Source organism: Cebidichthys violaceus, unplaced genomic scaffold, assembly GCF_023349555.1.
Source record: "Cebidichthys violaceus isolate CVI_PGR_0920_01 unplaced genomic scaffold, fCebVio1.0.p SCAF_6, whole genome shotgun sequence".
NCBI classification, from domain to species: Eukaryota; Metazoa; Chordata; class Actinopteri; order Perciformes; family Stichaeidae; genus Cebidichthys; species Cebidichthys violaceus.
The window spans coordinates 989,818-1,133,996 of record NW_027176816.1 but is presented as its reverse complement, the minus strand read 5'-3'; the positions used below and the strand labels follow the sequence as shown (position 1 = coordinate 1,133,996).

Genomic DNA, 144,179 nt, shown 5'->3' with positions numbered 1-144,179 from the left:
ACTGCAGTGAAAATCCATAGTATTGATCGGCCTGTATCTTCTCTATAATTCTCCAGCAGGAAATCCCTGATGACAAATTATATCTGCACCAGTTTTTGATTGGTGCTTTGATGTAAGTGATCTCCAAGGGCAGACTGGGGGAACTGGTTGAGGCTTTATTAACGGATACTAACCCGGCTCTTCCTCGTCTCGCACCTGCCCAAACGCCGGGCCCCGCTGTCAGACAGTCAGACTGCAGGCGGCCGGTCAAAACTGCTCCAGCGACTCTCAATTTACAGCATGCAATTTCAGGCCCACCCAACATCATCGAAGAGAGAAATGCAGGCGGGCTGTTGGGGAGGGATGGCTGGCTGTGAAGGTGACTGTCTGCCTCCTGTGTCTAGACTTAAAGAACACACACACACACACACACACACACACACACACACACACACACACACACACACACACACACACACACACACACAGAGACGCAAGCGTGCCAATAAATCTCGAATCAGATATCGCACAACTTTTTCCTGTTCGTTTCTAGATCAGGGCAAAGTCACTCCTGTATTTCATTACAATTTACAACATGTATACTGCTTTTTTTTTCCCTTTTTTTTTTTTATCCTGGGCTAGTCACTGCCTTTTATTATGTCTTTGTAAATTGCGCCGCAGTGTTAAGTTTCAATTTACAGTCAATGTAAGCGGTCATTTCATTCAAGCCGGTCCCCTACGCCGCCCCCCCCCGCATCTGCCCATAATGGCGCCGCTACAGCCGAGCTCGCCATTTCCTCCAATCTGCCGTTTGTGAATCTAAAAGCGAAAAAGAGGTGGAAAAGGCAGGCCAAGTCAAATCAAACGACGATAGCGTTCTCTATTGATTCTAAACAAACGCGCACGCTCGTTCTCACTCTCCGCTTTCGGCACTTGATGTGTATAACGAGCCTCATCATTATGTACTGTGTACTACTGCTTCTTTCCCCCCCCCCCCCCCCTCAGATGATAACCCTGACCACAATGCACTGCTCAACACACTGGAGTGCACACATCAAGAGGCCTCTTCTAATCCTGCCGGGGTACTTAGCAGGCATCAAAATTGGCGCAGAACTTTTCCGAAATCCACTGTCATAAATCCGATGATTTTTGAAAGGGGAAGGGGAGAGAGAAAGCCCTTTATTGGAGAGTCGGGTGTCTGTGTGTGTGTGTGTGTGTGTGTGTGTGTGTGTGTGTGTGTGTGAAGGGGGTGGATAATGTTGGACATAATCCAGCCTCTGACAGAAGAGGAGGGGGAGCCAGCATCGTTTACAGAGAGGCATATGCTCCCTCCCTTCACACAGAAAACGAACTACAGCAAAGCAACCTTTTACCAGCCAGTCGGAGGAGGATAATCTTTCCCCTCGCAGCACAATGCGGGAGATTACATGGAGAACATGTCAGTCTGCACTGGATTTGCTAGACACTAGATCTCTTGTCCCTATCGATTTGCAGGCTTCTCATTCATGTTTTCACACGGGTCTCACAGGCATAGAGGCCAAAAAGCATATGGTTGGGGAAGCAGCCATTCTTTTCTCTCGGCTCCCTAACCCTCTTTGTGTGATTGGGCGCTTCAGATTGTGTGTGTGTGTGTGTGTGTGTGTGTGTGTGTGTGTGTGTGTGTGTGTGTGTGTGTGTGTGTGTGTGTGTGTGTGTGTGTGTGTGTGTGTGTACACGCCAGCATTTGCACATACATGATCGCAACAGTGTCAATGTAACACCTGCTCCCGGGAAATGCGTTTTTTTTTTTTTTTTTTTTTTGTAATCACAGGACAAGTTAACCTCGACACCACAGACTGCAGATGTTGTAATCCCTGGTGCGATTCTGTCGCTGTTGATTTGCTTCGGCACGAGCACAATCATCGCCCTCATTTTAGGGGTTATAGTTTCCCCTAAAGCTTTGCATTATTAATCAATTATTACGTTGCACGCCCAAACACAAATAACAGAAGCTGCTATGGTTTACACACGGCTGGACCCAGGTGGGTAGGACTTTCTCTCTCGTAAACGGGGGGGGGGGGGGGGGCATCGTAATGCATCAAAGCAATCTAACCGATCGGAAACAGAGCTCCGTATTTGTTAAGCGCAGGTTTTTTTTTTGAAGACGTGTGCCTTAACACCTTGACAAGTTAGCAAACCGTCCCGCTAAACTGGTTTCATAATGAATATATTCTTGCTTTCAGAAGTCTAACATATTACCGTAAAGACTGGAATACTAAACTTTGTAGAAAAGTTTGTTTTGAAACAAAAGTGGCAAAGAAAGTCTTTGGTGAGTCCTGAATAACAAAAGCCCTCCATATTTTATGCAACTTTGAAAAGGGGGGGGGGGGGGCAGATTAAGGCCCGCAGCGGTAGACTTTGACAGAAGAGTCCAGCGGACTCACAATGCCCATTTTAAGGAGCGGAAAACAAGAAGTCCTCGCTCATGCGTTTCTCGGTGATCAATATGCTAACTCGGGGAATGCTAAACTCGAGGTGGATGTTTGACAAAGATGGATAGATTTGCACCGTCCGTGAAATGTCACTGATTCAGTGGAGGATGTCACCTCCGGATCGCTCGGCTGTGTGATAAGCCTGACACATCAGCTTGGGGTGGCGTGGCGCCACTCTCCCCGCTCTCCCTTCCTGTCAGAGCAGACGGATGACAACGACCACCACCGCAGCGGGTCCGGTGGGAACCCAGGTAAAAATGAACACAATTAAAAAAAAAAAAAAAAAAAAATGGATGAGTTGCAATCCGTGCGAGAAAAGTCAATGTGTGAGGTTTCGGGTGGTTGGCGACTGAGTGGTCGCAGAGAAATAAAATCGCTAATTTCAAGTGAGGGTTGTCAATCTAGATTTGATAGGAACTGCAAAAAAAAAAAAAAAAAAAAAGAAAGAAAAAAAAAACTTTTCCCATCATTCTTTGCACTTGTGTTTATTTGCAGAACGTGCTCACATTTCAGCGTGTTGGATTGCTGGATGGAGCCACCTTGACACGATGGGTTCACACCCACCGAGATATATTCACATTGGCATACATCACTTTCATTTTCGGGCACATCAAGACACTCCTTGCAAGAGATTTCACTGATAATGGGAACAAAGCACTGTCATTTTCCAGAGATAATGTAATTGCCATAGGGAATGAAGCCATAAAGATGGCAATAAAAGGTTTTAATTTTACTGCCGTCTTCCAGAATTTGACCCTTTGTGATGCCGATATTTCCTTATGCCCCGAGGCAGGCGCTCTGAGACTCTTCTCTCTATTTGTTCAAGATCAAAGGTCTGTCCAACAACACGCGGCGCTGACAGGCTGCTTTGGCATATGTTGGGCCCGTCTATTGGACCACGGGGAAGGTGAGAGAGTGAGAGCTTTCTAGCTTACCATTTTCCTCATCACTCTGTCAGAGAGGCTCGTCTCTGGAGACTTTGGACCTGTTTGTGTGGTCAAAACAAGAGAGTCACACAAGGGGGGGGGGGGGAACAGCAATCACTAGAGTGGTACTTTACACTGACCCAGAGCTTGACCTGCTGTCAAATTCCCCACCTTGTTCCATTCTCTGACGCCCCCCTTTTGGCTGATTTTGACTGATTGGTTTAGTTTTGCCTTTTGCTGTTCTTCCGTCTTCCTCCTTTTCACTTCCAGGCGGCGGGGATCATATCTCACATCGCATCCCGACGACTTTGATTCTAATCCTGTTGCTTTCTGAAGGAAAAACACCGGAAGCTGACAGAAGACAAAGCACCATCCACCCACAGGATCCCGGGTAACTAATAGCCCAGGTCAAAAATCTGTCCTTTTATTTATAATCCTCAACAGCATGAAATATGAAGGGGTAGATTGAGATGCATAACTTCACCCCACACCCACCCCCCCTCCTTTTTTTTTTTTTGGAAGCAGGAAGCCCTCAGACACCAAAAATGATGAAATGCTTTGGCTGAGAGGTAAACTATTAATAGACTCCTCCACCTGAAACTGTCACTGTGATCCCTGCTCTACAGCCCCGCATCCACGCCAGGAGCACCTTTCAGGGACCTGTGAAGGACTGCTGAGAAGGACTAACGCATACGCTGAGGCGCACACGCCGCGCCGCGCCGCGCCGCGCCCGCCGTACAGAAGGCACGGCTATCCGGAGACCAATAGGTTCCAGAATTGATAGCAGCACGCATGTGTCAGTAACTCCATGATAAGGCAGCATGCGGGTATTTCATATTAGTGCTGATTCTTGTGTGTAGAACTGCAAGTCTGTGACAAAAAAAAAAAAAAGCCTAAAAAGTATTGTTGAGTCAAATAGAGGATGATAGTAAAAACAGGCACGCCTGCATTTTTCATGGCCAACTAATTAGCCATTCCCCCCCCCCCCCCCCCTCCAAGAAGCACAATAAGAGCTCTTGCGTGTGTCACCGCCGTCTGCTGTGCGTCATGAATAAAAACGCTCATTTTCAATATTTTGGGGGACAACTATCGGGGATGTAAATCATCCAGCAGTAAAGTTATGTCAGAGGAAAAGTCACTGCCGGTAGCAACCACATTCTGCAAATGATCATTTATTACCCAACACTATTTTTAAGGGGGGGAAATGGCAGCTTCCCTTTGTCAAATCTAACAAGGGAATAGCTTTCAGGTGCTTATACCACTATAACTCATCCCGGTGACCTTTTGAGCAGGAATTAGGGCACTTTCCTCCTTGCTCAGGTGCTTGCTGGAGTCCATTAGCATTTTTAAAAAGTGCGATGGAGTGTAAAGAAAAACAGGGAATCTTTCATTAATAGACCTAGTGAACTTTAGCATGTTGGGTAAATTATTAAAAAAAATGACGCGATAAGGTACGATTATGGCATTGCGGCAGACTTTACTTTAAAGCACCATCTACCGACTTACAGGTGGAATCGTGAGCTTGTATTTTTACAGTCTCTCGTACAGCATTTCACATGGAGGCTAAAATCCATGACCACCTCAAGCACACTGCTGCAATCATAGGTTCCTTTTTCATTGTTTCAAATGTTCAGTTTCTCCTTTATCATTATTCTCCAATTCAACATGCCCCTCCTTCAGGGAAATTACATAGCCAAACCACCTAATCCCAGTCGTGGCGAGTGCCATTCCACGCTAGCACACCAAATTAAACATCCGACTGAGGTTGCTGGGAGAAACAGGACGTACGGTCCTGGAAACCATTCTCCGTTTTTTTGTTTTTTTGAAGCTTCTAAATAATTCATAGATAAAACAAAACACAACAAATACCTTGAGACGTGTGCTACCCGGTAAGTTAATCCCACAAAATGAAATAGAACTTTATCTCGCAGCTCAAATTGAAGCAATACCGTGATATTAAAGTGTGAAAGAGAACACAAACACTGCAACAAATTACAAAATGCCAGGGGGACCAACAACAGTATTACAGAGGACGACCAAATAGCATTTCATTTTTTCAGTGCGGGACATGCAGTTTAATGCTATCGCTACTGTCAATAAATTGCAACATGCAAGCTAGTTGGACTCATCGCTGCCCGTGTGATCAACCTGGGTGATTAATTATTGTCAAAAGCCAGATAAATTACTGATTATAATAATCATTTTTAAAAAAAAAAATCACCAGCTCTCAAATTTAGCTTGAATCCACCATGTAAGACACTCCAGAATGTGCAAGACTGCGTTGAGAGGTCATACCTTCTACTGTCTGCCGCTCGTTTTGTATTACCGGCTATCCTGTGATCAAAAACACTAACCTAAAAGAGGATATCTGAGTGCAAATATCATCTCTACACGGCCATTACTTATTAATCTTTATGTTCATTCCGAGGGGCCCACGAAGTCACGTCACCTAGACGTCCTCTGAAAGCAAACGGCCCGACGCTGTGTATTGGGTTACATGTTCCCCTATTTACTGGAAAAGCAGGTCTTGGAGATAACAAGAAAGGTGATATTTACAGTGGCCTGCAGCGGCGCGACGTGTCCTGCCAGATCACAGCTCAGGTGGGCCGAGGAGCTCCTCCGCGTTGGGAAGAAGGACGACCCCGAGGAGACGCATTGACAAGCCTCTTGCATACGAGCTGAAAAGATTGTGCCTAAAAATCAGCGACTTTAGCGGTGATGGTTTAAGTGCCCTTTACAGAGATCGGTGTGGCCCATAACGCCTTCTTACCCCCCCCCCTTTGGTTAATCACATCTCTATCCAGACACTTCGTTGTTTAGCCACGGTGACAAACACTGCTTTATTCTTTTAATTCTCTCACACTGTGGCTTGCTGGTGAGAGCTTCCTTTTTTCTTTTTTTTTTTACCCAGGGAGGAACTTGCTGAAACAGCAAATGCAGTAAACAAAGCAGTCGAAAAAACATTGGGTGATACCGCCACAAACTGACATGCAGATAAGGTCCTGTGAATGCAAATGATGGGAAGAATAAACAAGGTTACCTGGCAACAGCTTGACCGTTTCTTTTTTTCCCCCAATTTAGAGAATAGTCACATTTAGAGGCAAGTAACCCAATTTTAGAGCTGAAATTATACCATGTGTTTTAAAATGATTAATCAGTATAATGTAGTATCAAGCTGTGTTAGAGTTCAGTGTTTTTACCTAGAATTGTAATTGCAAAAAGTGTTTCCCTGTTATCACTCTGCAGCGGCGCACCGTCACGAGTCCATGAACACGGCAAGAGTCTGTGGTTAGTTCCTGTGTCTGTAATGACAGACGGTGTCTGTTATCTGAACTGCTTAAATCTGTTGAAGCGAAGCGAAGACAACGCCGTCGGTAGACTAACGGTTACAAACCGGCGCGGTAGTGAACGACGCGCCGACGCGTTTTGGTGGTTTTTTTGGGGTATTTTTAGCTGAGCTCCACCAGAGAACATTGGGTTTAAAAAGAGATCGGTGATGCCGCTTAGACCTTCTCCGTGACGTCTGCTGGAAGCGATGGAATGTAGTCCCGGTGCGTTTTATTGGGAGGGAGCACTGCGCCAGAATCCATATAAAAATAAAAATAAAGAAAATAGGCTTTTAAATGCTACGTTGCTTGTGAGCAACATGGTCATGTGGCAACTTAGGAGGCAATTTGGCCTTGTGTGCTCTGGTTAATTTGGCACGCAGTTAACACACCAGTCAGGATTTTGTTCATGTCATGAAAACTTAACTCCTGGCTTTTGCTCCCAGTGTCCTTCAACACTGTTTTGGTAGACGGAAATAACGGGAGGAATTTCGAAAAGTGACAATTGCTTGGAAAATGATATTTAAAGAAGAAGACGCAGTAAATTAAACCGCTACTTTGATTATAGACTTTTTTTAAGCAAAAATGATCTGGTTTTAGTGACTCAACTTGCTGCTTTTCTTTAAGTTATCGGATAGTAAATTGAATATTTGGGGGGTTTTGGACTGTTGGTTGGACAGAACAAGCTCTCTGAAGACGACACTTTGGGCTTTCAAATCATTCTGGTGCCATTTTTCCATCATTTCTGAAGGCCAGGCTTTTAATCCATTAATCAAAATTAAAATCAAAATACTGTGCAGATTACAAAAATGATGAAAATAATTGTTAGTTGCAGCCTCACACCAGAGGTTTGGGAGCTGTAGCTCAGCGGTGAAAGCGTGAGGAAATATTTCAGCTTTGGTTTTAAGGTTAAAGAAGATTTTAAGCATGAAGCACATACTTTACATTTCAAGACAGCTTGTTCAATAAAAAAAAAAATAAATAAATAAACCATCAATGTTTTCATGAGCTGGATTCACTGTAGTTTAAAATCGATTCTCCCTAGTTTTATACATGATTTTATTTTTTTTGACGCAATAACCTCCGTTCCATCAATTAATCACTTCATGGTAATATGCGACTGTGAAACGTTACAGAGGCAGAGACAGCGCAGCATACGAACGAGAGCACTTTATGGTTAATAAAGTGTTTTGATCGTCATATATATATATATATATATATATATATATATATATATATATATATATATATATATATATATATATATATATATATATATGACTCGGGGAAACAGCTGCAGATGAAACAACTGGAACACATGGTGGAAGCCAGAAGCTCGGCACACCTGTTCCCTTCCTGCTAAACAGCCTCGCAGCGGATCGTCTCTGGAGCACAAAACAACTTCCTTCTCACGCGCCGCCGCAGCAGCAGCAGCAGCACATTCCTCCAATTCTAATAGCGTAAGAGATGGAGAACAGACATTTGTCCCTTTTAGGGCACCAATAGCGATGGTGATAAATGAAAGCAGGACTCCTTCTCTATGCTGCTGGAAGATCTTAATGCATTTTTCCTCTGGTCTGTGTAGACAGAGCACTCCGCGGGGAGAGTGGAGGGGGTGGGGTGGGGGGGGAGAGGATAAGTAACTATAGGAGGTGGTAATGGTGTTGGTATCGGCTGGTGTTGTTTGCCCTAGCTGTATTGAAGCGATGGTCCCCGAGGAGCCTGGCACAGGGAGCTGGGTTTGTCAACCTTGTCTGAGGGACTTAATATGAAAACAACACTAATGAGAACCATTTCCATTGCTCTGTTTATTTTCAGAGATGCATTGAGCGGGGCATACGCACGGCTCAGTGATCGCACGTTGCATTGCATTCATTATGGGGCCCTGGATGGGCTACTGATACATTACACACAAACACACTTATAATTGCATTTTTTTTTTTTTTTTTTTTTATTGTTCAGTGCTACTTTTAATGCTGCACTGAAGCAAAATGGGCTCCATCTGACCAAACGCAATCATAAAAGGTTACGCATCTAGTCGGCATCTTTTACCCCTTTTTTGTTTTTTGGAGATTCGGACTAAAAGCTAGAAATTAGACGCGTCTATTAATAAGGATCCCCGTGACAAAAAAAAAAAAAAAAACATCTACACCCATACTGTAGATTTCTATATCTGAAGAGGTATTCTCTTCATCAATAAATGACAAGCTTCAGCAGACAAGTATCATTTCCTCAAGCAAAATGAATCCTCCCGCGTCCATCTATTCACTCACAGACATGCCATTTTGAAAATCTCTCTCTAAAGTGACATTACTCTAGAGATTGAAACCACTATTTCATTGAGCAGAAAATTGCTATTGAATTTGGAGCTGAATAATTGGAAGCCATGTTCCAATTCAACCCGCAGAAAAAAGGTAGAGTTATGGTTTACTGTCACACTCAAACCAATGACATTCTGAAGCTGAGCGGCACAAATAGTATGGGTATTGTTGGACGGGACATTGCTCCCCTTTTGTATATGTGCCGTATCAAGCAAGGAGTTGGAAGGCAATTTGGGAAGGATGCTATTCCCTTTGATTTGATAGAAGGCCATGAATGGAATAAAAAAAACCTAAATATCAGCATTTTAAAGATACCATACATGCATTGAGCTGTGTAGTTACATTTGCTGTGTTTGTCAAAGCGCTGACTACATATTAGATTCCAAAAAAAATGTGGCTATACTGGAATTGGAAAAACTTCTTTCAACTATTACTGTACAGGTTTTTTCTCTCTCTCTCTCTCTCTCTCTCTCTCTCTCTGACGTTTTCTCTGTGCAATCTGTAAAAATCATAGATGATATCTTTCCTAAAATATCATGTTTACGTGCGTCTAAAATCGAGAGTGAGACTTTTACTCTTCCTGATGTGGCAATAACGTTACAGGCGTCGCTGCAGAATTCTCATTTACAAAACAAAAAAAACTGCCACCATTTAAGAAAAGAACAACTGCTTTAGTAGCTCTTCATCTGTTTGCTGTATTTCTTGTGTTGAGGTTGGTGGCAGTCTCTCTCTCTCTCTCTCTCTCTCTCTCTCTCTCTCTCTCTCTCTCTCTCTCTCTCTCTCTCTCTCTCTCTCTCTCTCTCCCTTCATCCAGTGATCGTTTTGTGAACCCGTTAGCCTGTCATTGGTTTAGAGACTCCAAATGACCCTGTGTTTCTGCAGAAGACTCATTCATCCCCTCCCTCTCCCTCCCCAGGCCACTGGCAATACTGATGACCACCAGAAAGACACACGGACACACACACACACACACACAGACATTAGCACGTGCACTCTCACACTCTCACGCACACACACACTGTGGGTTGCTGGTGTAATGTGCTTTGTTGTGTGAAGGTATCAATCAGAGGGGAGCAGATTATTAGAGTGTCTGAAAGAGATCAAACAATGTTGCCGTCTGCACCCACACATGGCTGATTTACAGGCAGGCTGATAAAGTACTGCAGCTCTCTGTCAGGGGCTACATGACGGCTCGCCGCGCTCTTAGGATAAATTATTGCAGAGGCCCGCGGTAATGTCTCTCCACCTAGCAACCAGCCGCCCCAGCCGCTGCCAGGGGAGCCCTGCCTCGTCTGCCATAATGGCACTGTGTCCGGGGTCAGCAGTTACTGTATCGTAGCAGGGTGGGAGGGATGTATACACACGCACACACACACACACACGTGCACGCTTGAATGCGTGCGTGTGCGTGCGCACGCTTGCTCACCGCCTCTCGTTTGTCTCTACACCTGCCATTGGAAGCAATGCCAAAAGACACTCAGGGATGACTGCAGGAGGACTGAGTGGACACAGGGGAGGTGCTGATGTCCCGCTACAATTTTGCAGGAGAGCAACATTTTTGAAAAAACTGACGCCAAGGTTCCAAACAAGACAGTGCTGAGAAGGGGGGGGGCATTATCAAAATATAAGGTTTGGCAAAAACATTAGAGAAAGCCATTTGTAACACTAAGTCTGATCTCACTTATGTGATTGGCTGAGAGGAAATTCTACAGACACATTATGTCTCCGTCCTTTTGCCAGCATGCAGGCCTGCACCAGAAGGACAATAAAAACATTGCTTCCTGATTGATAAGAGCCTAATAGGAACATTTATATATACCAGCATCAGTTCTGACAGAACACAGTACTTGATCCTCTTTTCTTTTTTTTTTTTGAGCTGTGCCTTAGCAGGCCGCGACAAAGACGGATATACAGATAGATGGGCAGAAGTCAAAAATGAATAAGTCACCACCCAGAAGTGGATTTCACTTATAGATGTGACGCATAACTATTTCATATCCGCCGGGGTTCCTGGCCTTTTATTTACTCAAGATGGCTGTTTTTTCTTCTTCTTCTTCTTCTTCTCTACACTGAGCAAGGTTAGAGAAAGTGGAAAATTGACCCAAGAAATTGGCAGGGAAGAAACGGAGCTGCAAAATAAAAAAAAAAAAAGAGTCAAAAAACTACACAGAAACGCTAAAAGATAGATGCTGTCGATTGAGCGTAATGAATATTTTACTTAGGCTTTCTCCATTAGAGCTTTTTCAACCGTATCTATCTATACAGAAATAAAAACATAACATTATATACTAAAATACATCGTGCCGAGGTTGTTCCTGCAGTCAGGAGTTCAGAAGCTGGCTTTGGCGAGTCGTCTGCCATTTTAGCAGTGGCTGGGTGATCGCCCCCCCCCTCCTGCCCCCTCCCCTGCGTTATCTCGCTCAAAGCAGTGCCATCCCTCCATTGTAATAATGCCGCTTTCCCAGCAGCCCTTGGAATGACCTTTCTTTAATTAACTGCATCTTGATGAGCAGATCTACATAGAATGTGAAGGTTAATTAATGAAGTATCACTGCTTAGTCTTAAAACCATCACCTAGCGGATGACAGCCAGCCCACCACTCTCTATTTTACCCCCCGATCTCATTAGCGGTGGTAGGCCGACGGACAGCTCTGCTCTGGCCGGTGGATCTCAAGTAAATTGTATCAAAGACAGGCCCTTTGATACGCTTCTTATGGATAAGACCATATTCTGACTCTACACTTTGAATAATATATGAGAAATGCTCACAAATACACACACACACACACACACACACACACATTCTTGCATCACATAATGTGTTCATGTTTTTTCCTCTGAGGTATGAATCCAGTCAGCAACCCCATAAATAATTCAAATGAAGGTAAAATAATATTTCAATTAAGATCCATGTAATCGGTTTCCTGCAAACAAATACATGATGGATGGTGATGGATAATTCTTGTATTATTGCACAGTTTCATCTTGATAAGCTTTCGGTTTCCGCGTGATTTCATTTCAGGGAGCGTTTCAGCGTCGCTTATCGTCCCGCAATTTGGAAAGAAGATCCACATTAGCGAACGCCGCCCCAACAACTCCTGAGAAAAAAAAAAAAAAGTGTCTTCCTGTGGCAGCTCGGGCTGGGAAAAGACGGGAGCGCGGTGATCCAGGGGTCTACGGTTACACGAGCGTCGCCCCAAAATCTGTCTGCGCTCAACACAGCTTTTAGTTTATCTGTAATCTATCACGGTATAGAGGGCGAGCCGTCTCCTCAGCACGCTCAGCACTTAGAGCGCAGACACTAGTTGGACACGTCCTTCACTGTGGATGCTACTTTTTGTTGCTGTCGATTTTGCGAGGCGTCCCTCCTGGGTGTCACAGGGCCACCTGGGCTCCGTTTTACCTTCCACACCTGGCCTGGAGGTTGGAAAATTTAAAAAAAAAAACGGAAAGTATCCAAGATGGCGACACTGAAGGTTCTTCTGGCTGCTCTGGTGTCGACTCGAGTCAAACGGGGTTGATTTTTAGAATTCACATTTTTTTTTGCAGTTGTGTCATTATCCTGCAATGAATCTGCCAGCTGTATGCGTTGCATGCAGTTTCACCGACACCTCACAACTTCCTCTGAGTGACGGTGTGCTGCTGCAGCATTATACAGATGTGCGTGGAGATCTCCCATCAGGAAATCACTATTGTGTCCGTATCCGTATTTATCAGCGCAGAGAAGTGTGATTGAGGTCCTCGGCGTAACCTTGCTTTAGCCCTGAAGTCAAAGCATTAACGCATTGGCTTGACATTCGGGGGGGGGGGGGGAGCAGCGGAGGGCACAAAAACAACTTCCGTGAGACAGCAGAGGTTTGACAAGCCGCGTGTTTATCCTTTTTATCCAATATCTGCGGGAATAAAAAAAGGAAGAAAATATGACAGCTATATACCGCGGCCATCTGGGTGCAGCTAACCCACGAGCAAAGCCACCAGTCTCTATCTGTGTCTGTTAGCACTACAAAGTTATTGATTCTCACCATTTACCACTACAACCTTTTGACAGCAGACACAACCAAGTATGTAAAAGCTGACATGGCTGACTTTGTGACAAGCTAACAAAGACTGATACCCCCCCCCCCCCCCCCCCCCCACTGCTGCTGCTGCATCTCACTGCTGTCTTTGTATTTATAGAATAGAGTAGAAGCTTTCTCTTCTAGCGCTATATCTATACCTTATTTGTATGACAATGATCTCCAAGACGATGATCAAGCCATGTTGAAATTCCATTTTGTTTCCTCATAAATTGTTAAGGTTCTGCCGGGGGTAAACTCGATCCCTAATTGGTGTAGCTTTTCTTTTTTTTTTTGCTACACGCCGATACGGTGTCACGACTTCACTGATGACTGTCAGGTAAACTTTCTATATAGAAGTGTTTCTCTCCGTTGAAGCGTCTATCTGATTTCCCTTTCAGCACATCGAATGACAGCCCGCTAAAAGCTGGCACAATACGCTTGCCGCACACAACGCTGTCACCAAAGACAACTCGGGAGAAAGCGAGTGTTTTTTGAGAGTTTTGAAACAAAATAGCTGGTGCAGCATTTCCCCGTTTCCGTCTGAAATCCTTGACACCAGAGGATTTACAGTGAAGTGAAGTGAGGTGGGTGCTGTATGGAACGAGCTGTGGGGGCTGAGCTAGACGGGTCGTGTGCGCGTGTGCGTGTGCGTGTGTGTGTGTGTGTGTGTGTGTGCGTGTGTGTGTGTTGGGCGGGCGGGCGGACGGGTGGGTGGGGAGGGTCCACGTTACACTCATGCTGACAGGGATCCTCCCTGTAACGCATGCTTTTTTTTTTTTTCCATTAGTTCCTTACTCACTCTCTTGCCCTCCAGACCCGCAGAGTGAGGAAGATTTAAGTGGCCAGTCAAGTGAAATCCCCAAGGTTTGGCAGGTGTGAGGTCTGGCTTCATTATCTACAGACACCTCCGTCCAATTATGAGCCTTTCTCCCTCTGTGACGATGATGATGCCGAGTGTGTACCCACCGGTGTGTCTGTAGGTGTCTTCGAGCATGAATAGGCTGCCCTCATTGTTACCCGTCCAACTATCAAGATTCCCTCCGCCATCGTGACATCATTGACGACACACATCTGCGCAATCGCGAGCGCACGTGTGGCATCTTTTGTTTAGAGTTAGCTCTGTAGATCCACCTACACCCCAAAAAAAAAAAAAAAAAAAAATATCTGGACCACGGCTTGGTTTCCCTGCTCCGTCCTACTTTGGGAGTAGGAGGCAACACCTGAAACCTACTTGTGCAACGGCCGTAATCAGGGCTCACGATAAAAGGCCGAGCGAAGCAAAAAAAGCAATAAATTACACGCAAACCATCCCGTAATCAAAAGTCTCACTGATGGTTTTGATGCATCTCCACGGCTTCTCCATTTTGCTGACCCACTGGTTCCAAAATGTCAGCTGCTACAAACTGGAGCACCGCCTCGTGTGCCGCTTCAAAACAGAGCACAGGGTCCCTCTCTCTAGCCTGATTTTGGACACCCCCTGCTGACACAACAGCAAAATACAAGACACCCACGGCACCTCCCTTCCACAGCGAACTTCACTGAAAACACCTCCGTTTTTATTAGAAACACGCTTTTATTTAGGAGAGAACATTTGGAATGCCTCTCGGTAACATTCACATTGTTACATACCCGACACCGTGGCCACATTAATATTCGGCCGAGCTTTTCGTATCGGCAAAAACTACATTTTTTGACGACATCAAAAATGTTACGCTATATATTAAAAAAACAATTGTGTCTACGTTCATACCCCAGCATGTTTCTAAGGGTTGAATATTCTCCTCCGGAGGCTATGCGGCCTGCTATTGTCTATGAAGCCACATGCACCCGCTAGTCTCTGGTTAGCCTGCACTCATCTGCAGCCCTATCATCTGCATCAGTTGGCAGATACAAAGAGCATAGCGCTGGTTTTTCGCGTGTGAGCATGTGCGCCTTTTGTGTGTAGCCCTGCTGCACTTGCTCTGGTGTGTGTGTGTGTGTGTGTGTGTGTGTGCACGCGCACGCACACACACACGTGCACGCTTGTGTGTACACTGTCTTTTCTTATATGATGAAGTGGGAGTGTTGGAGGCATGTGATGCTTCCCAGACTTTGGCTCCGTTTTATCTGATGCTGAGATGGCAGCTGTGGACCAAAGGAATTCATACATGTGTGTATAATTTGTCTTATGGCTCAAAACAAAACATGGGACTCGGGACATCTTTTACCCATTCAAATTTGACATGACACAAACAGAAGGTCACTGTTTGGTTTCTGAGCGGCTTGATTATAATTTCAGTGCCGTCTATGAATAGAATAAACCACATATCTGAGCACATTACACAGTGTTTTCTCAGAACCGTACATATAACAAACTATCAACACACACACACACACACACACACACACACACACACACACACACACACAACTTGAACCGATGTGGGCTGAGAGCATGTTGCGACATAGCTTTGAACTCACCATTTTATTTGCTTCCTCTTAATGATAATCATCTTAGAGCTGGCAGCGGCGAATGAGCCTTTCCTGAATTGAAAAAAAGAAAAAGAAAAAAATGACATGAATTAATAATGAGCAAAATTACTCAAACGCTGCACACCACGACCTGCCGCGGCACGGTGAGCAGCGGGCCCTAAGGTGACAAAGCTAGATAAATATTTTATGTCTAAATATGAATTTGGGGTCCTGGGCCTGCTATCTGACAATCCCGCCCAGGTTATTGCAGCACATGGATAAACCATTAAGCTAAAAAAAAAAAAAGAAAAGAAAACAGGAGACTTGGAATGGGTCTGCGGCTCTTGTCTGGACACAAAGCAAGACTCAGAGATCAGGTTTATGTGTCGCAGTCAGCCTCCGAGGCTCCCGTCTTGCCAGTGAAGTGAGTCGACGGTGTTCTTTGGGTGCCCTCAGGTGGAAGCCCGGTATAATTGCTGTTGACAACCTACAAGTCATTGTGCAATTAAAGCATCTGCCGCTCCTGTGTGGCAGCGGGCTGTGATGCCTTGTGACAGCTCGTAGCCATTAAGCAACTGTAAGCAGCTGGCGTGCCTCGGTGGGGGGAAATAATGTGACAGAGGCACTCCCCCCTATTGTTGCCCTTGTCTCATTGGGGAAAAGAGGGACATTACATCACTCACTGGGGTTTTTCGAGCACCTCAATGAATGGGAAAGCAGCAAGTCTACAAATTAGACTTGGCACAGCAGGATGTCCAAATTATACTTTGTTTTCTGAGTACAACAAATGAAGAAGAGCTCATTGTTCAGAGTTCCCCTTTAAAGGGACAGTTCAAAAACACATTTCTTGTGTTGTCCTCTTACCTGCAGTGCTACTTATCAATGTAGATTGTTTTGGCGCGAGTTGCCATAGTTTCGGACATTACAGCCATAGAGACGTCTGCCTTCATATAATGGGACTGCAGCCAAACAATACACTTGGAAGTCAACAGCAACGTGTCTGGGCAGGTAATCCACAGACCTTTGTGAGACTGTGAGCGCCGCAAGAGAAGAAAAGGAGGACTGTCCCTTTAACTCTCGTGACAAAACAGTCACTAACATGCATGTACTTAACCAGGTGAGGTTGGTATTGCTGTGGATTAATGCTTAGTTCATCACTTGATCGATAAGTTAATCGACAGTAAAATAATGATCACAAATTCTGATAATCCATTAATCAATTAAGTCATTTTTCAAGCAAAAAAAAGGCGAGAATGTAGCGGTTCTAGATACTCAAATGTGTTATTTTTCTTCTTTTAATCTAAAAATGTGCATTTTAATCAATAATGAAAATAGCTAGTCACAGTCCTACTGGGAGTATGAAACACTTTACAGTTGGTGGGTGTTTCCTCATAAATAAAACCTAATAATTAAATGACAAAACTGATTATTTTTGATTGTATAAATGAAGTCTAGATCAAAGTAGATAGCATACTGTTCTCTACTGGCTGGGGGGGGGGGGGGTGACATAAGTCCTTCTTTAATTAACCCATCTCTGAGTCATTTGTCTGTCACATGTGAATACGGCCTTTGATGTGCATATAACTGTATTTAACTTGGGGGAGGGTAATGTGCAAATGATTTGCACACTCATTGGTCAGATCAAATTATGTATTTAATTATCTCCTTTTCATGTATTTTTCATTAGTCATCAATTTCCCAAATGCCCCAAAATAAATAAAAACACACAGTCGCTTCCTACTTATATGACAAAGTATTTAACATTCATGTTTTTGAATCTATGGGGACAATCCTGACAGAATAGAATTCAAAAGACAGCGGTAATCAAATAGTCAGATTGGTTTGGGCAGGCCATGAAAGGCCCTGCATTGTGTGTGTGTGTGTGTGTGTGTGTGTGTGTGTGTGTGTGTGTGTGTGTGTGTGTGTGTGTGTGTGTGTGTGTGTGTGTGTGTGTGTGAGTCTGTCTGTCTCAAGGATTTGCTGTTTCAGCAGGGAAGGAATCAGTCCTGTGCCTTTGCCATGCAGGAAAGTCAGCGTAAGGAAATTCCTGAGCTTCACAGTGGCAATCAGGCAGTTAAGGACCTGCCACTGAAAATGGAGCTGCATGTCAGTCACTTTCATGGCTTATTCACACTAGCACGACTGCTGTGGCATTAAAGAAAAAGAAAGGCATTCTCATTCACTCACCCCAACAATTCAGTAAATTGTCCTTACTTGATAGATTTGTTGAGCATGCCGTGTATATCTAAGTGCCCTGCAGCGATTGCTACACGTGAAAGCTTACCTTCTCACAGCAGACATGCTCTTTTCAGTCGTTGCAGGTACCATAGCCGCGGCTAAGGCTATGTTCTGAAATGTGCAGCCACTCTGTACGCAAATTATGACAACGTCGGACTGTAGTCAGATAAAATGTGTATCGTCCAAAAAACGAATAGTTTTAAGTATGCATGGTTGGTAAGCCACTGTGGGCCTTTTCATTGGACTTCCAATACGACAGGTGGCAGTAACGTTCACTTAACGGCTCGGCTCGGCTTTTTGGAAACGAATAAAACACGGCAAAAGCCAAAGATTCAAAGGTTTAACATTACATGTTAAAGTTTTATATGAGAAAGCCTTCTGTACTTTTTAAAAAATAGATTAAATAACATCTCAGGACAAAAGTGGTCCCGTGGCTGAATCCCAATTACTCGCTACAATGGTAATGCTGCATTCAGGTACTCGTTTACCCGATGTAAATGACTGCAGTTCTTTTTTAAGATCTTTTTTTTGGGGCCATGTTGGCTGTTTTTATATACATCTATATTATTTTTTTCACAATTAAGACAGCTTATGACCTGATGCACAGGCAGAATACAGAGGGGGGAAACATCAGGTTTACAATTGCTGTGGTAATTTTTGGACTTTCCATATGACGAATGTATACTTAACAATTCATAGGGAAACCAAACAGCACGAAATTCAAATTCTATCAACAATAGTTGTTGTAACAAAAATAGTCATGTAACAAAACAAATGCACCACTTCCTGTTGTCGTACGTGCCGAGTTGAGGTAATTTAGATTTTTCCCATAGTTGTAAAAGCATCATGTGACGTCACCCGGACAGAACGCTTGCCGAACTGTCGTAAACCCCCCGTAACATGTCGTGAAACCGATTTGTATCTGTTGTTGTCAGAGAAGTAAACGGTTGTTGCCATTGGTATCCAAACTGCGGTAGATTTCGCGTTTTGAAACTATGATAATATTTAGATAATAGTGCTGGCGGCGTCTCCACTCGAGCCGGTACAGTTAAACAACATGGCGGACATTGTGTAGGCTTTAAAAGGAGCCAGAAGATGAGTTGATCCCCATCAAAACAAAGCTCGAAAATGGCAACATACAGCGCCGAAGGTAAAGGGAAGAAGATCCCTAACTACACCACATCTCTACCATCCCACTTATGATGTTGCCTCTTTATGTTGCACTCATCTTTTTGCCAGTTTCACACACGTATATCCCGCAAGTTTCTATTAATATCGTGGGTTCCTTTCGTGTGTTTTCTGCCTTCTTATGTCGGTGCAGGACATTCTGTTGTGGTGGAGCTGAGTCCAGACATCCATATCTGTGGCTTCTGCAAGCAGCAGTATAATAATTTTGAGGTCTTTCTCGCCCATAAGCAAAATGGATGCTCCTTACCAACCTCTGACACACCAGCCACCACCGCAACAGCCACTCTCACAGGTAAAATACGAAACTTCTGCATTTGGTTGTGAATAATTTATCGTGTGGATTTGAGTCACAGTCTGCTGTTCACATCCTTGTTCTGCTCAGATTCCAGCGCCGAGTTTGTTTTCGAGGAGACCTTCCAGACTTGTGTGATGAGAGGTGTTAAAAAGATCCTGACCAAAGCACAGAAAACACCTTCCAAAAAATTAAAACCTCCCCTGACTTCAAAGAGACACAGCTGCTGTTTCTCAGGTTAGTGCCTCTTGCCTGTTTACGACTGTAACACGTTCCCTCGGTTTTTTTTTTTCGGCTGCCAAGCAGGGAAACGGTACTTCCTGCCAAGTCCCATGTCATTAGCTGTTATTTATTTAGGACACTATTAGATTGACTTTCTACAAGCACAGAGGCTACACACACACACACACACACACACACACACACACACACACACACACACACACACACCTTGTAAACACACTATTTCTGTCGATCCTACAGGTTGCACTTTTAAGACACAGTATGGCCAAAAAGACATGGAGCGGCATCTCAAAACCCACACCGTATGTCAATTGCTTTTGCACGTGTGATTCTTTCTCACTTAAGAATCAGATATTAACACAAGTTTTTTTATGTCGTCCCCCCCCAATCCGCCATACAGGTGAGAAGCCATTTGAATGTGAGCTGTGCCACAAACGCTTCAGCTCGGCGGGACATAGCTCAACATGCACAGCCGCTCGCACACGGGCGAGAAGCCGCACAAGTGCAAACACTGTCCCTACGCAGCGGCAGACAGCAGCAGTCTGAAGAACGCACCTGCGCATCCACTACGACGAGCGGCCTTTCAAGTGCCAGATCTGTCCTTACGCCAGCCGCAACTCCAGCCAGCTCACCGTCCACCTCCGCTCACACACTGGTAGGGCGTTGGAAAAATCCAGAGTTGCCCTCAAGTGCAGGATGATGTTGCATTTCTTTTAGACTGCATTGAGAATCATTTTGTGTTTATTTGCTTCATTCCAAGGGGATGCACCTTTCCAGTGCCAACAGTGTGACGCAAAGTTCAAAATCAACTCGGACCTGAAGAGGCACATCCGGATTCACTCCGGCGAAAAACCGTACAAGTGTAACTTTTGCGACTACCGCTGCGCCATGAAAGGCAACCTGAAATCTCACATTCAGATCAAGCACGGCAGCGAGAACTCCTTCCGCTGTGGGCACTGCGACTTCCAGTGTGCCAGCAAGACTGCTCTGCGGCAGCACTCGCGAGAACACCGGCCCACTCAGCCCATCCAGTGTTCAAGTGCACTTACTCCCTGCGCCAGCAAGGGGGCGCTCAAAGTCCACGAGAGGATCCACTCGGAGGATCGGCCCTTTAAATGTGACTTCTGCAACTTTGCCTCCAAGCAGCGCAGCAACCTGGTCATCCACAAAAGGAAGTGCCACTCGGATAAGCCGGAAAAGGGCAGCGGTGGAAGGGTGGCAGGGGCGCAGGAGGAAAAAGCGGAGGAGGGGACTCCCCGAAGCCTGTCGGCTCCAGGTACCGGGCCAAACTCGAAGCGGCTCGGGCGTTCTGCTGCGACTCGTGCGACGCTTCCTTCGTGAGGGAGGACTCCCTGCGGAGCCACAAGAAGCAGCATCGAGACACTCAGAACGTGATGCAGCTCCAGCTCTCCACCCCGGTGGACGTCAACTTGGTTCCCGTCACAACGTCGCAGAGCTGCGCCCAGCTCGAGGTTCCAATCCCGTCCGACCCGATGGGTCCTTACAGCAGCGCCCAGCTCAAAATCATCGTCTCTCACCCTCTGGGCCAGGAGATGCCCCTAATCCCAGCCTGTGTGGACGGTCCGCATAAGACCGGCATGGTCCTGCTCAGCCCAGAAAGCCAGGACATGGTTGTCAACTCCATGATCCAGCAGGTGAACCTGCTCGCGCCCATGCAACCCCTCGGGGCGTCCCAGACCGCAGAGGCCTCCTTAGGAACTCAGACGGTCCTGCTGACGCAGCTCGGCCCCGGCGACACCAGCAACCCGCTCCACCAGGCCCTGCTGCGGACCGCCATAACCGCTCAGGACCCCGGCAGCGGCACGCAGACTTTCATCACAACCTGCACGGAGCTGGAGGGCCTCAACGCCTTGATCCAGGAGGGCGGCACTGAGGTTACAGTGGTGACGGTCTAAGCCAGCAGAGGGGGGGGGGGGGGCGGAGGAGGAACTTACCCTGTGAGGAAAAGTGCGCTGCTGGTGCAAAAAAAATGTGGTCATGCACGGTGTTCCACTCATAGTGTCCACTCAGCCACAGCAGACTATAGAGCAGCTCCCTCCTCACACACACACACACTACACACACACACTGGAAGACATCCCACGATGAGCTGAGGGCTCTGTGTGTTTCTCTGAACATGTAAAGACTTTACCTGCATCATAAGCTATTTCTTTGCCCCTATATGAACTGTTCACAATAACTGCTTTTTGTTTCTAGCAGTTGAATCGCTGACCACTGAACTAACAACACTGTTGACGTTGGATTGAGAATAATGAATTGCTGTCGTAGCACAATAGTACAGAATGACTTCCAGATGTGAAAGTTAATTGTTTGGACATCATTTTGCTTACTCTATAGGCAAGGGTTATTTTTGGAGGCATCAAAATAAAATAAAAAAAGAATAAAAAAAATAAATACTTTAAATGAAATGTTTATTTTCAGGCAACAGATTTAGAAGAAAATGAATGAAGAAGAATAAAGCCTGAAATGGACACGACTTGAAATTGAACGTCTTTGTTTAATAGAGTTCTCCAAATTGTCCATTAGGTGGCAGCAGAGTGATGCGAGTGGCGGCTGAAGTATTATTATTATTATTATTATTAATAATACACATTCTGTATGTGGAGCTTCTTTCTCTGTTAGAAGTGAAGCATTTTCAAGTCCTCATTTTGAGGATGTAGATGTTTTGTTTTTTTTGTTTTTTCTTTTAGACCGCAATATGAAGGTCTTAGTTTCTAAAAGCCAAGTTGCTCTCCCAATAGATTTTTCAATAAAGTGCCCGTCTTTGCTTGTGGCTATCTATTATTGTGGCCGTTTTTTTTTTTGTTTTTTTACACTCAGACTTCAGCACTTAGTATTTGCAGAGATTGAAGGCTGCACCTGAATAGGAGGCTCTCCCACGACCAGATGACCATTGATTTCTCTCTCGGCACTAATGGCTCTGCTGATGCGGACTCTTTGGCTCAGCGTGGCCGCCGACTCCGATGAAGTTCTCTTGATGGAGGACTCTTTGCAGCCACTGAAAGTTCACCTCGCAGTCCTGTTGCAAATGGTATCCAAGCAAAGGAATATAGAGACCAGAGTTTTAGCCATTTTAGTCGGCGTGACATGTTGGATTGCATTCTATATATTTTAACTGTTGATGCCTTTTATTCTAATTCCGTTTGAGTGCTGGTACCTTTTCAGTTCTTAGGTTTTCTGGATGGGAAGCTATTAGTGGTAACAAAGTACCTTAAGTGCTACAGTTACTGAGCTGATTCAAGGAATAGTGTGACACTTTTTGTAAAATACACTTATTTGCTTACTCTTTAGGATTCAACCTATAAAACATATAATCAAATAGAACTGTTGCAGATTAAACCACTCAAATGCTTGAAAGTATTTCATATCAGCCCCATACTGCTCCCATGAGTCAGTCTAATAGTAATCCAGTGATGGGATGTTCTACTGCTGCACAATTTGACTTTTCCTACTTCAAGAAGTCGTCCTTTTACCTTTTTTTCTTTTTTTTTTTTTTTGTTAATGCAGGACTTGTGCCTGTAATGGACTCCTCTGTAGATATTTGATTTGCTCTGCTGCCCACAGTTAGTCACCAACTCATCCGTCACATCTTCAGGAGCGTGAAGCATGTGAAAAGTGAAAGAACTTTACTTTTTGTGATTCGTCGTTCTGCTCCTGCATTGTCAGTTCCTGCACTCGAGCTCACATTCATATTTTAATCGGTGGTTTAAAAAAAAAAAAGAAGCTTTTCAACATTGTGTGTCATTCAAGGACCAAAGTCTTGTCACTTGATCTTCAGGTGGGGAAAAAAAAAAGCTCCTGAAATTCCATCATGTATGAAGATGAGCGGCGATACGTGGGAAAAGTAAGAAGTGCTCTCTTGTGTATCTCTTTGATCTATTATCTAGCAGACTTCCAGGCCCTAATCCTGAGCACCCTTGAGGAGGAGAGCACCCACCCCACCCCCCACCCCCACCCCCGTCCTGTTCCAAATGTGACGACATGGGTGAGTTTAGTGCTTCTTCTAATGAGCTAAAACATCCTTAGAGCTGAAATGTTACAATCATGCTCACCTTAAAATGTATATTTTTTGTTGTTTTTTTGGTTGTATTATGAATGAATGTGTCACCTTATTTAAAGGTTTTATATATATATATATATATATATATATATATATATATATATATATATATAAAATCACATCCATTCCATCATGAAATCTTAAACTTATTCTTTGCTTGAAAATTCTTTTATTTTTTTTTTATTTTTTTTAGAGGACTTCTAAACGGACCTCTTGATACTGTATTGCACTTCTTCTCAGTTCCTTCCTTCCTGTGTTTGAGATGTCGGCCTTTGAATGGGGGGGGGGGGGGTCATAAATGTCTCCCCAAAAAGCCATTTCCACTCACAGCTGCTTAAAGAAATCGTAAGTTGTGATGCATTCCTTCTGGACATAAACAGTTCCAGGGAGGACCAGGTGGTCGGAGGACAACAAGCAGAGCCGGATCATCGCGCAGAAGAGGACAGGTTACTTCAAATAGCGTGAAAACGTCAAAAAGGGGCCGTAAAATGGACTGTAATGAATTTAGTATTACGGCTCATTTCTTTCATCAGAGGTGGTTATAAGTCGTTCGGACAGGCCACTGAGTGCAAACTGTTTCTCACACAATCTGTCACTTCAAACCATACATTTGTGACCTTTGCTTTGTTTGCGCACAATTCGCTACCCCATCAGTAAATGGCACTGGATGCCTTAATGAAATTAACTGATTGGCAAAGTATTGATATGGATTTGTTTTCCCGATTGCAGGCCCCCTCTTTCACCGCCACACTATTGACATCTTAAGTGAGTTTTGATTCCTCAGCTTTTATCTCGTCTCTCGTTTAGTTCTTCTTGTCTGCGTGACAGAAATGCAACACGATGGAGCGGATTGATCAGCCGGTTGTAACAAAGAACGACGCTTCGATTTGCCTTTCTGAAATGCGACGTGATTATTTGCTCAGACGTAATTAGGCTATTGTTGTGCGTCCCACGGGTGGAATCGGTGGCAGAACTTTAGGGCAAATTCAGGTTGTAAGAGCCTCAGTGGGTGGTCGTGTGTTTCATATTCTATTTTTTCCCCTCGACAATATCATGCAGTGATTGCTCAAACCTACACATTCATTCCTATTGTTTTTTTTGTTTTGTTTTTCCACATTTCTTGAAAGCTTTGTCACCTTTTTTTTTCCTGGTTGTCATTTGAGTGTTTAGGGCGTTGTTTTTGTCTTTTTTTTTTTTTTTTGTCTATCTTGGGTTGTCAGGAAGCATTAACCTGACAGGCTCTTTTTGTTGTTTCTTTAAGATTGAAAGCAGCAGTTTAAAAGCAGTCCTCGAGGGGGGGGGGGGGGTCACAGAAAAATAAGTTTAATTTTGAGCCAATAGGCATGGGATGGGGTGAGAGAGCCAAAGGCCCATAAAGGTCCTTTGATGGACAAAGGGCACACTACAGTATCTCCTGGCCTCCAACACAGAGCCAGCGCCTTTTTATAACAAAAGTCCTTCATAACGACGTGGGTTTCCCAATTTAGCAATGAGCGCCGAGTGTGATCTTGTGAATGGAAATAAGCAGCTATCAGCTTTATGGTTCGGCAACAAAGACATTTAGCCATTGTTTTCCCAGGCCCTGTTTCTGTGCCACTAACCCTAAACAAATGAATGTTTGCATGGTTTTAACCCGCGCACATGGTGCCGTGTATTGAAGCTGGAACAATTGCTCAATTGTTTGCTTTCATTCCATTTTTTTTTTTTTTTTTTGTGGGACGCAAGTTGTGTTGGGGACACTGGCTAAGTGTTTGCCTTGTGCCATCAGTTTTTGTTAGCTCTGCAGGGATACAGGATTTTTTTTTTTTTTTTTTTTTATGCTCAGTTCGGTGACAGCCTCTGGTTGTTCTCGCATGTCAGCACGTTGCTTTGTGTTTTCTCTGTCCGGGTTCTCATCGCTCGCAGTGCAGGACGGTCCGCTTTTTTTTTTTTTTTTTTTTTGTTGTGTGGTTCGACATTTGTTTTCATTGCCAGCCTGCCATCGTAGAGCCATTAGATTGTTCTTCAGCAATAATTCAATTAACTTCCGCTTGTGAGTGAACCGGAATAGCGAAGCTGATAGAACAATACGGACAAATGGGGTTCAGTGCACATTCAGGATGAGGCCATACTAGTTTAGGCAACAACAAAACAAACCTAGAAGCAGCTGGTGACGTGTAACTTTGAAATGAATACGTATATCTTACCTCAGTCAGGAGCCACTCTTAAGATAGTGTCCCAATCAAACAAACCTATTTACAATTTTAGAAATTCCTCTGTTTCAACAGATGGCTGTGAGCAGGCAAAAATATTTTCTTTGTTAAACACATGCCTTATCCTAAGAAAACAAACATGACGGAAATCTGATCTTTACAGACACAAGCCATTGTTGTGTGTGTGTGTGTGTGTGTGTGTGTGTGTTGTGTGTGTGTGTGTGTGTGTGTGTGTGTGTGTGTGTGTGTGTGTGTGTGTATGTGCTTAAGTCTGTTTACCTTCCCTGCTTTCAAAGCACTTAATGCGCACAAATACTGCTGCTGCCAAATTCATTCTTATGCAATCTGAAAACATTACAAAAGAATTGTGTGAGTAATATGAATTATTGTTGATACTGAAAGGATTAGGCCTAACACGGCAAGGTTTTCACAGCATCTTAACCGAACAAAAATGTATATAATATATCCTAATATAATATATATAAGTCTTTTTTTTTATCATATTTGTTTTTTGATCATTGCTTCCCTGTTCTCAAACACAGTGAGAATCTTTCATTTCTCATGCAAACGGAGGAGAAACATTTTGAACGTCGTGAGTGCTGTTTGGTCCGTCAAGGTTGCAATGTGCATCCTTTTCATCACTGGTGATGATTCAGCACACCCCGACTCAGGAAGTTGTTTTCATTTTGATATGGCGTGGTGTTTTTAGAGAATGGAGAGGTGGAGATAGGGGATGGTGACAGAAGGAGAAAAAAAAAAAGATAAGATTAAAGCTGTGCTTTTTCAGGGATTACTGCTAGCATAACTTATGTGGTTCCAAAAAAAAAAAAAAAAGATTCACTTCTATTTTGTTGGTACCAGTAAAAAAAAAAAAAAAATCCCTATTGATGCCCATTCTTTCTTTCCCTTAAATGAAGTTCTCTTTCTGCCACCATAATGTCCACCCAACCCCATGATCTAAGTCATAGCCTGTCCATATTTGCTGTTTGTTTGACCCCATAAGGGCACGAACCCTGGCTGATCCTTCATCTGAGGACAAAGCTTATGTTTGCTGTGACATCATAAATGCCTGTGCAAAGAAAACAATGGCTGATGAATTCAGTGGGAGTCGGGCACAGTGGACGGCAGAGAGACACGCGGGGGACGTGGCCCCGAAACTTCCAGTGTCATGGAAAGTTTTTAGACGAGGACCCCACACCTTTGCCAAACACGCAGAATGCTCCCAAAATGAGGGGGACGCTGCAAAGGCTGAAGGGATCGGATTGCGGGCGGTTGTTTTAGAGACAGTGGCAGGGAGGGACTGGGTATTGCTGGGGGTGGGGGGGGGGGATCATTGGGTTATAACACTAAATGTTTATATGAAGCTTTGTGGCTGTTGGAGACAGTCAGAGATGGGGCTCTGCTCCTTGGGGAAGAGAGACGCTTTGTTTTTATAGGCAGGCTGGAATGTGTTGAGGACTGCGGACATCTGCTTTATTAGCATATATGCGATTCCACCCCCAGCTATGAACCTGCTGGTGGTCTGATAATGCACCATACTGTTCCTGATATCTGTAAATACGGAACGTGTGAATGATTTACACCAGTTGATGAATGGGGGGGGGGGTTTGGGGGGTTCAGAGTCATATTGAAAAATTAGCTTTTTAACATGTGACTGAGACAGGAAGTGGGCTTTCTTTGAATAAAGTGTTTTGTTTTCAATTGCACCACACAGAGATTAGCACTATATGAATGTGTGGTGGTGGAAATTTGGAGTCTAGCTCTCCTGGAGCTTATGGGTGTGAAAATTCCTCAGAAGCATTCTCAGGTCATTACAGATGCATCCCACCCCTGCACTCATACTGGCTCATGGATTACCATTTCCTTTGTTAGGCTAATTGCATTATTGTGGCTTTTATTTTTTAAATCAAGTAGGGGTCATTTGGGCCCATGCATGAATGTACAACTACTTATGGAGGAGATACGTTGTCTTCAAATGGAAATGACATGAAAGAAAATTTAAAATATCAAATATATTTTTGTTAGCAATTATAAAATGTATCGTCTCAACTCTTCCCCCGAGTATTAGCCTGGTTCACACAACTTTGGGGTGTTTCCTGTTATCACAGCTTCACACCAGATAATTAATTCGCTTATGAATGATGCACCATTTCTCCAAAAAAAAAAGTCCAGTGATAAAGATCACACGGCAAAGTCCCTTCAGACAGATATCATCTATTAAATAGAGCAGGCCCGTGTAACCTAACACCTTTTAGGGAATGCACTCAATCAAGCCTATTGTTTCTGCTCACATACAGTTCCCTCTGTGAGATAAGTGTGGCCCGGCCACAGAGATAACAACAATGCCTTAAAAGCATGGATGAGACGTTCACTGTCGACACCTCAGCCTGTAAGAATCCTGGCCAGACCACTGCGCTAGTTCAGCTAAATCAGCCGGTCGTCTGAGCGGAAGGAAATTATTGTAACTAACAATGTATGTGGAAAGTTCTAGTGACTCCGCAGTAAGCCATTGTTCGCAGCGTCACATTATCCCTGACTAATATTCAGAAACATCAGTCCAGATGACATGAGGTGAGCCTGTGGTGTGATTCACATTGCAATTTGATGAGGGCAGCTCTCCTGAATAGGCAGCATAAATATTATGGCACGGAGGATGTGAGTCAGGACGGAGAGAATCCAGTTCATTGGGCCGTTATTTGAGTTGAAAGAAAGGAGAGGAAGTTGGTTTGAAGATTTGTCACCGGCAGATCTCTGTCTTTTAGGAAGGGGGTGGGCACGGCTCTGCACAGCTCAGGAATGTGAAGAAAAAAGAAAAAAAAAACCTGGGTGCTTGGGATGTTTTTCATAAATAAGAATAGTTACCAGATTGTGTGTGATTTCATATTTATTTCACTTCATCACAATTGAATGAAAATCCACATAACGCCCCAAATAAAGCCTGTTGTTCCAGAAATACATTATGCTTCATGAATGTCTTGAACAACAGGTTTAGTCCGCTTTCAGAGATCTCAGAGCAACAGGTAAATCAGACGCTGTCTGCGTTCTCTTTTGGTTTTGATCTGCTCTGGCCGGCTCATTATTTCATTTCAAGTATTTCGACTATTTCGACTGCCTTCGCATTCCTGCCAAAAGCTCATTTGACGCAGTTGTCTTGCTCAGACACTCATCGCAGGCGGTGGGAGGCTGATATATCCATCTGCGCCTGCGAAGGGCCGCTAATCCTTGACAACTGTGCCCCTCTGGCACCATATCCGTTGCACTGCTGGTTGTGTGATACAATAGACTCCCCTCTTTTGTCCTTGAAATTGTTTTAATTAGCCCCACGGCGGGGGGTGGGGTTGCAAACATAGGACGGACTCAATAGGATTGACAAAATCACAGGAGCATGATACTACGGGCTTGGAGATGACAGACGCGTGTTAGAAATAGACCATCTGTAATAAAATGGATAAAAGTGACGGTGCAGGGCCCTTAAATAACAATGAATGAGTCAACTCAACGGCGGGCCTCAGATAGAATGCTAGATAAACACAGGTTATCAAAAAGAATATCAATCACCTTAGACATCCCTGAATTTAGATCCGTAAAGGTGTTTTAAAACATGGTTCAGTATTACCTTATGTCATCACAATCTAACTCTCCTGAACTTCAATGAAGCCGTTAATCTAACACAAGACGTGAATGCTTTATTATGAATACACTTAAGGAGAGATTTAAGTGGGAAAGGATTAATATTTAGACCTGCCGCTAAACACACAATGAGACAATAAAACCCAAAAGAAATTTCAGCATAGCATGGTCACTTGCAGCACTTATTGCAAAACTCTAAAACCTGTTATGCTTGCTGGCCCATGGTTCAGTAAACAAAGGCAATGCAGGTGTGTGTGTGTGTGTGTGTGCGTGTGTGTGTGCGTGTGTGTGTGAACGTGCACATGTAGGGTCCGATAAGCCACAGCCACACCAGCAGCATGGACCACTTGGACCTCCCAGCAGCCAGCTGGCCCCGGCAACAAGAGGTGACAAGAAGCCAAGTCTTTACCTGATCCAAGAGGATCATGTGACCTCTAAAACGCCACTATAATCCAATATCCATGTCTGCTTGTGCAAGTCACCTTACTATTGGAAAGTTAATTCAAGGAATCTCTGTGGAATGCCAGCGGCAGCATTAGCAGCGGTTCTTGAAACGGGGGAAGAACAGCTGTAATTAAAGAGCAAAGCTGGTCTGACAACAAAAACAGTAACTCTCTGTGGGTGAAACTTGGGAGGACCACAAAAAAAAACAAAAAAAAACTTAGTTTGGCCTTTTATGTAAATGCTAATTCCCCCTTCCAAATTCAGCCCTCCTAAGTCAAACACACCCATCCCCCTCGAGTTCTCCTCGCCTCATGGGAGGAGGGGTGGTAGAGAGAGAGAGAGAGAGAGAGAGAGAGAGAGAGAGAGAGAGAGAGAGATCCCAAACCATCTGAATCCCTTTTAACTAAGTGGCCAGAGAGCAGTAAGGGCAATTATTCCAGCATGATGCATTCCTTTTCAAAAGAGGATACCATCACTGTTCAACACATGGAATGCAAGCTGTGTTATGGGCACTGAAGGCATGTCACATCCTCCTACTGCTCGCGAAAAACCAGAGCCGTGCATCAGAAACAGCAAAACAGGTGCTCACAAAGTGCTGCATGCGCAGTGGGGTACAACGTATATGTGTGTGTGTGTGTGTGTGTGTGTGTGTGTGTGTGTGTGTACGGGGGAGGTGCTTACAAGTAAATGCTTTTACAGTATGCTTAGTGTGGTTATTTACTCTATGCTCAAGGCTCATCTATCAAACAGCCATGTGGATGTGTGTTAGAGTCATAGTCTGCAAATAGGCATGAGTAGGAATTCAGAACTCGTCACCAAACTCTGATTTTGCCGTTTGACTGAACGCATACACTAATTAACGTCATAGATTTGTTCATAACCGGGGTTTCCCTGCATAATCAGAGGGTGTTGACGTGGAGTTTATTGCAGATTATACACACGACTCTTTTAATGTACTATTTCACCTTAGTAAAACTAAATTGTGTTCGTGAGATATAAATATGAATTGCTTATGTTGCGGGTCAGTTTCCCGCCACTATATACAGGCTTAATGATGACAAATACAGCTGCGGGACGTTTGAGTGGAGAAGTCTACGAATTAGCAAAGATTAATAACGGCGCTCTTGTGGCGAGGCCCCTCCTCATACCGGGTCCCTCAGGCAACAGTTCTGCGAGAAAAAGTGTTTGTTTATTTTCACCCTTCATAGTCATGCTGATTATAAGAAACTGGAGACGTTGCATTCTTGTCTGCGTGGAATTTGAAGCGTCGTCTCCCCCCCCCCCCCCCCCCCCCCCCCCCCCCCCCCCCGTCGTCGTCACCGTCGTCGTCACCTTTCATCATCAGTTCATTGAAAATGGAACAAAAGAGGGCATGTTGGTTTTTATCAGGCAAAATGATAAGGGACATTGTATGCAATTTTTAAGGTGAGACGTCCACATCCACAGGCAAAGATCAATTTGAGATGTTGGACTCTTTGGCCTCTGTAACATGTCTTTAGACATTTAGGTGTTTATTTTACTACCATGTCTAACCAAAAGTTATTCAAATGTAACATTTCTCAAAACTTTGTAATACAAAAAAATAATTGTAATCAACTGGGAAGTTTCATGGTATTCTGAAGGTTTTTACAGAGGAGTTTGTATCCTTCATAGTCTGATTCAGACAAAATTGAAAAATGTATTTCTTTTTTTTTTTTCAATGGCTGAGTGATAGAAACACATATTCATAATCCCCTCTGTAAAAACCTTTTACTTTGATATTTCCACAAAACTGAACCTGACTGTAAATCAAGTGTGTACATTTCAGTTCTGGAAAGTTATGCGAGATTAGCACATATTTGATGAGATAATACCTCATTTGCATATTCAAACATAAAATTTCAGAAACTTCTAATACAAAGAAATTGTCTTAAATGGTAGTATCAGTTAAAACTGGTACCCCCACTCACTTATAGTGTCTCCCCCTAAATGTAATACATTCTACATATTACTTACAAATTACCATTTTTTTATTCTTCATTTGCTCAAATTCTTAAATCCCTGCATAACTGCCTTTAACAGGATATAATACACACTTTCTTTTGCCCAAAGTGTTGCGTTGCCTCACTCCTCATACCCCACCTGTAGCTTGTGCAGTATTGATTGCTCCTGCGAGGTCCACTCCCCCGGTGGTGTTTAATGGAGCTCATCGTCTCCTACCAGTTCTCTCACCGTTTCCTCTGAAACTGGACACTTCTGCCCATGTTTCATCCAACGGCACCTTTTCTTAGGAAGCGACTGGAGCATGGAGCGGGAGCTTTAACGCTTCTTTCAAAAGAGTAAGACAATGAGCGCGAGACACATTTCCAACAGAGCAGATGTGTGGTTGAAAACACTTGCCTTTGTCCGAACCTTCCCACAGTCGCATAGGGGCTGTCATATGCTGAACATTTGTTTGACTGTTTCGGATGGGTTTTTGAATGCATGTGGGGTGGAACCAAACACATTCTTATGTGTGTGGAAGTCACAGCGTATAAAGACAGATGTAGCATTGCTCAACTCCTGCTTTCCCACCTCATCTGTGATATCACTCCACCGTGTCCTGGAAGAATCAGCTGGGTCGTCGTGTTTGAAATCAGTTTTCAGATTTCCCTCATGTAAGCACCTATGTTTTTCACCAACATACTTATTAATCATCCATTTGACATCTTGGGAAATATGTTTATTTGCTGCTTTGTCTATCAAAGCACTTTGTAAACTCTGTTTTTAAAAGTGCTATATAAATAAAGTTATTTTTATTTGGCTATTATTCTGGCTAAAACTAAGAAAAGGAAATCTATTCATTTTCATGTCAGTGTGGTAAATATGAAGCTGCCGCCAACAGCTGGTTAACTTTAGCTTAGCATAAACCGGAGAAACCGCTAGCATGGCTCTGCGCAAAGGGAACACAACCTATACCATCACCTCTGAATGAACACAGCAGAGCCAGGCTAGTTGTTTCCGGTCTTTGTGCTAAGCTAATCTGTCGCTTCAAGCTACATATTTACTGCGCAGACATAAGCGTGGATGGACCTTCAAGAAAACAAACGTCAATCTTGACTCTGAAAAGGGGACATATTTGGCATGTTAACGTTTGAGAGAGAAGACATTAGTTAGAAATCTCTGTTGTCTGCGTCTCGTATCGAACGCCACAGTGTCTGTGTCATGTTAGCGGGCAGATTCTATGTGCTGACACACAGACAGCAGCCAGCCAAATGTGTCTGTGTGATAAGTCCAACTCGAGCCTTTCATCCTCTGGACGTTCGGACGGAGACACAGACAGGTCAGGGTTAATGACGGGTTGTCGGTGCACCTTTAATGTACTGTGTGTTGAGTAAAGGGTGTTTATGGATAATAGGTTTTTGAAAAAGAAAGAAGTCATATCTTATACATAAAAGGATTGTGATAATTACATATTGATGAAAAGCTACACGCTGCAAGATGTCACCGGTTGATTGTTTAAAAAAAAGAAAGTATTGTCTGATTTAGAATAAATCTCCCATCATACACCACAAAGGTGAGTGTATGTATCCCATATATGTGCCACCTACCTCCCCTCTCCCCCCACAAAGACACAGAGTATGAGCAACATTTCCTTTAGATTAGTCTGACTGTAATGGAATACTTGTTAAAAAGGCAAGAATGTGCTTTAATTTGTCAAGGGGATCTGAGCTGACAACTTTAGTAAAGTCCACTATAACAACCTTCCAGGGCCCCTGACCTAGGGAGGGAGTGACCTCTGACCTTATTTGGGCCTTTTTTTGGCTCTGGCCAGATGGCTAAACTATCAAAGGGTTTTTTTTTATGAGAAAAATCTGCAGGCAAGAGCGGAGAAGTATATTTATCTCATTGTGCGGAAAACGAAGCCTCTGTAACTTCCGACTAGGTGGGTTGAGAGAGAATTGGATATATACACGGGGGGGGGGGGGTGCCAGCCTGATCACCACTAGTAAACATTTGAAGAAATTTTACTTAGCTTCTCTTTCATAAACAATATCAGGGAGGGAGATTTCTATTGACCTCCATATGTTCCATCTTTCAATGTCTGCTCTTTCCTATTCAAACCCATTCATGCTCACAACATGGATATATTTTTTACATTGTGATATAATTGCTATAGATATTTTTGCACAATGCTTTGGATTAGCTATCCTCAAAATAAAAAAAAAGCTCTTTGTCTCTCCACAATTGGCTCAGTCCTCCATATCCAGCAGCAAACATGAAGAAGAAAAAAACATATTGATTTTATGTCTTTGCAACTCAAAAGCAGCTGCTTGTCAATAGTTGCAATCAGACGGTTGAATTGTATGAATTGTTGAATAAGGCTGCTGCTCTTTTCAAACATGCACGGTTATTTATTTATTTTTTCAGGTAGAAACATTATATAAACGCTACCCTGAAACTCGTGTGACAGTTGCCCGAGATCACAGATGAGAGCAAATCAGGGGGATTTGTAGGTTCGGGAACAGGGAAGAGTTGTGTGTCCCAGGGTCACTATAACTCGCTCCGCTCACATCACTCATGTGGCGTCTTTATGAGCGATGGGCTGTTTTGTTGGATTAGGTTTCTGGGGAAGCATTTAGGGCCGGCCTATTTGCAGAGCAAATACAGGAACAGATTCAAGACCCCCGTAAACGTTTGCTGCGACGTTTGATACGCACATAATCCGAACGCACATGTTTCGTACCGAGTCCGACTTTGCGAATGATGGAAGCGCTGCCATGTTTGTGTCGCGGTGGAAACCCCCGCTCGGCAGGAAGTGGGTGCCTTGTGATACCCACGTGAGCAGTCACACAGCTGCTGTAAGCATTACCTGTGTGTTGTCCTCTGCAGACACCAAATCAGCTGCTCCCTCTGAGCCTACTCATCATGCATCTTTTGACCTCTGTATGAACAGAAGCAAGATCATTTCCAGACATGTATTCCCACACGAGTGGCAGGGGCGATAAACAAGAGTTTTAAAGTCGGCGCGGCACCAGATTCATCATGTACATGTACAAAGATTTTCATTTTTTTTCATTTCCATTGAGTAGCTCAAATGATGTCACCAAAAATAGCTAACATTTTGAATGTTTTGGGTGTTCATAGCCCTCCATAATGATTGCCCGGAGACACAGATCAATCATTTATGCACATATGAAGCTTTTAGAGTTGCATCTAATCTTTCATAACTGGGGTGTAACCTAAGCTGTTGTCGACCTGCTTGTTTTAATGTGGCCATTCCTTCCCCTGATTGCACTCAGAGGTCGAGCGAGATCTGAAGTCACTGGAAGCAGTTAAAATAATAGGAGCTGACCATGTGTTTGAGGTTATGAGGAGGGGAGGGACCGCCCCTTTACACAGAGCCAAAACAGTCGCAGTGGAGACGGCTGCAGTTTGCCTCGGCGTTACTAGAACCTGGAGATTATATGATGATAAAACATCAGTAATGTCAACGCAGGCAGGGAGGGAGGGAGGGGGGGCGGGGGAGGGGGGGGGGGGGGGGGGGGGGGGCATGACTGATTGAGTCAATTGTTATGATTGTATTCTCTCCCTCTTCATTAGTTGCCATTTTTTCCACATCACATACAGCTTCAGTTTTGATCCGCTGTTGATGATTATTTCATTTATTAGTAGCCCCCAAAAGGTCATTCTACATTCTGATTTAGTATTCAAAGTAGCTGCTGCGGAACACCTGAGCTACATAAGCTACAACAAAGTAAACAGCAAGCCAGGCAAATCCAGAAATTGAAGTTTATGCAAACATAGAAACTAAAAAGAAATAAATAAATAAAAAATCAATAATAACTCAATTGGTTATTCATGTTTTGGTATGTGCATTCCCTACAGTCTGTACACAGTCTGTTTGCTTTCCCCAGCGAGGAAACGACTCCGCACATGTACATGCGCATGCACACACTCGCCTGCTTTCAAAAATACTCACCCACACACATGTACATACACCCCACCACACATAGCGGTCTCCACCCTTTTTCATTCACAAAGAAAAGCGTGGTGAGAGGAGGGGGTGAGGAGGGGGGGGGGGGGCGGAGTTGTGAAGCAGAGTCAGTGAATGAGCTCACCGGGCATCTGCTGTGTGCTGCAGGGAAAGTCACTTATCAGTCCAAGTGGTACTTTTATTGTGAAAAGAACCTCTACACAAAATGTTTACCATGAAGATGCTTATCGCTGTGCTTTATGAGTACTTTGCTTCGTGCCATTTTGACTTCACAGTTTGATTTGTGTGTCTTGCAAATGAGCTAGAACCAGAATCATGAGGGGGATCCTTCACCTTAACATTTTCTCTCTCTCTCTCTCTCTCTCTCTCTCTCTCTCTCTCTCACTCTCTCTCTCCGTTCCACTGTTAAATCTCCTGAAGTTTAAAACACAAAGACCCCTCGGCGTTAGCCGGCCCACCCTGCAGATGGCCGGAGGATCAGAGGCTGTCAGCACGCTTAAACGAGCCAAGAGTCGAGGCTTCGGCCCTGCGGGGGAGGACAGAGCATGAATGGGCTATTTCCACCAACTTCTATAGCCCCCCACTGGGCATTTGTAATATGATTTGTGGCAAATTTGTTTAATCAATATGGATGCGGGGGTTTTTGGATACCCTCCTCGGACAGAAGTCTTTCTTTCCCCTCAATCTTTTTCGGGCCTGTAAATGCATCAGTGGTCACGATGTGTGAGGATTAACTCAGGTTGTTGTTTTTTTTAATAGTATCTGTGTGAGTATAGAAAAGTGAGTGGATGCATATACCTGAGAGGAAAGTTGGTCATAAGGAGGGGAGTCGTCTAATGACACAGGGATTCAAACAAGTAATACAAGTTTGGACACTTGACCTGACAAAGACTTCTTTACTACAAATATTGCTTTTGTCCTGGAAAATCCCTCGTCTGTTGCTCCACCTGACATTGTTTGTGATGCCAGTTGTTGTTTTTTTTGTGGGCGTGAGTCACACTTTTTGACTAATATCCTTCCTCCATCATGTCGGGAAGCAACAGTCGTCTCTCTTTTCTCCAGACGGGCAGGTGGCTTCAATCCAATTCTACCGTGGCTGCTGTCCATGAGGAATCGAAGGACAAAAGGCACTATAGGGGTTTTTTCTCCTTTTTGTCAAGCTTGTGATTTACAGTTGTGCCTCCCATAAAGTAAACCACCCTTTTATTTTATTTTTTTCCCTCGTCAGAGAGGAGAGTGAGGCTGCTGTGGCTTTCACATTCGTTGAGTTCATTCTTTCAGTGACTTCAGGAAATCAGAAAAGTCTGCATCGACTCTCACGCCAACACATTTAACACACACACACACAAGCCCTAATCTTTGAGATATCTTACTCATGTCTTAATTGTCTGTTTGTATGTTCTGCTTATTCACCTGTTGTGTTATTTGTGACCAATAAAAGGCCAAAAAGAAAACCCTGGAAGCATACATATTCTACCGCTGCGTAGCCCTCTGGCTGCTGTGCAATGTTATTATTTACAGATCATCCAGCTGGATGTTTCTGGCTCTTCCCCTGGAATTGTTTTCCATTATAAGCCGTGCACATCACATAAGAACGTTTGTCACACACTTTTCTTTATTTTAACCCCATTGAATAGAATAAGTTCAATCGTACGTCTCTCTCCGTTTTCTTCACTTCCTATCAGATCCGCGTTACAGGAGCGTTACTGCGGTACAGTTCCTCCACAGATGTTGGCAGGATTCCTAATTTCTTTCTCATTCTCCGAGCCTGTCACTTTTTGAAAAGGGGGGAAACGGGACAGAAAATAATCGGCAGAACATCCCATAAGTCTGAATGTGGGGGCAGCAGATGTGGGTGTGGAGGGGGGGGGGGGTTGCCACTGGGCCTCTCCACGGCCCATCTGACTATTGTTCAGCGTAGAAGCCATTTCTGTGGTTGCCATAACAACCATAATACACTCTTAGTCATGTCCCTGAGCTGATGGTGGTATGAGCTCCGATTCTTTGAACTTTATTGACAAGAAGAAGCAATAACAAACATGTCTTTTAGTTTTTATATACTGTATATATATCTTATTCTATATCGGACACTATGGGACCATGAACGCCACGATATGAAATGAAGGTGAGCAGATTTTTAGTGCAAGGCCGTGAACGTTGTTGAATACAGTAGGCAGAGGCTTTGGGGATTAAGAGTTTCCTTTCAGCGGTCACAGAGGGCAGTCATTGCCTCCGAGGTCCGCGGCTGTCTTTGTCAATTGCCGCCGTAAACCTACATTGAAGGGCCTGAAAACCCACCAGGTGTCTTATAGTCTGTGAGCCCCGTGAAGAATGACCACATTCACTGTCAAGTGCTTTATGCTGCATGTTTCTTTTGTATTTTAGGAAGTTTTTTACCCTTCAACACCCAAGGGCACGTTTGAGAGCTTTTTGCTCATGCTTAATTAGAGGCGTTGACGGGCCCCAGTGCGCGCTATTATCACGGGCCCTAGTTACGTTTGGCTGCGCTCCAGACAGCTTGGAGGTCCGAATTTTCCTCGTTGAAATTTCCAACTTCCAAGCGTTCCCGGCGCACAATGTGAAACAGAAATAAAAAACATGGCTTACTGTGACAAACTGATGTTTCAATTGAACTCTCAGCAGCGCAGGCTCCGAATCGTTTGGCATTTTCAACATTTTCCAGAAAAACTTTTGTGCAGAGAAGAGAACTTTCAGAGATCGATTAACCATAACCAGCTACCTAACAACATTCGTGACATATTTTGACATCGACGGGTGTTTTGAGTTTATACAGGTAAATATACTTTATGTTGCATTTAAAATGATGGTTCACCATTTACAATGTGCCCTTCCATTGTCGTGTAGACAACTGCTTCACAGGAGGAACTCCAACTTTGAGTGGCCTTCCAATGTTTGTATTCTAGTAGGTGGTAGAAAATTCTAGTTCGAAGTTGTCTGGAGCGCAGTATTACTGACGTCTTTATGTTTGAAAGGCATGACTTATCATTATTATCAACTCTATTTATAGTTTTTCTAGTTTATGTAGAACAAGCATCATTTTGTTATAGATTGCTACTGACTATTTTACAAAAAAAAGAAAAACATGACAGCGATGAGTTGGCTTTATAAGGAATATATAACATCTGTGGTGGCAATCTGTGTAATTCAGAAGGGCCTGGTCTTTGTCCCATGCATTGTTGTAGAGGCCCCTCTAACTACGGACATTCATTTAATATTTCATTTTCTGCACATTCTTTTATTTTTGCGTGTGTAAATAAATGTGACAGAAATATGATCAATCAATATCCCCAATACACTTTCTGCTTCATTTGAAGTAGAGCATCTGTGTGTGTGTGTGTGTGTGTGTGTGTGTGTGTGTGTGTGTGTGTATGCACATGTGTCAGCATGAGTTCATGTTAACATGGGAGTGTTACAATCATCAATGTTTCATCAGTGCCATACTTTACTCTGGTTACTTTGCCATCTGGCTGCAATTTCCACAAAATCTAATCCATCAATGAAATATTTGACTCTTGAGATGATTCTGAAGTTGTGTGGTAGATATAGTCCACAAGAAAGAGCATCCATTTGTAGTTTTAAGGTCATGTTTTCTGACGGCCATGCATGAATTTGATTGTTTTTATGCTGTTAGCTGAAACTCTGTATTTATATATATATATATATATACATTTTAGATGGACATTTTTGACATTGTTTTGAATGGATTTCACCAGAAATCAACACTTGGAAATCACCAAAATAGGAGTTGGCAGTATGCCATTGTATAAGTGGTGCATTCTCATAAGCTAATTAGAAGTGAGAAAAAGGACTGATATCCTGCAGGCCCTCTGGTCAGCACTTCCCGCCCTGTAAATGTTTATGACCCTGGCCCAGATTGCATCTCAGATTTGAAGGATTGGCCCCCTGTTGACTCACAGCTTGATAGTGACTGCCAAGCTCTCCCTATCTCTTTGTTTATTGTGTCTCGAATTCTTCAAGTTTGACCTCTTCATCCCCAAAAACTACAATTCATCTCGATAAACGTATAGAAATGTGTAAAATGCACGGCGGAGTAGCGAGGTTCTCTGATCTTAATACAGCCATGAAAGTGTTATATCTGCGGTTGTGCTTTACTTTCTCTCTAACGTGTGACTTCAGCTCTCCCGGCTCGTTATTGAACACACTCAACATACGCTTCTTCGCTGTGTGGTTGATGAGAAGAGAATGGGGGAAAAGTGGACACAGTGGGGGTCTCTCTTCATACAGTGAGTCCTTGTTGCCCCCCCCAACACTCTATTGTTTATTGATGGAGGTGCTTGTCATAGTCGTGCAATAACAAAAGCCTGACTATTGGTGTGTTTACCTCTGCACAGGAACCACTGGGCAATTCTCCATTAAATTACAGCCATGTGTGGGCCACTGATCTCTCCCCTCACCCGCCCGGCCCCCTGCACTCGACACACACTCGCGCTGATCACACACTCAGGGCTGAGCAGGATATTAGACCGTTAGCATCACTGTAAACCAAATGAAATGCTAGAGACAAATGTGGCAAATATACAGCGCTTAGAATAATCTCGACAATGATTATTATCCAAAAACAACATTTTAAGAAATCGCGAGCAGAGCAGAAGTTGTCTGGGGAAATGCTGCGGCACGTTATTTCCTCCAGCCCCCAAGAACGCCCCAACCTCCCAGTCAACAACAGCGTGAGACAAACAAGCAGTCATTTTGTTATCTCTGAAGACACAGACAGAGTCATTTCTACTTCCTGATAGGTGTTACAGATATTTCTGCTTGAACTTTTAACACACAAACGGATCGGTTACATTTGACTTTGTATTTTGTCACATTTTGTATTCAAAGATCCCCATCAGACATGTTTTTAACGACACATAAGAATGTTCTGCTTTGAATAATAATGTGTGTCTGATATGTTTTTTCTACACGCAAAAGAAATGACCAAATGAAAATATCTATGATTGTGAAGATATTGAAGATGTCTTCTTCACTGAAAAGTCTATCATCAGTATGTGTGTGTGTGTGTGTGTGTGTGTGTGTGTGTGTGTGTGTGTGTGTGTGTGTGTGTGTGTGTGTGTTGGAGTTCAAGTTTCCACATCACATGTGTGTAAATTGCATCTTGGCTTCTAAACCGGCTGTGATGTCACAAAATCTGCGTCTTAAACTCAGAGCGCTCGCCTTAAATCGACGAACGTGAAAACAGCCGTTCAATGTCAAACTCTCAGCCCGAACTCGCAGAAATACATGAAATGACCACGACACCATTTAATGCGCTGTTACGAGGTTGTGGTCATTTCACTTACTTTTGTGAGATCACGTTGCAAACTCTGCACACACATCATTCTGCAGAGTGAAGGCCAAACATCCAAGTGAAGTAACAATAAACACATTTGTCAGTGGAGGAGGGCTTTGGAAATCGATGTAACCCAGAAAATCCTCTCTCTCTATATATATAATGTGTTTACAGTTGGCTAGTAGGTATATGTGGCATGCTTTTCAAAAGAGCTACATTCAATGGGGGTAAAAAAACAACAACAATATTGGTACAGCAGATAAACATCCAATACCTCAATGCTCTCAGTCTCTATTCTAGGCTGATGCTCCCCAACAAAAGAACCTAAAGCACGAGTTCATGAAAAGTTTTGAAATTTTGAAAGGGTGTTCAATAATGATGACAGTGTGACACTGTAGCGATTGAGCCCTCCACACTTGTATTTGCTAGATAATGCCGCATTTAGACGATTGTATGCTGAAAGCAAAGGACGGCAGGGGAAACCACTGTATAGTCTTAACAGCGCTCTCATAGAAAAAGGTGGATTGATTGGCTACAAGCAAAGCTTATGTTGTGATATGATTAACATGCGTGGGGAGAAAAAAAACACGGGACCTATGTAGGTAGTCTAAGTAACAACTAAAGGTCAGCGGGACTGTTTTCATTTGCGCTTGCCTATCCTCAGCATTACTTACCCTTTCCATGGGCATCAAATCTTGCATGAAAAAACAAACTTTTTTTTCCCCTTTGTCCTTTGTGTGAGTTTAATGACGTTATTTCTGACTACAAGGGAGGAAATGTTTTAAGGGGCACCTGAAGAAAACCAACAGAGGATAAAATAATAAAACAGGATATAGGAAATACGCTCGGAAGAAATCCTGATTTCAGTGAGCAAGGAACTGGTCAACCATTAAAAGACTATTTCTGGTGTCCCACTGTTGAAATGGAGAGAAGTGAACCGCCTGGCTATGTTGTTAATGGCTCCTATCGGATGTGATAATGCTGTTTTTCATGGTGTTTCTCCAGAAGGCAGTTAATTGTTTGCAATCTAGCACTTATCAAGTGTGTGATTCAATGCAGGGAGTTCAGGAATACAATCAAATGTCATTATGAATGTTAAAAGATTATGACAGGTTGTGAAGAGCTTCTGTGTAGACTTCGCACCCATTGCCGATCATAAAGTATTTGAGTCCAAGTATTTGTGAATTTCCCCTCCAGAAATGTTTAAAGACAAATAAAGATTTGGTTTCTCCGCCCCAGATACAGTCAATAAAGTAGTTTAAAGATATCTCTCTCATTAAGTCGAGAGTATGCAGATTTGTTATATTTCAAAAGTTGCAAGACACTAAATGTCTCCTTCTTCACTGAAGCATCGATTATAAAGCTTCAGCTTTCCTCATCACACTTGTGTAAGTTGCATATTGAACCACGATTTGTTTTTTCAAGATATTTGTGACATCGCTAAATCACGCCTGTACACACACGTCCGATTTAAGGCAGCGGTGTATTCCTTCTTCAGCAGATGAATGTGAAAACAGCCTTCCGGTGTCAAACTAGTAATACTGAGTTCTGCACAGTGAGGGTCAAACAGTGAGCGAAACACATTTCTGAGTGAAGGGAGGGGGATGGGGAGGGAGTGGGGGGGGGGGGGGGGGGGGGAGTCACGTTATTTTAGCCTATAGCTCAAGATTTAGCAAACTGATTAGTAGAGCTGGCTTATTTCATAAAAGAAATGGCCTCGTTTTTGACAACAGTCCTGAATGTCACACTTCTTCACAACTTCCCTGCTCGGCCAGTGCCTTTCATCTTTTACTGAGTGCTTGGAAAACACATGTTCAATTCACAATTCCTCAGCAAGTGTTGAGGCCGTTATTGTTTGTCCACTGCGAGGTCATCGTAAAACTCGGCAAATGACATGTGAGAAACTTAACGTCTCTCCAATCTCGCGGCTTCGCGTAAAACTCCAGAGGGAACGAAGGAGCGGTCAGGATGCAGAGAATCCTGAATGGTAAACTTCTCCATCGGTGGATAACAGTCAATATATTGTCAGATGCGTGACCTGGTCAAGGACGCAGTATATGTTATGGTTTCTGTGCTCACTGCAACGCACCACGTGAACAGTTTTCTCGACCGGCACGGAGCGATCACAATGGACCTCAGCAGCTGACGAACTAGTATCACTTTAACAACAGGCAGAGAAAAGGCCGGCGATCTATCTGTCCACACGGTTTATTGCTTTTCTTTTTTTAAGTACGAAGCATGGATTTCTTTTCTCTCACTGTCTCCATTGATTGGGCTTGTTAAGGTGAACACTGATTTTCATGTTCAATTAACTTATCTATTGTATTATCGTTATGTTTTCTGTTATTTGAAATTGATTCTCTTATTATTTAATTCTCCCCCTCCCCCCAAAAAAAAAAAAAAAAAGGTATGCCATGTGGCTTGATGTCTCCATCTGGTTCCCACAATTGCACTTTTACAACCGCACACGGTTTGGCTTGTTTAGATTGAACGTAGAAGAAACAGCGTATTCAAGCATAGTTTCTTATTGGGGCAATAAAGCGTCTAGACAGCACTCCCCTCTTTTTCACCTTCACCCAGTCCCTTAAAGGGCATTTGTTTATCTCAATATAGTGGCTTGTCTTTGTCTCGCACTTATCAGCTGTGGCATTATATAACACATGCGGAGGCCTTCCAGACTGAAATGCAATGATAAAAAGCTCAAATCATGTATATCGGGCTCATTTAAATGATAGGATGGTTTGACTTTGCATTCTCAGCAAATGTATGAATTACTTTTCCATGTATTTGTTGTCTTTGGATAAATGCTCGTCACAAGTTGAGAGTCATAACTGAGAACGTGATTATTAATCTTTGGCGTTGACTCTCTGAAAGCCATGGAGGAGCTCGTCACACACAGAATATTCTCCCCTCTCTTCTTCTTCTTCTGCTGTCTCATGTATAATAAATTTGTATCCAAAAATACATTTTCCCACACTCCTATGATCTCAGCTGACCCCTCGGTTGCACACAGCTCGGTATGTCCACAGTGTGTCACATTCCAAAAATACATTCCTGCCTGCATAAGGTAATGTGCGAATGAAGTGCGAGTAAGTACGGTATACATGTCCTGCATACCTCATGTGTTCATGCTCTGGACATCTATAAATCTTAAAGCTGTGGTCTGGATTCTTATGTAAAGACAAATCCTACACACATCCTGCGTTATCAGTGAACATGTCGGGGTCTTTACACCCACAGATGTTTTTGTTTTATCAGAAGATGTATTATTATTGATTAGTTAATAATCCATTCTGTTTTTCCTACTATACCCGTCTGAACCACTTTAGTTGTTATAGAGGTCTCATTAAATCTGAAGGAGAAGATCGCGACACTCACAAAGATTTTCACATTGTGTGAATTCTCTTCAGTGATGTGTCGTGAAATGCCCAAAAGGTGAACGTTAATGCAAAGCAGTGTCTTCATAATTTCACAACAGAACTACAGTGTAGCCAGTGCTACATCAGCCCCAATACGTTTGAAGATTGGGCCGACATTTGCTCCAAAATAAACTCTAATGATAAGAGTATGTTTATTTCGGGCATTAGAGCTCAGCATGTTGACATGTAGGAAACACAGGACAAAGTATGTGACAAATTCAGCTTTACTAATAAATAATGCTTAACTGCAAGTGGAAAAAAAAAATGCAAAACTCACCAGTGACATTGCTTCTTTTTGTTTGCAGTAGCCTGGATATTCACAGCATTTAAGTGATCTCTGTCTATAACACTAAAGGAAACATGTGTGGAGCAGTGACATAAGTTACTGGGCACTGTTGTATATTTCAAAGTGGGGAAACAAGAGCTTCCATTCCCAATAACAAACACCATAAACCAAAAAAAGGATGTTTGTACTGTATTTCTGTCTTGTTTGGTTCTGTATTTAAACATATACCATAAATACTTCTGTATACAGCCTTAAAGAAGTGGTGCAAACAGAGTGGATGTGTGTGTGTGTGTGTGTGTGTGTGTGTGTGTGTGTGTGTGTGTGTGTGTGTGTGTGTAATCCTCCATTACTGTATATTCCTGAGATAAAACTGCTCTAACTTTTTTTACTGTATTTGGAAGAGTTTAGATGAACATGTATACCTTTTCTACTAATAAACAGCAATCCCATGATATGTGTTGGAAGAATATCCCAAAAAATGTATAAATGCCCCTATATATATATATATATATATATATATATATATATATATATATATATATATATATATATATATATATAACTGACCACATATGTCTACAGGAACATCATAAATACATAGTTTACTTCCACTTTAAAAGCACATATATTTTTACGAAACCTATTTCTTATATTATTTCATATTTTCTATTCAATTCAATTCAATTCAATTTCATATCATGTCTCTTGAGTTTGGCACTATGATTATTGTTGTTCATTGCACCAATCACCAAGACAAATCCCTTATATGAGCAAACTAACTTGACAATAAAACTGTTTCTGACTCTTTATGATCGCAGTGAACCTGTAGGAGAATACAGATATGCAATATGATGTATAATGTAAGTGTTGGGCATGATTCACCGCAACAACGAAAAAAACTATATACATACAAGATTAAAGAAATGTATGTATGAAAAAACTCATAGAGGATCTACCGGTTAATTACATAAACACAACAAAGTACGTGAGGCGTTTAATGTTTGTTTTTTAATGTTTCCGGTTAAAAGTGCCACAGATTATTAACAGACGACCAGTTTAAGGTGATGTTGTTTGGCTGCTCGTTCGGTCGCTTGTTGTGTATCCGTGACACACATTTCTCAGGAACAAGGGAAAGAGCGATGAGTTGGGTGTTATTAACCCTGCCTCCATCCTGCCGTCCGTCCACTAGCAGGGCTCCTCCCGCCCCCTCCCGGCACTCCGCTCCGCTCGTCGCTGGGGAGCGCATTTGAATAATGTGTGAGCACTTGGACTGGAGCCAATCAGCTGTCAGAGGACCGTGATAAATCGCAATGCATTATTGATAATAATAATTACGGGTGACATGCGCATTTCTACTTGAGGGGGTTAATTTTCCCGAGCCGAAGAATTTGTTGGAGAAGGAGCGGAATATTGTTGGCAACTCTTTTGCTCCGGATGGTTGCACCATGTCGAGGCGCAAGCAAGCCAAACCGCAGCACATCAACTCCGACGAGCCCGGTTCGTCCGTAAATGGTAAGTTTACACTAGATGTGAGAGAGTCGGCTACCTCAAAAAAAAAAAATGTGTCGAGTGGCTCCGCCATGCCATAATGCAAACTATCGACATTTTATCTCAAAGTTGGGGGGTTGGGTGGGGAAGGGGGGGGGGGGGCAGCAGCCTTTTACACTTTGACCTGTTGCTGTCCGTTTGAATTGACCAGGAGTAAAACTTAACCCAGTCATGGCAGGCGACACATTTAGAAATATATATGTGTATATATATATATATATATATATATATATATATATATATATATATGTATATACATTTTAAACAAAATACAGGTGTTACATACGGAGGGGTTTGAAGAATGAAGACACTGTAACGTTCAGCTTTGACTTGGCTCACATGAAGTTATCATTTGGTTTAGCTGTGTGTAACGTACGTGGTATTTAACTAATGCATCAATTTCATCCTAAATCGATCACTTGTCGAGTAGCTTTTTTTAGTTTTTCCTTTTTTTTTTAGTGGGCTAAAATTGAAGTCGGCGAATCCGTTTGAACTTTTTTTTTTTTTTTTTTTTTTGCTTCATTGAAGCATATGTTGCTACCTGTTGATTTTTAGGAGACTTTGTAGGAAGTCGTGTAGCAAAGAATGACCCTGTGCTGGTCAGTATGTCCGTTATGTGCCATTTTTTATTTTTTTTAATATATCATTCTGATATCACTCCTTTTTAATCACGTAACAGCACTTTTAATCGGAGCACATTAATACGTTTAAAGTCTCTTTTAAAGGGTTGGCCTGTTGCTACCGTTGCCATTGTTTGAGCTCTAGATTTAATGATTAACCTCTTTTAATTTGTCTGTAATGTAACTACTTACATATTTGGTAATTTCCTTACTATTATGGTAAACATGTGTTTATAGGTGTGCGCCTATATTGAGGTTTTAAACAAAGGTATATACAAAAAAAACAAACAACCCGAATGAATGAAATGTGACTCTGGAGTAAGCTGAGCTAAAGGCAATAAATCCCCCAGTTTAATGCATGACTGTTTCCTTTCGTACATATGTGGAGAAGTGGGGGATGGAGCAGTTGCCTTTTTGTGTGTGTGTGTGTGTGTGTGTGTGTGTGTGTGTGTGTGTGTGTGTGTGTGTGTGTGTGTGTGTGTGTGTGTGTGTGGAGACTGGGTGGGGGTGCGTTTTGGTGTTGCCATATGCAAACTCCCGAAACTGCTGGCGCAGACCTCACCTTGTAATTAGGAAACCTTGTTAACACTGTGTTAGGAGAGCCGCGGCGCATTCATTCATGTATTCATTCTTTTACATCGACGCCGTTGTTCGATGGACTATTACACATTTCGTGAATTGCGCAGGATCACGTATCTGACCTCGTGTCATGTATCCCACCAAAGGTGATCTGTACAGGTCATGCGCCGTCAAGTGGTAAACTACAACGTTGCCTTTATTATTATTTAACTTGTATCATGGTCAGCTTGTGATTTCCATTGGAAGGAGTATAGCAGCTTAAATATTCCTCAGTTCCACCTTGTGTGTGTGTGTGTGTGTTGTTCCTATCGAAGTTAATTATGTTATAAGTGACTGTACTCTAGAGAGCAAATGAGCCCTGCCTACTGTTTTACTCACAAATCAGAGTGTAATGCAGTTAAACAGCTTTTTTTCTTTTTTCTTCTTCTTTTTTTGTGACTCCGGCTTCAATACCTCCTGGTGAGCAATTAACAAGTCCAACAGTTTCCTTGGGCAAATGCAAACAGGTGGTCTACCCCCTTTTCTCAGGGGCATTAGCATTTAACAATACACCCAGTTGTGAAATGGCCTCTTGGTTAGCAGACACATTAAAAAAAGCTCACTTGGAGCACTTATCAGGCTTTCACAGGCTGTGAAAAATGCTTGAAGGTAATAAACATTAGATTGCCCCATTCATATTTATTTCTTTTTTTTTCATCCCATGTTTGCATAGTAAACTTAATCTTGTCTATTGTTAACAACTGGGACGTCAAATTCAGTTTATAGAAGTTGATGCTCATCATAAATTAACATTTTAGTTTGATACCGGTCACATGTTTTGTCTCCATATGTAGCGCTGGAAACAGATTAGATTTTTTTAAATTATTTTTTTTAGTAAGTATTTGGTGGAGTGTTTCAGAAACAGTAATTTAATGCCCATGGGTCTTTTGTCTTTCTGGACATTGTTCTGGGTAATGTCAAAGGGAGATGATTGCCCTCTGCTGGCCCTGGAGGCACATTCAAAGTCCCTCACAGAGCAGTGACCCGCAGGGAGTCGACAAAAGAAGAGGAGCGTTTTACGAGATAATCCACTGAATACAACACTAAAGCTTAAAAATCAACTCTTTGTCACAATGGCAACAAAAATGAAAACAAATTTCAATACCATCATTTTACTAATCTCCACAGATTACCAATACTGTTTTCTAAACTTGTCTTTTTATTATTACGCAAGTTTTATTTATGGATTGGTGAGATGTTGTCATAACTATATGACGTGCGTTAATCAAAATCCTGTGTTCTCTCTCTCTCTTTTTTCTTTCTTTTTAGGGATTTCTCCCGACGATGGGAAGGAAACTGCAAATGAAGCGAAGCGATTCCGAGTGGACGAGACCAGGGTCTGCAACAAGTGTTGTGCCGAGTTCTTTGACGAAGCAGAATTTCTTGAACACGAGAAGAAATGCACTAAAAGTCAGCAGGTGGTCATCATGAAAGACGGAGATGGCAATGAAGTGCCTGAGGAGTATTCTCAGGGCTCTCCCGAAGGCCTTACCAGTGACCACGACGACAGCCGCTCCAGCAGCCATTCCCCGTCGAACGCCAACGCGGACCACCTGGAGAGAGCGGAGGACGACTCGAGCATGAACGCAGAGGACTCGGGACGGCAGGATCAGCCGGAAATGCCTCTTAGCCCCGAGATGACTTTCCGCCCCCCGCTGAAAATGCAAAACTCAAATGTCACTCTTGAAACCATGGCAGACACCAAAGTGGCGGTCTCCCAACACTACTCAAACATTACGTCACTGACCTCATCGCAAGAGGTCCTGCAGTCCATCCCCATCATCTTGGAGCAGTTGGTGTTCCTCCAGCAACAGCAGCTACAGCAAATCCAGCTCACGGAACAGATCCGAATCCAAGTCGCCACGATGACTCCGCCGGGTCTCCAGGCTTCGGTCGTGGCGGCGATGGACCCTTTGAAAGCCCTCGGTGCGCATCTCTCCCAACAGCTGTCCGCTGCAGCGGCTCTGATAGGAAAAAGGACCGGCAGTCAGAGCCTTTCTATGGAGACCATGAAGCAAGGCAAACGACCGCTGACCGCTGGCATCCCTGCCCCTCTACCCGGAGGACTGGAATCTATGACTCCTAAAACAGACATTTTGAAGGGCCTTCCAGATCCGGCTAGCCGCTTACCAGCACAACTGCCACAGTCGCCAGGTGTCATGGGTTTCACCAGCGCCTTCAATAGTACCCAGTCGGGGATGGAGTCCTCCAAAAAAGCGAAGCCAAAGATGCTGAGCCCCCCGCCGGAATTAAAGAACGGCGACTCGTTATACAAGCACAAGTGCAAGTACTGCGGCAAGAGCTTCGGCAACGACAGCGCTCTCCAGATTCACTTGCGCTCTCACACCGGCGAGAGGCCCTTCAAGTGTAACATTTGCGGAAACCGCTTCACAACCAAAGGAAACCTCAAAGTGCATTTCCAGAGGCACAGGGACAAGTATCCTAACATTGGCATGAACCCACATCCTGTGCCAGAGCATCTTGACAACATCCCCACCAGCAGCGGCATTCCCTTCGGCATGTCTATGCCCATAGACGAGTCCAATATGACCGACGTTAAGCCCACGCTGAGTCATCCTGCTGCCGGCTTCCACCCGTCGCCCGCACCAGGGTTCAAGACGACGTTCGACAGCTTCGCAGGGGACCCGTTTTCTCAGAGACCCTCGCCATCAACAAGTAATGGCTCCCATTCCGTTTCCTCGAATATGTTTGCCCAAGAGAGGGGAGTGGAACCCATTCCGAGGGATTCGAAAGAACTGCTTGGAGCGCTGCATCATATCAACGGCAATGCCCTCATGGGAGAACACAGCTCTGGAACCGCAAAGCTTCAGCAGATGGTGGACGGCCTGGACAAGAGGACCAGGGACCCCAACGAGTGTGTGATCTGCCACCGAGTGCTCAGCTGCCAGAGCTCGCTCAAAATGCATTACCGCACGCACACCGGCGAGAGGCCCTACAAGTGCAAAATCTGTGGCCGCGCGTTCTCCACCAAAGGGAACCTCAAGGCCCATTACGGGGTGCACCGGGCCAACACTCCGCTCAAAATGCAGCACTCGTGTCCCATCTGTCAGAAGAAGTTCACCAACGCCGTGGTTCTGCAGCAGCACATTCGCATGCACATGGGCGGGCAGATCCCCAACACCCCGATGCCGGAAACCCAGTTTGAAGGAGAGGAAGCGATGGAGTCCTCTCTGTCGGAGGAGCAGTCTATGGATATCAATGCTTTTGAAGCGAGCTTGGAGGATCACGAGCCGGAGCTGAACTCCCAGAAGCCGATCGACGCCTCGGATTCCCTCCCGCCCGCCTCCGAGGAACCACCGGCGAGGCACGCCGCGCCCGTCATTTTTTCCAGCCTCGACGTTTTGAAGAATCTCACCTCCGCTCTCGCACTGACGCGACAGAGTAGCACTGCTTCGGAAAGCGAGGGAACATCCAAAGAGTCTTCGTCGGCTCCCAGAGAGCAGGAATATCAGAACGGCCGCAGTCCTGCCATTTCTGACTCGGCCATGTCGTTTCACTCCTCTTCCCCGCTGAACGGCAACATGAGCCTCGGCAAGTCTCCCGAGTCTGCCGTTGATGAATTTGCCCACGGCGTGACTAAACTAGAGTTCGATGCTGGCGCTCAAGGTGGCACCGAGTCCAGCGGGGCCCTCGACCTCACGGCTTCCAGCAGCTTCACCCCCAAAGCGATCAAAGAAGAGCCCGGCATGCCGTTCACAAATGGAGATTATGGTGAGTTTATTGGGACGAAGTATATGCCGCTGTCATGTTGGATGCGTTGATCTAATTTTCCACCTCTCCCTTTTTTATTCGAAACAGTTCCCGGCAACATGACCTTCATGAGGATGCCGTCGAGTCTGGCCAGCCTGGAGATGAAGCTTCCTCCCGAGAATCCCATGGGCCCTCACGGTTTGTTCAGCTCCCACATGCCTCAGGGAACCGCCATGCCCTCCTCCATCTCCAGCGCCCCGCGACGATCGTCCAAGCAGCACATGTGTCACGCCTGCGGCAAGAACTTCTCATCCGCCAGCGCCTTGCAGATCCACGAGCGCACTCATACAGGGGAGAAGCCTTTTGCCTGCAACATCTGTGGCAGGGCTTTCACCACCAAGGGAAATCTGAAGGTCCGTCATCGTTGTGCTGAATTGGCCATTTTTAAAGCATGTTTTTGTTCAAGTGTTGTGGTGGGACGGTAACTAACCGTGTCTTGTCTTTTTCTAGGTGCACATTGGCACTCACATGTGGAACAACACGTCGCGGCGTGGCCAGCGCCTGTCCCTGGATAACCCCATGGCGCTGATGGCGATGAGCTCCGAGGCTAAGCTGTTGCCAGAGATCCTGCACGCCCCCAAAGAACTGGGGGTTCCACCAATGAACTTTGACCAGTCTCTGTGGAACCAGTACGCTTCCGCCTTTAGCGGGGGCCTCACCATGAAGAACAATGAAATTTCTGTCATCCAGGGCGGTGGCATCCCGCTCTCCGGGAGTCCTGCCGGCGGGCCTCTGATTGGATCCACCGGAGGCCTCGTGAAGATGGATGGGTCCCACTCCGGCTTGCCCGCCGCCATGGCAGAAATTGAGAAGGCCAGTTCCGACAGCGCGCCAAAATCTCAGTTCCCACATTTCATGGAGGAGGGTAAAATTGCAGTTAACTAGGTTTTTTTGTTTTTGTTTTTTAGCCTTCTGTCAATTTACCACCTGAACTCAGTTTTTGAATGTCTCGTTTTGAATGAGGTACAATCAATATTCACAGAGAACCTTGTAGAATGTGCTTAGATTGTTTGAATTTTTTTTCCAGTAACTTCATCGCAGCTCTCTCTTCATTCTAAGTGTTATTTTTAGTTGAAATTGATATAACTGCTGTAGTTGTATTGTGTTTTATTTTATATAAATATATATGCGGGTATTTCTTTCTTTTTACTTTTTTTTTTGTTCTGTTTTGCTGTCTATCCAGAAGTTTGAATGTCTAACTTACTTGAAACTGCTTTAATTCAGACTGTCTCATCGATACGTTTTTTTTTTTTTTTTCTTTTTCTTTTTTGAAGGATTGTGACTTTAATAGGACGTTTCAGGGCATGGCTTTTTTAAGGGACACCCTGTCTCAGTGTTCAGAAATAATGGTGTAGTTAACGTGTGTCTCTAAAATGACTACTTTCCCTCCTATTGTGTGCCATAGGTTTTATGTAGTGGCGAATGTCATATGTCTCATTTCTGAAGGGGGTTTTGATTATTCCAGTGTCTTGTCCATTAAATCGAGGCGCAACAGTTCACTCCTCTGTTTTTCGGATAATGTAAGTTACAAAATAGTCCTTCATCATCGTTGCATCGGTGCTCAGATGCAGTAGGTAATGACTCCCGACCCTTTGCCAAGTGCCTAAATTGAATTGTACAATGTTGCTGTTGTCTTTCACTGCACCGTAGGTTTGTTATGAAGGCTCTGTTAGACTGATGGATTAGTGTGTTGAACCGTTTAACATTGTTGCATTGAATTTCATAGATCAGTTTAAACAAATCAATTTCCCCCACAAACATATTCCACTTGTAAATCTGCAGATTCAAACTTAGTTGGCTGAGAGCTGAAGGCTGTTGTATGCTTAATGATCTCATGCCTGCACTTTATTTCAGGTTTGAGGACGTTTACATAGTTACATGTCACTGCTTTTTATTGTGACGGCTGAACGGGGGAAACCGGGCAAATCAACTATTTTTGTGAACTTTCCCTTCCCGTCAGATTTTGTGTGAAGCAACCAATCGTCAGATCTTTTCTTTCTAGGTTATCGTATCGACTGTAGCGTCATTCATTTTATTTATAATTCACAAAAAAAAACAAAAAAAACCCTGCTTGAGTTAAGGGGGGCGCATTCTACCTCGTTTAGATTTTAGTTGTCCTCCTCGCCCCCTACGCTCAACGCAATGCTCTGTACATTTTCCGATACATTCTTGAGTATGCGATAAGATTTTCATTCTCAACCTGCTGAGTTGAACAGTCATGAATGTATCACTGGACACTTTACACAACTCAGAATGGTCAGAGTACTTTGTAGGGCCCCTGCTGTACATTCCTTTATCGATACGCATTTGCCAAGTTGTGCCTTTCTTTAGCAAACCATGTCAAAACTGCTTTAAAGTTGGTCTCTGCAATTCAAGTGATGTTGAGCCAATTTGGCCTGTTTACAATGTAAATGTTTTGGGTTTTGTTTTTTTTTGTTCTTCAAATGTTTCCTACACCTAAATATTTTCTGATTTTTGAAAAATAAAATCAGGGTGACTTTTTCAATATTTTCCCTGTCATTACTTTCGCCGCTGACGTTACTGTTGCCAAACCGATTTGAGCTGAGAACAAAGGATGAACACAGTGTAACACTAGCCCTCCGAAATGTAGCCTAGCCCCGCGCTAACTTCTACGCCAGCACAGGCAGGTTTTCATGTATGTCCTTTTTAACCCTAATTTACATAAATTCACCTTCAGATGACTCTTAAGTATTATTTGCTATTCTCGCGACCGACCAGTAGCCATTAATCCCTTCCGTTTTGCATCCTCCATGAACGACGATTTGCATCCACAACTGACACATGCTTTCCAATCCTGTCCACATTCCGTTTTCGGTCAACTATACAGTGATCTTTTACAATTTTTGACATGATACAATACTATTTACATGTCATTGCGGTGCATTAAATGAATAGGTGTACAGTGAGTAATCAAACCCCTGAACTACAATATGTCTGCTCGACTATAAATACAACCATAGTCATAATGTTCACTTTTTGTTGTTTATCAGACTTGGATTTGTTTCTGTCTTGGACAACACAACATAAAAAGACCTGGACACACAAAGACTAAAATGAATTAAACTACAAGGTTTTATATATAAAATTGATGCGTGGCTCAGGATAGAAACACTAACATGTTATATGCAACCGTTTTCATTGTGGTGGCAACAAAGACTGTCCCTCTACATTACACACTGAAGACAAACTTGTGCCATGTATTATACAAATACTACATTTTTGCTACAATAGCATACACTCATCTCTCCTCTTTCCATTTCCTTTAATACGTTTTTACATCTGTTTTAGAAGCTTGTGTTAAATTGTTCTTTTGACCCCGACGATGATTTAGATCGAGTCATATCTGTGCATTCTGATTAAATTCCTGGCTATGCCTTGTAATAACGCTCAAATACATAACCATCGCCTGGTGCCTGCACCTTTGGACTGCAATACATTTCAATATTTTGTCTACCTCATTTAACACATAAAAAGAACAAAAGCTTACAATATAATGCATTCCAACACAACATCATAAACTACAACCTAACTCAAATCACAACTGCATGTATCGGATTGCGATCCACATGTCTCTGTTTTTCTGCCAGTGATTGAAAAAGTACCCAGACCCTTGACTTGCATGGACGTAGAAATAAGTTACCATAATGTCTAAATACTCTGCTACAAATAAAAATGATTCCTTAGAACTTACTAGTGTAAAAGTACCCAAGTATTACCAAAAAAATGTACTTACACTATCAGAGATACAGAGATTGTTACATTTTATAAGTGGATTATCAATATTGATGTGTTCAAATTACATTTATGAATTAAAATGATCATAGTATGTATATATTAATGTGAAGACTGTTTTTGCCGCTCTTATTTTACATATTTTATTTACTTATATGTGTGTGTGTGTGTGTGTGTGTGTGTGTGTGTGTGTGTGTGTGTGTGTGTGTTTAAGAGCTGCATTGAGGCAAATTCCTAACAAATGTGTTGACTTGGCAATAAAGTATTGAATTTAAAATATAAGCTACATTTTAATGTCACTGGTTGAAGTGCAGCCATATGAATAAATGCATAAATACATTGCCTACTGCCGAGTATAAGATCCCCCTCAGGCATTCTGACTAATTTACCTTTTTTTCCCTCAGGATTGCATCAACATGCACAGATTTGCTTTCAATGACATCATCTCTCATTTACCCGTTTAATTCCGTTGTGGAACAAGTTGTACGTATGTGTCATGTTTATGAGTACATATCTTAGTACAACCTGAGCAGATCTAATCAGCCACAAAAGACACCATGTGTTTAATTTAAACAAATGCTTCATATTCCATGATATGCTGTTGATTATACATCTTTGTAATGTGGAATCAAAGTGACTGTAGTTAAATAAATGTAGTGGAATATACACATGTAGTGGTGTAGAAGTATAAAGTGGAAGAAAAAGTTGATTAAATGTAATGCAAATACTCAATTACCTAAAAACTGTAGTACTTTTAGCCTATACTTAGTTGCTTACCACTGCTACAAAGCAGCAATACAGGCATGTTGATCGGTATTTCAGATGGTAGAGAATAATGTGAGGAAAGCTATACTATAATTTGATTGTATCCTAATTCTATGAATAAACGTAGGCTTCAAAATACCAAAATATGACATTATCAAACGGGCCACGCTGAGGTAAGTGTGCGTGCGCCCAGCCGCCAGCTGAACCGTCCTGCGTGAGTGACAGCTGGGAAGCCTCCGCCCAGAACAGCGACAGCACAGGCGTGCTTGCCCACAGCCTCCACCCGCTACCAGGAGCTGCAGGAATGACCGACAATATCCCCCTACAGCCCGTGAGGCGGCCGAAAAGGCAAGACAGTAAACACAGAAATGGGTAAGGGCGTTAAACGGCACCGAGAACCGTAAGAAGAAACCGTTTGGTTGACGCGTTTTGTTCCGTCAGAGTTGCCGTTAAATTGTTTACAAGAGCGCGTCGACATTGTCTCTATAACTAGCTTAGCGGTGGCGGTGGGGGAGCAACAATAAACAGCGGCTAACAGACGAATACACGTTACTTTAAAACAAAAAAAAATGATTTGGCAATTCACAGTAGCGTTATAGCAGCTAGCGTTAGCAATAGCGTCCAGGAGACATCCTTGTTCCGGGGTGCAGTCAGAGCAAGTGCATTTTTTTGACGCCCATGTCAATATTGGCTCGGCAGACTGGTGCTCGTCTGTCAAAGAGCAGGAGAAGCACGCGGGACATGTAGGCCGTGCCATGAAGATAGAATGCGCACGCTACAATTTACCAAATTATGCTTCTTTTTTTGTTGTTGTAGGTGTTCATTTTTCGACCAGCACATAAAAGGGTCAGGCCTCATAAATGATGGAGAGAGAGAGAGAGAGAGAAGACGTACAGGGCAGAGGGCTGATGGTGAAACGCAGCCAATAGACTGGTCAGGCTGGCGTGATGACGTCACCTCCTGTGATCATCTCAGAATTTAAAGACAAAAGATTTAAAAGTGCTGTCATAATGCAGGAACTGCTATGTAGCTAGCAGCTCTGTGTACATTATTTTTCTGTGGTTTGCAGGTTTGCATGGTGATACCCAAAATAATGCTGTCTAATAGAATAAATCCTACCCTCAGGAAGGTTATTTACACCAATGAGGGTATCATACACTAAATATGAAGCAGCGTATGCTAAATATAAGGAACGCATCTCTTTGTAACGCCACAAAAAGTGCATCCTTAAAATTTAACCTAAAACACCTTTTTTTTCTTAAAGTTTCAACAGAAACAACATTATAACCTTCATGGAGGTATGGGTTTATTGCAGGATTGTTGTATTGAATGCATTAGTTTTAGCCTCATCTAGGTGTGCCTAATAAACTGGCATCTGAGTGAACCGCAAAACCAACTCAATATATCAATAGATGAACATACACTGGTCTCTTTCAGCGGAAAAGCATCGAGATCTGCAGCTAAGCAGAATACGTTGATAATCCATGAAGTTGGTTGACAGAAAATTAATTGACGAGTCATTTTTCCGGCAAAAACGGTTTCTCAAATTTGACGATTTGCAAATTTTTGGCTGGTATTTTAGAATATTCAATATTTTTTTTGCAGCAGCAGACGTTTTGACTCGTCGTAGTAGGAAAAGCACAGGTGTTACTAATTAAGCTCACGATGTTCCATTCTGTTGAACCGTCACAATGAGTCAGCAGGCACAGCCCTGAAACTGAAGCCGCTAAATGCAATTCAGCCGTCATCAATCTTATTATTTACACCTGTGTCTATTCCTGCTGCGGCACGTCCAAAGTGGACTCTAGTTGCCATTGCATTGACTGACCTATGCAATTGAATATGATTCGCGATATTAGAGAGAAGGGTCATTTTTACATCATATAAAAATATATATATATAGTATGATTTTTATGGCAATGCTTTTCTTAAGTCTGCAGAATGTAATATGAACTCCAGGACAACTCTGCACCACAACCACATTTCATTAAAATGGTATTTTCACTCACATTTCCTTAAACAAATGTTGTGCATCCTGCTGTTTGAAAATTGCAGTCGGCCATATTGTGCTTAGCTGCATCTTTGATAATTGTGCCGCCCTGTGTAGGATGCACTCTAGCTTCCGAGGTCCAAACAGAGCGGCGTGATTATTTCACTGGATTACTTTACAATGGCAGAGCCCATTCCTGTCGGTGTTACTCTCCAACATACACAAGAAATGATCTTTAAACACACAGCAACGAGAACATCTCTTCATATTTTAACTGCAGTGGAAAAAGTTGTCAGGCCTTTTTTTTTTTAAAAATGAGTCATTTGTCATAAAACTGTTACGGAGTTTATTTACTTGGAAAGTAGTTCAGATATTAATCACGAGGTCACTGGGCTCCTGGTTTATTGATATGGACTGCTTTGTTTGAGTAGAGCGATGGGAGTGGCCTCCCTATTCCAAATGTTAATATTTATCTTTGAAAGCATAATCCCTCTAGACTCTATGATCATGGACCTGAAGCAACACATTAACGAAGAGCTGTGGCAGGAAATCTGTAAAATAAAATACAACATTCTGTCGTCATACTACAGAATCTGGATGAGTTATTTTAGTTCCCTTTCTGTTTCTCAGCGTGTCTGCCGTTGAACCAAATAATGAGATGGAATGTGCGATATCTTAACCCTTCGCCGCCTCTTCCTCTCAGGTGCTGCCCGTGGTCGAGGTGCTGCGGCATGGGCGACTTCCGTCCCCGCACCGTGTGGCTCGGCCACCCAGAAAAGAGGGAGCAGAGGTACCCGAGGAACGTCATCAACAACCAGAAGTACAACTTCTTCACCTTCCTGCCTGCGGTTAGTGTCAGTCAAAGGTCCCCTGTTTGACTCTTTTTTTTTTTTTTTTTTAAACGGCCGTGGATCAGAGGATCACCATAGGGCTGATCTGACGGTTATTTTCCAGGTCGTTTAATTACTAATGTAGTCTTTAAAATGCCCAGTGGAACCTCTCGGAGCCCACGGTGGTGTCTATAAATCACTTGTGTTGTCCGACCAACAGTTTAAAAACCCAAAGATATTCACTTTGACAGAGAAAAAAGAGGAAATTCTCACATTTAAGCGGCTGCTACCAGCAGATGTTTGTCATGTTGGCTTGAAAAGCGACTTAAAAAAAAATGAATCAATTATCAAAATCCAGATCGACTCCATCTATGACTATGTGACTTATGCCAGAGGGAATAGTTTGTCATAGGAATGCACCAGCCTGATATGTTGGTGAGGCTTGGCTTCACATGCCGACAGTAGAACGAGGTCATCAGTAATTCATAAATGGTGGAATGTCTCGTGTTGAAATGAAGATTCTTTTAATGACGACAAGAGAAGCGTGACTCGTCTTATTTTGAGTAACAGTCAGCATCATGCCCTAGAAGAATATGGACGGGACAGATGTGACCCTGGCAGCAGTTACTGAGCCCCGAGCCTGATTTACATGTGCATTTGTTTTTCAGAGATTAGTTGTCTTAAGATCTTATGACTTTTTTGTTTTTTTTATGTATGAAGTCAGACATTGAAAGTAGCTCAAATTTGTTTGGAGAGCCAAAGACAAGAGCAGAGGCTCTTTGCATTGCAAATTGTGATGCTTTTTATTTACTTTGCTTCATGTCAAGAAGTTCTTCTCATTAGAACATGCTGCGGTCCCTCATGTTTCTGTTCGTACATGGATTCATGGTTCTCTGCTTGTTCCACTCGGCAACAGATGAAGTGCAGTACAGCAAGACGCACGTTCTCCCCTGCTAGTAATCTTGCACACTGGTGGTAATGAAATAGGGCAAAGTTGATGCGTGAGTGTTTATTGTAAGAATGACCAGCGGAGGAAAGCTACTGAACGTGTTTGGATATTGTTTCATATCTTTTAGGTTGTTTATGAGGCCAATATTGGAATGTTAGATTCTTGTTCTGTCAACAGAATTAGAATCCCTAAGAGGGCAGTTTTAATTAAAGGAAACTGTTAAAATCTTCCCTCAAAACAAGAGTGAAACTTTGTTGAATTTTAGTTTCATGTATTTCCTGAAGTCATTTTTCTTTTTGAATCATTTCCTGTTTATATATGTTGAGATGACTTTTCTTCTTCAGGCCACTAAACATTCCTATAATAAGTTTAAAGGAGAGCAGTGGTGCCCAATACAGTTTCATGGCCTCTACAGTACATGTCAGATACAATTATAAGCACAACAATAATAATATTTCACTCTGTGCTCTTTTGTTTTTATGTTCACAGGTGCTCTTCAATCAGTTCAAGTACTTCTTCAACTTGTACTTTCTGCTGTTGGCCTGCTCTCAGTTCATCAAGGAGCTCCGGTTAGGAGCGCTCTACACCTACTGGGTCCCTCTGGTACGTAGCGTTCCACCGACTGCTCATCATTTTTTTTTTTGGTCAACCGTCTTCATTTTCCAGACTTCGTTAGCGCTCAGTGATGTCTTGATGGAAATCTTCTGGTATTTCCCACAAACACAGTTGCCGCAGCACTCGCTTATATAACGTTGGTTTGTTGTTCTCTACTTTTAAAGAAATAACTTCTTCTTTTTTAAAACGTTGACCTTTCACTCTCCAGGGTCTCGTTTTGGCCATTACCATCATGAGGGAGGCAGTCGAAGAAATAAGATGCTACGTTCGAGACAAAGAGATGAACTCTCAGATTTACAGCAAGCTTTCAACAAGAGGTGAGGATCGGAGGGCTTTGAGAAACTGCTTATGTTTTGGTTGTGTGGATTCTCAGCATCAGCGTCTATTAACTGTAGGAGGTTGGTGCTATTAAAACTTATTGGGGCTAGGGGAAATAGTGGGTAATTCAAAGCAGAGATGTAAAAGTGTACATAAGAGGCCGTGGTATAAAGTGCTACCAGCAATAAAAAGCAGGAGACCTCTTGTGGTTTCCATCACGTTTCCCCTTTGATGTGGCAGCTTGTTTCACCCATAAACACAATGACTGGTTGCCTCCATGATAGCGGCCCCCGTGCATATCGTGTGGTTTATAGAAACGTGACGGTGTCGCAACTTAATGTGTTGTTTTCTAACAAAGAAAGAAATTGATTGGAGTAATTTTGTTTAATAATCTATTAATCATTTTGTCCATTAATTGTCCACAACTTTCCTACTGCTCAAGGAGATTTAATCACTTTTATTACTCGACCAACCGCCCCAAAAGGGAAAGATATTCAGTTTACTGTCATTTTTTTCAAATTATTAATTTTAGGGATAAAATATGTTTATTGTAGATTCACATGTAAATAAACGGAGTACTGCTTTTACTTCCATGTTGTGCAAATGTGCAAAATCTTTGCACCAAAATTAGACTGCTCCTTATTCACAGTGCATCTCCGAGAAGCAGGATAGAAACTGTGCCAAAACTTTTTGGCACAAAACAGAGCATTGCTTTCATTTTTGTTTTTCATGTTATGTTACATTCCTGCTAATTAACAAATAGTCAAAATAAGACTTAAAATAAGACTTTTACTTTTTAAAAGATACAGATATGCAGCTGAGTTTTTTTTTATTAGCAGAGCATTTCAAAAGGCCAGTGTCTCAGTCAATCATGTTAATTTAATCGTAGGAAACCCAAATCGTGATTGCGATACATATTTGATTAATTGTTCAGCCCTGACATAGAAAAGCACCAAAATCTTCATGTTTAAGAAGCTGGAACAAATGAATGTTTGGCATTTTTTCCTTAAAAATGAAAAGTGATGAATCGATAATTAAAATAGTTGCAGGCTGGTCTCCTATTAATCGACTAATCAGTTAAACAAATGAATTGTTGGAGCTCTGATCACATGCGACAAACGTACACGAGCTCGTCGTATAAAACCACTTTCTTATGCTCATGAAAGCTTCATCTTTTATTTTACATAAACTACGTGTTGCCACATCTCGTTTCTTAATGGTGCTACATGCTGCTGTGTAAGAGCACTAACGTGGAGTCCCTTGAAGCCGACCGAGAGCAATATTAATGTGCTTTAATGTCTTGCATATGCAAAGCCCAGAGGTCAGGACACGGGTCAAGGGTCAGCGATCTCTTCCAAACTATTTTGTCCCGTTCGTTCCAAACGGAATGAGAGAAAAGGCTCAACTCCCCCAGCATTCTTTCAAAATCTGCAAGGAAAATTACTTTCACCGAGGTGACTGGTGAGGCATGCAGAGCAGCAGTTCATTCAAAGAAGACTTCAATGTGTGTGTTTAGGTCACATTTCATTAAAAAGAACACGGGAGAACTGTGTGTGTGTGTGTGTGTGTGTGTGTGTGTGTGTGTGTGTGTGTGTGTGTGTGTGTGTGTGTGTGTGTGTGTGTGTGCGTGCTTTTAGATCTAGATGGTATTAGAATGGTCCGATTTTATGGCATAATATGGAATCCATGAAACAATACACAAAGTTACTTGAACTCTTAATTAGCTTCCGACTTTGGTTCTGTGTGTTTCAGGCACAGTGAAGGTGAAAAGCAGCGGCATTCAAGTTGGAGATCTTATAATCGTGGAAAAGGTTTGTTAAAGATTGTTTCATCCACATCTGTGCGTGGTTTTCAGGACTGTCGAGATACCGTTTATATGACAGAGAATAATGAGGGGGGCTGTTAATCTTCTCCGCTCCGCTGGTGACTGAGGTGAAAGGAGTTAGTAAAGATTTTATAATCTTGTGATCAATGCTGAGCCTCAGCCTGTCAAACTCAATGCATGCACACAAGCACACGTGGCCCTAATATGCCTTTTAATTAGAGCTCACGCACAAATTCAATTAACTACTATTTATTGATAAAAAAAATTTGTTTTTTCGTCTTGAAATCCCAATGATGGTCTTTAGTCGTTTAAGATATTTTAAGTTAGTTTTTTGAGTTTTCAGGCGTGGACACAGTGGATCCTCTGAGGTCTTCGTACATGAAACGTGAGAAGCGGCTCCTGTCTTCAGTTTCCAACTAAGGGCTTCCTTCTGAATCACTCATTTCAAAGCAGCTGAAGGAAAGGTCACACATGTTGTCCTACTAGTTTCACTAATATGACTGAGTGATTCACAGCTATGTGATTTGCAATGGAGAAACTCCTCGGCAGTGGTGAAACCAGTAGCTGACAAAAACATAGCTTTAGAGTTTCTAAATGAACCTGCATAATACATCTTTGTTAGCCTATCGACTACTTAGCAATAATCCCATGCGCGGTTCACTTTTTTTTTTTTTGGGGGGCAAGCTGTCCAGATGAATTGAACGGAGAATTTGTCTAATGTCGTGGAGGGACCAGGTCAGGCAGAGTGTAAAACCTGGTCAGGGTCCTGTTCGGGCCACGACGGGATGATTTGCTGGAGGGCTTATTCTTCTTGACTGACTGGCTTGTTGGTAATGTGGCGCATGAAAAGCCAAAAGTCTTCCTTTTTCTACAGTTAAAGAGCAGAAGAGGGAGGAGGGAAAGTGCAGACTCAGGAAGTGATGCTAAAGTGATGTTTTTCTTTCTGCCTTTCTTTGTAGAACCAGCGTGTTCCTGCTGACATGATCTTTTTAAGGACCTCTGAAAGAAATGGTAAACATCTGCTGGTCATTCATCCAGATCTCCACAACAGGCCGGCTGGCTGGCTGGGGAAATGACTTGTTTAAAAAAGGCGCTGAGGTGCAGGGATTAGCCCTGAGCCAGGACAGGAAGTCCTACAATGTCTAAATTATAATTAGCTCCAGTACTAAACTATCACTCAAAGCGCGCTGTGGTGGAGAGTTACTACTCCATGTAATGGTCGAGATAAGCATTGTAGACAAAACATTGTTCTCTCTTCACCTTTTGATGACTCATTTTGTCTTTCAAATGAGAGGATCATGAAAAGGTAAATGAAGGACGCGCCGAAATCAAATGCAAAGAGAAAACAGGAGACATGAGCTAAGGATGCCTCATCTGAATAATCAAATATGGATTAGGACAAAATGATAACACCAACGTGGCAAAATGAATTTCACTGTTTTATTTGCACATATACAAAATCCAAAGTCCATTCAAAGCACATCATAAAATCACATCACAGGGACGAGATGTTTTTTTAAATTTTCTGCTTCCAGAAACCCAAATGTGTCTCTCAACAGGAAGACAACAAATAGTGCTTGCTTATCTCTCTTCCATGTGGAGGCCATTAGGTCAATTATGAAGAGCCTATAGGCCAGGATTTGTGGTTTTGGGCAGGATGACGCATGCGAGCCAGTGGGGGGGGGGGGTGGGCTGTTGTTTGGTGGATGCCTTCACTTCTTTCCCAACAGTAATAAGCAGCTCAGTCCCATTCACAGACGTTGCTGTTGTGACTCCATGTTGAATTGTTTGATCGCTCTTCTTCATGTATTTATTCAAACCATCAACTTGGAAACGTAAAGTATGACGTGTGTTAGAACAAATAAAATCAGAAACCGGGACAGTAGCCTTCAGTATCTATTGAAATATATAAAATGTTTTGATTTGTTCAAGCAGTTTTGAGATCATAGCGTACCCCCTTTGACTAAAAGCCTCCTGTTGCCCCCTAGGGGTGAGTTTGTTTCCATCTGGCTTCATTGGCAGCTCTCGTCCTCCCCCTCCCCAGGCTCCTGTTTCCTGCGTACTGACCAGCTGGATGGAGAGACGGACTGGAAACTGCGCCTCCCAGTGGCCTGCACACAGAGACTGCCAACTGCTGCCGTGAGTCATGAGATAGAGATGGAGACGGAGACGGAGACGGAGAGGTAGTCGGGAGAAAATTGTATGTTGTAACTCCGTGTTTATGCCATCGCTGTGCCTTGTAAGAGCGGATGAATACGGGTAATTGCACATGCTGACTTTGGTCTGAAGACAAGCAAGTCATTAGGACAGAGTAGTCATTTGACCAGAGTACAGGGTGGCGGGACATCAGAGAAGGACTCAAAGGTCAAAGGTTCCCCTCAGGCCCATATCTTTGGCTCTTGTAGTTAACCGTGTTCGGCCAGTTTGGGGTTTTTAAAGGCAAATACTCACGCAGATTTTTTTTTTTTAGATTTCAAATTGTCAGTAAGTCAATAAGTTGTAACAATGATCAGATGATAACAAAGATTCATGTTTTGAAGGAGTCAAACTGTCTACTGTCTAATTATAGGATATATATATATATATGCAAAACCATAGAGAAAACACTGCATAAACTGTAAAGGACTGTGTCTCCATGTAAGTGATATGATATCAGAGTTAGTTACATAATGTTTCATAAGCATAAGTCTTCTTCTCCACCGGCTGTCAATATTCAGTCACTTCTCCCCGTCAGTGATCCTAAACCATGTTTTTGATGTCCCACACAGGACCTTCTACAGATCAGATCATACGTGTACGCAGAAGAACCAAACATTGATATCCATAACTTTATTGGAACTTTCACCAGGGTGAGTGCTCGCATCACTATTCTGTCGAACCCCGAGCCCCTTTCTGTTCATCTGACGGCAATGTGACGCGTCGTTCTCATGTCTGAATAAGCGTCCGAGTCATTTTTACACGAGTCACGGCCGTGATAAAGAAGATTAAGCCTTGCACCAGCATACGAGGCGTTGACTTGAAAACATGCGTTAGCTAACAGATAGATGGAGCCGGTAATGTTTACAAAACCTATTTTTTACAAACATAGCAACTGTTTGACCAGTTTTCTGTCTCCCCTCATCATTGTGAATATTTGTCGTCTTTAATTGTTACAGGAGGACGGAGACCCCCCAGTCAACGAGAGTCTCAGCATTGAGAACACCCTGTGGGCCAGCACGGTTGTCGCCTCTGGTAAATAAGTGACTGGTTGTGCCGCTAAAACCCAGGATGTGACCCGGACCATCTTGTGCTCCCACTGAAGCATTGCTTCGCTCACAACTGTTGATCTGTTGACTTGTCTAACCACACACACAGAAGAAATAAAGAGGAAGTTACTTTAGCTCTGGGGCAGCTTCCCATAATGCTAAAGAAAGTGTGCGTCTTCCATAGGAGACCTTAACCCACGCATAACATATGTTATCCGTTAAGCAATTGGAAATCTGCATCCTATATTCCAAAATGTCATTGATCATTTGAAGAAGTCTATTCTTGTCAAGATTATGAGTCTGGGAAACATCTCCTTGACACACTGTGTTTTATGTTGTTCCGTTTTACCATATTGACCCGAGGCAGGTTTTTTTTAGGTCTTTTTCTCTCTCTCTCTCTCATTCCAGGGACAGTGGTGGGGGTTGTGATTTACACAGGCAAGGAGCTGCGCAGTGTCATGAACACCTCCAACCCGAGACACAAGGTACAGTAGTGTGAACCACAGCCTGAAGGCCATCATTAAGTTTGCATGAAAATGGAGGACTCTTTTATTTTTTATTTTATTTTTTTTGGGATTTACATATTGCACACACACACACACCATTTGTTTTCACATTCATTTGACTGATCATTTCATCTGTTGCTCATGATAGGTGGGTTTGTTTGACTTGGAAGTGAACTGTTTGACCAAGATCCTGTTTGGGGCTCTTGTGGTGGTGTCACTGGTCATGGTGGCCCTCCAGCACTTTACCGGCCGTTGGTACCTCCAGATCTTGCGCTTCCTGCTGCTCTTCTCTAACATCGTGCCGATCAGGTGCGACTTAATTAAGCTTCTCTACTTCAAAGTCGTCTGCAAGCGTTGCCTTTTGTATCAACACTCATGTGCTGTTTTTTTTTTTATTTGATGCAGTTTGCGTGTCAATCTGGATATGGGGAAGATGGTTTTCAGTTGGATGATTAAGAAAGACTCCAAGATCCCTGGGACGATGGTGAGGTCGAGCACCATACCTGAACAGCTTGGACGCATCTCCTACCTGCTGACTGACAAAACAGGTCAGACTAAAGGAAATGGCAGTGAAAAGCAACGTACTTTATATTAAAATAGCCTTGGTTGTGGCCAAAAAAAAAATCCACAGAAGCCAGCGTGTGGAGTACTAAAATGAGGAGTTATAGTGCTGTGGATTTGCCAAGGAAGTATCCAGTAGGACAGAGTTAAGTCGTTTCCTTCCCTTGGGGTTTTTTTTGCTCTGCGGTGGGGTTTTCTGCTCCCGGAGTCCTGCTACTTATTGGACCATTAAATCATAAAAAAAAAAAAGCCCCAAAGTCTCTCATCCATACACACCTTAAGAGCACAACACCTCCACCGCTGCACTTCCTCAGGCAGAGGTGTTACACGTCAGATTTATGGCCCTCATGCCCAATAAAGTGATCAGCCTTCTCCCCATCCAGAGCGTGATAAGACCGGTGGGGTCTGCAGTTCAGGCCAATGTACGTCCAAGACCCCCGAGGTCTTTTTGATATACTAGCGGAAAATGCTTTTAAAGTGAGTGTGAGGATACAGAGGCTGTGTGTAGTGTAACAGCCACCATATGTGACATGCATCTCTTTTAAGTGACTGGTTACTGTTTGTAAATCCAAACCCATGAAAGATGTGGAAATACTTATACGGATAATAATGCTTGTGATGTTCTCAAAATGACATTTCATTTAGAAACCAAAATCTGAAACACCGTTTCAGATTTTGTCCCGTCAATCATTATGCAGAAGTATCACATGTTGCACAAGATGCTGAAACTCTTTCAGTTGTAATTCTTTTTTTTTTTTCTTTTTTTTTAAAGGATTTCCACTATTTGAATGTCTGTAATTTAATCTTTTACCAGGAACTCTGACTCAAAATGAAATGGTGTTCCGGCGCCTCCATCTTGGAACTGTGGCCTATGGGATGGACTCGATGGATGAAGTGCAGAGCCTTGTGTTCAGCGCCTACACGCAGGTAAAAAGAAGAGTCTTTGCAGTGCTCTGGGTCTGTCAAAGAGAAGCCGTGACTCAAATTCCCTCACGGCATTTAGAAAACAAAAGATTTAAAATTCCTAAATCTTGGGAAAGGGTCAAACAAACAGGCAGCAGCATTGTTTTAAGAAACATATCAGTTTGTGATTATTGTTTGGTTGAATGCTTCCTGACCTCAGATGGCACTCTTTGTCCCCCTTGACACCAGAGGTTAGTGAAGCAGGAAACAGGATTAGCCCACAAGCAAAGCAATGACCGGACTTCTTAAATGACGCTGCCATTAACCCCGGGAGAGCACAGGCTTCTAAAAATAGCAAGGCCACAGCGCATAAGCAACTTGTTCATATTTACTTTACACATCTGGTCATGTTTACAGGCCACTATCACGGCAATCACTGAAACTGCCATTAGTGAAGCAGCTTGTTTCTGCCATCAAAACCAGTCAGTTATTGATTTAGAATGAGCTTTATGAATGTGTCTTCTTTGTTTCTTTGTTTGTTGTTCATGTTCACACGTACAGATTATTCATTATGCTGGCTACAATAGCTGCCCTCTTGACCACAATGAAAGAAAGGTTGTAACTCTCTTGAGATTCCCGCACGCCATTGTTTTCACCTCAGCACCTTCTGTTATTGTCTTCAGCCCACCCATGACCTTCCAGCCTCCAGGGCTCCAGCGGCCACTAAGGTCCGCAAGACCATCATCAGTAGAGTTCACGAGGCTGTGAAGGCCATCGCCCTGGTGCACAACGTGACCCCCGTGTACGAGGCCAACGGTGTGACGGACCAGGCCGAGGCTGAACAGCATTACGAAGACACGTGCAGAGTCTACCAGGCTTCCAGTCCAGATGAGGTAGGACAGAACCCGATGCACGTTCCTCCACTTTTAGTGACGCTCAGGAAACCCACAGGGCTGATATGAAGAATGTATAATACTAATTATCTTTATTTCTATACTGGTAGAACCTTTCCTATAAGAAATGCAGCTCAAAGTGCTTTACAAAAATAAAAATAAAACAAGCAATTTAAAATATAAAAATACATATAAAAAGACTATAAAAACAGTATACATACATATATATATATATATATATATATATACATACATATATATATATATATATATATATATATATATGTATATATGTATATGTATATATATATATGTATATATATATATATATATATATATATATATATATATATATATATATATATATATGTATATATATATATGTATATATATATATGTATATATATATATGTATATATATATATGTATATATATATATATATATATATATATATATATATATATATGTATATATGTATATATATATATATATATATATATGTATATATGTATATATATATATATATATATATATATATATATATATATATGTATGTGTGTATATATATATATATATATATATATATATATATATATATACATATACACAAAAGAAGCAGGGGTGGGCTCACTTGATTTATTGATTAGAAACACTTTTAACCAACAATGGATTTTTTTTTTTTTTTTGCATCTGTGTGGAAACATACTTGACTTCCACGTTTCCCACATTTACTATACAAACAGCTGCAGTATATCCATCCCATGATACACGCAAATACCTACATGTTGATATACGTCATCTTGACACGTAGGGAAATGTACACTTCATCTACTGAAACATAATTTTCTCAAGGACAAACACGGAAGGCCTGACAGGAGAACAGACTTCCGATGTCAAGATGGAGACTTCTTTGGTTTCTATCAGTGAAGGTCATGATCTCGAAGTGTCTTCCCTGTTTTCTTTACATGAAGGGGAACATTCACAAGCCAAAAGGCATTCTACATTCATGTCCTTGATCTGTATGAATTCTTTGAACATCAGGAAGAGGGCTGCGGAATTCGACTTCGATCCATTTCCTGCGGCGTAAATACGGATTTCCTTAATGTGCTCCCCAGCCCATTGCACTTATCCCCTTTTGAATTTCCTCTTTGATAGCATATTTTAATAGAGCCGCGTCCATCTGTTGTGATTAGAGACCTGTGGTTTATGTTGTGGGAAGGAAATTAAGCCGTTTTATTGTTTTGGGGTCAAACTGGATAAAAATTGTAACTGTTTTTCTGTTGCTGTGCCCTGAATGGTAGATTTAATCAGTTTGATACAATCTAGCAAAATTCAGTTTGCTTTCCCTACAGCTTTCAGGAAGTCTCAATATAGATCTGGTTTAGTCTGTGAGCACTACAGACACAATGTCAGCGACTGTTTCTACCAGTGCAGTCAAGACTGACTTTTTACTGCACACTTGTCACTCATAAAATATATCTACATTCCAATGATAATAGGATTATTTGCTCATGTATAAATATTAAAGTTAGAGGCCTCAATTGCAATTTTCAAAATAAAAGTCCTTTTGGTAACTCGACAAATATAATCCAACTGAAAAATGAGAGAGAGAGAGAGAAATTACTGTCTTAAAACTATGGTGTTTGACTTTGACCTATATAAAACTGATTTCATATGTCAAATTTTTGGTAGATTAATCGGTACATCTCTAATTAAGATGATCTTATGCAGAAGTAACGATACTCAGAAGGACGTCTCGCAGTATATTATGTGTAATTCACCGCAGAGAGTTGATATCTGAATCACTTTCCTTTTCAGCTTATAAAAAAACCGTGTCAGCCACGTGGAGGTTCTGAGTCAAGCCAACTGGACGCAGCATTTATTCAGTCCAGTTACAAATCTGCAGCCAACCCAGATGCTGCTATTAAAAGGTGGTGCTGTGACAGACGCCAGATCCCAGAATGCCCCCACACTGAATATTTCTAGACTGTGACTAACCACCATCTTCATATTTCCCAAACCTGGATCACAAACATTACAGTAATCAGAGCTTTTCTGACGTTAACGTGCTCCTTCCAGGCATTGTCAGACTACGTGGTCATGTATTTCCAAAATAAGTAATTCCCCCTCCCACAAAACCTGTGGTTTCAAAAATTGGACCCGTGGCAATCTTTGTTGTTTTCTCTCATCTGTGTCCATTTGGCCACTCTGCCATTAGGACCTGTCAGAAGATGAATGATGAATGTGATCTGACTTCTGGTCTGGAAGTTATTGGGAAATGTCGTCTCCCCTCTTTTTCTCCCCACACAGACTCGCACCCGTTAACATTGTATTAATGGATGCCATCTGTCTGTTGCGTCCTTCATAAAGAACACAGCAAAAAGTGTGTGTTCTGTTCAGAAATGGACATTTCCCCAATTTATCAATCGATGGTCTTGAGTGCGGAAAATGTTTGAGCTATTGATTAAGACTAAATGGTCACTGTGCTCTCAGTCCAAAGTGCCCTTCACTGTTTGTTTTCTAACTCAAGTAATGGAACATCATATTGACATTAATGGCTTCACCATGAGAACAATAAAGCAGTTGTCCCTTTTCTCCCTCGCTGTACCTCAATGAAGACTGTTTTATTATTTAGTAAAGATAAAATATTAGCAGTTAGAGCCATTTTGCAGCCTGACTATTTTATTTATATATATATATATATATATATATATATATATATAATTTATTTTATTTTGTTTTTTTATTTTTTTTGGAATGAGCATCCATTAAAGCCTTTACAATGTGGTGTTGATAGGTGTCGCTGGTGCAGTGGACTGAGAGCGTCGGTCTGACACTGGTGGGAAGAGACCAGTCCTCCATGCAGCTGCGGACCCCTACTGGCCAAATACTGAACTTCACCATCCTGCAGATATTTCCCTTCACCTATGAGAGCAAGAGGATGGGCATCATAGTGCGAGTGAGTGCCAACATAACGTTGTTGCTCTTCTGTCGGTTACATTGCAGGAGCTTTTTTTGTGCATGTTGTTCTCTTATGCTCTTGATTTCCTAATTTCCAGTTGCTGAGACACTTCCTTCAGTAACTATTTAGGTCTGTGCTTGTTGCTAGGAGGGCGATGTGGACTTGACGCTAGCTTTAACAAGGCAAACAAAAGAAAAACAGATTATTATTAAAACACAGTATCTGTGAAACACCTCACCTTATAACCTCTGACTAGTTCTGATGACTAACTTTATTTTTGTTGGCCGGGCTACAACTCAGGAAGCCTGGGATTTTTAAACTTCCTCGTGATAATATTTGCAAATGCTTTTTGGAACCCACGTGAATACCAAAATAAGTTTTGCATTTCTAGGCAACACACAAAGTCATAAACTAGTGCATGTGCACCTTTTGCTCACACGGGCATGGACTGGAAATCCTGTCTGTGTGAAACCTACTGGGTAATGTAAGATGTAACCGCTTCTCTTTCCTGTTTTAAATCTGAATAAACTGTCGATCGTTGTTTTCAAGGATGAGTCCACGGGAGAGATCACTTTCTACATGAAGGGCGCCGATGTGGTGATGGCCGGCATCGTCCAGTATAACGACTGGCTGGAAGAGGAGGTAGATCTCCTCCATCCTTTTTCCACCAGACGTGATGAAGCTGTAACAAACAGTGATTGTACCCCTTTTACAAATAACTCCCAGACTGACCTGCTGAATCCAGATGTTGCTCACTCTTGTTTTCTAGTGCGGGAACATGGCGAGGGAAGGCCTGAGGGTCCTCGTGGTCTCGAAGAAGTCCCTCACAGAGGAGCAGTATCAAGATTTTGAGGCAAGCGCCGTCTCATGACATTTAACACACAGCGATCTGAGGTTCAGCTCTCATCCATGCTAGCACCAGACGATACTTACACACTTGTAGTTTGTCAGCCTTATGTTTAATAAAGCCATTGGAGCTGGTAAACCGCAGAAATATCGACAATTTGTTAGATATCTCCTATGTGCCGATTGCACTCAAAATACACACAAATGCAGAATGATATTTATGCAGCCATGTTCAGTATTTCTAAATGTCAAAATGTGTTGCTGAGTAATTTAGAGTGACCTCTGACCCCCCCCCCCCCGTCCCCCGTCCCTCCAGTCCACACACCCCACCCTCCCAGACACACACACACCCCACTCATTGTTTGAGCAGGGCAGGGCTGTCTCCCCTGCAGTCCTCAGCCCCAGGCCCATTACTGGAGCGTATAATTGTGTGAGCAGAGGTGGTGGGCAGCAGTGAGTCACCAGCTGAGTCACACACAGAGTTTGTGTTCCTGTATGAGTCACTCTCAGATTGTTTTTGCTTTATCTCGCTCGCCGATTGCCCTGGAGCTGAGAAGCTGGAGATGGGCGTTGACCGATTGATCTCGTCTGCGCTGTATGTCAAGCTTTCTGAAACGTCGTAGCTTTAATGGCTGCTTGCAGGCAAATACCTGAGAGTTTATACGTAAACCAAAACTTTGATAGCTGATATGGATGTTTCTGGGTGTGTCATTCAAGCTTGAGGGTAAAATAATCTTCATGTATGCAAACTGTATGAACCATCCCTGTTTCTCTCTCGTGTTCGTCACGACTTCCTTGGCTGGTTTCCTTCTTTGTTCTTACAGCGATTCTACTGCATTTAAACTAATATTCCTAATCCTCTTCTGCTCCCCAGGCGCGGTACATCCAGGCCAAGCTCAGCGTCCATGACCGCTCCCTGAAGGTGGCCACGGTAATTGAGAGTCTGGAGATGGAGATGGAGCTGCTGTGTCTGACTGGGGTAGAGGACCAGCTCCAGACTGACGTGAGGCCCACCCTGGAGATCCTCCGCAACGCAGGAATCAAGGTCTGGGTGGGGAGGGGGGAGGCGGACAGACTCATAAGCTCACAGTAGCAACAAACTTAAGAAAACAAAAACACAGAGGCAAGACGAGTACATGTGTTTTTCATATCTACAAGAACGAGCCTCATCCAAGTGGCTCCCTTTAGTAGAAAAACCAAAGATTATAGTGAACGTGAAGGAATTATAAGGGCATGTTAAGCAGTTTTGGTTAGCACACTTTAGATGGTCGATGTGAACTATTTTCTTTTATGGAAATGAGAGTGTGGTTTTGTGCAAGGGAAGCAGAAAGCTGATCAGTCACAGAAGTAAAAGTTGGGCTGATCGTCCCCTTCGCTCTTCTTAATTCAAAGGGTTTGACTCGCCACAAATATGTAAAAACACATTTACTCACTTGGCTCCAGTGGTATCCAGCAGCGCAGATCGGTTAAGTGTGGAGGTTGAATGGGATTTTTGTTGCTCACATCATTTAAAAAATGAAATTTTTAAAAATGATCAATAGTCGTTTCTTCCGCTTTGAGGGCGTTTCTTCGAATTGGGCAGAAACGTCCACTCAAGAATGAAGTCATTAGAGTTTTTGGGCAATAAAGATATGCTTATTATAAAAATTTCACACAGATGTCGAATAGGATAAAATGATGTAGTGAGGTGATGAACATTCCTGGTTGGCAGATGCATACAACCGCGAGGCAGTAATTCTATTCTTCTTTATGTCATTTTTTTCAACCATTTAAACTCTGCTATAGAAATCTATAAGCAACATCCATTAAGAATGTGGATGCTGTGATACCAATCTGTGTGATTACTGCTGTTTGTCTTCTGTTTGAAGTAACCCATGTTTGATCCTAAGATAAGCTCCCAGACAGAGCAGGTACAGGTTGCTTGACGTCAGTTTTTAGGGTCTTTGATCCCTGGAATTTAGCTTTTTTTTTTTTTTTTTTTTTTTTTTTTTAAACCGATTATGGATCATTTTGCGTCAGGCAGTAACACGTTTGAGTGGAATTTCTCTTCGACCATCAGTGCATCTTCTGAAAAAAAAAAAGATCTTTACTTTCTGGTGTCTGTGTAGGTTTGGATGCTAACAGGAGACAAGCTTGAGACGGCGACATGCACCGCTAAGAACGCCCATCTGATCACCCGCAACCAGGACATCCACATCTTCAGACCCGTAAGTGCAGGACAAGGACCCCTCTTCCTCTGATGTGGGTAATAGTTGATTTTAGTACCACAGGGTGCATCCCAGTTCAATGCAGCGCTGACAGTTTCCTGACTCGCGGGCATCCCGCCTCTGTGTGACTGAGGCCCATCAGCTAGCGGTCAAACAGCCCCACACAACCACGCATGCAGCCCCAGTCAGCATCCACACGGCTGAATAAATCACCTCCCACCAGCGAAAGCATCCAAGCCGCTGTCAATGAGAACAAACAGGCCTTCGCTCGAGCAGAAAGGAGAAACCCTGCCGAACCACTCCCAGAGGGAACACGCAGAGGGCTCACTTCCTAATTTGTTTTGCAGGTCTCGGGCTCTTTCGCCGCTTTGATAGTCCCCTTCTGCCTTCCCCTCTGGAACCGTGCCAGAGCAGAAGGAGCGCCTGCCATATGGGAAGGTTACAACTTGCGTACAACTGCGGTTACTGGAAGAGAATAACAATGGTTGGCACGGCTTGAAAACCTCTGTCCCAGTGGACGGGGGGGAGTGCTGACTGGGCCTGCAGCGCATACATCTGGATTAGCTTCCTGGTGGCCACCAATGGCCTGATCTGGATTGACGTATGAATTGTCAGCGGCTGAAGGATATTCATACCAGAGCATAACTCCTGTTGACAGATTAACACCATGCCCTGTCAGTGCTGCATTTTAAGTCTATATTTGAACTCTGAATTGAATTTTATAACACTTCCCAATTCCCCATTCCGAGCTAGATTTGAATTACTTAATCCTCTCTCTAGTAAGCATTTGAAAGCACTACATAAACATTCACCAAATGGTTTATAACACACTATAATCTATTTATACACCGATCTAAGGATGTGCATTATATTGTATTAAACCATTCACCCTTTTTAATGGTTATATACTTCTATTAAATGCTAAATTAAAGTGTTACTGCAATTTTAATAGACATGCTTGGTATAGATATTTATTGTTTCTCTTGTGGGCGCATTGCTCACTTAAATATATTCAATTATCTTATTGACTTGACAGGGGATTTGTGTCCTGATCATATGATTGTCATGAAATTATGATATTTGAAGTCGATGTTTCATAGTCGTAGTAGCAGAAGGTAATATTTTGTGTGATTTTTGCCTAAATTTCCCACATGTTGGTAAAAAGGACTCTCTGATCCGATCTCAATGAGCTCCATGCAGTCAGTAGTGTTATTTAGATCACAATGGCTATCAGGAGAGAAAAGGTGTAAAAATACTTATATGTCCTATCATATCATATCATGTCCTATCATCCAGCCTCATCAGTTGGTTATTTAGTTAGTTGGTTGTTCTAACGTTTGCCATCGTTGCAGCTGGAGGGAAACGCGCCGCTATTGTTTGAGGCTACCTGTCTGATAACAATCAGGACGCAAAGGCTGACAGATCGTCATCCTTGATAACTTATCACTGCGAGTGCGCTTCATACTTGCTTTTCAAATGCGGTTTCCATTGCCATAGGTGACAACCCGAGGGGAAGCCCACCTGGAGCTCAACGCGTTCAGGAGAAAGCACGACTGCGCGCTGGTGATATCAGGAGACTCGCTTGAGGTAAACTCCTGAGCGCGTCTCGCCCTCCTCCCACCGACTTATCTCTCCGTATGAAACCGTGTTTTCTGTGTGATGCGTGATAACATCGCTGCAACGGATGCATCTCTGGAAGTGGTATCTGTGGTCACAGTCGCTTTCTAAAAAGCAGTAGGAGTTAAACTGTAAGTCGCGACGAGGTGTTGAAGCCTCACAGCTGAGATCCGTTACATTCGGTGGCCTAAGTTTCTCACTCGTCCGTTTTGGCGGCTCTCTTGCAGGTTTGCCTGAAGTACTACGAGTATGAATTCATGGAGCTCGCGTGTCAGTGTCCCGCTGTGGTTTGCTGCCGATGCACCCCCACCCAGAAGGCTCAGATAGTCCGACTGCTGCAAGAGCGCACGGGAAAACTCACCTGTGCTGTAGGTGAGTCGGAAATAGAAACCGTCCCAACTGCTTTTTCGTGGTGGGATTCAGTCTGTACAGCATTTTTCTTAACATTTAACAAATTCTGTCCACATCCTCCTCAAAACATATTTATTTGTTGCTGCCACAAACCCCTCTCTCTCACTCACTTCTACTCATCTCTCCTGTACTCCCAGTAACACTGATACAATCCCACAATAAAGCAGAGCTGATTTAAGTGTGCATTCATGCTAATATGCTATCACTTGATAGTGATGACGCCCATGGCTGGGTGATGAATCCTCTTATTGTTATTGCCTTTGAATAGAATCATAGCAAGTTATTTTGTTACAAAGTTTGGACATTGATATCAGTGATTTGTAGAAACTTGTAACTGGAAAATAAATCAATTATTGAGGTTTTTCACACATGGAGAGAGTTTTGTAACGTAACACAGCTCACTGAACTGAACATCAATCATTTTGTGTGTTTTCATTGTGTCATTGGAATGTGTGTTTTACAGTCATAGCCCCTTTTATCTCACCCATTATGGAGCAAATTCCACTCACCTATCTTTGGCCATAGTTGTGAGCTCTTAATCGGGCCACATCAAGGGTGTGTCCCGTGAAACACATGCACAACACTCTCACTAAAAGGTTGTATTGGTGAGTCACTGATGTGAATCCTGACACTTCCATGGCTTTTGTTTTCTCTTAGGGGACGGAGGAAACGATGTCAGCATGATCCAGGAAGCCGACTGTGGCGTGGGAGTGGAGGGAAAAGTAAGACTCTCTCTACATCTCATCGCCTCACATTGACGTGTCGCTCTCACAGATCACTTTTTTACTTTGGGTTTCCTGTCAAGATCTCTGTCACGTTCAGAGACATGCACACAGATGATTCCTCTTTACGAGGACCCATTGTCTGAGTACAGGAAACGAAGATGACAGGATGCCTTTGTGCTTAAGTAAAAGTAAGAGTCTCTCATCAGGAGTCTCTTGTACTTCCCTCTCTGTAAAATCCTCGTCGAGATGTTTACTTTGCTCAGTTCTTATTCTTATTACTCCCTTTCTTGTGAGAATCGGTTGATAAGATTGACGCCTCACTTATATCTGTCAATTAAAGATGGCAGCCAGTTAGCTTAGCTTATCGTAAAGCCTAGCAACACCTGTGAAGCTCACTCATTAACATGTTAGCTATTGTTTTTGTAATCCGTGCAAAAAACCTTAGTGTAAAAAAAAAAAGAAGGGATTATGTACAGAACTATTTCAAATGTGAATATTTTCACATTTTCTTACTCTTTTATGTCGGTAAACTGAATTTCTTGGTTGGCATTTTAGAAAAAAACACAATTAATCAACTAATTGAGAAATCAGCAGAATATAAAAAAAGTCATGTCTGCAGGGAGTATTTGTCCAGCCTCTGTCTGATTTTTGTGTTTCCTTCTAAACAAGCTATTTATCTGTCACTGAACAGTCATAATAAACAGCCCGAGGCCTGCTTGTGCTGCTGTAGCTTGTCCTCACTGCCCCTCTGTGCCGTGTGTTTGACAGGAAGGAAAGCAGGCCTCGCTGGCTGCCGACTTCTCCGTGACTCAGTTCAAACATTTGGGCCGTCTCCTCATGGTCCACGGTCGGAACAGCTACAAAAGGTCTGCGGCCCTCAGCCAGTTCGTCATCCACAGGAGCCTGTGCATCAGCACCATGCAGGTAGAGTACAGCTAAAGCGCCATTTAGGTGTTCATCAGACATGTTGTAATGATGCATCGGAATCCTGTATTCTTTTTTTTAACTGCTTTGGCTCTGCTTTCACAACAATCAAAACTCTGACCATGAAATAGTCCCTCAAAACTTTACACATAACATGTATCAAATTAAGATAAAAACATCACATCATGAGAATAATAACAGTTATGTCTAACCATGAATTTGACCACAAAATTATTCAATTAGCAATGAGAAAAACATTCAATTTGCAGGTCAGTTTTTTTAATTGATGTAGAGTAAGAATGACTTTTATTTAGTTTTTTTTAATAAGATCTATTACTATAAAGTCCAGAGTCTGACTTAGCAGTAAATCATACATTCATTCAAGGCAGGGTTGAGATTTTACTTTTTTTTAAGATGTCCAACCTCAGATGTTCCAATCACTAGTAAGTTTTATCATCTAAACTATTTTAATAGACACTCAATGCAGTGTAACATTTTCAGAATAACCTAAAGAAAGTAATCGCTAATCATTTTTCCCACCACTGCCATACATTCGACTTGAATGTCAAAGATTTTGAATGAGAGATATTAACTGTCTGTTGAGTGTGTGTCTCTGGCGACATTCCCAGAAATTCATGACACTTGTTGGATCTCTGGGGAGTGAGAGCCAAAGAGGACGAAACTGAGATTTTCAAGATTGTAACTTTTAAAGTTTGGTTCAGGGAGATATTGTTTGTTTATCCACAACACCTAAAATCTAAAAGTGAGGAGGAAACGATGGGGGCGAGGCAGTTTTCGGGGTGGTCATGGAAGGGTGGGGTGCGCGATGAGTCAGTCAGTGGTGCCCTTCTGAGCCGGCCCCCACACATACCCTTCACCGTCCCCTGTCCAGTTCCCATGTCCCAGGCCAACCTCAGCCCCCGCCATGGAGGGACAGCCCATGAGTCACTGCACGTGGACTCTGGGGCTTTAGGGAGGCCCTCCTCCACATGTCTCACATTAACACCAACCGCAAGCTGTGACCTGTCTGGTTTGGGGCTGCCTGACTAGTTGACGGGCCAATATTGGTAAGATCCATAAGTTCAAGACACATGCGAGAATAAGTCAGTGAAGCTCTCATTGTCCGGCAGTAGCACTTTGGTAGAACGAGGGTTATGAAAAGCATTGTATGTGTGGGATTCAGCCCATTGACCAGTCACAGTGTGGTGACCCTGTGACTTGTGTTGCCAGATTCACGCTGCATCTTTTATTTCCTTCTATTTCTCTGATGTAAACTGACTCTGGCATTTGAATATTGACATGAAAATCATTTTATGTTTCCCTAGGCGGTGTTCTCCTCTGTTTTCTACTTTGCTTCAGTCTCACTCTACCAAGGATTCCTGATTATTGGGTGAGATTAAAAACTCTGCTTGTCTGAGCCTTTGGCTGCTTTGTCTTCCTGGCATTTCCTCTTTGTTAACGCACTGTTGAAATGCGAGAAGGGGAAAATATGAAAGTCTTGGCTGGACTGACGTATTTCACTGCTGAATCTAGCAATGAAATGTGTGAACCCTCTAGTACACGTGCACTTTTATCTGGGGAATATTCCTCACGCATGAGTTTGTCTGTTTCAGCTACTCGACCATCTACACAATGTTCCCCGTCTTCTCCCTGGTGTTGGACAAAGACGTTAAGTCAGAGGTGGCCATGTTGTACCCCGAATTATACAAGGATCTCCTGAAGGTAATGAATGAATGAATGAACACACACTGACTGCCAGAGTGCAGCCAAATATGCTACACAGAAACATACATGGAAAACGTTTTAAATATGATGTGATGGTACTGGTTTCTCTCCACAGGGCCGACCGCTATCTTTCAAGACATTTCTAATATGGGTCCTAATAAGTATCTATCAAGGTAAGGAAGAGTTTGTCCAAACTTCTAATATTCAGAGTCAATAACTCCAGCTGTCGGTGAGAGATAAACTCATAACCTTTTGGATTGTGGGTCGTACACAGAAAAACATAAGGAGACACAGGCCAATGACTTTTTGAATGACTAATACATAACTACCACAACCTGCCGGTATGGAACGTTTTTTTTTTCTTCGTTTACACAGGCACAGATCGTGCTATTTGGCCGTTTACTGCGGTCTTTGCGACGTGTTCAAGTGCAATTCTTTGGCTGAGACGCAGGCGACATGTGGCAACGCAACAGTCACCCTTCGTTGCTGCTAGTTCTTTGATTTTTGGTTTGGTGCGTCTGGGCCTTTTAGGCTGCTCGCCAGCTGTTCAATGCCAACCCCAGATTCACTCTCGTTTTAGAATGAGCTTGGTTCTTCGCCTGGCGTTTTTTTTTTTCCAACGCTTTGTCCGCCATTTTTGTACAGTCTCTTGGTGGATACAGACATCAATGAAGCAATTGAGAGGTTTTTTTTTTGGCTACTGTCTGCTTAAAGACACTGGTAGCTAAACACACTGAGCATTAGCCTTTTCAGCTAGCTGTGATCCTGCAGCACAGTACTTCAATCACTCTCCGCTCACTCTTCTTCAGACTAAACATTGACTGTAACCTTTGTGGATTCCATCATTAAGCGTTGCTGCTATATTCTTGCTAAGTGTTGGTCTCATTCTCAGGCCGTGCGCTCTGTTTCACTCCACAGGGAGCATCATCATGTACGGGGCGTTGCTGCTCTTCGATTCCGAGTTCGTCCACATCGTTGCCATTTCCTTCACCTCTCTGATCCTGACGGAGCTGCTGATGGTGGCCCTGACCATACAGACGTGGCACTGGCTCATGATAGTCGGCGAGCTCCTGAGCCTGTCCTGCTATGTGGCCTCGCTCGTCTTCCTGCACGAGTTCATAGGTGAGCACAGACGCTGATATGTCACCCACACAGAGGGTGACTCTGAGCCTGTGGCGGCGAATTTAATTGAGCTAAAAAAAACAAACAAATGCAGTCCAATTCACTGCAGCCTGATCGATGTTATTGTGCTTTTGCCGACCTTGAAACAGTGCGTCAGCAGTCAGGTGAACATGTTTATTCTTATTATGCCTCTGGTGTACAATTAGCCGTGGTGTGCTGGATACGAGGAAGGCGAAAGGTGAGTGCATTGACAAAAGTGTCCTAATGTCGACGAAGCTCTGGCATACCATAGTATCAAAGAGGAAATGCCATCAGTCCTGTTAGTTTCCTGTGGAGCGCCACGGTTCATGTGTTTATCTCAGTGACGGTGCGTATGGCAGGAAACCTCAAATATAATAGATAGAAGCACATTCATAACCATTAGAAGGCTGAAACATAAACACCTTAAAGAAGATTGTTGGTGTTTCTCTATTACAGCCTGCATGTTGCCAGGCAATTTGAAAAAAAAAAAAAAAGAGCCAATTTTAGTTGTGCCATATTAAGACTTGTGACATATACAATACCCTAACCAAGAGCTTTCCAAGCCTTTATTTTCAGCTTTATGTGGGGTGTGGAGCATTTTCAGCCTACAATCTGGACCACTGAGGATCATGACTGGCATGTGGTCAAGTGTACCCTTTCTGGACACTTTTCCTCCCTCCTTGAAGTCGGACTGGAATAGATTTTAAAGGCTATTCTTCTGTTGCATGTGCAGTTTACACAGTTAATTGGACACTTCACTACAACATTAGGTTGAAGCTGTAATGGTCCATGTTTCTGCCTCCTGCGTTCAGGGATTAATACGGTTCAAACTCAAGAGAGGCCTTATATTTGACTTATTACTTACTTTACACATATCTGCAATCTGGACGATCAATAGCAGTGGCTGTGACACAGAGTCATAACTCAGTCAAATGTGAACACACGGACATGAATATATGTTTAGATTCAGTGTGTGACTTATAAGTTATGATGTCTAAGTAAACGTACATAAATCTGCTTGAAAATCATATAAAAACTAGAAAGCATCTTGCGATGGAATCACACCAGTCAGACCATAAAGTGGGGGGCCAATCCCCTCTTACCCACTTCCTGCCTCCCTATTTCCCCCCACCCTATTGCTCAGACCACACCCATCTCCGAACTCTGCCTTTTTTTTTTTTTTTTTGGGCTCAACGACACACCTGTGAAGTTTCATGACTGCATCTTGCACGGTTGTGACACTATCGCGTGGACAAAAACTGTCCACAGAGATAGAAACGGTGGTGAACTACTCAAACTGCCTCTGTGGTAGTTCCAGCTCCAGCAGCTGTGTCTCCAGGTCCACATTATGCCACCATGACACACACAGAATCACAAGGTGAAATCAATACCGTCCACGCGTTGTTGAGGCTGGTAGAGATGCTCCTTATAACCCCACAGTCTATCTGAGAATCACCAGGTTTTCTTCAGCAGCATTGTATTCCAGTGGTAGTTGCCCGTACATATATGGGTGCACTGCAAACAGGAACTGCTAAAAGATCATTTAGCATACTTTTAATGAAAGAAAAATCCCCTTTTCCATTCAACTGTTTATTATTTATTTAAAGGAGCAGTGTGAAGGACTTAGTGGCATCTAGCAGGGAGTTTGTAGATTAAAAACTGAATACCCATTTCCTCATCCCTCCCTTTCCATATCGGATATCGGAGAGCTAATACTTCATGTAACGTAAAAACGTGATTGGTGTTTAGTTTGTCCATTCTGGGCTACTGTAGAAACATGGCAGTGCAACCCAACAGACTCTGTAGAAGAGGACCGGCTCCCTATGTAGATGTGAAGGGCTCATTCTAAGCTAATGAAAACACAACAATTCTTAGTTTCAGGTGATTATACACTGATGAAAACATCATATTTAATTTCTGCCCATAGAGCCCTCTAGATCCTACACACTGGACCTTTAAGGAAGCACATATGTGTGCCTCCAGCCTTAAATGTATGCTTATTAATGTATGTCTGTGTCCCACAACCTCATTCTGATCTTTGCCCCCTTCGTCCATGCCAGACGTGTACTTCATCACCACAGTATCGTTCCTGTGGAAGGTGACCGTCATCACGCTGGTGAGCTGTCTGCCCCTTTACATCCTCAAGTACCTCCGCAGACGCTTCTCCCCGCCCAGCTACTCCAAGCTGACCTCCTAAAGACTGAGAGGAGACTCCGGCTTCATTTGCTCCCTGGAAAAACCAACAGGAAGGCGCCCCGGTCTTCAATCCAGCAGAGCCTGCGCTTCGACCCAGAGAATCAAACATGGATTCTCCCCCCCCCCCCTTTAATTTGTTCCAAAATGTTCTACTTGGAAATGATAAGGACCGACAACTTACGTCAGGGACCGGTTGTTTACTGAGAGTTCGTGTTGAAAAGCAGTGTTACTTGCGACACGTGTTTGATGCAAAGACTAACTGATGCTTTCTCTATGTGGAGAACACCTGCAGTGCATTGTGGGTTGAGTTAGTGTAACTGACCTATTTACTGTCAGCGGACTTAAAAAATGTCAAAGGTGTCCTGAAGATAAATGTAAATATGTTATGTAAGAACCTGCGGCTATTTAGCCTGTATTTAATGAATTAAGGCACAGAATCGGTACATTTAATTATGCAGATCCAGTTTGTTTTATAAAGTCAAAAATCATATCGCGGAGAGTCTCTTACTCGGCTTTGTAGATGTGTCATTTGGGCTGGAAACTAATTTTGACTTCCATCTGAAATAGACAAACCGTTGTTATTGTTGGGACGCTGAAATTGACGTAGCATTCTCACTCAGGACTTGATTCACGCTCTCCTTTTTAAACAGTGATTTCTAAATGGAGTTTGAGAATTATGTGGTCAAAAGAAAAGACAACATTTACTGGCTAGACTTTGCATAGAACACACGTCTGTAAGTTTGTGTGTTTGTTTATGCGTCACTGCGATGCTACGGCCCCGACACAAGGCGGAGGTGGTGCGGTTGTTTCCTTTGGCATGAGCCGTGGCGTCTGATGTTAAATCCGTCTTTGTCTCTTTTTTGTATGGACCCTGGAGTTGTTAGTGTTTTGCAGAGCGCGGTCAAAAAAATGGCCACGAAAGGAGCGTTGGTTATTTGCGGCCCCGAAAACCTTCCGCCGGGGCTCCCGACGGGCCGTGTCGTCCGCGGGGGAAGGGGGGGGGGGATGTATCGGCCTCTCATGTGGTTGCTCAGCAGGCCAGCAGCAGCAGCCACGCTTCAGCATTGCATGATGACTCACTGTAACAGTGACCTAAAGCCATAACTGAAAACAGCCCCGTGACCTGCATCCAGCTGCCCACTTCCATGTCGTCTAACTCAGAGCCCCCCACTCACTTCTCACTCCTGCTAACACCCCACAGTTCAGCTGTGAAAGAATAAAAAAGAAAAGGGATCAAATCATCTCTTCTGTCGTATACAATGTGAATAGTGTCAATAAATATTACAACTGCCCATTGACAGAAAAGAAACCGATACCACACCTCTGGTGTTTCATTTGTGTGGCGGTGGAGATGCTGTAAATAATCAACTAACAGAATAACACGACTTCACTGACACTCATTTCAAATCACTTTAGAAATCTGCCACTTTCCTCATGTTTCTTGATGCGTCAAACGGAGCATCCAGTCCGCCATAAACTTCTCATTTCTCTTTTATGTTCAACTAAAGTTGTAACCCTAACCACTGAATTCAGTAAGCTGCACTGAGTTTTGTTTTGTACCACCAGTTATTACATTTTTACGTTGTAATAGAATCGCAAAACATCAATGATGCTAAATTGAGTTTGTTGCTTGTAAATAACCCGTTTTTTTTTTATTTATTAACATGTTTTATTTCATGGTGTTGATTGCACTCAAATGAGCAGAACAAAAAGGGAGAATTGTGTTGATGTCAGTGTTGTGATGACGATTAATAAATCTCATGTTTTCTTTTCCTGTGCCCTTTTTTTTCTTCTGTGTGACAATATTTTAAAATAAGGCTTTATGTCCGAACGACTTGAAGGAAGAGGCTGCTGGTATATTAATCTCATCGTCTCTCAAAACCCCCCCAAAAAAAGTGGATTGTTCCGTCTACATTTTTATCAGATTTTCCTGCCTTGTCTGCAGCACTCAGTCCCAAGCCACGAGTAATACTTTAAAGAGAGGAACATCTTTATGACCAAGTTACAAAAATATAAGAATGTATTTTCTTAAAGGCTCAGTAACTTCCTTTAAAAAGCTGGGTAGTGTAGTTTTTACCAAACATTACTAAAACAGGAGAAAAAAAGTGCATTTGTTTGGGCCTTTGTCCCCCTGAGGATTATTTGGTACTTGGTGAAATAGCCACAACACATAATAATTGAGCTTTGTGATCTTTTCATGAATATTAGAAGTGGAACTAGTTGAGCTTAATGTGGCCTTGAACTAAGTCTGAATTAAATTAAAAGCAAGGGAGGCCCGTAATGTGGCCGTTGACATGCTGCTTCCATAAGAATAGTATTGTATTTTTTTTTTCTGAATGAAACTAAGAAACTATTTCCCTTTTCCCGGGACATCCCTCATACATGGAAACTGGGTTCAGACTGAAACCATCAATCGCAGTTTGGCTGCAAAAACAATTCTAGCTGTTGTGGTTGTGTTCCTCCTCGGTCCAGTCTGTGATGAGGTGTGATGTGAGCTAAACAGAACATACTGTTCAGGCACATCAAGAGAGTCTGGGTGTTTGACTGCTCTCTCACCAGAGGAGGGAGTCCCTGAGGTCTGGTGATGCCGGAGTGTTTTCTCACTCTCCCACTCACAGTCACATCCTATACGAAGAACCACAAACTATGTAACTTCATTGGAAATGAATTAAACCTTTATTAAAACACTAAAAGTTAGAACTCCACAGACATTTATTCTGGAAGTCAATGTCCACATTTAGCTTGAATTGAAGTCATCAGAAGGAACTTTGTTAATTATCCGCGTAGGTTACGAGTTATAAAAGCGCTGAAGCGTACATGTTTTACTTGGATTAAGATTCTCAGTCATAAATTCTTTTCCTTTTTTTTTTTTTTTTTTTAAACATGCAGCCAAGCACCTCAGTGTACTGCATGTTCAAACTAAAGCTACAGCGCATGTCCAACTTTTTTTTTTTCTTCTTCTTCTTCTTGTTCCACTGCCCAAATGCGTAAGTTATACCATTAAAAGAAACCATTTAACTTAATCAGTCCCATGAAAAGTGAAATTCCACTCCAGGATCAACAGAGCTGCCCGCTAACCTTAACGTCCGTGGTCTTTCCTCCTCTCTTGAAGCCAGCTATGGAGCCCCCGCTGCTGGTCCACTGCCAAATCCGCAATCCAATCAGAGTCAAACGTAAGTTTTTTGAAATTTACTTTGCATTTTACAAGGTTGGGATTTTTTTTTCAGCCTTTGAAAAGAGGGAGCTTACTTGTTTGCGCAACGTATCCAGTCCTAATTATCACGAGGTCGGTGCATTTTTATCTTTGGCACTTCAAGACGGGAATCTGTTTCCAGCTTGGAAACATCTTACGCGCTGCTGCCAATGGAACAATGCGCGCGAGAGGGAGAGACTACCGTGAATGTGCTACAGAGTGTACCGCAAAGCTGTCACAGGGCCCGGACTTTATGCACTTAATGCAAACGATAGCATGGAACCATGTGGGATCCAGATCCAACCAAGGTAGCGACCACGTCGACGAGGTCACCGGGCCTTGGCCCGTTTCCTGAACTCCCGCTGCAACGTTTGGGCTCCCGAGGTCAGCTGTGATTCCTGCGTCGCATCTCGTTGGTTTAAGGAGCCTAATGAACTAACTCGCAGTAACTTGCATAATGCTCCTAGGATTATATGCCACATTAAACTTGTCTGCTTGATGCAGTTTTGAAATAACAGAAACCCTTGATGGATGACACCTAATAATGAACGACATAGTGCAGATGAAGTGTTTACTACACCCTGCTATGGCTCTGTGTAAACACTGGATTTTGGCAATGACAGGCCCCTGACAGAAACATCGCACAGCATGAACACACACCCTTCTCTGGCACTATTTATAGCTCTGCGGGCCTGGAATGCTTTGATTTGTCTTAGCACCCATGACTGTTAAAGAAGGGTTGCAGATATTATTATTTTGTTTTCCCTTTCTCTGCCCACGATCTCTATTGACACTGGTTAATGCTTCCCAAAACAACTGAACGAAACCGCCCACATGACTGTAAGGCTGGATTAAACACATTTCTTTAACTGGTGCAACGAGTGATTAATTGTGATTGTTGAGGCCGAAATACAGTCAGTCGTCAAGAATGAAGCCGCAATGGGAAGACTGAGTTTTTCTTTCGGCTGAAACGCTGAATAAGTTTACTCCACTTTGTTTTGACTACCAAATGTGGACTTTTATGGATCCATACTGTGCCGAAACAGAGAGATGTTGAAGTTATGAAATACTGTCGGATTGGAATTGGAAACCTGGACAAGACAAGACAAAAAGTGCCGACACGTGGGGGAGGGGGGGTGATATTGTTTCATGGGATTTAATAAGTCTGTGCTCAAAAGGGAAAAATCCATGAGCTAGTCCTCCATTTTTTTTCCACTGGACTTAAGACACGTGAATTCTTTCTACAAACATTCGCGTATCGATCAGAGTCCTGTTACATAACCAGGCGGTTACAACCAGCGCGGACGTATGTAGTTTCCATGTTGATGGAACATATTAGTTCATTCATACAATTTCGGAAAAAGAAGGAAAATGTTTTCCAGGGATCTCAAGTTGTGGCAGGAAGGAAATACGAGTCCTTATTGCACAATGACATGCCAGCTCTGCCCCGACTGAAGTCCTGGCAGCAGAAGGTCTCAGCAGCTCCAGCGCTGCTTGTCCAACATCTATTGATAATTATGAAACACAAGCTGATTTCACCATTAAAAGATCAGCCACAGATGTGTGTGTTACACCTCCTTTAAAACAGACTGTGTTCATTTATGTTATTACATCCATTAGAGTCTCGCTCAACAAAATGTTTTGCTTAGTGTTGCTTCACTTGGATGTTTAACCTTTAATGAAGCAGGGGACTCTTTAGCAGTTACACTTTTAAAATTAAAAAAAAAACATTTTAGACATGTCATAGATCATGGATCTCTAAAGATGAAGAAGTAGATGAGCTTTTACGACTTTTTTGTGGTAAAAACAACCCACATCAGACACAGCTCTTTATTACATTTTGGAAATGATGTTTATTAATTAGCTGGCAGCTGGCTGTAGTGTCATATTCAGCCCTCAGACATGAGAGTGGTATCAGTCTACACATCTAACCCGCTGCACTAAACAGTTTTAATTAGAGTTGATGCAAAGTAGAGAAGTAGAATATCCCTGGCATATAAGAGAGCAGCTCAAAGGACCCAAAGGGAGGCAAAAGTCCATGCTTCATTTTGCCCCCTTTGGATTTCCATGAGACGCGATACAATGTCCAATTTCCATATCAAAGTTCCACTGCTTGGATTTAAAAGCTTAATCACACATGTTACACTTGGAAAACTGAAGGAGGGCAATGCTCTAACCCAGACAACTTTACCTCAATGAGCTGTTTTTACAGTGATGGAAAATACTGCATGAACTTGGAAAAACGTGGGCTCTCTGAAAAAAATAAATTAAAAAAAAGAAGAAGACGGAGGTGCAAACTCGGCCGTCTGGACACAGGCGGTTTTCCTTCTCTTGAGCGTGTGCCGGATTCATTTACTCATTCATAATTTGAGTTGCATAAGAGTTCCGTAAGAGTGGAGGAATTTACATCTGGTAGACAAGGCTGCTGGATGGTTAGTTACCCCCAGAACGAAGGCTACGGCCGCCGCGGTCTACGGACTCATCGCGGCCGCCTTGTTCACCCAACAGGCTCCCTCACACAGACTAATCCATGTCTCAATCCAAAACAGATCCTCTGACTACCCCTGTCTCGAGTACACACTTTTTCCTATGAATGGCCTTGGGTCTGACATGACTGATGTAAGCACAGGATCAGTCACTGAGGCTACGCTGAGGGGCTAGCGCCCGAGAAAAATGATGTTCACTGGATTTGTATCAAACCCTTGACAAATGGTTTTTTTTTTCCATTTGATTGTGGATTATTGCAGACAATAAGCTCTGTGGTTTATGTATCACATGTTGTGTTCAGCAAGACATTGTTCACAAATGAACACTATTTCTTCAGGCGTAAATACAATCGCCAGAGGTGAAACGGTAACGTACCGCTTTAAATGAACTACACCACGGTCGCATGACTTCACTTCACCACCACGAAGCTAAAGGCTAACTAGTCTCATTTAACCACTTCTTTGGTTTTTAAGACACTTTTTAAAAAAAAGCTAATTAGTGGGGTATCTACCGATGTATTTTACATTGTAGAACAAACTCAAAATGTTTAAGCTTGCGTTAACCACAGACCTTATTTCAGGCACCAAACTAAAAAGCATTGACTTCGAGACAAGGGAACCGGAAGTGCAAAAATGCTAACTCTATTCCTGGTTTTGGGACTCATTACAGCTCTCTATTCATGTTTTTTATATGAATTTCAATGGCTAGGATTATAACTTTAAATGTTATAAACAGCGCTTAAAATTTTAGAATGTTCTACTGACAGAAAACTTGAACACCAACACAGAGTATATTTAAACATTTGTCAAACTAACAGTCAAAATGTTAGAACGAGCTTTGGTTACCAGATCTATTTTATAAGCTAGAGCTAGATCACATCGTACAAATGGCCTTTAAGTGTCACCGTGCGGTTACATTATGTACTGCAGCTACTGTATAGCTGACTACACTCTCTGACTCTGACCCCCCCCCCCCAACATGACCACACGGGATAGAAAGGCCCCGGCCTGCTGCAAGTCTGCATTTCAAGCAATAGAATAATGGACTAATGGTAATAATAAGCATCTGTAACAGCACCTGTGAAACTAGCTGAACATTTGGAAAGTGGATTCTCAGTTTGGATTAGTTCAAAATGGGAAAACGTTTTTGCTAAATCCACTCATACATTTCTGGATTTTCTTCTTTCTTAAGCTATATTTTGGAAAAAAAGCTAACTGAAAGCAGCGCCAGAGCAGGAATCAATTCATGGCACAGAAACAGTAATGTATAGTTTCACTTGGCTCGTCTGGCTGGCTTACTCTACAGATTCCTCTCTCGGGCAAAACATTAACTTCAGAATGTTAAAACTGCTTCAGCTTCAGCAAATGTATTCAGGGTTGATTTTGAGCCTCTCTGTGTGCTCTCGACTACCTGAGAAAACACCAACACGTATTACTACTGATCATAATACGGTGTCAGTTTACCAAAAGCATAATCTTCATAAACATCAGCTGCTGCTAGTCATTGTTCTAACATCTCTTATTCCACAGATGATTGAAGGTGTTACAACTTTGAACTCATTCCTCCAAAGGTTTTCATTTGTTATGTGTTTAGAAGTTAAAAAAAAAGGAACCCTGACAGACCAGACATGGCTGGGCCTTTAATTTCTTGATGAAGTGACAAAGCTATTAATACGACAACTGAGACGTGACTCAGACGTGTATATTGGATTTACTCACGGATTGTTTTGTCAACACTGGAGTCAGGTCAGTGGGGGATTTAAAGTAGCATGAGACACTTTGAAATGATGTAGACTACACTGCAAGAAATGTCCCCATCATCACTCCTATAGATGTGATTTACTCGAAGAAGCTCCAGTCTATAGGAGCTATCTATTGTTGTTAGTATTTAGTTGTTGTATGAAGTTATTTGTAAAAATGTAATAAATGTTTTGGTGTGTGACAGGAAACAACACAACTTGAGCACAGATGAATCCAAAATATCCGAATTCTGTTTTTACATCGGATGGTACCTTATGTAACTTCTATTGCATTTGACCTGATGACTGCTAGGGTCAGTCTATGTAGTGGTCTTGTTCAGCCTTTTTTTTCTTTTTTCCAGTCAAGTGTCAGAAGATGCTGCAGATTTCCATTAGGAAATGGAAACGGATAGCTTCTTCCCTCAGTGGGAACAATGGAATTCTCTATATTCCATGTTCTAAACGTCAGCAAACCATGGCCACTTAAATTGACTCAAAACACAGAAACTTGTTTAAAGCTGTCTGGTCTTCATTTCAACATCCGAAGATAGAGTGAACAACAGAAAACTATGTTAAATAAATGTAATGTGGAGGTATCGAACTTCAGAGCTCTCTCTCGCTCTCTCTCTCTCTCTCTCTCTCTCTCTCTCTCTCTCTCTCTCTCTCTCTCTCTCTCTCTCTCTCTCTCTCTCTCTCGCTCTCCTACAGTGTCCTACAGTAATTTCTTCATCCCTACAATGGAGTTCTTGTGTGCTACTGTCTGTGAGAAGCCGCAGAAATGCCTTGGCGCAGGAGCCGGAGACGTCATGGATTCCTGAGTGTGGGGCTTTGCAGGAAAGCCCTGAGTCTCCGACATGGACCGGCTCCAGGTTTCCATGGCAAAGGCGCACAAACAGGAGGAAACACTGAGGGAATCCCGTTATTTTACAGCATTGGAGCATTATAAACACCCAGAGCGGGGAAGGAAGCCGCTCTTGATACACAAGTAATCCTTATAGAGCTCTAGGAAGGGGGACTTCATACCAGAACCGTTGCTGTAGCTGCTGCGGCTGCATGCTTTTTTGAAAAGAAAGAGAGTTTGCGCGCAGCTGCTGTTTCGCAGCTTGAAGTTTTTGAACGCGTAGACATACAGAGAGGTCTTCTTTTTTGGGTCTCTTTTCAACATTTTCAACAGAAGAGAGCTTCCTCTGCTGTGGTTATTAGCGGAAAGTATTTATTTTTTTATCTTTTTTATTTGTTTTTTCGTATTTTGATCCAGATGTTCAGAGAGACTTGGATGCTGGCACAGTACCACACCATGAGGTCGATGGATCAAGGTACTGCTGAAGTGTTGTGATTATCTGGTAATCAAACCATTTGATTTTTAATTGATGGAGTAGTGTTAGTCCTGGGGTGTTGAAGTCTGTGGTGATGTGAGCTGTAATGTCATGTGTCCGTTGACCGTCTAATAGTTCACAGATTTGTAGGATGTTGACGTTTGGGGAGAGCGCTCGAGTTGGTCAGCGCACAGCAGCGCGTGCCTCGGCATCACCGGGAAGCGCTAAGATATTGGGAAGCCATAGAGAAGCGAGTAATTGTTAGAATTAATTCTGAAATACTCTGAACTTTATTTTCATCGGCGCAAAATAGGAGAGCCACTTTGGGTACTAATAGAAAATAAAGTGTATATGAGTTATGACATGCTGTCAAACTTTAGAGTTACATTAATGGCACATTTTAAAATCACCTGAGCCTACTTGATTACTGTACATTGGTTGTGTGATGTGGTTCCAGGTTCATTCTAAGATCCAAATGTGGGTTTCCTCCAAGAACTTTCTGCTCGAATTCTCTCAGATTCATATTCTGGCTGATTCATTTGGGTTCAAAGCCAAAATGAATCCATAATCGATAATTTAATCAAGTTGGGATACTACGCCACCAACAACAAAAACGTTTTCCAAGGGTGCTGTGCGTCTGTTTGTTTTGCTGACTGAGCATGTGCTATTACAACAGGAAGGAACACCAGAGTGTCTGCGCTGCGTCGTGCGTAAATCTGGGGATTCCCTCAGGAGTGCAATTTTTTTTTTTTTTTTTTATGAACTGTAAAAGATCTCATCTTCAGGTTGGCTGATTAATTTCATGAAATCCAATCCACTGAGGGAACATGATGAATCTAACCATCCATCTACTATACGCACACACGCACGCGCGCACACCTGAACCCTATCTAAATGGATAGTGTAAGTGTCAGTTGTTGAACAGGTGATGAGCCCAGTCAGCACCCTGCTGTGTCACCGTCACGTGTCAGACGCCCGGGGGCAGCACAGTCTCTTCAGAAGACTCGCGATAATCTGTTTGAATGGGGCAATCACTTCATCACATCCAAGCTGTACTTTTTCTTCTTCTTTTTTTTCTCTCCCTCTTCTTCTTCTTCGACGCATCAACGAGGAAGAGAGGAGTGATCAGACACAGAGATGATCTCGAGCGTTCATTGTTAGAATAGACCCGCCTTCATCCGAAAATAACTGCGGCGGACTGAAACAGGAAACTTGCGCGCTTCGTCTCCTGCAGGCTCACCGATGCGTTTAGTTGACACTTGAGCAGGTTCCCAAAATCCACATCAGCGCCGCAACACCTCCAGCGCTTCTCCGTCGCTTCGCCTGAACTCGAAGGAGTCGTTAGGGGGGACAGATGACCTCTTTTTACGACGACAAGGATTTGGAGGAAGAGCTCAGTCGAGTCAACTGCCCTGATGAGGATTTGGAGTTTGAGTACTTGTTTGAATATGAACCACCTTGCAGCGACTTTGCTGCGGGAGATCAAGGTTTGTCCGGTGGGGGGGGGCAAGGACCACTCATGTCCTTGGCAACCTGAGTGGACTCCTCTCACTTTCTCGGTTATTTGAAGGCTTAGAGTGAATGTACGGCTTTTTGAGGCTTATTCATGTGAATGAAGGATAAAAATCAGGAACTCCATTTGACAGGCAGTCTGTCTTGTGGTAGCCATGTGAGAGGAAATGTCAACATGAAGAGGCTTTTTTTTTTTTTTTAGCTGAAAGATATGTTTTTTTTGTCTTTGGAAATGATTTGCTTTGTGTCATTTAGAGAGGTGCACGTTAATGTCTGTGTTATTATTTGAAATAATGGAAAATAGCTCTGTTGTGATGACATTTCATCTTCCCTCCCCCTGCAGATGACCCCAACCTCGCGCCTCACAAAGTCCTCAGCCCTGAGTCCGAGCAGGCTTTCCCTCTGGAGGAGGCCTCCCCTTACGGCATCAAGTCCTGCAGTCCCTCCTATAGTGACCACAACACTGAGGTTCTCTCAGGATATGAGAACCAGGAGGCCAGACACTATCTGGACAGTACCCGGCCTGCAGGCCTGGCTCTAAGCCCGCGGATCGAAATCACCCCCTCCCGTGAGCACTACATCCATGGTCGGGACTCCCTGCAGAACCACCACCTGAACATTAGCCCCAGACCCACCCTCACTGTGCCTGGCCATGAAAACCTGTCGTACCGTGAGCCTCAGTGCCTGAGTCCCGCCAGCAGCAACTCCTCCACCAGCTGGCACTCGGAGAGTTACTCCCCTTGGGCGTCTCCTTGTGTGTCCCCCAGCAGCGGCCAGAACACCGGAGACTTGTGCCCCAGATTACAGAACATCCACACTGGCTCCCCGCGCACCTCCCCCGGCACCTCCCCTCGCACCAGCCTAGCCGAGGACGGCTGCCTGGGAACCCGCTCGCCCTCCTCCAGGCCTGGCTCCCGCTCCACCTCCCCACAGGGCAAACGCACCTACGACATGTACAGGAATCCAGGCTTAGTCCCAGGGCACCGCTCCCGCAGTCCCTCCCCTCACAGCGGCCATGAAGATCACAACATAGGTGCCCACTATACGCACAGCAGCCTTGCTGATGCCATGAATGGTTTTGGCGCCGGGCAGCCAGGCCTGGTGCCCACTAAAATAGTCAAGACGTCGAACCAGGTTTACACTCTGTACCCAGAGAACCACACAGAAGGGAACTACTTGGTGTCCTGTGACCAGGACATAAAGTCCAAACCTGCTGCAGAGCCTTTCTTTGTTATCCCCCAAATCTGGTCCAAGCCGCTGGTTTCCAGCATCTGCAGGTAAATTAGCAGGACGGTCAGAACTTGTTTCTCATGGCTAACACAAAATCCACAAAAGATACATTTCCGTCTTCTAAGAGGACAACCTTTAATGATTTCCATGATTTCCATCCTCTTTCTGTATTCTTCATGTCCTGTAGCATCCCTGTGGCTTCTCTCCCCCCGCTGGAATGGCCGATGCCCAGACGCACAGACCAGTATGAGCTCCACATTGAGGTGCAGCCCAAACCACACCACAGAGCTCACTATGAGACGGAGGGAAGCAGGGGTGCCGTCAAAGCCCCCACAGGAGGACATCCTATTGTGCAGGTACGGCCAAAAAGCAGGATTAAACCAACAAAGTCATTGAAGCTAGTACCCGGCAATGCATTTAACACTTCAATGCAAAGTGCTGCACAACCATACGAAGGCATGCTGTCAGGTTTGTCCAGTAAATTACAGTAAAGCTTCCAGTTTGGGAGCCCGAGGCGGCCCTGATGGGGAGGGCTGTGTAATGGTATTTCCTACTCGTTATGCACTCAGTGGTGGTGGTGTTATTGCCCAGGGCCAGCCGTGTGAAAATCACTCTTATGTGAGTTACTCTGGCTTCTCTCATAGCACCTTTTTCTTATTTCTCACTTTCTAAAACAAATCATTAAAGCATGGCCTAACCCCAGACGTATGACACACTGTAACTGCCCCGTAGCCTCATGAAAAGCCTCAGAACTGAACTCAGGTCAGTGAGCAACACAAGCTTCTTTTTTTTTTTTTTTTTTTTTGCCTTCCAGCCTAAAATAGTTTGCTGTTGTGCGCCCTCGCCCCCATGGTTTTAACCACACAAACAGGCCTGTGTTCACGTTGTCCCTGACTTCCTCTTACACAGTGGTTTGTTGACTGCGTGGGTCTCGTATATTAAGACGCTGACTCAAAGTGTTGAAACACTCTCCAGGCACGTGTAAAAGAAAATGAATAGTGCCTGTGGTTAAGATAATTGTAAGAGCAGGGAAAAAGGAAAAAAAAAAAATAAATAAAAAGTCTGCTAATATTTCTCTTACAGTCACAACATGGAATTCAGACGCAGCGCGTTGAAATTAGCCGTGACACAGTCGTGGCTCGCTGTACGGTCCGAGAATAGGTTCAACTTCCCTTTCTCTGGGTTACTGTGGCAACATTTCAAAGCTGTTTTCTTTGTTGGTTGATAGTAGTAGTCTTGTACAGCTTCTCTCGCTTCTTTTCCATATTCTGCCCATCCCCAAAGGCCTCACCCTGAGGTCAGTTCTGCCTGGTTTGCCAGGCCAATCAGATGGTCAGGCCTGGCTAGCCGCAACTTCACTCCTTCACCTCGTCTTTCCATCCTCTTCTCCTCCTTTGCTCCCTCTGTTTTTCCTCCTTCCTCCCTTCTCTCTCTCTCTCTCTCTCTCTCTCTCTCTCTCCGAGCCTCGTACCCTCCACTTTACTTTTCCTACACTGCTTTCTGTCATGACTCACTGCTCCGGCCACTGCCATGACAACTGGCCTGACTGCTCACATGGCCCCGTTGAGTGTTTGCAGTCAGCTTCCTCTGTTTCACCCCGTGTGTCAGCTACCTGGATCATATGGAGCCGGCATGCTCATTCATGTTGCCATCGCTTCAGCTCACATTCAGCAGCTGCTGCTGTGAAGTCTGACAGTTACATCCGGTCGGATAATCATTTCTAATGTACTTTCACTGTAATACACTTTCTATGTAGTTTTTTTCTTTTTTTCTTTTTTTTTTTTTCTGACCACGATTAAAAGAAACAGTCCAAATAGGAAAAATACCTTCTGGTGTGGAAATGCGTCTGGTTTTAAATAAACTGGTTATTTACCAGGAATTAAGACTAAAATAGTCCTATAAAAGTGTTTGTGCAGTTCCTCTGCAACCGGTTCATGGTTATATTCTATCATAAAGGTTCTGCACGACACTGTTTGCACAAAAACAGCATTTAGATGCAAGTTGATGCTTTGTGGTTTTTGCAGGTTTCCTCAAGAGGCACTCTCAGATTAAAAATAGCATTTCTCTCTCTCTCTCTCTCTCTCTCTCTCTCTCTCTCTCTCTCTCTCTCTCTCTCTCTCTCTCTCTCTCTCTCTCTCCAGTTCACAGCTTCACCTATTCTCAATACTTTCATGCCAAATATGTCAGTCAGGCTGGAAGTTTATGACTGTGTTCAGTCAGGACTCTTCATCTAGCTCTGGAAGAACAAGCGCGAGGCTGTCAGATGTGAGCTCTCTGCTGGTTTCTGTTCAAGGCTGCAAAAAGAAGACTCGTGCGTTTGCACACTGATTAGTCACCTCTGGAGGGGGGGGGGGACAACATCTGGAAAGGCAGAGTTAGAACAAGCGGCTATGGAGAAAACAAACCGGTTTAAAGCGATTTTCAGTCATGCTGATTCTCTGTTTTTATGATTCTTTTTTTTTTTATTGTTCGCAGTTACATGGCTACAGAGGCAAGGAGCCACTTGGCCTGCAGATCTTCATTGGTACAGCAGATGAGCGCATCCTCAAGCCCCACGCCTTTTATCAAGTCCACCGCATCACTGGTAAGACGGTTACAACCACCAGCTATGAGAAGGTTATCCACGGCACCAAAGTCCTCGAGATCCCCCTGGAGCCAAAGAACAACATGAGAGCAATGTGAGAATAGAATATTGTGCATTTGATTTCTTAAATATTTAACGTCTTTCCACTCCAACATGCATTTTCCATCGTCAGTTGTGCTCACATATTTCATCCCTTCTCACAGAATCGACTGCGCTGGGATCCTGAAGCTCAGGAACGCCGACATCGAGCTGCGGAAGGGCGAGACGGACGTCGGTCGGAAAAACACCCGCGTTCGTCTTGTGTTTCGTGTGCACATACCTCAGCCTGGAGGCCAGCACGTCTCTCTCCAAGTGGCCTCGCATCCTATCGAGTGCTGTAAGCAGCGACTCACATGCTTCTTTTTTTTTTTTTTTTCAACTATTAATTTTGTTTTTCTTAAAAAAATTTGATTCAGTGAAGGATTTATGTATTATGAACACATGCTTCCTTTTGAGATCCAACTTGCTGATTTTTTTTTTCATCAGTTAACAAAACTTTATACAAAATAAATATAAAAAAGAAAAGAAAAAAGGAACCCACATTAAAATGAGCTTGGAGCTCGGATGATAGTCCAGAGTCCTGCACACAAAGATGTCTTTATGCAGCCAGGCCTTCCATCCAGTAGGTGGGCGCTGCATGTGTCAGTGTATCTGTTTGTATGTGCGCAGTAGTAAAGTCTGTGTTTGGGTACATCAGTGCATGTGTACACAGTGTTATTAGAGCCCTCCGGTGTAATCAAAACTCAAACAAGAAGGCCCTTTATCTAGCTTTGACTAACACCCTGGTCAAGACACGGCATTAACCATACCGGTGTGACATGGGCCGCGTGCAATATGCTCCTTTTTTTTTTTTAAATTGTAAAAATAAATCGTGACGCAGAATACGAAATATCCTTTTATAATCGTCGTTTCCCATCTGTTTTACGATGTTAAAGTCACTACAGACATGAACAGCGGTTATTCCCCGTCTGTCGTAACATGAGCTTCAGAACAATTGCAGTGTCGGTGAAAAGCGATCGAGTGTGAAAGTTGCTCACAATGACACCTGTGACACATCTGTCAGGCCCGTTGATAAGCAGTCCGTCAGCCGCGGTGTGTTTGAGGAGACAGGCCCCCCCCCCCCCCCCCCGCTGGTGTCATCCGCTTTGTTTCATCCGCTCATGGTAGAGTAGGGCGAACAAACCTGTTCAAAGGTCACAGCGTTGTTTGTCGACACCTCAGCTCGCCTCAGTGAGTGTGGAGTTTCGGCTGAACAATGTGTTGATAATAAGGGACGAGATGAGGAAGCACTACTACCATTAACGCCTTAACAACCCTATATTCAAACCCTGTACTCCTACTCTATCGGACGGAAACAGAATCGATGTTGCATCATTTTATTCATGTGTAATGACTGAATGAAGTGTTGCATGTTTTCTCACTGTAGTTTAGGGCTGCGACTGATTATTTCCATTATAGATTAATCTGCACATTACTTCTTTGATGAATCAATACATTGTTTGTTCTACAGAAACTGCCCTGACATCTTCAAATGTCTTGTTTTGTCTGACCAGCAGTCTAAAGCCCAAAGATATTCAGTTTACAATCATTTAAAATAGAGAAAAGCAGTTCATCGTCACACTGGAGAGGATTTTTTGGCAAATTTTCACTACTGTTACAACTGATTATCAAAATAGTTGCCAATTATTTTTCTGTCAATCAATCAATCCAGCGATCCTTTCAGCTCTACTGTTGGGAAATACTAGTTTATATGCTAAACACTCTCCCTATTTGAGTGTGTGTGTGTGTGTGTGTGTGTGTGTGTGTGTGTGTGTGTGTGTGTGTGTGTGTGTGTGTGTGTGTGTGTGTGTGACAGCAGATGGACAGTAAATGTAACACACCGCCCCTCTGTGTGTCCCTGCAGCCCAGCGTTCAGCCCATGAGCTTCCCATGGTGGAGAAGCAGGACATGGACAGCTGCTCCGTTCTGGGCGGCCAGCAGATGATCCTGACCGGGCAGAACTTCAGCTCCGATTCCAAGGTCATTTTTTTGGAGAAAAGCCAGGGTGAGTGGCATCAAATCTCAGCATCACAAGCAACCTGTAGGAAAGAGTCAAGATTTTTTTTTTTTTTTTAACAGGCTTTTAGAGACAAACATTGCCCGGAAACCTACGACTTAATCCGTAAAACATTTCTGCATTATGCATCTGTTAGTTCTGCTATTATGTGACAAAGTGTCACCGTCACACCGCAGTGATAACAATGACTCATAAGTATCCATGTCCGTGTCTAACATGTTCAAAGCGCTCACATTTCCCCACCATCATTGTTTAGCTGGAACCGCACAAGTTATTTGCATGATCTAAATGATAACACTGCAGTGTCACTTCTCTTTTCTTCCTCCCTGTCTCCCATGATGTCTTATCACGACTCAGACGGGCCTTTTGTTGTGTGATTGATAGCTCTGTGTGTCACGCGGCATGCCACATGTTTGTTGACGCTTTAGTGCATCTGGATGGAAGGAACGGATTTATTTTTATGTCCGTTCATGGCAGCGAAATACACTTCTTTTTATGATGTAATGTTAGGTTCTGTCTAAGGTGGACAGTTATGTTAAAATACTTACGATTTTGTGACTCACTGGCTCCACTGCTGTCGGAGAGCTTTGCTTTCTAAATGCTACCTCCACCAAAAGTTGGGCCCCGGATACTTTCTTTTTTTTTTCTTCTCTTCTCTTCTCCGGGGTTCCCTGCCGCTGTGTTACGACACACCACAGTAATGGATAGTAAGACAGAGACGGAAAAAGAAACCTTACGCATAGGGATTGCCATTGTTTTGGAGAGTTTCTGTATGACACAAAGTTTTTGGACCAGTGCAGCTGTGAAATCCCTCTGAATGAGAGACAGCTGCCTCTGGCTGGAGCTCCCCTGGCTCCCGTGCTTGGACAGGGAGGGTTGTACGGAGCGAAGGAAAGCTTCCCCGGCCAAGCCAAGCCTGCCCGGTTTCTCTCTCTCTCTCTCTCTCTCTCTCTCTCTCTCTCTCTCTCTCTCTCTCTCTCTCTCCAGTTTCTCTCATTTGCTCCTCCTTTCCACCTCCACACACGATTATTCCCAGAGGGAGAACAAGAGTCGGGGTATCCCTGAGAGTAGAATTGCAACAAAACGCAAACAAATACAAACGCCAAGAAAGCAGTAGTCATCACGTTTTGTAAGACGTGGAGAGAGTTGATCATAAAAATAAAGTTTGGAAGAAAAGTTGGCGAGGTGTGTGGAATCCCCCTTTTCTCCTGCTGACTCATTTAAGCCATGTGTTTTTAATTTAACAGAGGGTTTCCCACCTACAGCAACAGTCAAACAGAACTCCCTGCACCACGTGTCGTATCATTGGGGCGTATGGAGTTTACATTCACAAGCACATTCGGCTTTCTACATTTTCACCCAAACAGCCGCTTGAATGTAATCTGATGAAGTGTTACGTAACATTACATAAACCGCAATCGTGACGGACGTGAAGCAGAGAAAAAGCCGGCGGTTCTCATCACCCCCGTGTTGTGTGTCTGTCGGTGTCGCATTCGAGAGCTCAAAGGTGTGTCTGTTCGGGGTAAACCTGCAGGCCACCTCTACTTTTTAGCTGTGCTCGGTGGTGTGAGAGGAAGTGGTGACCTGGTGTTGAAAGTGATATTATCTACGTGCACAATGAGGCCTTTTTCTGTCCACGTGAATTTTGAATCAAATGTTGCCAGACGGACGTTACGGCAGCGACACATCTGATGTCTGTGACTGTGTTCACATTAGTGAAATATAGTGAACCAGTGCTTTGAAAATACAGAGACTTCAGAATAAGGCTATTTCTTGATTGCTTGGGATTCGGCATTTTCCAAATTTACACAGGCTATAGACATAATTATACCACCGTCTAGTGCATCTTGAAACAATCAACCTCACTTACTTTACTGCGGCGCTAATCACCACATTGTTTAAGACTCGCTTTTCTCTCTTTTCTTCCATCTAGATGGGCAGCAAATCTGGGAAATGGAAGCAACAGTGGACAAAGACAAGAGCCAGCCTGTATGTTTTATATAGAATATGTTCGTTAAATACGTCTACGACAACCTGTAAATCGCACTAAAAGAGTCAACTGTCATGATTTAGCAGTTTGGTTAAAAAGTTCAGCACGTAACAGAGCGCTGTCTTGCAGAGTATGCTGTTTGTGGAGGTGCCGTCCTACCGAGACTCGTCCGTCTGCCATTCTGTCAAAGTGAACTTCTACGTCATTAATGGCAAGAGGAAGCGCAGCCAGCCTCAGCATTTCTCCTTCATACCGCTGTCATGTAAGAATGCTGCTCAGCCTCTTTGCGCTATGCTTATAATACAGCATGGGAGTTAAATGTTGAGCCATTATAATGGTTACTATTGGAATCTCTTAGAAGTAGAACAAACACCACTTTCGTTCAGACTGTTAACAGCTATCTCTCTGTCTTTGTTCAGCTCCATCCATCAAGACAGAGCCCATAGATGAGTATGAAGCGGACCACATGGGTTTCACCGTGCCTCAGATCTTGGGCTTATCCCCCCATTCCTACTACCATAACCCGCGCAGCGTCCTTCATCCAGACAACGGCCTGGTCTCCAGCATGGCCTCCTGCCAGCGACTCAGCTCCAGCCTTCCAAGCCAAGACGCACGTTTCCAGCAGCAGAGCCCGGCCATCGTGTACTCCCGCGGGGGCAAGAGCGTGAGCGGCAGCCCCGGCCTTTATCAGCAGACCGGAGGGTTGCTGCCTGACTCCCACCGGTCGGTCCTGGTCCACACGGGCTCCCCGGCTCAGTCTGCAGGTCCCATCGGTGCAGGCCAGCACCCTTCCATCATCCAGTTCTCCCCGACCAACCAGCAAATGCTTCGGGGAGGTGACCCTCAACCTCTCACTGCTCCGCAGCCCGACGGCCAGCAGATCATCTACTGCGATGGCTACTCCCCACAGGCAGCCGCCGCCCACTCACCCACACCCCCCCTGGCTCAGACAGCGGTGACCCACCCGCAGCACTATCCCACCGTCATCCAGCAGCAGCCCTACGTGCAGAAGGAGCAGCCGAAGGGCCGGGCTCCGCCCGGCACGGAGCAGATGGAGGCTCCGGCAGACGGACAGAGGAGGGTGACGGTCAAGGAGGAGAACTTGGACCAGGCCTACCTAGATGATGGTGAGTGTAAGTTAATGCTTTTATACTCTGTGTGAGTGGGATAGCTTGTTGTGTTCACAGCGTGTGTCTAAGTGGTGTGAGGTGGGTGCGGACAAGTGATGGATATGTGCAATTCCCTCTGTTGAAAGAGATGGATGATAAGAAATTTGACTTTTCCGAAGAACAATTCAAGGATATTTACAGTATGATCTACGTGCTATAGTATCCCTCTGAACCAAGCCAACAGAAAAAGCTCACACTGTTAAAACAATCCTTGCCAGGAGGTGCAGTTATGTTCCACTCAAGGTGGAAATAACAGGGATTATGAGTCATGTGTTTATACTTACTCTTGTCAACCCCATTACCCTCTGACAGAATTAATGTCAGGCCACATCCAGCCGCAGGCAGGAGGTTGAACCTCTGCTTTAGTTTGGAGTTAAAAGGTTCTCCAAACTATATTGTGTTTTATCATAAGTGTGGGTCAGCCCGGTGCGGTCCGAAGGCGGGTTGAGGTTGTCATCGTCACGTGACTCCATTCAATAATGCTCATCACTCCGGTCACAGGGGTTTTGTTAGGAAATTAGTTTTTTCCCCCTCTATCTCACATTAACGACAGAGAGGGAGGGAGAAGAAAGTGTCACTCCGCCGGCCGCCTGGACATGTTGACACTGTTATGAAGTGAAAAACAACTTCCATGGCAACCATTGTCAAACAGTGGAACGGGCTGCCTGGGAGAGCTGGGGAAAGCCTCTTTGTTTGTTATAGTTGGACGGAGCTTCTCCTTGGCCTTACGCCCCTCGATTCTGTGGGGGAACCCACCAGAGGATTAGCTTTTTTTCCGACCGCGAGATTCTGCCAATCCTGGCAAAAGAAATTCCTATTTGCAGCTGCTCTCCTCCAGAAGTCCAGGCTGATCCCTGTAAGATAGCGGGAGGGTGGAGGGTAGTTTGCAGGAAAAGAGAAGGGGCTGCGTGTGTGTGTGTGTGTGTGTGTGTGTGTGTGTGTGTGTGTGTGTGTGTGTGTGTGTTTGCGCGCGTGTGTGTGTGTGTTTCAATGGAAAAAATGAAACGAAGAAAAAGGGCCAGCAATGGAATTTGTGTTTTTTGAATGGAACTTGCAGGGTTTCCCTCCACAGTAAACAGCAACAGGGCTGAGAGTTGGTGAATTAAGTCAGAGGAACAGTTGAACTGTTTGATCCTCCCATCATCAAAACTTGATGCCAGGTTCCTTTTATTTAATTTCAGCTTTTATTTTAAATAGCACACTATCTTCTGGAAATCTTGTCAAAACTAATTGCTAGTTACTTTGTTTTATTTGCATTCTTTTATCCAGAGAACCGCAGGTGATTTCTATTATTTTTAAACTACAACATAATGATTGGCACTTCTATAATACCACATCCCTGAATGTTTAAACTACTTTCATCATGCTAGCTCGTCTGTATCCTCCTGCTGGTGATAATCCACTCACCCACGTTATTGTAGCATCTGCTTATCGACGATTTGATAAGGGGAACTTCCAGATATTCAAAAAGAACATTTTAGACAAAGAGTGAGAAGATAAGTGAGTCAAAAGAAAATCCCCTCTGTGTATCACTGCAAAGTTTTAGTCATTCTAGTTGTGACCATCAAACACGTCTTCACCAAAGTGTGATTGTCAACATTACTCATAGAGACATACGTTTCAGTCTGTTGTCATTTGTTAAAAAGGGTGATGCCACATCCTGGTATTGTCACAGTGTTGTGGTCGATAACCGTCACATCTGAACATGCATGAACTGTGTCAACTTTTGTGAAGAGTGTTAACTGAAAGTCAGGTATTTCATTTTGTGCCCATAATCTCCCACACAGAGGGCTTACATTGTCAGCCCTCACACAAGTTCCCATGGCCCTTGTTGGTGCTCAAACGACACACAGTCTGTTGATGGATAAATAAATCTAAAATATCAATCTATTCAGCGAATACCTGTGTAGTAGGGAGCCTGCCTTGCCTTTCGGACCACAAAAGGTCAAGGTCACATCCAGCATGTCTCCCTGCGTGCCACACAGTTTGTGAAAGCGGTAAAAGAGCCACTGTGGCATAGTCTACAAAGGCTGAGAGTGGCAGATTTAGTGGGTGTGGAATAAAGCCCGGAGGCAGTGGAGCAGGTGAAATTGTTCCAGCGGGTAGAGATCAGGGACGGGAGAGATAAAGCACACAGCAACAGCCTGCTGGACACGCATTAGTCTCAGCTCACTTCCATCCCGTTTGAAAGGCTCGATCAAATACACAGCTTTGCTACAACCGCAGTGATGAGCGCACGACGGCTGCTCTGAAACCGCTATATTGTTAAATTTATAAGTCAGTTAGTTTGTTCAGGCAGAGGTTCATGTGTAGATTGTTGTCAGCCTAAAGCAATACTCACGTGACCATATGTACAGTGCACTGAGTGCAAGATTCATCAGTTGCCACAAGGTAAAAGGTTTGATCCCTCTCTCCAACTGTTGAAGTGTTGAGAGTCAAAGGACCCCAGAGATTAAATTTCATGCTTACTATAATAGCTAACAAACACTAAACAGAATGTGCTACAGTTGAGGCTGATGGGATTGGCATTCGTTTTTTAAACAAAATATTGGACAAACGTAAACTTTGACCGGTTGGTGGCATTAGATGAAAAGTCATGCCTTCACCGAAGTTATTAAAATTCATCCTGAGGGGAACATAAATGTTTGTACCAAATATTACAGCAAACCAGCCAAGAGTTGTTGAGACTCAAAACAACAATTTCTTTCATCCTAGCGCTAGTATGAAAACAGATCTAAAAAGTTATTAGAATTCATCATCTGGGGACCATGAATGTCTTTACAATATTTCATGGCAATCCACCGAATAATAATAATATATGAAGTGATGGACCGACTGAACAAACAACCAACTATAGACGTTGCCCATCCCTAGAGCGATGCTGCTAGCATGGGTGATAATGTATTGGTAAGCTAATCTGAAGCTGTCTGGGTGAATCAAATGAAATGGGAATCTTCCAAAATTAGCTTTCTTAGTGCCAAATTCCCTCTTTGTGTTGTTGGAGGGATAAAAAAAAAAAGACAGTTGAAACAACTGATTATTTCTAATGTTACTAAGCAACTCTACTTTATCGTCCGTCCACACATAAATCAAATTTATTTTTCGCCATAGCACCAAATATCAAATTTGTACTTTAAAGAACTAATTAGCTATTGTTTACTAGCTATAGTTTATTATTTGTTAACACACAAGAGAAAAATAAGCTCACTGCGCATGCACACAATCTTCTTCTCTGATTTTGGACGTATTGCTGACGTAGCCTTTATCGCCACCTACTGGCCCGGCGAACGTTTGGAGTTTTTAGTGTCTACGGAGATATTTTGTAAAACGAAGGTTGTGTGGACAGAATTTTATTTCAGAACATAGAGGAAAATAGTATCTGTATATATGTATTTGTGTAAACAGGGCCTAACTCGGACTCATGAAGCCTCATAGTAGCTTCATTTTTACTTTGGAATACATATACGCACAGAGATAGAAGAATCATATTAGGAAGAATCAACGATAACAGCAACCGATAACTCTTTTTAAATATGAGTGTGTGTGTGTGTGTGTGTGTGTGTGTGTGTGTGTGTGTGTGTGTGTGTGTGTGTGTGTGTGTGATTGTGTGTGTGTGTGTGTGTGTGTGTGTGTGTGTGTGTGTGTGTGTGTGTGTGATTGTGTGTGTGTGTGTGTGTGTGTGTGAGCATTGTTTGAAGACATCACTGAAATGTGTGCACTTACGCATCATATCTGTGGCTAGATTGGTGGTTAGCTGTCAGTCTGCTAACTTTACTTTCTCTTTTCTGTCTTTTGGTTTTCAGCTTCATGCTGTCATTACAATCCCTCGTCAGCTATGAGCGTACTGCATGCACCCTTCTACACACAAACGCATACACTGTAGTATCATGCAAATACTTGCAGACACAAACACACACATTCCAGCTCGCAGCAGGCAGTGTGCAGTGACTGAGTCAGCTACTGTACAGGGTGTCTCTCTCTCTCTCTCTCTCTCTCTCTCTCTCTCTCTCTCTCTCTCTCTCTCTCTCTCTCTCTCTCTCTCTCTCTCTCTCTCTCCTCTCACAGTCGGTTGGTAAACAGTGCAGCTCATTGGTGCAGAACTCAGGAGCCAGACACTTACCTATTGAACAGACTAGCCTGAGTGTTCCCTGGGCCAGCCTCAAATAGCCGATCCGTGCCAACCCTTCATTAGATTCAGTAAAGCCCCACTGTATGTTGCCCCACTGCGGCGCTCCTGCTGCTCCTCTGAGCTTTTTTTTTTTTTTTTATGCTCAGGAAAAATCCTGTGGCACCGTTGGGGAGATGAAAGTTTCTTTAAGGCATTAAGTGTCAGAGGGAATTCTACTACAGACTAAAATAAACAGGGACGCTGATGTTGTGACGACAGCAGAGCGCCCAGTTTGGCTGCTGCTGTAGTTTCTGCAACCCTCTTGATTTTGCTCTGGCTATAAAATGTGCTCAGTGTTGAGCTGCTGTAATGGGTTGTTTCTCTTTCACATCTGCAAATGGTCAGATAGAAAGAGAAACAGACAAAGATTGGTTTGTTGGATAGAAGAGGATCTCTGTCTCATAGCTTAATTAGATTTCATAACACGGCAGTTGTGGTTACTACTTCATAATTTCAATTATAAGCAATATTTTATTTCCAGAACCAAATGGATCCATATGCTTTTATTTGCACCTCCTAACTGCTAGTCTTTAATCACCTTTTATGTTGCTTTGTGGCGAGTTGTTCTGCCCTTAACACTCTCTCATCTGCTTAGAGATGGTGTTGTGTGGATGAGATGGTGTCTGCTTTCATTTAACGTGTGTTTTAATAGTTGCACCCTTTGCCTCGCAATCAAGGCTTTAAATAGAGCAAACACAAGCCAACTGAATATAGTCCCTCAATCTCTAAAATAAGGCAGTGCAAGGTAGCAACATTCAGTATTGGAGGTTCTTTTCAAAGGCCGATCCTGTTGATAGCTTAAACGTTTTCATCTTTCATTCATCCTATTGAGTTTAAGGGCTAGTTTGACTTACTAGCCTTCTTACCAATAGTTAGAACAGATAAGATGATTGATACCACTCTCATATTAGTCCATTTAAAATGAGGCTACATCCAGAAACTAATTAGCCTAGCCTAGCTTAACTTAGCCTCGCTCAAGGACTGGAAATGGGGTAAACAGCTAGCTGGACAAAAATCAGCTACAAGAACGTCTCAAGCTTACTTATTAATACATTAGTTATTGTTTGTTTCTTTTAAAAAAAAAAAAAACCAGGCTAGCCTTTTCCCCTCGTTTTCAGTCTTGATGCTAAGCTAAGCTAATCAGCTGGGGGCTGTAGCTTAATATTTAGTTTACAGAGAGTGGTAAACGTTTATTTTTTTTAACGCAACTAAACTATCGCAAAATGTGTATGCCAATAATGTTTACCGATATTCAGATCTTAACATTTTTAACTTTAGTTGAATAACCCAATCCCGCTACCATGGTTACAAAATCACGGGCACAATATGCTCTGTAATGGCTTGGTTACAGGCAAAAAGCTTTTTTGGCCCCCATTTAAATACTTCTATTACTCATCGACCCTAATGAGTTCCTCGAGGCATGGTGGAAGCGGTGGCACCAGCCTATAATGTCTCCAAGTGCCACTGTGTGTACACACACACACACACACACACACACACACACACACACACACACACACACAGTAGGCTTCCAGGCCTGGGCTCGCAGATAAACATCACAGCTCCACGCAGACGGTGTGGCATATCTGCAGAGATGTCATGTCACACACACACACACACACACACACACACACACACACACACACTCTACAGTCCTTCCTGCTAAATGCAGAACTGCCTGTTGAAAGTGTGACTTTTTTTGACTGTGTTTAAACAGAGGTGAGCAGTCACAGGTAGTTACACTTCCTCTTCACATCACCACTTGGATGTCAGTGGTTATCTTATTCGCTCATATACAACAAATCTTCAAATACATACATGTTGCCAGATATAAAGGATATCAGTTATTAAAAAGAAAAAAATCAATGCTTTACACAGGTTTCATGCCCCCCCCCCACTGTTCATCATGATTCTATTTTTGGAACCATGACACCAAAAGTTTCCATTTCAACCGTCCTCTTTTGTTGATGTGGATACACACACTTTAAATCATCCGAGCAACAGGGAGTTATCAGTCGTAGGCTCTTGCATAGCTCTACCTCTAGTGGTTACTCAACATTAATGCAGCCTCTATCCATCCTCCATCAGTGCCCTGCACAGCAATGTCAATAAGACCATATGGTATTATGTCGACAGTATTTCAGTAATGTAATCAATTTCACTTTTTGATGTTGGCTGTTTTGGAGCGTTATTGTAAAATGACTTGAATCAATCCACTGTTCACCGTCCTTCTCTTTCTTTGCTTTACAGTGAATGAGATCATAAGAAAGGATCTGACGGGCGTTCAGGCCAGAGGGCAGACATAGAGGACGGACTCGAGCAGGAAATTACAACATACCCCCATCCGCAGCCTCCGACACACAAACACACACACACACACACACACACACACACACACACACACACACACACACACACACAGACATGGTCTTCAACCTTCCAGGGAGGTGACGCACATCCACCAACAATCAGACCTTCTCTTCCTCATTTTCTTTAACCATAGCGAAAGAAATACCAGCTCCCGGCTGCTGTGTTTGCTTTTGGATGTTTTCCTGCAATAAACAGTTCCATTTGGCAAACGGAAGAATTTCATTTGACCCACAACATCTGTCGCAGACACCCAGAAGGTTCCCAACAAACGGAAACAACAGGCGAATGTGCCTTATTTTTAATATTTTAATTTCTGTTAAGGTCTGGACGCAGTTAGCTTTACAGAGGAACAGAGATAAAATGAAATAAAGCATTAGCCACACCGTTCAGGTAATGAACTCACACCCGTTTGCCTCCCACACGTTTGCCTCTTTCTAGTGAATGACTGTTTTGTAGCATGCAGCAGTTTTAAATTTGTGGATTTTCTATTTCAAGTAAATTGGTCGGTCAATAGCTTGATCTCGTTCCAAAGATTCAGCCCAAATATTATATACCAAATATGTCTTGTGGCCAAAAGCTTCTCATCTTTTTGTTTTATTCTTCTTGCACAAAATGTGTTGACTGTGTGTGACTTCACATGCAGTTTTACATGAAAAGATTGTCCTAAGCTTACATGCTGATCATCTCATTTTTAGTGCAGCTTTCTGATTGAAGTGAAGCGCACACTGCCTTAACCATATTAAAATGACTATTGTGACACCTCCTAATATGCACTGTTTTAAAAAAAAACAGGGGGTCAATGTTATTACTTTTTTACATAATATTTGAGTCATGTGAATAATGTACCATTTTATATTCGTAAAATATATATTGCATTATATTCAGGTTATAATGCCAAAGTGGCTTCACAGCGATAGCGTGGGTCTACATTTTTTAAATGTTTTCTTTGCTTGAGTTGATTTTTTTTTTTTTCCAATCTTGCATTGAAAATATTTTTAAAATGTATCTGAAGTCTGACTCGTGCAACTTAAGTAAGAGATTTTGTACCCTAAAATTTCAAGACGGTCTTCTTGCTTTTTTTTTAATCCAATGTTTTTGTCCATTTTATTTGTATTACTCTTAAAATTGATTGTAATAACATATGTGGCTGCTTCCACACTCTCAAACAAAATATTCCAAAGCTTATACTGTGTGTATTGTTTTGTGTATAGTTGAATTTTGAGTCTATCCATAATGACAATCGTTATACTCAAAGCTAGATGCCTGCCTATGCAGAAACTTCATGCTTTCTGAAGTAAAGAGCAATGTGATGTCATTGTATTTCATACACACTGTAAGCACAGTAGGGGAACACGGTGTGTATAACTCGTGTGCTAATACAGCTTGCATTGACGGGAATATTTTAAAACAATATTTTTGTAATATTTCACTGAGTGAATTGGAGTATATTGAAAGTGCAAAGTGCCATTTTCTATGATTGTAAAGAAAAAAATGTTGAAAGTGAAGTAAAGCGGTAAAAACACGTATAATTAAGGGAAACTGTAAGACTGAATCTCGATTTTGTTTATTCGAAATGCACCTATTTGATATAAAATAAGATTTTATTTTGTAATATTAGTAAAGCTAATATCGATCTATTAATATTTCTCATTGAGCCAGTGCATTTAATATTTCTTGAATGTAATCTATATTAAATAATTTTTCCCCTTTTCTGTAAATATTAGGGTGTAATTGTCCACGTCTTATGATAAAATAGAAACAATTTGTCATCTGTTGACTATCTTTTACATGTCTTGTGTTTATAAGTTACACAAAGTTCTAGTTATCATCATATCTTATTTGTTTTGTTACAATGTAAAACTTTTTCTGAAGTGAATTATGATACATTACCTAAAATGTTTAAGTCTACGTTACATTTTTGTTTCTGCATTTGTTTTTATTTTACAATCTTTAAAGAAATCATTGATAATGAAAATGTTATTAATACGGTCTTATTTTATTTTCTTTGTTGATGTTTTTGTGTCTACTAGACTTTGTGCCGCCTTAAAAAAAATCTGTTTTCATGCTATTTTTGTATCCTTAAGAGTAGCAATAAAAAATAACCATATACATCACCATTGTCTTTGTTTTGATGCACTATTCTTCTGTAGTTACTCTCATGAACGAATGAATATTAAACTTGACCCGAGAACATAATGTGGTCCGTTAGTGGTGTCAGTGTGTGCCGTAAAGACAGCTCAGAGGTGTCTCTTCACTCTCTATGCTCCCCTGTTATGAGAGGAAAATTCAAATTGAGTAGACGCACAGTAGACAGTGACTCATCGAGTGCTCCCCTCCTGTCCTGAACAGACAGACTCATGGGAGACTCAACATGTTTGTTTACCATGTATTTCATCCAACATAAAAGTAGTTTAACCCGGTGAAATGATGTGCTATTTACATAGACCCACACGTCCGTGTACAGTGCACACACAGTTTCAAACCCCATTCCTCCCTTAAATAACAAATAACTAGAAGGGGGCTTCCATCCCTCCATCCCCCCGGAGGCTGCAGTTGCTATGGAGACAGCTTGTTTGGTGCTTGGTCCCCGTGTCGGAAGGAGGACTCCGTGAATGAACCTTGTGTTCAGGAAGTCTCTGCTTATGACATCACCGCGGGTAAAAAAGCAGCACGTGGGCTTCTCTGCATGAGCCGTCTCATACAGCCCACTCAGTAGAGAGAGATGCCGCGATGACTCACGCGCCCTTTAGCACTGGATGGTGCAATGAGTTCGGAGCGCATACAGATTTACTGTGTGAAATCGAACAAGAATGACATACGTGATGAGCTCGGCATTCCATTCAGCTGGCTTCTGGAGTTATCAAATAATGTAAGTGAGCTCATCGGGACACAAAGGGCCTCAAGCTTCACGGGCCACAACAACAGCTACAATTTATTTTCAACTGTGAATTAAAACCTACTCATGAATTTAGATTTTTTGAATGAGCCATGTGCAAAGCTGAACTGGCTGTATTATTCATCCAACCTTTCACTCCACCACTCAGGTGTCTTGATATGCTGTTGCCAGAGGAATAAAGTATTTTTTTTTTTTTTAAAAGTGACACGGTCAGCGGCAGAGCAACAGTATAATGGGCTGTTTGTGTGGAATAAAGATGACATTGTCCATTTGCAGACACTTCAGAAAAACTCCACATCATTCCTTTTACAGAGACATGAGTCAGTTTCCTGGGCTTCAGGTGTTTAAATCCCCCTTCTGAATGCTAAAGTAGGCAGTCTTATTGAAGGTGGAGTATAGATTGAGGAAAGTCGCATCAAAACATAATCTAAATTAAGGCAGTGATTAAATATGTCAATCTTAGAGTTGTATGATGTTATTTTTAATCTGCTTTCTTTGTTTCAATAAAAGAAATATGCATCAGTTTCTAACATAATCTTACCTCGACCCATGAGAAACATAGTTGGGGTGAATTCAGGTGTGAAGATCAGTCCTTATGAACTGTTTATATGAATGATGAAAAGGCAGGTATGCATGGAAAACACTGTATGTACAAGTATACAACTGCACGTCCATACCCTGTATTATAGTGACAGCTAGCGTAGCAGGAGAAAACTAAAAGTGAGTGGTGAGCTCTGCTAACGTCCTGCAGGGGGAGACAGGAAGTTGTGAATGTGATCCAGAAGCACCAGAAGCTGTTCAGCAGCACTCCACTGCAATCAAGAGACTTTAACTGAGGCACGTTATAGAACAGAAGGGAATACTTCAACACCGTGTATTTTTAACCACTGAGCTGGAAAATCCAGTCAGTGTTGCAAATTGAATGCGATAAAGCACATGTACAAAAGCGTCTTTGACAAAACAGCTGTATGCTTTATTTAGCTCTTCTGAAGACATTTTTGCATTTCAACGACCGCAGCGTATTCAACCATTTTATTAGTTGTAATGAAATTCTAAAAGAGATTTGTGTGGACACATAACGAGTCTGTTAAAGGCAGACCCATTGTTGCAACTTCTGAGGACATAAAAAAAAAAAGAAGCCATTATTATACTGCCTCAGCAGGCCACCGTTTCTTTTGGATCAAGAGAAGGCACAAATAAAGGAGCAGACAAAGGCACCAAAACAAACACCGTAGAGCGTCTTTATCTTCAGCTGGCAGTGCACAGTCATTTCTGTGTTTTCAAAGCAAATTATGCATTTGTGGGGACCCGTCTGAGGAACCTTACATAAACATAATGGTGCATTTTATTATTAATATCATGACTTTAACCTGCCAACACGTCTTAGTGTGGACCGGCATGGAGAGGGGTGGTAATAGAGAGTATGTTGTACAGATTGTAAAGCCCTTTGATTGCGGGCTGTTGTGAGGGAGCAACATTAGTCAGGCACAAGTCATTTTTGTTATTAACCCACATTTAATATCAATGAGAGACAAACATTTTCCTAATGAGATTATAGTCTCTAACACTAGTTTTGTCTCCATCAATACAACATGATGTTCATTTTATAGAAATGATGGTCCCATTTAGAATAAAATACAATAAAGCCGGCCATAGGGCGATGTTCGGTTCAGCGCAAATATCACGTCATTTTGGACGCAACACAAATGCGCCGTAAAATCTGGTCTGCACTTACTGAAGGACTCACTAGCCGGCACACGATCATTGAACAAGAGGATGATAGATTCGGTTCACTGAGGGTGGCAATAGTAGCCTACTTTATGAGTGAGAATTGCAATTCTCCAATTACTGAAAACATCCTTGATAAAATGCTATAAATAACAAATGCTTTCTGTTTGTAGACGACCTTTTCAGCGTACCCAAAAAGTTCTGACAGGCCAAGCGCAACCAAAGAGCACCTGAGAAGACAACATTCCCTTTATTTTTCTATCTCTGTCTTCTATAACCTTTCAACCTTTCATTCATAAGGGTTAGCCAAAGTCGAGGCTTCAAAACCGTAGTCCACAAATCAATGGGTGACGTCACGGTGACCATGTCCATGTACAGTTTATGGGTCTGACCAACTATAAACATAAATAGTCAATGGCTAACAGCCTTTCCCCTTTTGCTGGAGGACTGCCACATCAGGATACCGGTAACACACAAAGGACAGACACACTGTCGTGACAATGACCACTGATTAGACTCGACATTAGCTGTACAACGAGCTGCATCCCCAAAATCAACCCACAGCACGTCACAATTACAGCCTCAATTCTATTGTATTCAAATGTCAAGTGATAAAATGTCCTCATGCGGCAGAGCACGCTTTCACTTCCATGTTACGGTGACAAAAGTAAAGCACAGAGTGTCCCAAACTGTTATAATGGTTCATTGTTATTATCATCATAACCAGCTGGTGAAATCCCACTCCCGTTTCTGAAGGTGAACGGTGACATCAGCTCTGAAGTGGCCCTGATGCTCATTAAGTCAGAGGAAACAACAGGCTCGAGTGGTAAATACAGCTGCCGCCCACCAACAACAATACAAGCAACACACTGCGCCATAGATCACTTCTTTAGTTCTCTCCACCGGCGCCAGTGTCAGAGTTCCTGCGTTTACATAATGCTTCCTTCTCACTGCAGTCCACTCCTGACAAGGGAGTAATTGGCAGGATATTCATAGAACATATCTGGTTTTAAAGGCATCTTTTTAAGGCAAGTAAATCGTAAGCGCTCATTGGTTTGTTAATCTAGATATGCAGTTAGATCACTGCAGCAATAATGACACGCTCAGATTCAGTCAATCAGATATCTTAAACATCTCAGTTCCCCTTCGACATGCGTTTCCCAGAATTCCTTTCAGCAACTACCACAAGCAGTTTGTTGCCTTTAATCAGAGGTAGGCGTATGTGTGGTTCCAGGTGAGGTAACATTGTGTCATGCGTATGACAACAGCCTCGCCCCTCACACAAAACATACAGTATGTTATTGTGATACTGCATTGTTGATGGATGGAACGGGTACAGAACAGAAGCGCTTGCTCAGCGTGCCTCTGGAGATGGCAAGGTCAGTTAGTCTATTGATCGGTACACCACTTTGAGACTTAAGTATCTCACACATTATTGGATGGATATACATTTCATACGGATTTTGTACATTCATACACATACATGAACTACAGAGGATGAAGATCTGCAGAGCGCTGGCCCATGCATTTCTTAGGAAGCCTTGCCAATCCCCCATCGATCCACCAGATGCCCTCACAAATTTTCCACCTGTCCCAGTCACCTGACTCTGTTGCTCACCTGTTTCCACTTTCCCTCATCAGCCCTGTCAGCGGCTTAGCTTTCCAGTTTGATGTTCAGCCTGCCTGACCTTCAGACTTCTGCCCTTCAACCTGACCCCTTTTTTTGGAAAAGTTGGCCTGGTGTTGATTTGTGCTCATTTTTGGATCATAAGTAAATGTGGACTTTTACCTATCCTGCTGGTCTGAGTAGCACACCAGGGTTCAAACCTTTGGACTGAGCCATGACTGCTGAACAACTTGATGATCGCCAATCATGTTTGCAAGGTTAGCAGCCAATGGATGCCTGTCTGTTAAAACTAGTTTTATCTGTGTAGTTTGACTGATAAATGGAAACTTTCTGTGTGCTGACACGTCCTTTTAGACTGGAGGGAGCTTACTACAGAACTTGCAGTAAGTGGAATTAATTTTTAAGAAATATTATGGAGAGTTGCCTACAATTTCCTTAAAACGTCACTTTTACCATTGATATTCACAATTGCGTTTTTCTATTGTTCCAAAAATTATTGGAAAAACTCTCATTTCAAATATCTACAATCCAATTATTAGTCGTAATTATAATTTTAAATATCCAAAATGAAAATCCATTTGAGACATCCATAATGTAATTGTGTATAACCAAAATGAATTATGACATCATGTAAAAATATCATTATGGATATCCATAATTGCTGTTATGACTAGTAAAGATGCAATTTCAGATATGTACAATTTAAAATTATGATTATAAACAATGCAGTTGCTTATATTCCCAGATGTATTGTGGATCTCTGTTCTGGATATCCAAAAATATAATAATATGCCTAAATGGCTCACTTCAGGTATGACTTGTCACAAAAGTTTCCATAAAACAATTATGTTAAAGTTATCCAGAACGTTCTTTCTTGATATCAAATGATGCAAAGACAAATTACATAGATCTCCGTCTTCATTTCCTCTCAAATTTCACAAGCACTCAGCGACAGCCATGTCTCCGAGGAGAATGAAAGTGCCATCAGTGGTTTCAGAAATCTCAGAAACAAAACCATTTACTACACAACTACTGTCTTCCTATCTACACGCTAACAGTGGTCTTTGATCTGTCTCTGCCCCATACATACCCACAACTCCAACACATCAGCCCCACACAGAGACACGGAGACAACTCTTTGTGACTTTTCTTTGTTGGCTACACCAAATAAAATAAAAGACACTTTAAAAATTGCCTTATTAAGATGTAATCAGCTTTATGAATCTTTTTTTGTGTCTTTCTAAAAACCTTTTTTGGTTTTCAGTTTTCTCCAGAAAAACAAAAATCATGTTAAATGTAAGTAATTTGGGGAAAATGGCTAGTAATGATTGTAATGTTTGTCCTGTCTTAAATTAAACAAGCAAAGACTTTGGCTTGGTCCAATTTCTACGTTCACAATTAGGGAAAAGCTTGTAGCTTGAGTTGAACGTGTAAGCAGCTCTAACCCAGTTCTGCTTTGTAATTGATACTTAAGGAGATAATTCCTAATTAATTCTTTGCCACCTCCACTAAAATGTAAAATAGGTGGGTTTGAGCGTGACTTGACATGAGGCTCTAAAGACTGACCCACTGTTTTCTCCTGTAGGGTCGTAGAGGTTAATTACTTATTAATCCAGGAGCTGTGAAGAATAACATTCTAGTTCCTGTTGGATGAATGAAAGAGCTCACCCCATTTATCTATAAGTGACTGAGTTCATTATAAACTGTTAGTATGCCAGGATGTCTCTACACCACTTTGATATTCTAAATTGCTTGTTTGTCTTATGATTTATTTAGTTATTCAAGAACATTTTTGAAATAAACTCCATCTTCCTGACAAAAGAAGGTTGATATCAATCTCATGTCTGTGTTAATGCTGTCCTCACATCATATTAGTGTTTCCATAATTACCAGTTTCCCACTCATCAATAATCATAACCACTGAGAGACTCTGGCGTATGGAAGTGCCTAAAAGCAGAGAACCATAACCATGTGCCATATTGCCAATGCACAGTATCTTTTGTTAAGATAGCCGGGCCAGCTAACTTTTGAACCCTACAGTCCTATCTTATGATTTCAGTGATATTTTGGCCTTTCACTCATTATGAATCCAACTTGGCTGTTTCTAAAAGTCCATATTGTCTTTGAGCAAAGCGTGAGAAAGAGGAGGGGGGGGGGGGGGGGGGATCCATCTGCCGAGTTAACAGACAAAGGCTTCCTGTTCCTTCATCTCACTTATACATTGAGTCCAAGGCGTAATTTACATCTAGCAGAGACGGCATCTGATAGCATCAATCTCAGTCCAAATGGTGTGAATGACCTTGTACAAAGATGAATGAATACCACATTTTAATGACCTCAGAAGAGTTTGGAAACAAATCAAATAGCTTCTGCTAACATCCCATGAGAGGTCCGTTGGTCAAGCACCAAAGCAAAACTGATGCACAACATGCAGTTTAGAGGCAACATTTAGAATAATTGAATGGCTAAATAGTGGTCACTGATCCAAAACCTTGTTTCTGCAGCACAGTCTTGTTTTAATTGTTATGATTTTAGAAAGGTTAAGCTCAACAGGAATGGTGATTAAGAATGGCGTTACATCAATACCTCATCAGGTGCTAGTTCACATTCACATTGAAAGCACGGGTTGAATATGTTTTTGTTAGAATACTGGTGGAGAAAGCGTACATTTAAATTAATAAATATCTGGGTTTAATTACCAAGCAGCCAACAAGAAGACAGAACATTGTTATACCAGTAATACATCGCTGATGATAACTATGATCAGAGGAAAAGCGTCCAAGAAACAAAGGAGCCCGTTAAATGGCACACAGCAGAGCAGGCAGAGGAAGGCCTGCACAGATTGCACTGAGAGAGGAGCTGTTATTTTGCACAGCTATAATCAAAGCCATAGTGATCAACAGACCTGCTGAGTTACAAACTGACATCTTGACGCTGACAGCAGACGTCGACTTCTCACACTGCAAGTAGACTTTATACGGAGAAGCGGAACAGAAGGAAAGGAAGCGAAATAGAGAGGGGGAAAATACTTTCTGGCATATTCATGTGCTCTCTCTTTAATCACTTGGTGTTTCTGTGAAGCCTAATCGCAAAAACAAAGAGGCTTCAAATAATGCTGAAAAAACAAAGCTCCATTGATGAAATGAACCCTGACTAATTGGGTTTTCGGTTAATCTCAGCCGTTTGACAAACGGGCCATATTCAGTGTTCAGCCTAAAGAGAATCCTCACCACTGACCTCAGTATAATTCAAAATCAAATTTCAGGTGAATATTTGCAGAAAAGAGCAGATAGACTTGCATTTAATCTATGAAATATTACTGAAATAACTTCATAGTACCCAGAAATACTGAAATTGTCATCACTAAAGGCTAATTCTGCAAAAATAATATCCCTATTATTGCCATATGGACAGCAAAATCAATATTTTCCCCTTTTGTCATAAACACATACACTGTACATGCATCACATACTTTTACATGCCACATACAAACTCCAACTCATTTTTACTACTCTGTCACATAGCAACAAAGTGGTATCCTTAGAAACTGAATTACATTTATAACAAAGGATATTTATATCTTCATCGAAAAACAATTCTTTAAATAGTAATGGATAATTCTGCAACGCCCTCGTATGAATCCTATGAATAGGATTTTCAACAAAGCTAATTTCTAGGAGATTAGGTTGGCTTGCTTTACAGGTGAAGGATTGAAAGTTTATTATTGAAAACAAATTCACAATAATGAAGTAGATTGACATGGGGTGGCACTCTGCACCTGATTGTCACTGTTAGCAATTATTCCTTCACACCTCTCAAGAGCCTGAATAAATCACACTCCTTTAACCCTGTGGTATTGAGGTCTGATATTTAATTCTGACAACAGCTGCTTCTATCCTACTCCATATATCCACCTTGCATCCTGGGTGTAAAATGCTCTGTGATTAGATGGCTCAGACATTCGGAGCTCCATATGGTGTTCTCCACTGACAGATAATGTCAAGTGTGTCTTCGAACAGCTGGATCTTCAAAGGAACTTCTCGGCTATTTTTACGGATGCGCTCTTTCTGGTCACTGACCTCTGTGCCAGAGTGACCTATCGTGCCATTTCCAAGAGGATGTACAGTATGTGTTACTCATTTTCACAACTCCCCGAGTGATCAGATGACTCTGTTTGCACAGGGATGAGTCCTGCTGCTCGCTGCCAAGGCAAAGGTCGTCAGCTGCTCACCGTCAGCGGGATGAGATCCTTAAAAGCTGGCTGCACAGTAGGAATCCTCATTTTCTTGCGTAAAGCAGTTTCTTCTGCAGAAAGCTATTCTTGCCTCGGGAGTAATGAAAGGCAAAAGGCAGCCCTGGCCACGTTTGACAGGTGGATTAAGCTCTAAGATTCCTTAAGTTGACTGACATCATTACTTCAATGCTTACATGCTAATATTGGCGCTTGAATAAGGATTTGCATTCAGTGTATGTCCAGCCAAGATTAAAACGGTGTATATACTTAAAGTATTTGTTTAATCTTCATCTGGTGATGATTTCATACTTGAACTCTCGTGTGACCTGTGTATTAATATTTATTGCACCAAACGTCTCGGTCCACAAAAGGTCAAGGCACAATAGAGAACATTAAATTACTGTAATCATGTTAAAGAGAATTACTGCTATGCAGTCATTCAGACTGAAAGCAGGAGAAGAAGCAGAAAAGAATTAATAGAGAGAAAAGGGCTCACGTCCAGTTTAAGAATTAAAGCCAGTAAAAATTACTAATTGGTAAACTTGTACATAAAAAAAAAGTCAATGTATCCTCAGTGTCGGAGACCACAATTATACTGTGGCTTCCTGTAGCAGATTGATCAGGTATAGCTCAATGGTGACCGTATCACCGCAGATTTTTTATTAAATCTTTCCTTTTTCTTCTATTACTCAATTTTAGGTGAATTTATGTGGAATACTTAAAAAAACACAAATCTAATATCAAATACAGGAACACAGTGAAGTAGTGTAGTTTTTACTAAAAAGCAACATTTTCCATAGAATATTTTCATGTTTTGTGTTCAATTGTCAAGGTCTGGACACACCAGGATTTTAAATGGCAAAAAAGATTTACTCCAATGGAATTAGCACGATCAGAGGATCATAATGCGGATGAAAAATGTATCTGCGCACTTGTTCCGAGTACGGTTCTTTCACAAATTTGCTCCATTGACCCCATTGGTCTATAGCAGTCTTGACAGAGGTTGACCCTTTGAGGGGACGGAGAGCCGGGGAGTCCAAAAGTCAACGGACGAAGCTATCAGCTGTTTTGCACCATTCACTTTCATTTAACCTCCTTTGTCACAAATACAAATTAAACATTTTGGTAAGAATACATCTTCTGAATAAACTGAACCTAGCGATTGAGCTAAGCTAACAAGCTAGTTTGTTAACTGACACTTGGAGAGCTTATCTCTCTTCAATAACTATTATCATTATTATTACCATTGGTGTGCAATGTTGAACAAAATGGAAAGTAAACAGAATAACAGAAGCTCTGGGAGCTTGCCAGCTACAGCAGTTCACTCCTAGCCCTGCACATGGCCGCTGTCACAAAGCTTCTAGCCCCCCCCACCTAATTTGCTTGGAATGGCGCCTGTTTTAAAATGCAGCACATCAGGATCCTCCTTACTGTGAAAGAACAGTGCTGGCCAATTCAAATTATTTAGTATAGCCCAAAATCACAAAAAGAATCACAGATTTGCCTCAGACCTACTCTGTCCCGGGACCCTGACATCAGAACAGGACCACCACTTACTCCTAATCTGACCTGCACCAGCTCACACTTTCCTGAAGAGAAGGCTCATTTTTGAAATGCAATACACCTGAGTCGGCTGGATATTCTTGTTGGAGCATTAAATTGTTAAGGAGACGTGGAAAATGGTGTGACACTTGTTGGGCTTAGGTGGAAACCGGAGTAGTTGATCATGATGATAGACAGCATGTGTGCAGCATTTAACTTTAATGAAGCAAGAATGGGCAAATGGAGAAAAGTGCCGTCCCGATTAACTAAGAATGAAGACTGAGCGCATTTTTAGTCTTGTCTTTAAAACCTGCCTCTTGCTTGAAGTCATTGTACACTTTAGCATCCCCATACACACACACTGGACTAAAACATTAATAGGCCTAAATAAAGTTAAATGAATAGAGGCACACCTCTCATAGTGAAGTTGAACATTTCAAAGTTTGTTTTGAGGTAAAACTGAGAACATGTCAATATAAGAATAAGCACAATCTAATTAATAATCTTCATTTTCCCTTTTCACTACATTCAATTTTAGATGGACTAATTGAAGTTGAACTTGCTAAAGTGTTGTTAAAGTGTCAATTTCTATTTTGCTGTATTTCATTGAGGGGAGCCAGGATCAGGGTTTGGTATCGCACATGTCGGCTCACAGGGGAGACCTCCAGGGACACTTAATGGAACAGAGCCATCGTTAATGCAGTAGGTCCACCTGCGCTCTTCCTGCTTCGTCAAGTCAAAATGTTTTTGATATTTTACGCTGTAAGTGGCCTGAGCTGAGGGCTTTTGATCGAGTAGAAAGAAAAGATTACATCATGTCACAGTTTTGCCAGCAGCAGTTTTGTCATTCAAAAATATGTCCTCATGATACAACCAAAGCAATATTGATATAAACAAAAGTCTAATGTATCAGCCTGTTAATTGTGTGCCTTAACAGCAGTTTAAGCACTAGGATTAGCCGGCTATAAGGGAATTAAGGATGAAGTCATGCAGGTGAGGCTGGATGAACAGTCTCTGGAGAGGAGGCAGGAAGGAAAGGAGACATTTTGTCCACGGCAACAACAGAACTAATAACACGAATCATTATTCTGCCCGTAGCATCTTCATCTTGACAAAACCGTATGCTAGGCTAAGACCGTGTGCTATTTTTGGTATCGAGCCATGTGAACTCCTGACATGAACGTGTGATACTCAAGCGGCAGATATGTGGCTATGATATTACCATGCCAACTGTGGTTCCTACTTTCTTTTATGTGAAACGGTGATATGATTGCATTCTGTCATCAACAGCTGTAGCGCTCGGTGCATTTACACATTGTTCTCGTGTCATAGTCGGCCAAAGGGCTTCACAAGAAATGTGAACGAAAGACACTGCATTTAAATTGTGTATTATTCTTCTGGAGGAGAACGGCACAAGAGATTTAAGTTTAATTTGCAGTCTCAGTTCTATAAACTCTGAAACACTAATTATTTCCAAAACTCGTGCTTTTATGATTCTGTCAACTCTCTTCTTCTGCTGCAATATATGAATTTACTCACCTGCTGTTAACGAGGGGAGACACTTTTTAATTTTTTTTTTGAAAAGAGCTACTTAAAGGGGACATATGCTCATTTTGGGGGTTTTCACTTGGACATGTTTGCATGCTTTAATGTTAAAATGTTTTCTCGTGCTGTCAGTCTGAATAGACTTGTATTCAGCCTCTGTCTGAAATGCTCCGTTCAAGCAGCCCTTCCTCCTGTTCTCTGCCCTCTTGTCTTTTGTCTTCCTGGCTGCTTTGGCTCAGTCAGCAGTAATAACAATAGGCACTCCAGATACCCAAATTGATGCGCACAAGCAGTGAAGAAGAGCACATATAACCATATATATATATAGATAATTTCTCCATTTTGAGACTGGATTCAAAGCGAATGCGTTAACATGTATTAATATGAGTTATTTCAGTCAGCGGGTCGTCTGTGCCTTCCAAAACCCTTACAAATATAAGAAAATAAAAGACTTTTCTGATCTATGCAGCTATGGTCTGAAACATCAGATACAATCCTCTCCTGACAGTCGCATGCTGGCTGACTCATGACATGTTAAATGAAAAGGCCAAAATCAAAACTAAATATTAGTCAGACTCCCTTATTCACAACCTGTAATTTCATCTCCTGGCAAATTTAAGACTGGATTTATTGCCTTTCAGATAAAGTATATACAGAAGGTGGCAGACAGTAGCCCAGAACACAATTAAAGCCGTAGCTCTGCAGTCCGGTGTAAATGACGACGTGACTCTCATCCTGCATCACACACAACTTTTACCTCAGAGCGGGAGGTCCTCGGATGCTTTTAATCAGTGGATAGTGTCACACATGGTGAGGTGACATTTAGCAATTTTTCTCTTGTAAGGTAATTTCACTTGTGATTTTTTTTTTTCTGACTGTCGTGAAACGGTGTGTGGTTGATTTCAAAAACAAGTTGCTTTGAAAAAGGCAACACAAAGTGTGTTTTGTTTCCCACTTCACTGGATATACACCTTCTGCTCTCTACAGCTTACCTGCTTTTGTAGCTTGAATTCGTGACTGAAAATGTCCTGATCCCTTCATTGATTTCTTCTTTGAAGACTCAATCAAAGAGTCTCAGAAAGAGAGGAAGCTGGTAAACTTCCACTTTTCACCTTCAGGGGTCTGTTCACCTGGCGAACAAAACAAAACAAAATGCCTGCGTTGGTGAACAGAGACAAAGGTGTGCTGAGTCATACTGCAAATGTAAAGCACAGGACAAAGCAAAGTTCTCCATTCTATGACGGTATATTCTTCTAAATTCTTTGCAAAAATGAATCTCTAGATATCCTCTTTCATGGTCGGTGTTCACACCACAAGTGCAAACATGTTTTGGTCCGGCGATGGTGCAAGAGAGGGTAAAGTTATACTCGGCAGATGTTGAAATTGTGAAAGAATGGGCTTGTTGACAATGCATCACTCATTTAGTCTAGGCCACAATTTCTCATATATACAATCAAGATTGAAGATTCATTTATTGTCACGACCATAGTACACACTCGGCATATATATGGAAGCAAAATATAATTATTCCCAGACAATGTATACAACAAGACAAGACACCATTTAATTAAAGAAGACACTAAGAGAATATTTGAAAAGAGAGGTATATTGAAAAAAATGGGATTTCCTCAGCAGAAGAGCTTGCAATTACAATTTTATTTTTTAAATGTCTTTTTGTCATTTCTATCGCATGTGGCCCTGAAATTAAGGCTTTGCCTGCTACAATGCATCAAACTTTTCTTTTTAAAAATGTACATATTAACACCTTTTTTATGTCTGATTCCACAGTTTTCCATTCAAATCTTTCCATTAAAACATTAATAAAATTGAAGGCACCGGTTGGTCTGTCAAAGTAGGCTGTTGTCATACACTGTTGCTAGCTATACCTATGAAAAGTACTGCACTATAATTCATATGTAACACACTTCATAATAATCGTAATGGGACCAGGTGACGTAGTATAAATAACAAAAGTCTACATGGGGAGGAAGTTGGGGTGGATGGGTGGATCTAAGAACACAAGACTTTCACCCAGGAGACCACAGTTTGTGTTCCATGTGAAACAAGAAGTCAACATTGATTTGATTTGTTACAGATACAGATCTGTGCTTCTTTTAACAAACAAACCCTGAGCTTGAATCAGAAGAATAGTGGCATTTCTAGCGTTAACCTCTTCAGCCAGTTTTGACCCGGCAGCTTTTAAGCCTTTTGAGCCCACTGTGTGCTCTCTGGAGTCTTCATAACGCTGCTTAACAACACATTACTTCAAGAGGAAAATGTTCAAAATGAGCACATATTTTATGAGCTATGCAAATTGGCTCTCTCAACAGATGGAACGCTTTACCTGCCAAAAAATTGGGTTTGAAATAGATCCCTGGCCTACTACTGGAAGATGGCATTTTTAGAGCGTCCAGGTGGATGATTTAACATTTAATGATAGGGTGAAAATGTGTCATCACAATGATCAAAGAGAAAATATTTTTAAAATGTTTTCTTTTCCTGCATATCTAATATCAGGATGATTTAATTTGGACCTTGAACCAAATAAATTGAGTTCAATGTCTTGCGTATTTTTGTCTCAGAAACGGATCGCACAAACGCACATCTTCGTTCTCGACATACAGTTCCTCGTGGTAGATGTATAGAGTTTTTTTTCCGCATGTGATTAGCATGAAGAGTATGTTGCTTGAACCAACACTGCGGCCTGGCAGCTGTCAGAAATAGGCTGAGGTCACAGACGCCTCCCACACGTTTCCACACTGTCATACATTGTGTTCCGACTCTTCCGCTTCGTGATAGCCGGTCTCGCTATACTGTGTACACGTTCTTCTCTTATTTGATTCCAGCACATACTGAGGTTATCTTTATCTCACACTCGCACTCAAAGAAGTTATAATATTTACACTTGCAATGCCAGATCAACTCGGTTGAGTTTGCAAGGTAAAGCTCAGATTATTACTGATCTCAGTCAAACAAATGCAGCTGTGCCTCTTTGGCGCCTGAACCTCGTTTTGGTTTGGATTTTTACAGATGATGCAAATCGTGCAACGGTTTTTGAGCCATTTCATAAAAAGTGAAGTATCTAAAAAAAATCCCCGGTGGTGTGAAACAAATAAGTACATTTACTCAAGCAGGCTGCATATTAACTGTTCATACACATATGAAACGCAATGCACCACAAATCATATATAACGCATGTGATGGTGAGCCAGGAGGTGCAGGGCTGCCTCTAAGGAAGTCAGGTTGAAGCAGGACATTGGTAGAACAGGTCTTTCACCCAGGGGACCGTTGACTTTTTTTAACTTACGTTTGTTAGGTAACTTACTGAGGGTGGAGCCAAAACCGTATTTGGAAAAAGCATAAATAGTTTTAGGAATATTTATTTGGTACAAATATCTTAAAAATAGAAAGTTTTCGGGAAGAAAAAAACCTTTTTCTTTTTTTTTTTTATACCTGAACTGGTTTGCTGAGGTAATTTATTATGACATAACTTGTCTTTTGTTTTCCTGTTGGACCTGCGATATGTAAAGTGGAGTTTGTTTGACCTGAAGGAGGAGATTAGCCTATAGGTTAGCTCTGGCAAACAGGATTGCTTTGCCTATTTCCACTTTTATTGGAATACAAATATGTTGCTGCCATAAAAAATAGAGTTACAAATACTGGGCTCTCTGCGCATCCCTATAACCTACATAACTGAGCTTAAGCTAGAATTTGAGATACTTGAACTTAGTAAATAGTAGACTACAAATTAAAATACTAAAACAAAGTTTAGAAAGCGTTTTAAAATTTGTGTAGCAGCATCTTGTGATCCTTTGGCAGGGCCACAAAGGTTACATATTCCAATGAACCTGCATGCGATGACGGGGAGCCAAATCTGAATGGCTTATTGAATCACATGTTTTTTTTCTGGGCAGCCCACAAAAACCTGACCGGGTTGTCTTATTTCAGTTTGTAGGTCGGTAGGGTGCTCCAGATACCCAAATGTGTGTGTGTGTGTGTGTGTGTGTGTGTGTGTGTGTGTGTGTGTGTGCACAAGCACTTAAACGTGTCCCCTTTAAAGTCAGCATCTGAGCCCTTCCTCCACCACTGGAAATCACACTACATAGAAGCAAAGCCACTGTGCTTCTGCTCCAATAAAATCATTGCAGCAGGTTGCACATTATAACTCACTGCTGTTGTATCGACCTCTCTGCTGCTCCTGGCAGAGTATAACATACTTTTTCTTGCCACAACAGATCAGCTAATGAGAAAATTAGATGATCAATCTAATTTTTCCCCTCCTACACTCAGTCAATTTCTTAATTCATCAGGGCCAGGGTAGGGCATGCTGAATGGCATTCTGGGAACCCCAAGCAGCAATTCCTGGAATATGTTTCCATTTGGTCAAAACTTAAGTTAGAACAAGGGGACAATATGAGTGATTATCATTAACTACAAGGCCTTTGTCTAACTTTTGCTGTGTGACATTTTTTTTTTAAATGTATATCTTCAAGGCTGCTGCACGACCAGCATCAACTATGCAGCGAGCGACAAAGAAACAAAGAAAGCCATTTCAGCTTCTCTGACGATGGGAGGGAACAAAAGCTGTTCAACCCATGCAATCATGTGAGCGAGAGAGCGTGTTTGTCTGTTTGCATGGAAATAAAGAACCTGTCCATTTTTATTGAAAGAATACCTCCATCAAAGTCTTTCACCTCGTTCTCTCTTCATTAAAACAGTATAGAGGCAAACATGGATGAGTTTTATTTTCGTCTCGAATTTCCTATCAGGACTCTTAAAATGTCAGTGGGTAAACACAGACATTTAGACACATTCAAATGATAATCAGCACGCTTTGTAAATGAAAACCACAAGCTTCTATAAAATCATTTTTAATTGTAGAAACGGGGGAGATGTGTCTGTATTTATTATTGGTTCCAAGTCTATCCCTACAAGCAGGAGAGTATGAATCTTCTAGATCAATACAAGCTGACATCACTCAGAGCTCTGAGTGAAATAGTGACTCTGGTGCCACACCTTTATCCGGCCTCAATAGACCGCAGTGGCCAAGTCAATTCACAACCTGTAAAGACATGAGCAGCCACTCTCAAGACTTTCTTCTTGACTATCAGTGGGAAAAACTCCTCTCACTAAGCAGCATAAATACTTAACAAAAATAATTAGGATTAACTTCTGAGTGCTTTTCAACTCGACCACAGCCCTAGACCCATCCGCATTGGAAGTGGGACGGTGATAAGACGTCTGTGGGAAAGAAAGTAAAGATGGCTCAGACTGAACAGCAGCACAATGTCCTGTGCTGTTAATGCACCGCTGCCAGGAAGTGTGTTAGAAACCATAAAAATACAGCTGATGAAAGTTGGCTGCCACAGAATCTAGACCATAACATGAAGCCCTTTTACACAATCATGAACTTATCTAGACATCACCCAGAGGAGCTGGATGGGAGAACATGGGTGACGTCCAGTCTGACTCATTAGGACCGGACATTAAACACGCTTTACCTTGCCAGCTCTATAGTACAAAGGTTGTGTAATGTCCGATTGAGGCTGTTTGCTTGTATCTTGCACAGCTGTGATGCTATGTCTATGGAAGAAGTCTGTTCACAGACATATACCCTGGCACTCAAAACCGTCCATGAGTTTGAGGCTACCAAGTACCTTTTTTTTTAGCATAAGGAAAACAGCAGTGACCCAATAATTGAACCCTGTGGCACACCATACATACCATTCAGTGAAGCAAAAATGAAGCCACATTGATAAAGAGTGGACATGTTTTTTTTATAACGTTAAAATGTTTCATGGGAAAGAGGTCTGTTTGTTTACCATTTATCAAGTAGAGGAGCACGACGAGTCATATTCTCCGGCACAGAGCCATATCTGTGTTTTTCATTCGGAAGCTTGAATAAAGTAGCTTTCGACATAGACAGGAAGACACATGAATGACTTTTCATCTCCGAAGTTTTGGAGGTAAAAGCTGCCTTGAAAATGGTATTTGATTATAGAGCCAAGAAAATTCTCCTCAAGCTGCAGGTTGAGAGAAGATTTGACCTCTTAAAACAGTAGGACACGGTGGAAAGACGGCAATTCACCACTGAGAAAACTGTCAGAGAAAAAGATAGAGAGGGCTACATTAATCCTCAGAGCAAAATGTGTTCAAATTGTTTCAGTAGCTTAATTAGCAATCAACAATCGGCAGGCAAACACCTGTAGGTGCAATCACTGCTGCTGCCGTCTTGGTGAAACAGCTTCACAGAACATCCAGTGCTTGCTTGCTTTTCATTTTTGGATGATTTTCTGTTCCAGGTAGTACTTCAACCTGATTTGTATGAAACGCAGCGTGCCTGATTCCTAACTGATTAATGGTTAAGGAACTGCAAATATAGCAAAGGTGGACTTGTTACCGATTTCAGAATATATTTAGACCCCTTGTTTGTGCCATGCAGTCTAACTGAGCCTCAGTTAACACCCATAAACTGGCCCACTCGCGTGTCAAGCCAAAATTAGCATTTATCAAGACTTAGTCATGAACAACAAGCCATCCTTGATCTAAAATTAAAAATGCACAATCTTGCCACCAAAAGCTGTAACATGAAAGTGAGCACATATTTGTAGCTTAATTAGCAGGCTGGCTCTGTCGATGGCAATGTGGGTCTGGTTCTGGTCGGTCCACCACTTTGGATTTTTTTTATTTCTAATTTGTCCAGACTGAAATAGACTCACAGGTCATCAAGGCCATCTCCCCGGTTTTCATTGCTCAAACTGGTTGTGACTCACAGTTGCGGGTTTTATTCCTCCTAAATCTCTGGCTGTCTCTCCGCTGGAGCCGTGTTGAGGAAAACATCGAACCAATAACATCGCTGTATGGATGGATTTTAATTATTTATACATTTACGTCCCCTACTGTAATCATTCTGGTGATGTCTTAACTTGTCAGCTTTAATTTAAATTTGTCCAATACTTTGGTTTATGACCAGATACCTGTTAAACTAAAATTGTTTTCCAAAACCACCTCAGCTGTGCTTCATTGTGTTTAGTGCTGATTAGTAAATGTTAGCATGCTAACACAGCAAAGTGAAATGGTGAACATGATAAACATTATACCTGCTAAACAAAGCATATATTAGCATTTAGCTCAAAGCACCACAGTGCACCACTGTCTGTAGACCTAGTCTTGTCTATTTTAATTAATGGGAAAATCCAACATTTTCCCATTCACTGAAATTCAACTTAACATTACAGCACTTGTGTTGCCAACATGGAGGACGTCTGGAACATAGTGGTGCTTCTTAGTCTTGATATAATGGGACACGATCATATATCTGGTTTGCCACGGTGTCCTGCCTACGTGCTGCGTAAGCTCAGTCCAAACAAAATCGACATGCAACAGTGCATTTAGATGATACTCATTTAACTGGGTTTGTTTTGACAAAGACATTTCTCATATTGCTGCATAAAATCAGCGCTTTACAATCTCATGCGTCATGGTCTTTCTGATGATTTTGTGCTGCAACAATGTCGTATTCTCATTCTTGGTCTGTATCATTTTCTTCAGTTGCCGTTGGTCACCCAGCTAGAAAACAGCTCTGCTCCTGAGACATAATAACTCACATGAATAACATGCCTCTTTTCCTTTGCAATAAATCTCTCTTTTTTTTCTTTCTTTTTTTTCTTCAACACTAGTCATACACAGTGATGCACATTTTTATTTTTTTTTCACTTCCCCATTATGGGTAATAACAACACTGAAGTGAAAATAATACAAAGAGATTGACAGGTAGATCAATAAAGGTATAATGAACTCAAACACACGTAATGCTCAGTGGACAAAATGCTGACGTGCCACGCAACCGCAAATGTTTTTTGTTACACATATCAAATTTATTTGATATCGTAAATTGCATTTACTCAATCACTTTGGACACCACCTCCTTTTTTTGAATGTAAACACTATTGCCTCTCATATCATCTCAAGACATCACTTCATTGGCCATTGGGAACAAATGATAAGAAGCAACAACATAAAGGGAACATTTGCTGTGGCGGTGATGAATATTCTCTGTATGAGCCATCCCCTCCTCCTTATCATCATACCTCATGATAGCATTTCCCACCACTTGTCTAAAATTGGACACCCTGGTGAGTCTGAGCCAGCCTACAGCACAGCCCCCCCTCCCCTCCTCTCCTCCCTCCCCCTCAGTCGGTTAACCCACCGGACTAATACAAACCTATTGTGAGAAAAAAAAAAATTAAAAAACTGGGAATATTCTCATTCAAAGGTGGACGGGATTCACGGCTCTCTAGATGGTGGTTGCCATGGATTTCTCTCAAAAGCTTTTGGTATAATGGCACACCCACCGCTGATGTCAGCGCTCGAGCAAGGAGTTGAGCGAGAGAGGGAGAGGGAGAGACGAGGGCAAAAGGGAAGGGAAAGAGGGAATGAGGGAATGAGGGAGGGAAGGGCAGCCTGTTGCTCATGATCATCAAATAACCGCCTCGTACTCCACAAGCCCGGTGCCTGATGTGCATTGATGGAGCAGAGGTAAACGGAGGAAGCAGCACAAGCTGAGGACAGATTTCATGCTTTCCTTCATGTGAATTCTTCTCAGCGCTTTCAGCAAACTAACAGCTGCCAGAGGAACTGATTCTGGAGCACAGTGAGTATTTTCATGTCTATTTCACAATAATCATGTGGTCAAACTTGGCGTTCGTTGTGCATCAAGACGCACTTTTGTAGTTGTAAGTCACACTTTCTTTTGAGTTTGTCACATGCATCACGGTGTTATTGTTTTTTTTTCACAGAGAAGTTGGAAATGACTGGGCTGACTGATATTTTTGCAGCTGATTATAGGGTTGATATTAAGATCATAGTTTGGATATTGTATTTAATTAGTGAGGGTTATTGTACATCTCATGGTTTTCTTCCCACTTTACAAAAACAAAACCGATTTGTGTCATTGTTTATTGTTTAATGCTTTAATAAAGTGAGATTAAAAGTGGCATTATTTTTATTTTGGATCTTTTGACCCATCTACAATATGTCTTCAACATATGAGGGATTTGCATACTGGATACCTTGCACTACACCATGGTAACTGCAGCTACATCACAGCATGTTATGATCAGGATTTACTGATATCTCATCAGAGACCAGGTTCACTGTTGTACAGAGATACTTTCCCTGGCATGCTCTATATACGTTTAGAGGCATTTTAAATTGCAACCACTTAGAAAAAAAAAAATGTTTTTATTCAATTTCATAATGAAAATGAATGTGAGAAAAACTTTTTAATCAGAGAGCCACTTCAAGTCCTCCAAACATCGACTCATAGCTGTTATGTTTCAGTGAGAGGTCATTGTCAAAACAGCACATGGTATCATTTTGAAGACGACGTTAGGTTATGCCCCATAATGTGATTATGAGTCCACAACGCAAACGCCTCCCTGGATCAGTGATGTACGATATGTAATAGATCATCCTCTCTCCCTCCTCCAGGTAATTGTGACCATAATGAGATGAACTAATGACTTTTTTCCTGTTCTAATAATCCCCCACAAAGATGGGCCCACAAACTAATTATAATTTGCTATTCCCAGGTGCCTTTATGCGTAAGGTATCTGGGATACATGTTCTCAAGTTCCATTAACGGATCGAAGAGTTGCGGTACCACCAGTGACACTATTTCCCAGGAGCACCAGGTGGTGCACAAAGAGATTTTCAGTCAAGGCTCACACTCGACACAAATCGAGTGATGGCTTTGCTTTGAAAGTGGAAGAAGGATAGTCTTTTTTTTTTTCTCTCTCCGCAATCACAGCTTTTTGCAAAACCATTGCAAGGCTGTGAATTTGCTCCGTGTTTTAATGAGATTTTCTTCTGTCATATGTCTAAAGTGAGCAATAGACCTATCCGCACCAAAGTCCAATTGTCACTTGCACCTCTTTTTTTTTTTTTCTTCATATGGCATCGCCTGTGATATCCTGTGACAGGGAAGCTGTAATTTTCTGCACTCAACACCAAACATTTAAAGTACTGTCCATCACGCGATCTTATTTCTTCATGCAGACTCACTTCGCGTCCATCAACCCAGCCAGAAAGAAAGCCCTGTGTGGTTGTTTGGTCCATTTAATCCATCCCATCAACTAAAGCACTTGTTCACTCAGTGTAATGGCGCTAAGAGCTTTCCGTCACCTATCTTTGATCGGCCATTGCTTGAACCCTCTGTCACCTCATCCCGCCGGGACCTGCTCTGTGTCCCGGTGCAGAGATCCTTTGAAACGCTCTTGTCTAGAATGACGGACGGTCTGGTCTTCGCCGGTATGAGGTCGTGCCCGCCTGCACATGCCCGGGCCTCTGCACCACTTTCGTGAGCTGCCTGTGAAAAATAAACTGTTTACCTGACTGCAGCTGGAAAAGGGAATCAAAATGTGAAACGAGAGAATTGGTTAATGCCCACACAGACAATGCAGAGAAGTTAATGTTGTGCAATCTTTACATAATCAAGTTAGTTGAGCACTTGCATATGGTGAGTGTACAATCATCCACTCAGAAAAAAAAAACCCTTATACATATGTATGTATAGGTGGAAAGTTGAGGTGATGGTGAGATGTTTTGCGGGCTGATTAGATGTTGTATGTCCCAGTTTGTTAGGGTTAAGAGCAGCGCTGAGGCATAATGTGAAGCGGTGATGCAGAGATGTGGGGATTTGGTGGGTCGGCTCAGACTCTGTCTGGAGGATAGAGTGCTTTAAGAGGACGGACAGACAGACAGGGGATGGGCTGGGAAATAAACTGTAGACAGAAAATGGCAGAGGTGTGATGCTTCTCATTTGCTCTTTGTTACGGCGATATTTTACCCGAAGATGGAGATGGCAAAAAAAAAAAATACTTAAAGGCCATTTTAAAAGGTTACTGTCTTTATTTAAAATATGATCATGAAGCCTTTTCAAAAACAGATGCATTTTACAAACGCATCTGTGGGTTGCAGATCGAATAGTTAAAAAAAACCCACAAAATAAACAATCTTTAATGCAAACATAGTTCATTATTGAAGTGCATTATATCCACAGCATATACCTCAGAAATGGAGAGCAAACGCACTGTGGTGGACCACATCTAGAGTTAGGGAGACACACATTGCCCTGGAGCTATAGCTTTTTCCAGGGTTTTCAGTATGCAATAATGCCGCCCACTTACAACCCAAAAGAGACATTTATGTTTACAACTATTCCTGCTGGACTTACTGTAAGGAAGAGGGCTCCTGGGGTAGAAATGCTTCTGGCGTGCCTGACTGTTTCAGCGTTTAACCAGATTCCAGAGGGAGAAAGAGATAGAAAGTTGGGTCTTGGTGGTTTTGAGTCCATTTCTGAAAAGCCACCCTCTTATAGTCCATTAGAGAACAGTGAGCTGTTGAGGAGATAGAAGTATTGGTTGTAGGGGAGTAAAAAGGGAAATCGTGGGATCTTAATGGTCATTTAGCCTGACAGAGAGAGTGCACAGGATGACTATAATTTCTGAAACATCTTTGACAAAGAGCTTTCTTTTACAATGATAAGTTATTACCATGCCAATAAGAATATATATGGTTGTTTATGTGCAAGAAAATAAGATGGCACTCTGAACAGCTGTCACCGGAAGGCTAACGGCTGTTAAATATGTTTCCTTTAATTGTAAGTCTCTGAGCTTCAGATTTCCATCACAATTCCTGATCACCCATTTAATTACCATGTGTTTGTATTTCACAGACTGAGTCATTGAATTGCAAATCCTCGATTCAGAGACAGATTGGGAAAATCTGTCCAATCCTGACTGGACAGATCAGCTTTGCAAATTGCAGCACTTCCACCAATATGCATTGATGCAGCCATAAATAGTAATCATTAATAACTGAGCTATGCATGTCCTCTTTGTGAGATACATACTCCGCACTTGTTCATTTTAAATAGATTTTATCAATCAGGAGCGTCCTAATGAACAGGAATGTCGCCCACATTTCTCGGCAGAGACTGAACTTCACCTTCTAACAGGCTCCAGTGTTCTTTGAAGATTTGCTCTGCTTTGACCTCGCAGTGAACGTTATCATTGGTACGCTCATTGTGATCATGTCAATTAATATTGCCGATAGTGAAGCTCTTCAAAGACTCTTGAGGAGGGCACTGTGGGTAATGCATGCTCAGTGCAGTCAGGCACCAGAGACTCACAACCCAGTGACTCACCAGGCAATCTGGAGAACATGCCCTGTGGCTTAGCTGTGATAACGCTGGCACAGAGAGAGGCCAGACCTCAGCCGATCTGGTGGGGAGAACAGCCTTCGCTGTCTTTGCAGTGTTTCATCTCTCCTTCCGAGATAGACTTCGTCCCCCCAGAGGAGACATCTGAGGCAAAACACAGCGGAAAGTGGTTTAAAGAACGCTCCTGTGACTGTGGAGAGGCAAAAGCACAGTCGATTTAAAGGCAGAGGGAGAAATCAAACAGCCTCAAGGGGTTAAGTGTGATTTAATCTAGATGGAGAGTGGCTGAGGCCTGTGCACATACACACTGGTGATGCATTGTAGGCGTATCGATACCCTCCGCCGCATGGAGGGAGAATGTGAGAATTTTACGGATTTGTAGCAGCAAAAAGGAGGGATTTTAGGAAATATTTTTTTTTATTCTTCTGTGTTGGTTTTATTAAGCGGCACTAGCGATGATTTCATAGACAATAGTTGTGCTTAAAATATAGAAAACGTGCAAATAAGGATCCATTTGAGACATATTTTAATCTTACATTTTTTTCCACACGTGAACTATCAAATAATGCCCCCAAATCAAACACCATTAGGATGTAGTTTAGGTTACTACAACCAGGCAGAGTGTTGGAGAGTTTGCTCTAATTTCCTGGGTGGGAGATGGTGCTGACTATAATCAGGGGCTCACAGAGGCTGACAGTGCAGGTGCCTAATAACTATTCAGTGACACATTCACATCCCCGTTTTTAGAAACCGAGGCCTCCTTCCTGACCCAGAACTGGCGGTGCAGCAAATCCAGGCACTGACATTTTAATTCCAGACTGGCTAACTTGCCTCCCCCTAAATTACTGTAATTGATTAAATTAGTTTGGACGCAGGCCACGAGGTACCCCCTGCACTGGTGACATACAGTCAGCATCATCTCTTTCCTTCTCTCTCCTATTTTTAGACGCATTGTTGTTTGTTCTCTCGCTCTGTTTGATTTATCTTTCTGGTTTTGCTTGAAAAACATCTCAATGCCGAGAACAAACTGCGGAATTATCGGTGTATTCAACAGCTGCGCAAAGCAGTTACATCAGTGAATTATAACAGCCAGTATAACATCAGGCCATTATGTATAATTCCCAGACTGCTGTGGGTAACAGATGTTCATGCACACAGTTGGGAGTGAAATTGTTATCCCTCGATGCCTAATGTATCAAGTTCAGTGATCCTGTTTAATGATACGCAACTGATATATTCGTACTGCTAAGATAATGGCACCGACATGTTCGTTTTGTAATTCAATTTGTGGATAAAGGTTGTAGGTTTGGAAGCTTAATTCATTTTTTTTTGGTAATTTGACATTTTGGGAAGTATGCTTAATTGCTTTCTTTCCGAGAGTGACATGAGAAGTTCAATACATCGCTCATGTTCATGCGCTAATCATGAAGCTATAGCCCAGAGTTATAGCTTAGCTAAGTATAACGAATGAAAGTAGGGACAGCCAGCAAAGACCGTTTCTCTCCACACTTCAAAAATCCATGTACCGGCAGCGCTAAAGCTCAATAATTAACATGTTCCATCTCATTTGTTTAACTCGTACAAAAGACGAAATCAAAGTTGTGGATCTAAGGGGAGTTACATTCAGCTAGTCCTGTCATTGCAGTGAGGTTGCCCGGCAGGCTTGCTGTTTCCCACTGCTTCCAGTCTTTATGCTAAGCTAAACTGCGCTAAGCTAATCGACAATGCTGCTCCGTGATAAGATGAGAATGGTATCAGTCTACACAGCAAAATCTCAGCAGAAAAGCAAATAAGCGTATAGTTCCCCAAGTGGCGACTTCTGATGCGGAAAAATGAGGCCGGTGCCGGAGAGAGGTTTCTCAAACGGAAACTTGAGTCTGGCTCCTAAAGCGGCTCAGTCCCCATAGATCACCATGTTAACAACCAACTTTATAGCAGAAATGTTTACAGCCTGGTACAAAAAAATGGCTGACGTCGTCGCCATGTTGAGAGCAGTTGAGAGGCAATAAAAATACTTTTGAAGCTGTGTCGTCACTGCCAAGATGGCGAGGGCCGGAGCTTCACAATGATATTTGAAAAATCAATGGGTGACATCACAGAGACTACTTCCCTATTCTATACAATTTGTGGTATTTAAATGTTAGACTAGTCTTTTCACTGTTGTCAATTGATCTAACTCGACTAACATTATAGAAACATTTAAAATGATCAACTGTTCCCTTTAACAAACCTGTTGTAGTTTGAACATTAGAAAAACAAGACTGGTTTAACCACCATAAAAAACTGCAGTGATTTACAATACATTTCTTATCTTAACAATATCAGAGGTCTTGTGGTGGAATATTTCGAGCAGGTTTATGCTTGCCTGCTTGAAATATGATATATATGACTTCATGTGGCCATTACAATATCAATAATCTAAGTGCCTCCAGCTGCAATAATGCTGCACCGTGATATTACTCATCCTTAGGTAAAAGGGACGTCGATGTTTATAGTGGCATAACAGTGTCAGTATTGCTCCGACTCTTCACACAGTCCCTATGAGTTTAAGTACATCAAAGCCATAAACGTCCTTTTAATACACTTTTAAAATACAAATGCCCTCCTGTATCAGACTAATCTGTTCATTCTCTGCTTCCCCTCTGAAGGTGACAGTGTGATGGTGGCAGGCTGAGCACAGGGATGTGAGTGGACCAGTAAAGATGACCCTGTTGGCGGGCGATGGCTCCGACTACGACTACAGCGCCCTGAGCTGCGCCTCTGATTCCTCCTTCGACCCACCTCCCCTACATGAAGAGGAGGCTCAAAAGGGGGCCTTCTACAAGAGGGCGCAGCGTGCCCCTGAGCTCAGCTCCATCCATGGCGACACCCTACTGTCCAGCGCCCGTAAACTCCACGCCATCATCAATGTGGGCGGCCTGCGTTACCAGCTGCCCTGGACCACCTTAGAGGACTTCCCCCTGTCTCGCCTGGGCCAGCTGCACCTCTGCAGCAGCTTTGACGAGATCATGGGTATTTGTGATGACTATGACGTCGCGCACAACGAGTTCTTCTTCGACCGCAGCCCCTGTGCCTTCCGGACCATCCTGACCTTCCTGCGGGCGGGTAAGCTGCGGTCCCTCAGGGAGATGTGCGCCCTCTCCTTCAGGGAGGAGCTGCTCTACTGGGGGGTCCCCGAGGAGAGCCTGGAGTGGTGCTGTCGCCGGCGTCTGCTGCAGCGCGTGGAGGAGTTTGAAGCGATGGAGAGAGCGGAGGAGGAGGAGGAGCTCCTGGAGGATCTGCTGGATTCAGACAGTGGACACAGGGAGCACGCAGCAGAGTCCAAACTCAATCGGTGCATGGGCAAGCTAAGAGACATGGTGGAGAGGCCTCACTCAGGCCTGCCGGGGAAGATCTTCGCTTGTCTGTCAGTGATGTTTGTCACCATCACTGCCGTCAACCTCTCCATCAGCACCATGCCTGCCATGAGGGAAGAGGAGGAGGCGGTGAGTAGGCTAATAACTTTGACATAACACAAAAAATGTACTAAGTACAAAACATGTTGTCAGAGTCAAGTGTTGTCATGTCAGAGAGGAGAAGTAAAAGTGAAGACATGGCCCGACACAACTTCATTGTCTGTTGGGAATCTGTCATATCCACATAAAGACACACCAAAGTAGTGAACATTTGAACCCCACACTGGTGAGATTGGCTTTGTCTGAGCCGCATTCAAACGCATAAGGGAGGAAAATTGACATGTTATTCTGAAAAGCAGTCATTAGAACATTCTAATGATGGCATGTCTCATCTGTCATGTCGTTTTAAAACAGCCTGCTGCTTTAGAAAGCAGGTTGTTTTTCCATTTAAGATAAACAAATTATATTTGTAGACGTCTCAATCTGCTTTTATGTTTTTGTCTGACTTCAATCACAACCATAATTAGCACACTGGCGTTTAAAGGGAAATGTTTGAGTCACACACATTATTTTCTTGCACAGTAAAGGACAGTTTTTTTTAATTAATTAATTTCTCTTTTGGAGAAATATCTACTTTGGATGGAAGTGGAGAGCAACTTCCACCACTTTGCTTTTCCATTTAAAAAAAAACGTTTTAGTAGTTTTCAAACGTTCTACTTCACTCAGGAAATCAAGTGCAGATACTGCATGTGGGGGTGCTGTCAGTGGGCGGAGAGCGAAACCAAAACCCTCAACGGTTTTCATTTGAGAGTAACTGCTAAACGTACTGCTAACTGCTGACTCAACGTTCAGATCCAGTAGGCCTATTTTAATCTAGGACTGTCACTCTTTACGTTTCATTTACCATGTGGCTTCTGGGAGCTCCAGTGCACTAAGCGATTTAAACGTCGGATGAGTTTTAACATCATCTCTTGTACGGTCATTAAGTCAATCATCAGTCAATGTTCTGGGAAAATGTAACCAAAATGAAAGAAATACAACAATTGCACTGATGAAGTTCCAGTGCTCTATGCGACCTGACACACTTGCTTTGTATTATCACCTGCTATGCTCGGTGTATGCTTCAATCACGCTTTTTTAATTGAAAGTGCCAGTAATTGCGTTCTAACAACTCCGCCGCCTCTAATTTATTGCAGCCAGACAACAAAGTGTTGCATTTAAAAGTGTGTAAAGTGTTCCTCTCTCGGAGTGAGAGACGGGTTTACTGGAGTTGTCAGGCGCTTGTATGGGTCTACTCAAACCATCTCCTCCTCTGTGGGAGTGTGTTTCATAATGATATTTCGCCCTGATGTGGACTACGTGCTTTGAAGTGCTTTGAGCCTTCTCAGCCACGCACTGATTCAGCATCATCACTGCGTCACACAAAACACAAAGCTTTCCAAAAAAAGCTTGAAACATGCATTAAAATCATAACTGACATTCCTAAATGATGAGCAAATATCTTTCCTTTCTTTGTTTTGTTTGTTGTAGAAACATTTTGCACGTTGTGTGCAATGCTGCAGCCTCCCAGAGTGCTCAGCTCCTTGGTTTCACATAGAAGTGGTTCCCTCTAGTGACTACAGCTACCACTCACACACATGCTGATGGTGACCATGCTAACTCAAGTGTCTTCACCAGGGCACGTGTTCCCAGATGTGCTACAACATCTTCATAGTGGAGACGGTGTGCGTGGCCTGGTTCTCCCTGGAGTTCACCCTGCGCTTCATTCAAGACCGCAGCAAGCTGGCCTTCCTCAGGCAGCCGCTGAACCTGATAGACGTGGTGGCCATCCTGCCGTACTACATCACCCTGGTGGTGGACAGCTCCTCCAACGAAAAGAAGGGCTCCGGCAACAGCTACTTGGACAAGGTGGGATTGGTGCTGCGCGTCCTGAGAGCCCTGCGTATCCTCTATGTGATGCGGCTGGCTCGCCATTCGCTGGGCCTGCAGACTCTGGGCCTGACCGCACGCCGCTGCACACGGGAGTTCGGACTGCTCCTCCTCTTCCTGTGCGTTGCCATAGCGCTGTATTCGCCCTTGCTGTACTTGATTGAGAATGAAATGGCCGCCACGCAGGAGTTCACCAGCATCCCTGCTACCTACTGGTGGGCCGTCATCACCATGACCACGGTGGGCTACGGGGACATGGTGCCGAGGAGCATCCCGGGCCAGGTGGTGGCTCTGAGCAGCATCCTGAGCGGGATCCTCCTCATGGCCTTCCCCGTCACCTCCATCTTCCACACCTTCTCGCGGTCCTACGTGGAGCTGAAGCAGGAGCAGCAGAGGGTGCTGCAGAGGAGGACGCACTTTCTGCTGCGGAGCCGCATGGCCGGCCTGGGCAGCAACCTCTCCTTGGAGAGTGACATGCTCTTCCCCATAGGGTCGTCGGGCACCAGAGACATGAAAGACTGACAGTGTCAAGGAAGGACGTACAAACTGGGAGTGGGAGAGAAAGAGAAGAAGAGGGAGGCTACAAAGAGAGACTGGGGGTATGGAGAGGAGAGAGAGAGACTGAAAATAAAGTGAGGAAGGAGTGAGGAAGAAGAATTAGAAGGGGTGGAGCGAGAGAGAGAGAGAGAGAGAGAGAGAGAGAGAGAGAGAGAGAGAGAGAGAGAGAGAGAGAGAAGTCTTTAAAACAAGATGCAGAGGAGAAAAGGGATTTTTTTTTTCTTTCCAGAAATGCAGCCGTGCTGTGTAGCAGTGTACTTTTGGATAAACATGACGAACACACACAGAAGAGGATTAGATATTATATATATATATATATATATATATATTATTTAAGTATTAAATGAATGTTTCCTTCAAAAGATGTATGATTTATTCATGATTTAAAAGATTAATGAAACATAACATGGTCACAGAATATCAAATGGATGTCCAATTTACAGAAGAAAAAAAAAACCTCATAATAATCCATAAAGCATTCGAACATAACGATGATGTAATATGTGAAATGTGCATTTGACAAAAAGAAATAGCTGAAGAGCATGGTGTCCTTATGAGCCGACAACATAGTGATGTTTCTCATCGTTGATTTCGTTTTAATGGATTTCTTGATGTCATGTGCTCTTAACCAGTGTCACGCAATGAAAGATGCGCTCTGCTTTTGTTAAGTCCCAGAGGTTAAAAGATAAAACGTGACCCTTAGTCCACTGAGTATTTTCTAAATGACTGTGCAAATTCCGAGAATCCCCCCCCCCCCCCCTCCCTCCTTCTGGCTCTGCCGGCATCCACATATTAATTATGATGTAGTAATTGTCCGTCTTCTGCTCCTTGAGGTTCCATATGCAATTTTTTGAATACGTTTGGACATTGGAGATAACATTGTTGTGCTTGTAATTACTGCAGTTGCTGTCCATAGCCGTTTATAATTATTTCTCTCCTTAAAGTGGATTTAAAAAGAAGTCTGTTTCATTGTCGCTTCTCTTTTTAACGTTTAATTGTTTTGGGGACACAATTGAACACAATAAAAACAGTCAGTGCACACTTGGCAGACATCCAATACCATTGAGAGCATGCATGTGTGTTATGACACCATGCATGCTGTCAAGAAGGACAACAACACAGCAATCAGTGGTGCAGAGTCACAATCATCTTTACTTTTTGGATTCAAATTTCTCAAAGTTTATGACCGTGTCAATCGATTGATTTGTTCATTTGAGTGTCATGTAGATTTAAAAGACACAAATCATATCGTAAAATAGATACGAGTGTCCTGTTATGAGGAATACTGTGTACTCTTCTTCACATTTTCTGTAAATTTCACAAAAAACTAAAATATCAGAACAAAGTCTAAAAATCTGGATTCTTTACTGAATTTCCTCAAAAACAAAAAAGATTCCTGAAATGAGATAGATTTAAAAATGGCAGTGGAGGGAACACAACATTACATTCATCCTCTACAACAGAGGTTTTCAGAGCGGGCCTCTCCAGGTGGGCCCCAGACAGAACCCCATAACATTGAATAACCTAAATGTGACTGACTTTGTTAAAGAGATAGTTCAGCGATCTAATCATTTTAAGGATATTTACTGTTTTTCCCACTTTCCCAGAAAAAAAAACCAAACCCAATATTGCAGCAAAAAGTAGGCCAATAGTGAGTGCTGGCCGTTACTCCTGCAGCTCATGCTGGTACGTTGGAGACACGCTACCTCTTTTGAACAGCAGGTGGCAGCATTGTGTCACAAGAGTACAACGTGTTATTTTACCCACTAAATGACACACGAAACACGTTCTGTATTTTTTTGCTCTCGTTCATTTCATTGTAAAAAGCCTACATTAAGGCTGCAGTCACGGGACATGGCTCACGTTTTGAATAAGTACAAAAATAGACTTTCAAATGAAAACGGATGCAAGCTGACGATATTTACGATATTAATAACCGAGCAGCCGCGTTTGAACCTGCACCCTCGGGTGAACAGGGACTTCCATGAAACGCCGTTCACCTAAATCAGGGCTCGAGTGTGCACAAAACCGATCCAACCAATCAGGGCTCGACAATACGCTGGCGTCTCCTCCCCTGCCTTGCCTCTAAGATCACCTCCCAGCGTGTTGTGGTCATGATTCGGTGTTCCTTGCACAGAAGCCGACTGTCGGGAGAAGCTACATTTACATATGCTTATGGGGCGTTCTGGTCTTTGTGCTTTAATGCAATTCATTCATATGTGAATGGGAGATGTTTTTCTTGTCCTCGGAGTCATTCCCCGTCATGACCTCACCACCGGACCGCCCCTCCAGTTGAATGGGATTCCTCAGCGCCTCTCTGTCGCTCCTTTTGGCACCGACTGTCTCTTCTTCCGCCGCCGCCGCCGCTCCAAGCCGCCGATTTCAGGATCAGTGAGCTGTCGGTTCCTCTTTATCCAGTTCATGAATGGTTTGATGCGAGATCCAATTGTCTGATCGCCGGAACAGCGACGACGCCAGAAAGCCCGGTAGCCTGCGCGTCAGGGTAAGTAGCCCGAAACTTGTTATTTTGGTGAGGGGGTGACTTCAAGCAATGACAGGCGGGGCAGACGGGGTTAAACATGAATGAGAGGTTTGATCTCAACAATGCCGCAGAATTAGCCTTAGAATATCCTGAGATCCAGGCGTTACATCTCTATGACCCAAATGTTCTGTATGGTATTTACATGGTATTATTAAATATACTTTTGCTGAGCTATTATTAATGATCAGTAGATGGAGGTCACTGTCATTTGTCACTTGTGTGATTCATCAAAACCATTGTTTTGCCAGCAACTGTAGCAGTCTGAGAGTTACAGTGACTCATCAGAGCTTCTTTTTTTTTTTTTCTTTTTTTTTTTTTTAAAGATACAAGCTTAGGCCACATACTGTACTATACAGTCCCTGTTCTGCAGCATTTTGGGGGAACATACAGAGCAATAATCACACTCTGCATATCCTCAGTTTTAAGGAGGAATGGCTCCCTGGGTGGAAGAAGCCCTTACAGGACAATCTGAAACCTGGCAGCTGTAGGCGCTCTGCAGTGAGAGTTTTTTTTTTTTTTTTTTTTAATGGGCTACCTGCTGTATTTGTGCTGCTTTATGTGCGAGTGAGCGGATCAGAGAGACTGTTTATATGTTTTCAACAGGACTTGCTCTAAATATTTTTCGCTTTTTCACTCAGGATGCCACAGATTTTCCTTCCGTAGGATCCCACGCACATTAAAGACACGGCTCTCATATGCTTAGGATTAGTCTCTCCCACTCAGCGTGACTCAAAGGCCCAAATATTGACTCTAATGTGGTGGCGACTAATAATAGAGAAGACTAAGTAATTGTATAGTCTGTAATGTGATGTGATGTTCCTGAGCA

At 42.7% G+C, this 144,179-nt stretch overlaps 6 protein-coding genes across 7 annotated transcripts in view; all 6 read left to right on the top strand.

Annotated features, from left to right (window-relative positions):
- Positions 1-18,671: 18,671 nt before the first annotated feature.
- Positions 18,672-22,298, top strand: zfp64 (zinc finger protein 64 homolog (mouse)). Its single transcript, XM_068733753.1, is given in 9 exon segments — positions 18,672-18,920; positions 19,092-19,250; positions 19,341-19,487; positions 19,734-19,796; positions 19,894-19,949; positions 19,952-20,044; positions 20,046-20,148; positions 20,254-20,702; positions 20,705-22,298. Coding segments are annotated over 9 exon segments (1,797 nt in total). The 5' UTR covers positions 18,672-18,898; the 3' UTR covers positions 21,410-22,298.
- Positions 22,299-46,260: 23,962 nt separating this feature from the next.
- On the top strand, positions 46,261-53,841 carry sall4 (spalt-like transcription factor 4). The gene is made up of 4 exons (XM_068733843.1): positions 46,261-46,327; positions 48,871-51,333; positions 51,421-51,725; positions 51,823-53,841. The coding sequence occupies exons 1-4, from the start codon at positions 46,261-46,263 to the stop codon at positions 52,255-52,257; spliced, it is 3,270 nt and encodes a 1,089-aa protein (XP_068589944.1). The 3' UTR covers positions 52,258-53,841.
- Positions 53,842-56,151: 2,310 nt separating this feature from the next.
- On the top strand, positions 56,152-85,054 carry LOC137889161 (probable phospholipid-transporting ATPase IIA). The gene is made up of 28 exons (XM_068732842.1): positions 56,152-56,262; positions 58,584-58,728; positions 60,149-60,262; positions 60,483-60,591; positions 62,345-62,403; positions 63,377-63,428; positions 64,462-64,556; positions 65,186-65,266; positions 65,573-65,648; positions 66,071-66,147; positions 66,317-66,477; positions 66,574-66,716; positions 67,544-67,656; positions 68,316-68,525; positions 71,324-71,485; positions 72,038-72,130; positions 72,258-72,341; positions 73,209-73,379; positions 74,443-74,541; positions 76,039-76,128; positions 76,386-76,530; positions 77,227-77,291; positions 78,063-78,218; positions 79,544-79,608; positions 79,832-79,940; positions 80,059-80,116; positions 80,862-81,065; positions 83,147-85,054. The coding sequence occupies exons 1-28, from the start codon at positions 56,195-56,197 to the stop codon at positions 83,281-83,283; spliced, it is 3,141 nt and encodes a 1,046-aa protein (XP_068588943.1). The 5' UTR covers positions 56,152-56,194; the 3' UTR covers positions 83,284-85,054.
- A 7,938-nt stretch (positions 85,055-92,992) lies between these two features.
- nfatc2a (nuclear factor of activated T cells 2a) lies at positions 92,993-111,330 on the top strand. Of its 2 annotated transcripts, none has more exons than XM_068733339.1 (10): positions 92,993-93,503; positions 93,872-94,805; positions 94,946-95,114; positions 97,234-97,436; positions 97,546-97,718; positions 99,285-99,425; positions 101,371-101,426; positions 101,557-101,689; positions 101,847-102,554; positions 109,015-111,330. In XM_068733339.1, the coding sequence occupies exons 1-10, from the start codon at positions 93,371-93,373 to the stop codon at positions 109,068-109,070; spliced, it is 2,706 nt and encodes a 901-aa protein (XP_068589440.1). In that variant the 5' UTR covers positions 92,993-93,370; the 3' UTR covers positions 109,071-111,330. The 2 variants fall into 2 exon arrangements, with proteins under 2 accessions (XP_068589440.1, XP_068589439.1); XM_068733338.1 differs by having other exon boundaries at positions 101,847-102,560.
- A 19,839-nt stretch (positions 111,331-131,169) lies between these two features.
- Positions 131,170-141,719, top strand: kcng1 (potassium voltage-gated channel, subfamily G, member 1). The gene is made up of 3 exons (XM_068733132.1): positions 131,170-131,359; positions 137,578-138,414; positions 140,002-141,719. Exons 2-3 carry the CDS (start codon positions 137,632-137,634, stop codon positions 140,773-140,775), a joined length of 1,557 nt encoding a protein of 518 aa, XP_068589233.1. The 5' UTR covers positions 131,170-131,359; positions 137,578-137,631; the 3' UTR covers positions 140,776-141,719.
- Positions 141,720-142,922: 1,203 nt separating this feature from the next.
- The window catches only part of src (v-src avian sarcoma (Schmidt-Ruppin A-2) viral oncogene homolog), a 23,603-nt gene continuing 22,346 nt past the window's right edge, over positions 142,923-144,179 (top strand). The window contains 1 exon segment of the mRNA XM_068732651.1: positions 142,923-143,314. The gene's annotated coding sequence lies outside the window, so the exon portion shown is untranslated.

What these genes read in the sequence shown, in the direction of transcription:
- sall4 (XM_068733843.1), top strand. Translation starts at nt 46,261, where the DNA reads ATGTCGAGGCGCAAGCAAGCCAAACCGCAGCACATCAACTCCGACGAG. An exon ending in GCCCGGTTCGTCCGTAAATG is followed by an intron (nt 46,328 to 48,870) that starts GTAAGTTTACAC and finishes CTTTCTTTTTAG; the next exon opens with GGATTTCTCCCGACGATGGG. An exon ending in CCACCAAGGGAAATCTGAAG is followed by an intron (nt 51,726 to 51,822) that starts GTCCGTCATCGT and finishes GTCTTTTTCTAG; the next exon opens with GTGCACATTGGCACTCACAT.
- LOC137889161 (XM_068732842.1), top strand. Translation starts at nt 56,195, where the DNA reads ATGACCGACAATATCCCCCTACAGCCCGTGAGGCGGCCGAAAAGGCAA. An exon ending in ATCTTATAATCGTGGAAAAG is followed by an intron (nt 62,404 to 63,376) that starts GTTTGTTAAAGA and finishes CTTTCTTTGTAG; the next exon opens with AACCAGCGTGTTCCTGCTGA. An exon ending in TCTAACATCGTGCCGATCAG is followed by an intron (nt 66,478 to 66,573) that starts GTGCGACTTAAT and finishes TATTTGATGCAG; the next exon opens with TTTGCGTGTCAATCTGGATA.
- nfatc2a (XM_068733338.1), top strand. Translation starts at nt 93,371, where the DNA reads ATGACCTCTTTTTACGACGACAAGGATTTGGAGGAAGAGCTCAGTCGA. An exon ending in CTGGTTTCCAGCATCTGCAG is followed by an intron (nt 94,806 to 94,945) that starts GTAAATTAGCAG and finishes CATGTCCTGTAG; the next exon opens with CATCCCTGTGGCTTCTCTCC. An exon ending in ACAAAGACAAGAGCCAGCCT is followed by an intron (nt 101,427 to 101,556) that starts GTATGTTTTATA and finishes GCTGTCTTGCAG; the next exon opens with AGTATGCTGTTTGTGGAGGT.
- kcng1 (XM_068733132.1), top strand. Translation starts at nt 137,632, where the DNA reads ATGACCCTGTTGGCGGGCGATGGCTCCGACTACGACTACAGCGCCCTG. An exon ending in TGAGGGAAGAGGAGGAGGCG is followed by an intron (nt 138,415 to 140,001) that starts GTGAGTAGGCTA and finishes TGTCTTCACCAG; the next exon opens with GGCACGTGTTCCCAGATGTG.